Source organism: Trematomus bernacchii, unplaced genomic scaffold (assembly GCF_902827165.1).
Source record: "Trematomus bernacchii unplaced genomic scaffold, fTreBer1.1, whole genome shotgun sequence".
Taxonomy (NCBI): domain Eukaryota; kingdom Metazoa; phylum Chordata; class Actinopteri; order Perciformes; family Nototheniidae; genus Trematomus; species Trematomus bernacchii.
The window spans coordinates 1,734,215-1,866,977 of NW_022987910.1; the positions used below are offsets into that span (position 1 = coordinate 1,734,215).

The following is a 132,763-nucleotide window of genomic DNA, read 5'->3' on the forward strand; positions in this document are numbered from 1 at the left end:
GGCTCGAGATACACTTTTTATTATATTCCATGGAATGCTCTTAACGTCTCGATAGCAATGAATTACCTACCCCACCTTTAAAGGTGAATTTAAAGTAAATTTTGGAGAAACCAGCTCGAGTGCGCTAGAATTTGAAAATACACAGCCGGAAAAAATCTGCCACTTCCTTACAGAGCCCCTCCTCCAACACACACGAACGTGCACATGACCAATGAGGGCACGAGATAAGTTTGTGCACAGATGGAAGGCTGACAGGCAGGTAGGCCATCCAGTTATTTTAGCCGGGCCGGCTAAAATGATTGGTCGTGCTTTTTACAGTATTACGGCTTCCACAGATGACATTTTTTTATGGATTCTTTGTCAAAGCACTTACGATATTCATTGCTATCGGGATGTTAAGAGCATTCCATGGAATATAACAAAAAGTGTATCTCGAGCCGGTTTCTCAAACTTACCTACCCCACCTTTAAGCTTTCTGGAATAAGTTACAGTGCTCCACTGATGTTGTAGGAACTAGCTTCGACTCGTGACTGTGGTCAAGCCTCTCCTTCAGCTCTCATTTAAAATAGTTTTCTAACTTTGTTTGAAATGTTTGGTTTACAACCTCTCACAGAACTTCACACAATAAAAGCTCAATCAGTCTTTCTATCAAATACAAAATGTATGACTTCCGTAGCCAGTTACCCCTTTGATCAGGATTATGTTCCCTTTTTGACAGTCCCTTTGGTCCACTACAGTGTTGAATTATTTGTTATGAGCCTGTTTTTGTTTTTTATGTATTATATAATTATTTTATGTTTCATCCTTCGATTTGGCGCAGCTGCACAGCTGCTGTTTTAAACGACGTGGTGGAGCAACTGGCCTTCTCTCTTCAGACTGTTGCCATGGTGACAATAATATGGACAGGTGCAAAAGTCTTTCTGCATATTATTATTGGCTGTACAAAAAAATAAAGTTTGTATTTATTGTGTACAAATGTTAATTAATAAAAAAATATTGAAAGTTGTTTTTTGTGATCACTTCTTTTTGTTCTGTTGTGCGGTTGTTTGTAATGGTTTGCCTTCCTGTAACTAATCGTGTGTGTGTGTGTGTGTGTGTGTGTGTGTGTGTGTGTGTGTGTGTGTGTGTGTGTGTGTGTGTGTGTGTGTGTGTGTGTGTGTGTGTGTGTGTGTGTGTGTGTGTGTGTGTGTGTGTGTGTGTGTGTGTGTGTGTGGTGTGTGTGTGTGTGTGTGTGTGTGTGTGTGTGTGTGTGTGTGTGTGTGTGTGTGTGTGTGTGTGTGTGTGTGTGTGTGTGTGTGTGTGTGTGTGTGTGTGTGTGTGTTCAGTCTCTGGAGGTGGGTGTGATCATGATAACACACTTTATAAACACCCGAGGCCAGAGTTTCTTGAGTGGAGCAGGAAGTAGAAGGGAAACAACAACGCAGAGCAGCAAAGCAGCAATTGTTCACTTTTATGTGGGCCATTGAACATGTTCATGCCAGAAGTTTTAGCTTTATTTGCTTTATTTTAGCAACTTCCCAACTCTTTCTCTGAAAAGAAATGGACTGGTCACCTTCAAATTCCACCTGTGTGAAACTCTATCTGTGCTCCAACCCTGAAGGTATGAAAAGAAACCAATGCATGAATGTGTTGTTATGTTTCTGAAGGTTTTTGTGATCAGATGTTGTTTGTGTTTATGCTCTGTACAGATAGCGTGGTGGAGCGCAGAGCTCTGAGAGAGAGTGTGTTTCCAAAACTTAGAGAGCACTGCAGACACACACTGGGACTGGATGTCAGGGTCAGTACACACTTATCTTTCTAAATGTGTATGTGTGATGCGTGTTGTGTATTTCAGATGCAAAGGTGTTAGTGTTATCAATTACTGTATTGTCACACACAGTCGTGATGGCTTTTACAGAAGGAGGAACATTCAGCTGTGGTCTAAATGGAAACAATGTAACTAACTTGTTTTTAAATCTGTAAAGAAAAGTTGCATTTATCAACTGTTTTCAGTGATGTGTCCATAGTTTTATTTTTCTAATTCCTTCATAGAATATTGTTTACAATCATTTGTGTAATTGTTTTGTTCTCAAAATATTGAAAATAATGAAGTTGATATGGATTCAGAGGTGAAGGTCCTGAGTAAAACATGTTTGGTCTGATCAACACTCATTATACATACTATGACATATGAGTTTTCTAAAAGTGTGCACCCAAAATGATATTTTATCTCAGTTGGCTTATTGTTATCGCACTATTACAGACTCCTCCTTATAAAACACACTGAAGGACATCGTTTCATGTCAACATTGGAATACAAAAGCAACATTATTTGGTAGCTTCCAAGGAAGAGAGATGAGCAGCTGTAAAGCGACTCTGTGCGTAATGTGTCGGTGTCGATGAAATCGCCTCAGGCTCTTCAACCAGCACATTGTGCCGTCTCTTCAGCAGCATGTGTAATTAGAGAGGGAAGAATATCATGTGTTTCTGAGCCACCACCTGTCCAATTGTGCTCCTCTCTGTGTGCTTTTCACAAACGGACTATCAGTCATCTCTCCTCTCGAGTGTTTTAATTGTGTGTGTGTGTGTGTGTGTGTGTGTGTGTGTGTGTGTGTGTGTGTGTGTGTGTGTGTGTGTGTGTGTGTGTGTGTGTGTGTGTGTGTGTGTGTGTGTGTGTGTGTGTGTGTGTGTGTGTGTGTGTGTGTGTGTGTGTGTGTGTGTGTGTGTGTGTGTGTGTGTGTGTGTGTGTGTGTGTGTGTGTAGGTGTTGGACCCATTTGAGTCCAGTGACTCCAGTAGTTGGCCAGAGGAAAGCAGCAGACAGCAGCTGATTGAAGAATGCAGAAAGAGCTCCTCAGGACCTTTTTTACTGGTAAATAAATCCCCAGATTTAATGTAGTCATCGTGGGTCCCCCTCGAGCATCCTAGTGTTTTAAAAAATAAAACATAATTGAATCATAGTTTGAGTAATACCACAGCCATGAGGCACTATTATACACTGTCATTAAATCAGTCCCTGTTGAGCTTTTATAAATCCATAAACACCCATTTGAGTGTGAATGAATCTGTGCTGAACGAGGAATCCCATAATGCTGTTCGCTCTGTGTCCATGTGGTGGCGCTGCAGGCTCTGGTAGGGCATCAGTATGGCTCAGCCAGTCTGCCTACCCAGGTGGAGGTGTCAGACTTCCAGCTGCTGCTGCAGGAGGGTCAGCGGGCGGGGGTCCGCACCCAGGAGCTGGAGCAGGTGTACCGGAGGGACGAGAACACCCTCCCCCCCTCCTACTGCCTGAGACCTCCACACAGACCCACCTGCTGCCCTCAGGTGGTCACACTCAACCTCAGAAACACATGATTCATTTTGTGTCTTCATTAGGATTAAATTAAATTCAGATTTCTGGTTCATTAAAAAAAAAGGGGGGATTACTAGCAGGATTACAATGGAGCAATGAATACAGAACAATCATTTGAAGCACATTACACAGTCTACACAGTCTACACAGTCTACACAGTATCATCCTAACCTATAAGTATTGCATGTGATCATATTTTAGATATCATTTACCTTGATTAATAACCTTTCTATATTTTCTAAACATTTGTTACTACAACTGTTAGACTGTGGGGCTGTTCCTATCTGTGTGTTGTTCAGGAGGTGGAGGCAAAGGAGGAAGAGGAGACTCCAATGAAGGCAGAGGAAGAGTTAAGGAAGGTGTTTCAGACTATTGTCAGTCTGTGTGTTCACAACGGTGTTATGAGCCCAAAGACAGCCAATAGCTACTGCAGATCAGGTGAGATATAATGTACGTCAGTGTCGGAGTTTTTCTGGATGTTGAGATATCATTTAATATGTGCTTTGCTGCTTCTCTACAGCCCTCGATGCAGATCTGAGGTTTGCTCTGGACACCCGTCCTGATAATGAGATCATCAGACGCTGCCTGGTTTATGTCCACAAGGTCATCAATGCAAAAGGAGAGACAAAGAAGAGCTGTATGAAGTCACCTCCTCAGCAGCAGTCAGAGGTGAGTGTCATTATTGTCTCTGCATTTGTGCAAGAGTATCATAAAACACAGCTTTCATCCACACACATTGCTATACTGTGGGGCAACAGTACATTTCATATGCTTTTTTCCTTATTTTACAAGTTTTGGAAGGAGACATCTTCTCTAACTGCTGATCATGTGGCAGATTTGCCTTTCAGAAACCAAATGTTATCACCATTGTTTTCCAGAAGGAGCAGGTGGGGTCTCTCAGAGATGTTCATAGCCTTGCTGAACTAAATAACAAACAGTTTAAAGGAAAAGTTAACTTATAGATCCCCACTACCATGGACATCAAAGACATCAAGCATTTTGATTCAAGTAAAAGGGTTAGAGATGTGAGTCATGCCCATGTTGACGTGGGGAACTTGCAAAAAAAAAGTGCTCTCTGCCTCTTTCAAGTAAGTAGTACATAGAGAAAGATAAACATGACTTGTGTTATTGAATGCATCAAGATGTGCTTAGAATATCTCTCACGTATGAAGGTACATACATTAGAGTCTGTATTAAAGCTAGAAAATAAATACAGAAATGAATAATAATAACTTTTTCCTTGTGCTTTTTTGTTAGGCTGCTACCTTTGACCTAGGGACAACACCCACTGATGGACAACTATTCTCAGAGCTTTGTGACCACTTCCTGCCTGGTCTCATCGGTTCCTCCCAGCTTCTGGTCTACACCACGGCCACAGAGTGTGACCGTCGACATGGTTACACGACAGCCAGGAGGCGGGGCTATGCTGAGTCTCTGTGCCAACAGGTGTACTGCGACCTTGTGGGTTTGATTGACAGCTGGAACATCTCACACAGCAGCGATGGCTCTCAGCTCAGCGATGCTTTGGCCAGAGAGCAGGCCGAGCAGCAGGAGCTGTGTGACTCACTGTCGAGGTTATATGATGTCATTCGGCCTGAGGAGGAAGAGGTCAGGAGGAGGTCTTTATCTGTTTTCTAAACACAAAATGCAGCATTAACATATTGTATTTGTATGTACTTATTGTGTAGATATAGACACTTCTGTTTTATCTTACCTTTGGCATTGTAAAGGATTAAGAGCTGAGGAGATCTCTTCTCAGTAAAATAACTACTTTACAAATGAGTAAATGACGTGTTATAACCAGTTTAAATGTATTTTGGGGATATTGTTTGGTCTATTTTTCCTGTGAAATTGTGATGTAGACAACATTTTAAGGTGCCATGCATTACAGGAGAGTATTTGTATTTGCTGCAGGTCAGAGCCTATGTGGAGCAGAGTGGACAGCAGCGCCCCCTAGTGGTGACAGGAGGCCCGTGCACAGGAAAGACAGTTCTGATGGCTCAATGTGCTCAACAGGTCAGTGGACTGAAGTGAAATTGGAAACTCACATTAGATTTGAATTCCTGCCAAACCCAATTCATATCCAAAAACAGATCAATTAATTATGAACAGACAATAGAGAACACATATTTATAATTAAGGAGGATGAACACATAGTCATTTAGAGTAGAGTTTTTCATCCTTTTCCAATAATTAAATGTACTTATTGTTTGCTTTAAGTACCCCAAAAATGAAAATAAATAGTCAATTAATCAATAAGTTAGTGACAGAAATGATTTGCAACAATTTTTATAATCAAAAAAGTCATTTTCCGTGAGACAACAAAGCCTATCATTATGAAGTCTTTTATATGAAGTATCAGAAATATAGATGTTATACAGAATACTGTAGTTGGGTTTTGGACTGTTTTATGGACAAAGAGAGACATTTGAATACATTACATTGGGTACAACTTTGAATTGTGATTTTCCGTTATTGACATCAAAACATATATTGATTCATCATGTCGAATAATTGCTTTATTAAATACAATTTAGAGTTAAAGAGAAATGTTTCTTGTAGCTTGAAGCTTTATCAGAATAAATAACCTATGTGGCTAAATCTTAAATTTCAAATAAAATAAATACAACCTAACAAAAACAAAATCTGTACTACATGGTTTGGATAAAAGGTATATACGTGTTTTGTCTCTCTCCACAGATTAAGTCGTGGCTACCAGACTGTGATCCTGTGGTGGTCACTTATTTTTGCCACCTATCAATAAACCAGTCCCCCAAGCACTTGTTATCGAGCCTGTGTTATGAAATTGCCGTGAGATATCACAGCGAATCTTCCTCTGAGCAGAATCCCAACAACTTTGGTGATCCTAGCTGTATCACTCAGCCCTGGGAATACAACACTAACTGTAGCTCATCACCCAACATGTGTGTATCTGAGCTTAAAGAGCGTCTCACATCCCTTCTCTCCTCCATGCCCTCTACCAAACAACCTCTAGTTCTGATCCTTGTTGGCCTGGATCTCATTAAAGGCAACTTTGGACCTGAATTCCTGGACAGCCTCCCCTCCCCTCTTCCTCACAGCGTCAAACTCATCCTCACTGTCTCCTCCAACCAGACACAAGTCCTGCAAGCCTTTAAACCACAAAGAAGTCAGCCTCAGAGAGTGTCAAAGGGTAGTGAGAAGGAGTTGGGATATGTGTGTGTTCCGATGGGACTGGTGGACAGGAAACAGTGTGTGAAGATGCTGGCGACACTTCTGAGCAGTTCAGGGAGGAGGGTGACTTCAGGACAACAGGCGCTGGTGAACCAGGCGCTGACTTCCTGTCGTCTGACTCTCTACGCTCGACTCCTGCACCTACACACCTCGCTCTGGCACTCTGGTACGACTAATGCATTAAACAAACACTCTTTAAGGATAAGAATTGTATATTTGTACTTATAGTCATCAAAGCCCAAGACAATACCAAAACAAGCAATGCATTAATCCGTCTCTGAATATTTTCCTATCTCCCTACCCTGTATGTGGTATTAAGCTTCAAACTCTGTCTTGTTTTATATCTTTGGAAATAGGTAACACATGTAGTTTCATTCTTCTGGATTGTACTGTATTTTATTCAGCACATTTCATGTTTGAAATGCATTATAAGGATTACAGGAATTAAAATGCATTTATTTTCATTTTTATTCAAAAATGTTAACAACATTAATCACAGTGACACACAAAACAAAGTAAGGGACAAACGGGATACAAAAAAAGAGAATAGAAAATAAAATGCTTGAATGCTTTAGGATATTGTATTTTTGTTGCCTTTCAAAAATAATATGATAAAAACAAATGTTATGCTATTAAGTGCAACACAAGTTTTCCAGCCATCACAAATAACATTTTTTAGATTTTTGAATAATAAAAACCGTCTGATTATATTTCTCTCTTTCTGTCCCTTTTAATTCCCTCCTCATCAGATTCAGATGTGACTGAGTCTTCTCTCCCTGATGGCGTCCATTCATCCATTTCTGCATTTCTGGATCACCTGGAGCAGAAGCATGGCCCCTTTATCGTAGCTCGGGCCCTCTCTCTCCTCTCCCTCTCCAGGACGGGGCTCACTGAGGCCGAGCTCGCAGATCTGCTGTTCTGTGATCACAAAGTGCTGACTGCGTACGTTCCACAGGATGGAAGCCGTTCCTGCGATATGAGGGTGCCACAAATTGTTGTGGAGAGACTTCTACTGGATTTGAAGAGCTTCCTCATTAGGAGGACAGTTGCAGGGTCACATGTTTTGTCCTGGGTAAGCAGGCATTTCAAGCTGGTGGTGGCTAAGAGATATTTAGGCTCTCAAGAGGTGAGGAAGGAGATTCATTTGGCATTGGCGGACTATTTTAGTGGCAGATTGTCTTGTGGGGGTGCAAAACCACTTCTTGTAAAGCAGAAATCTGCACCAAACAGGATCTCAGGGAAAATGGGAATACACATTGACAGGCAGCCATGCAGCCAGCCGTTTGTCTTTCCCCTTTCTAACAAAAACAATGGCCGGGTGAACTTGAGGAAGGTCTTAGAATTGCCCTACCACTTGCAAAAAAGCAGCAAATGGGGGGAGTTGGAGCACGGGCTGTTAATGTCTTTGAGGTTTCACCAGGCTATGGTTCAAGCAGGACTCCTGGGAGATTTGGTAGCCATGTTAGAGGATGAGGAGGGGTCACACCACTTCAGTTTATTAAGGGAAAGAGCACTTCTAGCAAGCATATTGAAGTCTGGTGCTTGCTTGTTGCAGAGCTCCCCCCTTCAGCTGCCGTCAGTGATGGAGACGAGCCTCCTCCCTTACCTGGAGGTGTTTCCTGCCCTCGAAGGTTATGTCGGTAAGATGAGACAGGAGAGGAGGGACAGAGGAACAGGATTAGGAGTAGCGCTTTTCCCTTCTCCTTCATCTGTTCCCTCCATTCAGTGTTTGAAGCGTGATGCCAAAACTGAGGGTGTCTCTGTTAGAGAAGCAGCTGGGACAGAGAGTGGGATAGTCACAGAGATCATGGATGATGGAGAGGCTTGGGTTCGGAAAGGCTCTGGGTGTGAGATAGTCAAACTATCACTGAGCTGCGAGCAGAAGGAGATGAAGTTTGCAGGCGTGAAGAGCAGTGGTCATTTCCTGCTGCTTTCAACACAATGCAACAAGCTTTTCCTGTGGGATGTGTCTGGCCCAGAAATGTTTCTGCAGGTTGAAGACCCTTTGAAAACAACAGTGAACGAGGTTGAAGGATTTGTTGCTGGTCAGAAAAAAATATTTCTCTGGTGGAAAGATGAGTGTTTTGTGAGTGTGTTTGACGTCTCCAGTGAGATTTTGACTCATTTCCAGTGTCAGAGCTGTGTGACCTGCTCGGTTTGCTCCTCTAATGGCTTTTACATGTACTGTGGGCAGGAGGAAGGCACAGTCTCCATTTTTGACACCAACACTGGCAGCCTCCTAGGCAGTTGTTCAAACTCAAACCACAATGCGGTTGCATTGATAATCCTGTGTGAAGAAATGTGGGAAATGGCTTGTGTTGACAGGACAGGGGGTGTATCACTATGGGATGTAGCAGCCAAAAGAAACCCACCAAGACTTGTCACAGAAAGCTTTACTGGGGGTAAATCTAATGCCATCCTTAATATGGATTACTCACATGAAATCCACACATTACTGGTGTGTCAATCCCACCAAGTTGCACTGTGGGATACCTGTGACTGGGAGCTGTGGGACCAGTTCCTTGCTCCGCAGGGGAAGGCATTCACTCAAGCTGTACTATCCCAGGATGGCCACCTTGTCCTGGCTTTGTTAGACGCCTGTCCCCTGGTGTTGGTGTGGAGGGTCAGCACAGGGGAGTGTGTTCTCTCCTTAAAAGTAAACAACCAGCCTTGTAAACTCATCAAAACGGCCTCAGATGTTGTTTGTGTCACTCTTGATGGTGTCTTGACAGTGTGGGACTCCGGGATGATAGATGTTGCAGGTACAGCTCCGAAAATGGGGTGTGGAGTAAAAGAAGTGGTGGTTGAACAGACAGGAGAGTGGTTCTACACCTCTGATGGGTCGGAGACCGTGTGGAGATGGAGATTAGAAACAGGACTTCCACACGATAACTTCCTTCATGATGGTCCTGTAGAAAAACTGCGCCTTTCCCCAAATAACTTCCATCTTGTCACACTCTCAGCAGGGGAAATATACGTTTGGCTCACAGAAACAGGGCAGAACATCCTGCGTATGAGTGGCAGCAGAGCCACAGACATCCTGATCACCCCCAACAGTAACTTTGGGGTCAGTATTTCTAAACGGGGGTTGTCTCGGGTTTGGAAGCTGGCACACGGGAGCATTGTGTGCAGCATAAACTCGTACCTATCTGACGCCCAGGTGTCTCCTGAGAGCACCTTCCTTATTGGCCTTCGACGGAGAGACCTGTTAGCTGCCAGTCTGTGGTCGGGCTCCATCAGCAAGCGCTTCTCCTGCATAGAGAGCTCTGAGCATGTTGTTGCTTTCCACACACTTTCAGACCATCCAGACTTTGTGGTGGTGATGGCAGCTTCAGGGGCAGTGTACACCTGGAAGGTAACAGAGGAGACCCTGTGCAGGCACTTCCAGCTGCCTTATAGCTTTCACTGTCAGCCACAAGACTTCCAAATGTCCCGTGATGGGAGCTACGCCCTGCTATCTACTGACGATGAAGCCATCAACCTCTTAGACTTATCTCAGATCAGACTGTGCTCATTCAAGGCTGAGGGTCCTGTCGTTAAAGCTTGTTTGGATAAAACTGGATGCTATGCTGCCTACATATCTCAACCCAGCACCACTGTGGAGAAAAACTGCGGCTGCTACATGCACGCCAGGCCAGTCCTCGCGGTTGTACGACTCGCAGACGGGGAAAGAATAGGAAGTGTGTGTCTGGCTAAGAATCCGTTGACTCTGGTTGTGTGTGAGCGGCAGTTTGTGTTTGTGGGATTTGAGGACGGGTCTGTAGGCGTGTATTCAATTGTAGATGTTGAGGTCACTGGGGAGGAGTTTGTTGGGTGTAGGGAGAATTTGAATGGTTGTTTTAAACAATGCCCCTTTGACACAGCATTAAGCAGGTTACCACTACCAACCCCCAATATTACATGGCCTTAAGATTAATAGCTTTGTAAAGATGTTATGTTTTGGTTCCGTTTGTTTGTTTTTCAGCAGGACTGCTGCACAAACCCAACTTGTATGAAACGTGGGTGAAACATGGGCCAAAGAAGAAGCCATTACATTTTTTTTGTAAAGATTGAAATATAGAACATCTGGCCTTTTATGGATTTCTTCACTCCACACCGTTGATGTTGTTGGACTGTGTTTTTATATACATTTATTTATATTACTAATGTGATGGCAAACAAACTGATTGTGTGTATACAGTATGTGTATACTTAAAACAAGTACAGGTGCCACACTTCTTGGGAACCTTGGCAGCATTGTTTCAGTTTCAGCTGGTCTGAGCCAATAATGATGACTTCTCCCAGCATTTAAGTTTCATTTCTGTGAAAACTAAACCAAACAGGGGTCAGTTTAATTCATATCTACTATAATGTTGACAAATGTCTATGTTTTAATAAAATCATTTGTAATGAATGCCTTGTTTATATCTCTGTTTGTGTATTTAAAAGGTCCACATTTTTGTCAGATAAAAAAGTACACAAGAACCTATTCAATTCGGTAGGAACACCCTAAAAATAAATTAAAAAAAACACCTGTACCTTATGCAGATATACCTAGTTATATTTTGCCACATTATGTTGCAGCATTTCGGTCAACACGACTTTTAAAAGATAAGAGATCTCTTCTTGTAACAGGTGTCTCTCATGCTGCCTTCCCTGCTTATTGGCAGGCTCGTAAATTAGAAAACTTATATCGTGGTTTCTATTAGATTGTCTTTTGCTTGCTTTGTTGGAGAATAAATGACACACTGAAGCTAGTTATAGCCTTAGTTATCGTGCTAGACTTTTTAAGCAGACATATTACTCAATTATGCAACACCCGCAGAAAGAGAAGCACAAGTGCATATTTACTATAGTGATACTGATAATTCCGACAGCACTTGAAGGCAGCATCAGTGGGGATAAATTGCAGGCGCAGATGCTGCAGACTAGTGATGGGAATTATGGCTCTTTGAAGGGAGCCGGATCTTATGGCTCCGTTCCTTTCAAAGAGCCGTTCAAAAGAGCCGTTTTTTAAAAGGGGGCGGGGTTACTAGGTTTATCTGCGAAATAATCACAAGGATAATGATTGACTGTATTGCCAGACCTAATGTCAATAATCGGCATTGTAAACATGACACAAGGTGGCGCCATATCCATGTCATTCATGTCAGTGAATGTACTTTGAATTTACCCTCTGTATGTGTTAAGTAAATAAAGTTGCCTTGCCTTGAATGAAATTCACGCAACTCTTAATATTAGATAGTGTGTTTTTAAGTGGCGATGGAGATTATTTGTTGACCCTGCTTTAAAGGATATTTTGCCTTTACAAATGGTGCGCTTTATCACTGCCTGGGTTTTGGTTGAAGTGAATCCAAATGCTGCTGCGTTTTCGCGTTTGGCTCATTTTCCATCCGAAAAACACGTCGTCTACCTGTCCTGTACCACTTGTTATGACTTCTCTCTCCGTTAAGACCAACCCCATCTCACTCCTCGTGCTGAAACCTACCAATCAGAGTAGGGGCGGGTCTTCACAGAATACGTTTGGGGAACAAAATCAAGCTTTTTAAAAGGTGAGTGGATTTTGGCAGGCAGTGAGTGCGGACCAACGATTGAACGATAACAAGAACGGCTCTCACCAAGTACGACTCGGTTCCCCTCGTTCGTACCAAAGAGCCGTTCAAAAGAATCGGCTCGTTCGCGACCGACACATCACTGCTGCAGACAGAGTCCAGGTGGAGATATGATGGTGCAGCTGTACTGTTGGGGAGACAGCTCCAGTGGACAGCTCGGTCCACAGACGGCCCTCAGCCCGGTGTCCTGGTCGGTCCCCGGGGTTATCACCGACATCTCCTGCGGGGACCAGCACACTTTACTGCTCAACGGGGAGGGCGGCGTGTTGTCATGTGGAAACAACTCTCAGGGACAACTTGGACGAAAGAACCGTAAAGATGGGAGAACAACAGGTAGGCTGCAGAATCTCGACATAACAAGAAATATCCATGTAGTAGCCCATAAAATAATAAAAACTTGTTTTGTGTTTTTTATCATGACATTTTTTATCTAAATTGAATATATTTTGAGGATATATGATGAGGAATACAGTATCTGATATATTTGGTTCTTCGTCTTTCAAGACAATTACATTTACTTTATCTTGTGTTTAATCATTATCTTATGAGGCTGCATCGAAATCCATAAATGAACTTGTTGTGCAGCTCATTCAGCTGTGCTACGTTTCAGTTTCGTTTACCCCATGTCAGTGAAGACAACGAAAGTTATGCGTGATGTTCAAGTGCAGGTGGGAAAGTGGAACATTCATTACAGTGATGTATTCGGGTTTGTGGGAATTAGTGGCAGTACAATAATTAAGATAATTTAAATAAAAAAAATACAGTGTAATATAGTCCTGCATTCAAGATGACCTACATTGTAAAAGAATAACATTGCATTAAATGAAATCAGTAAGTAAATGAACTCAACATTTTACATTTAAGGCAATGTAGTTAGTTAGTAGTAGCCTACTTTCCACCATTTTTTTACGAGCATTGTCACTTTTTCTTATGTATAGTTGATAGCACGTTTGGAACCGTTTTGCTTGATTTGTTTAGTATTAGATGGGCAATATTGTTATTCCAAATATGATATGTTATCCTCTTTTCTGTCCCCCTGTATAAGGTCGTGTGGAGGGGCTGGGCGATGTGGTGGCCATAGCTTGTGGTCAGGACCATTGTCTGGCTGTGTGTGCATCTGGAAAGGTGTTCTCCTGGGGGGCAGGAGAGGACGGACAGAGAGGCCTTTTACCAAATCTACTCCACAACAGACCAAGGTAAGATCTCACACTAAGCAGCAATATATGAATATGTATACTTTGCACTGAAAGTAGGCATAGGTTTCATCATTTTTACTTTCTATTGTCTCGTCAACATGCAGTCATGTGCAGATGCCACTGCCAATACCTGTGATTCAAGTTGCTTGTGGAAACTCCCACTCTCTGGCTCTGACTAAAGGTATGACAATGCACATACTGATGCTATCTTTCTGATATGATATGCAACAGTCACAGTGTTTGTTCCACAGTTTGTTATATTTAGTTATGTGTAATGTCGTAATGATTTGATTTAGATCTTAATGTCAATTTATCACTGTGCCAGTTTCCCTATTCCCCAGTGCCAATTTAGTGCAAAGTAAATGTTCTTGTTGAAGCTTAAGGAAGATAAAGGTGCAACACAATTCAGAAAACAGGAAATGTTGAATGTAAAAAAATGTTTTCATTATTAAATCAAAAGGTTAATCCAAATAGGAAAACATATTAATTTGACTTTAGCTTCTGAACAATTTTAGTGTGTTGTAAACTAAATAACTCTTCACTTTTCAGGAGGCAATGTCTTCTCGTGGGGTTCGAACAGTCATGGTCAGCTAGGCCTGGGGAAGGAGGTGTCGCTGCAGTTTGTACCTGACCTGGTGCGCGCTCTGACCGGCGTAGCGGTTACCCAGGTTACGGCCGGAGCGACCCACTCCCTGTTCCTCACACTCCCAGGCCTGGTGTACTGCTGCGGGGCCAATAAATCTGGCCAGCTGGGTCTCAACAGGGTGGATGAGAAGGGTAACAATTGTGTACTTAAATTGTGTCAGCAAGCAGCAAATTGTCCATGCAAGTGAGGGCTTTTGTCATTTTTAGGCCAATTCTACACAATCTGGACCACCTACAGAAAAGGAGAGGGAAACATAACATTTTACACTCACACCCAAGACATACTGCCCGTGTAAGCAGTGTGTTACAGCCACCTCGCTGAACACCTGTCGCATGCTTGTAGTGTCCACACAGAGGCATTAATGGGCTGCTCCTACTGTATCAGCCCCTCTACATTGTGTTTGACTTTCATAATGGCCATAAATAATAGAGTTAGAAATGTGTATTCCTTTGTAAATAATAGTTCTCGCCCATTAAAAGCCGGTATTCTTTTCATTTTTGAGTCACTGCACTTTCCACAACCTTAGCCTGGTAACATTTCAGAATAAAAGCCTTGTGTTAACACATGTAGGAATTCTGTCCAGAGAAAAAAAAAGACTCGACGGCTTTAATAAAAATGTTTTTAAATTGTACAGACCATCATAGCTTGTATGTATAATCATTATTCTATTTTTAATCATATTTATCAGGCAGGTTCAACATCTGCATGGTACCCCGCCCTCAGACCTCTGGGTGTCTCCTTCATAAGCTGTGGAGAAGCACACTCTGCTGTGTTAACTAAGGTACTAAATCTTCTGATTTCAACCAGTCATTAATTACATTGTAAACATAATACAAATATTAGGATGTTGCTTATTTTTGATATGATGTGACGCTGTGATTTCTAGGACGGCAAGGTTTTCACTTTTGGAGAGGGAAGCTACGGTCAGCTGGGTCACAACTCCTCTAATAATGAAGTGAAACCCAGACTGGTGGACGCTTTGGATGGACCTGCATCACACATTTCCTGTGGCAGGTGAAAACAGTGTTTTCATTTAAGAAAGGCTTAATGTATTGTGGCGTTTTAGAGTGACTAGCTCATTACATTTACAATAAAAAGGACACCTATTGCACATCTATCCATCCTGGGAGAGGGATCCCTCCTCTGTTACTCCTCCCTCTCCCTGAGACAAACTTTACATTTGATGTGTACAGCTATATAAATATAATTGGATTTATTGATTTACAGATTTACAATCACAATTGTTTTTGTCCCCCAGACGTCATACACTGGTTTTGTCCTCCTCTGGCCAGCTGTGGGCTTTTGGTGATGGGGCCAAAGGTCAAATTGGGACAGGACGAACAGAAAATAGTCTGACTCCCACTCTGGTATCTCTTCCATGGACCACTGAAAGTGTGGCAGCCGTCCCCAAGGGTGTGTATGTACAGTATGGCCAGGGTGGTGTTTAGTAGATTTGTAAGTGCATTAATATAGCAACATACAACTATTTGCTTTGTGAAGGCATATTGGAGAAATAGTATCCTTAGCAGAGAATATAAGTCTAGTTAGCAGCAGTTATAATCAATGTCCTTTTTATGGTAGAAGTAGTGTAAAACTAAAAGAGATAAATTAAATATACAAATGTATTTTTTCCTGGTTTAAGCAGACTTGAAAATATCAGCTGGGTGGAATACAAGCTGTACCTACACTTCACCTCCACAGGTAATATTTTCAGAGACTCACTGTGCATATTGCATGCATAATTTCTATAGGTAGAGATTTGATCTTAACTGTTAAGTCTGATGCCCTTATATGGTTTTAGTGGGGCTTTCCCCCTTATGCTGAATGAAAATTGCTAGGCAAACGCATCAAAAAATGTAAGATCAAACGCAATTCATCAACCTACTCAAGATGGAACAGATTTGGCTGTCAGAGCATGTTGTGTGAATCCCATGTAGGATTTTCTTATTTTCATCTTATTGCTGTGTTCAGGAACAAACACAAGATACAAATAAGAAAACATTCATGCACAAGGCCCATTGTTATTGCAGATTTGATCATATATATATATGTTTTTTCTTTACCTTGATATAATGTTAGTTTTTTACCAGAGCTTAAATCTGTTAAATCTCATGTCTGTCGTTAAGCGTTTTGACAAAGGACAGATAACTGGGCGACTTGATGAGACCAAACTTCAACAATGGCTGTCAATGACACATGGCAACGTAGAGGCAAAGAGGTCATTATTTTCATACTTTAATTACGGTTGGAGTTATGTAGCTGCACATATCAAATATCATACATCCAGCAGTAGATACAGTGTTTTAATGGTTTCCCTCCTTTTCTTTTCATTCAACAGAGAAATATCTTCCATGTTTCAGACAAACACAAGTCTTGTTGCAAGTTTCACGAAGGCTGAGTGAGTTCTATTGTTTAACTCGTGATTTAACAAAAGAAGAATTATAAAATCTTCTGAATCCCATCAACTCATTCTGGTTCTGCTACTTTGTTTTAATACTTTGCTTTTGATATCAGTGGGCCTCCATCAGAAGCAGGTGCTCTAACTGTGGACCTTGATGCAGCTAGCGAAGCTTTCGACCAGATGCTGGCAGTGCCATGGATCAAACAATCAGTTAAGACGTTTGAATTACCGCCATGCATTACTCTCTTTTGCTTGAGACGTGAACTGAGATATACAGTTGTGACCCACAAGGCTCTAAATCCCTTCTATGCATGGAAATGGTTCAAACTAGCCACTAAATTGTTTTTTTCACAAACTTATTCATGCTGTTGAAACATTACAATGTAATCTCAATTTCTGTTTTGCAGGTAGATCTTACACTCCTGATTGGCTTGCTCTGCAATTCAAGCCGTCTCCTAAAATCACCAGAAATCTTCCTGATTCTGCTGACGTGTCCCCTCCTCCAAGAGGAGTGTAATGTCATGCAGCCGGTGTTGGCGCTGGCGATCAATATTGTTGATCTGCAGGAGAAGACTCGAGATACACTAAGTAAACTACAGCAACATTTTTCTAAAGTATTTTGTTTGGTTTTGTAATGATCCAAGGTACTTTCAAAAACAACAATAGACTGCAAATAGTTTATTGGTTTAAAACCAGTCGATTTTTAGCATGCATAAATAATATTTAATTTACTTAATTGTTAACTGATAAACACATTCTGAAAATAGTCTTTTTTATCATTAATGTCAGATTAACTGGTTTTTATGTTTTCTGAAAGTAACAATCAACATAGCATTAGCCAGCTAACATAGCATTAGCCTTACAATTAATGATATGTATATTATATATTATATTGTTGAGTCAGATTAATAACTTTGTCAGATCAAGAAATGTACACGTTGTTGTTGCCAAAAAACATGGCAACAACAGGCATGTCCGAGCGATGTGCATCAGTGTTTTTTTCTTCTAAATGTTTTGCTAATTTGGTCAAGTTGGTGAAGATCTGCTTTTTACTTGCAGTGTGTTGAGCTGTCTAATACAAGACGGACAATGCCTTTTGTTCTCAGGACGCTGGTGGTCCACTCTGAAACCCTCCATACTGATGAAGCACATCTTGGTGTTCAAAAAGGCCCTGGCCTTCCTGCTCAGAAATGGCCTCCTGGTAACTCATAACCCCGGAGTCAAATACCTGGTGGAGGTCCTCAAGATGCTGCACAAAGTGAGTGCCGTTTTACTTTTTTTAATTTTTTTATTTCAGGACCAAACATGAAAGGAAAACATTTATCCTTTATAAAAGGATAAAAAAAACAGATTTTCCCCGCTATCTGAACCAGCCCCAAAAAGTTTTTTAGTTTTTTTGCTGGTGTCAGAAAGCTTATTTTACAGTCTGCCCTGTAACTCATCTGAAATGTTGCTACCTTTCGAGGCAGATGTTTCGGCCCTTTCTAGCAAAGCTTTGTCGTTTCCCAGAAGAGGTCGGAAAAATGATTGTTCAATCTTTATGGGTGATCAGAATGAACTCTGAGGCTAAACGTGTGTTTTACTTATAGACAAACAAAGCTGGAAAGTCCTACAAAGTCCCACCGAGCACCTTCTACGTAGAGGAGATCAGTGACAATGTGCTGCTAGATCAGGACATTGCTCTTTGGTTTCGATTTTCCAAAGAGGAGGTAAAAACATATTTTACCATTTTCGAGATATTGCACTTATTCCGAACTATTTGTGATTTTATCCTGAGCATTTTCTGTTGAAATGCTTCTTGCTGAAATTGTTTATTTATTTATTATTATCAATTTATTTCCTTTAAGGATGATGTCGACACACCCGTCATTTTCTGCCGCTACCCATTCCTGTTCACTCTGGTTCAAAAGGTGGCAGTCTTTAACCGCTATGCGTTCATCTCAAAGGTACAGTATTCGTAACATTAGATAATTTCTAATCAATTTATTGAAGTTCTTATTTAGTTATTTGTCATAATACAGCTGAGGTTGTTTCTTGTTTTGAGCATTCATTTGAACCAATCTGTCAATGTGTAGATGTCTTTATTAAGATAAAGATATATTAAGGTTTTGTAATTACAGAAAGTGCAGGGTGTCCTTCATGAACTGGCCTTGGCGTGTCCTGAAGAGCTCTGGTTGGACGGCCCAGACTCCGCCCCCGCGCCGGTCTTCCAGCTCACCCTGAGACGCTCTCACTTGGTGGAGGACACCTTCAGGCAGCTGGGGGCGGCCGACCACTGCGCCTTCAAAAGGGAGCTTTTGGTAAACATACTACAACATACCTACACAATGTTGCCATGTTTAGTTGCCTGAGGCAACATTTTGTAGCCCTTGTCTTTTTATACTTAGTTTCTGAGTTATTTTATGGATACTTCAGCCATTTAGTTTTGCACTTCCATATGTTGTGGGATTCACAAGAAAGTAAAAATTGTCAAAATCACAGCAACGTAGGCTGAGATATCGGAAGATCTACTCTCTGTAATGGGTCAAAACTCAACATCTGTATCCTACGCTCCCCACAATGCTACTTAAAAGCATATTTTTCATTGCCTCAGTACTTTTTACTTTTTGTGTAAAATCAGTTGACTTCTTTTGGAGCAAAATGTCAATACAGTAAACATTTAAGTTTAAAATGTGCCCATCAATAGCATGAATTAGTGGATTGTGTAAGGGGAGTTGTTGGTGTAGTAATTATGCATTTGGAGTGTCTTAGTTCTAAGCCCACAATGGATGACAGGAAGTTTTATTTACCAGAGCTGATACTGATTTAGTTTAAGGACTGTTAATAATGAAAACATGATTTGATCCTTTGAAGGTGCAATTTGATGAAGACAGGACGAAGGTGATGGATGTCTACAAAAGAGATTTCTTCCTGCAAGTGTTTGAAGAGCTGATGTCTCCCAAGTCTGAAATGTTCATGTTCAATGAGAGCAACCCTCTGGCCTGGTTCCCTGTCAGGGTAAGACACGATATTTAAACACAAAACCATTAATTAAATTAAAGGGCCCATGTCATGGCCATTTCTACTGATCATAATTCCATTGTTGAGGTATACTAAAATAGATTTATACTGTGCAATTTTCCAAACTCACATTGGTTTCTCATACAGCATCTCTGTAAAGTATGTGTATTCACCGGTATTCACTCTCTGTCCTAAACGGCTTGTTGGAGCTCCGGCCCCCCCCCTCCCTCTGAGCCCAGTGTGCTCTGATTGGTCGGGACGTTTGCGAGGCTCGTTGCTGCGATCTGCTGCGAGGAGCGGACAGGCTTCCGGGTCGGCGATACAGCGAGAACAAGCTAAACTCATCCTGAGCACACACAAACACTCACAGCCGAAGTAAAAACAATAAGTGTGGCTTGATATTGAGTAAGAAAAAGGTTTATAACGCTGTGAGAATGGGTCTGCAGAGAGCATTTCTCCGCGATCCCAACTTAGTAGCCCGAAAAACGTTTACCCATTTAAACAGTCGTGGTAGATACCTTGTTTGTTTTAAACATCATAAATACACAAACAACAATGAATACTTACAGGTTGTGTACCCGAATCTCCCGCTGGTCCAAACAAAGTAGGAACAGCATCGTTCTTCAGTGCCCTACGCTGTACATATCCGGCATGAATCACTGAAAGGTTTGTGAAGCTTTGTTTCGTGAAATGCTGGCAGAGGGTGTGGCCTCTGGGTATTCACACGTCACAGTACCCAGGAAGTAAACAATGGAAAATGAGAAATCTCCAACGAGGCGTTTTGGGGCAGCATAGACTGTGTTAGAGTTTTACTCGCTACAGGGTGTACTTTGAGGGGTTTTGACTCTGCAGACCGTTTACATGCATAAAAACCTTCATAACACACAAGGGGACGGGTAATAACCGGAAAAGCATGACATGGGACCTTTAAAACAATTTTTAAGACTGAATACATCATATACATCATATATATATATATATATATATATATATATATATCGGTACTTTTTATAAAGTGGGCTAAATGTTTAGTTGCAAGTCTTACGGCCCCTACACACGGCGGCGTTGGTTGAAGCTTCAACGCTTCTGCCCATTCACTTTGAATGGGGTGTCGTCACGCTTCGCCGAACTGCATTGTGGGAGCAAAGCGTCGCTTCAAAAGTAGAGCAATGTTCTGCTTTTGAAGCTTCGACGGAAGCGTCAGCCAATCGAATCATATGCCAGTACAAGCTCTAGCCAATCAAACCGCTGCTTGTGTGTCCGGGGCGGGAGATTCATGTGATTGGTTGTTGGTCGAGCGTCAGACATGCCCGCCGGCAAGCTTCAATGCACGCCGCCGTGTGTAGGGGCCGTTAGCCACATGTAAGATGTTCTTTCGAACACTTTTAGGAAAAAGATTGTGAGCAAAATGAAAGACCTCTTTTCCTCTCTTGCTTAACATATCCCACAGCTTTGTGGATGGGGCGGCCCTGCTGCTCATTCTTGGAGGGGCTGCTTGGTACATTTGAAAATATATTGGTATATTGTCGATATACTGCCCAGTCCTCTATACTTTTACTTATTAAATTCCTCATTTGATTGAATTTAACATACAAGTGAGGTGATTACTATAAAAGTCTTATAAACAAAGACGTGAATGTATAACATTACATTTGACCTTTTCATCATTATTGAATCCTACCAAATCTTAATCATGTGTTTTGTCATAAACCAAACAGCCAAAAGTAGAGGAGAAGACTTACTTCCTGTTTGGCGTTCTGTGCGGCCTGGCTCTCTACCACCACAACCTTGTTCACTTGCGCTTCCCACTGGTTCTCTTCAAGAAGCTGCTCAAGGTCAAACCCTCACTGGACGACATGAAGGAGTTCGACCCTGTCATGGGAGAGTAAGACTCACATATATTCTTTCTCTGAAATGTTTGTAGTTTGCAGGTTATAGTTGTTTTAGATTGATCTTTTTGTATTATTGACATTCTTGTTTGCAGGTCTTGGCAGTTCCTGTTGGACTGCCCTCCTGATGAGGTCAAACAAATGGACATTACTTTCACTGTAAGTTTACTCAATCGCAGTTCGAAAGACATTCTTCTGCTCTGTTCCCCACATGTGTTTCTGCATATTCCACTCTGGCTGTAATCGTGTGTTTGACCAGGTGCCCTGGGGCGGAGAGACAGTTGAACTTGATCCGAAAGAAACTGGGAAAGTTGTGACCGCGTCCAACAGGTACTAACTGCTGTATTTAACAATCTGATCTGCACAGCTTTAGTCTGCCTCACAAGCTTTAAACATGTATTTAGTTTCTGTCAGTCTGTGTCTTTGACAACCTCACAGATTTCTTGCCATTCAGCAGTGCATGCTGTCAACAAACACACAATGATCCATTCTTACGTCAACTGCAAATCTTTGCTGCCATCTAGCAGTTAAAACAGTTAAACCTGTCATAAAATAATACATTACTTTCATTAAAGATTTAGCGTTGAGTTGCTCTGTGTAAAGTGTATTACAGAAGAAACATTTAGAATTGTTTTAGGCGTGGGATACTCAATAGCGCTCAGTTTAATCTTTTGTATATTCTTTTATGAAATGTTTTAATAGGAAAGAGTTTGTAGACGCCTACGTCAACTATGCCTTCAACAAATCAGTGGAGGGAGTGTTTGAAGCGTTCAAGAAAGGCTTCTTCAAGGTGTGTGACATCGATGTGGTGGAGTTCTTCCAGCCCGAGGAGCTGCAGGCAGTGATGGTGGGCCAGGAGAACTACGACTGGGAGGTGTTCAAGAAGGTCTGCTGAAGTTCAGATATTCAGAATAATGTTTTATCTTATGTCTGAGGATATATCATTTGAAATAAGAATATATTAGAAAAATATGGAGAGCAAGATGACCCGTTTTTTAGGTATTTGTTTAAGTGACTGTTTCAGTTAAAGGGCACATTATGCAATATGCACTTTTTCACATCTTTTACACAGACATATACATATATACTAAAGATACTCAGAAAGTTTCAGCAATAAATAATTCAAATGTTCTGCTGATCCACATATTTAAAATCCTGTCTAAGAAAGAGCAAATCAGATTTGAGATACCATTTTACAATCGACAGCTAGTGGGAAACACTGACCAATGAGAATAGACTGAGCTATTTTGGGAGGGAGGGTCTGAGGAGTTCATCAGATTCAATAAGAGGCTGAATACAGCTCTTTTCAGGCAGGCAGTATGAGAAGAATAATGGGTTTTTTGAACATTACAGCATTTAAACATATTCTAGTAGTCTTCAAAAATATTTAAATAAACCTAAAAAGGTATTTAACTTAATTTTATGAGACCTTTAAGATATGCTCAGTTATTTTTGCTTGTTCCTACAGTTTTGTGTGTTTAAGTGCTTGTAGGGGAGATGTAAATTAACTTTCCACATGTCATTTCCAAACAGAATACAGTGTATGAAGGAGACTACCATGACAGGCATCCAAACATTGTGACCTTCTGGGAGGTGTTTGAGAATCTGACCGCGGAGGAAAAGAAAAAGTTATTTCGTAAGTATCATAAATGATTGACATCATTTATTACGTTTCAAGTGGAGTCCCTATCAGTATTAGCTTCCTTGGTGTTCTATGAAGTTGTATTTCATTAATTTAAGATTCTTTATTTGTTATCAGTGTTCGTCACCGGCTCCTACCGTGTTCCCTTCCTGGGTATGGAGAGCGTTCAGATGAAAGTCGCAGTGTTGCCCGATTCCACCGAGATCGATAAGCCAGAATCCCTCACCTGCTACCGTCTGCTGTTACTGCCCGTCTACCAGAGGTACCCGGCCGAGAGGACCATGCACACCAGGCTCCTCCAGGCTATTAATCACAACAGAGGCTTCTGTAAGAAAGCAGACATTACAGAATGAAGTAATGAAGTCTGCATTATTACCATTTAAAGAGTTGTTATTTTTGTCAGAATAATCTGCCAAATGTAAGCTTCATCAGCAGTCCATATTCTATTATTCAGTAGTTTGAGAAACAGTTATGGATGTATTTTATTTGTATTTGTTTTGATTGCACTTAAACATGTTGACATATTAAGAAATCATTTGATAATGTTTTTTGGGTACTCTGTTATAGGTATGACCGGTGTTTTAGCATAAACACACATTTGAATAGGGAAGAAAGATTTAAAAATGAATAAAAACTGCCTGACGTAACACAACACTTTAAAGTGTATAGTGGGCCAACATTTTAAAATCATTCTCCACAAATTGTGTGTCCAGAAATCAGGCTACTGCCATTTCTGTCACTGTTACAGTAGGTCCACTCTGGATTGAGCACCATGCTTTTGAAACATTATGATGACATTCTTAGCATTAAGGACTTCTTCCGTTCATGTTGTACAAGTTTAAAATGTAAGTTAATATTTTATGTTTGTGTGACCAAAGTAAAACAAAATCTTTGTTAATCAGGAAATGTATTATTTTCGTAACTTTGTAACCTAACAAACTAAATAAATGTGTTTTCTATTCAATACCGGTTTGCAGTTTATTCAATATATTTTTTACTTGTTCTGTTTTATCTTAGCTTTGGCATCGTAAAGGATTAAGAGCAGAGGAAGATCTCTTCTAAGTCAAATAATTACTCTACAATTGAGTAAATTACGTTGTATAACCACTTTAAATGTATTTTTGGGGATATTGTATGATCTATTTTCCCTGTGACATTCTGATATAGACAACATTTGCAGTCACATTGCATTACAGGAGGGTATTTGTATTTGCTGGAAGTCAGAGCCTATGTGGAGCAGAGTGAACAGCAGCGCCCCCTAGTGGTGACAGGAGGCCCGTGCACAGGAAAGACCGTTCTGATGGCACACTGTGCTCAACAGGTCAGTGGACTGAAGTGAAATGGGGAAACTCACAGTAGATTTGAATTCCAAATCCAATTCATATCCAACAACAGAGAAATTAATTATATGAACAGACATTAGAGATGGAACAAATATGTATAATTAAGTACACATAAAGAGTCATTTAGACTAGAGTTTTTCATCCTTTTTCAATAATTAAATGGCCCATGTCATGCTTTTCCGGTTATTCCCGTCCCCTTGTGTGTTATGAAGGTTTTTATGCATGTAAACGGTCTGCAGAGTCAAAAACCCTCAAAGTACACCCTGTAGTGAGTAAAACACAGTCTATGCTGCCCCAAAACGCCTCGTTGGAGATTTCTCATTTTCCATTGTTTACTTCCTGGGTACTGTGACGTGTGAATACCCAGAGGCCACACCCTCTGCCAGCATTTCACGAAACAAAGCTTTACAAACCTTTCAGCGATTCATGCCGGATATGTACAGCGTAGGGCACTGAAGAACGATGCTGTTCCTACTTTGTTTGGACCAGCGGGAGATTCGGGTACACAACCTGTAAGTATTCATTGTTGTTTGTGTATTTATGATGTTTAAAACAAACAAGGTATCTACCACGACTGTTTAACCTGTTAAGCCCGAGAGACCCCGGTACCGGGGCACTGCCGCAACATCTTGCAGGAAACAGTGTCTGAGGGCATGTTCATTTAATAAACTATGAATGTTTTATATCCATGTAACGGGAAGAAACTCATCTAACTGATCATTTTATTTTTTTTTCAAAATAAAACCCACAATGCTAACACTGAGCCTCTGAATTAGCAACGAGCGAAAAATGCACCTTACTGCACCGAAAATCACTCACAAAACCTTATTATTTATCTCTTCTCCACATCCATGACATCGATTCACATCGTGAGGTGACACAGAATCAATTCAATTATCACTGAATTATACGAAATGGCGACGTTATAAGCAAAAATGGACATCAAAACAGGTGACCCTACGCAGCTAAAAATGCTAACATTTTTACCTTGGCTCTGTAGTCTCTCCAAAGTGGTCTTCAATGGCATTAAAACGATAAAAACGCTGCTGAAGTTAATCCATAGGTTAATCTAATGTGTCTGTGTCCCTTTGAAATGATTTCTGATAATCCATAAGCATTAAAACTGCTTTTCCGTTTCCAGATGTCAAAGCTAGAGATAGGTTCACTCTGATGGAAAATTGCATGCGCGAAGCCCCCACCTTTTCTCTTCACAATGAGTGTGTGTGGGGGACCCCCCCTTCGATTCTATTGGCTCTAACGGTCAGAAAGAGGTGTCAACCATCAAAATCGAGCAAGGGGGGCCAGAGATATGGAAAATCCACCCAAATGACCCCAGAAGTGGTTTCTTTTTGCTAAATCTCTCTAAAAAGGTCAAATGTCACTTGTTTTGCATCAATCTTGATACAGGGTACTTATTATATGTTGTACTTTGGATTCCTAAAGCTTTTATTCTACCTTACCATCATCCAAGGGTAGTTTTCACTATAAGTACAAAATAATATTTGGACGGACACTATAATTTACAGTTTTTTACTATGTAAAATCTGAATTTTCTTTAAAATAAAAAACATCTATATTGATTCTGACTTTTCTACATCCAACTCACAGGTTTATCATTACTTTGAGAAAAAAGATTATTAATTTAACCCTTTTAGAAGGGAAGATATGGTCATTTGTTCTGGGAATGTCATTTTCGAGCCTGATACCTGAAAAACAGGCTCTCAGGGCTTAACAGGTTAAATGGGTAAACGTTTTTCGGGCTGCTAAATTGGGATCGCGGAGAAATGCTCTCCACAGACCCATTCTCACAGCGTTATAAATCTTTTTCTTACTCAATATCAAGCCACACTTATTGTTTTTACTTCGGCTGTGACAGAACAATTGTGGCGATGTTCAGCTTAATAAGCCTTGTTCAACACCGCTGTGAAGTTAGTTTTAGGTTGGATATTCGACAGACATTCGCGGACTCGCCTGCTGCTGGTTGTATTACGACGGGGAGATCTTCTCCGTGAAACGAGGCTTTCACTTAGGGACCATCATCAACAAATGACTTTTCAATTACACAAGAACAATGTTCTTTTTAATAAATCGACAGCTTCCCGATCGTGTGAATGTGAAGCAAATCCACTCTAGAGCATACATTTATTGAACACACCTCTTTTTATTACATTTTAATACTTTAAATACGTTTTATTAATATTTTTGATGGAAAAATTAGCATATTTCTTCAATAACTGCTAGGTCATGTGACCTAATGACTCAAAATCAGTGCAGTCAAGCCACGCCAGCTTCCACTTCGGAATACACAGTCAAGCCAGCCCGCACGTTGTATTGCGGTGCACGAATATCCTATGCATTACGGTAGAGGCCTGGAGAAACTGTTAAAAACAAAATAAAATCGCTTACGCGGTCAATAACAAATATACCTACAAAACATACCAAACATAGTCATATACTGGAGCTTAAATTAAGAAATATGTAGCCTACTATATAATGTGATCAATAATTATTTAAAACAAACTATGTATAACTACCACATTATAACTGAGTGAATGTAAAACTTAAGGAGTTTCAAAATAAAATACTTTTGAAATCTCATATATGGGCTATCGTCCATCTGTTTTTAGATAAGAATAAAATAGAAACTGTCTATCAAAGACTTATTTCACTCCAGGGTGATAGCAGCACACCCCAACTAGTCACTTATGGCGCATTTCCACTGCAGGGCCTCACTCGGCTTAGTACGGTATGGCTAGGCCTCGTTAGGCCTTGTTAGGCCAGGCTCACTTTATGCTGCGTTTCCATTACAGTTTAGGAACTGGGGTAGTATCTATAGCAGGGGTACTTTTTAACTTTTTAACTTTTTTGTTAAAGGTCCACTTGTGAATTTTATACAAGGTCAATGGTCCGGATCAATGCCAGTAAAGTGGAGGTTTTAAAGTGCTATATAAATAAAGTTGGATTGGATTGGATTGGATTAATCTACCTTCTTTGGGGGCCCCCTTCTGGTCCAAGCACTTGCCTGTCGGCAAACGGCGCCCCTGTATACACACACACATTCAATACATACATACAGTATGATGGCTTGAACTAGTGGGAGAAATGGCACTGTTTGTCTGTAGCCAATGCCTTGAACCTCGGCAAAAATGGCAATAGAAGCATTAGAAAGTCAAGTAAACTTGCGGTTAACTTGCGGTCTGCAATGCGTGTCACGCTCGCGCACACAAGTAAATATATATATGCACGTTCATTCTCACAACGCGTCAGACACAAGACAATATACATTAAAGGGGACCTATCATGCAAAATGCACTTTGTGATGTCTTTTATACATAAATATGTATCCCCGGTGCGTCGGGGAACTCACGCAGCGTCAGAAAATAAAACCCTCTCTCTTTTCCTCCGTACCCAAATCTTTTAAAAACAGGGGTACAACAAGCGGATACAGATTTGCTGCCGATCTGACGTCAAATCGGCAGCGGACCCACAGAAAATTGCTATCAGAAACAATGCCTGACGTGTTTTGGACGTAATCTCGTCTTTGTTTACATTAGCAAGCCTCGCTAACACTCAGAGCTAACCTGTACTGAAGAGCACATGTGTTTAAAAAGCAGGAAATAAAAAAAGGAACTCACCTTGTGATAAACCCGCAAGAGAAAAAAAATGTGAGCTCCATACTGTTTCAGAAATAATCTTTGACGTGGTTTAGAACAGGATGGCGTTTTATCACAGCAGAATTTAACTTTATCTCCGGTAGAATTCTGATCAGGCATTAGCTCCGCCTCCTCCTTTTTTTTTTTTTCAAGCTAAGGACCCAAAATCCGCGTTTCTCTAACAGGGCTGCAAAAGAGGGGTATGAGCAGTATGAGGCATGGCTACAATGGATGAACTGTTTGGTATTTTAAGCAAAAAACTTCACAGACATGTTTTGTATAGGTATGGCCCTACAATATATATGAACCTACAGGGTTCGGTCCGGATTGATTTGCAGTTCGGTCCAGATCCGGATCCTGGTCCGGAGTTTGAGAAGCCCTGATCTATAGTAACGCAGTGTAGGCGGAGCCGTGACGTTATCTTCAATGCGAAAATACAAAGCCAACATCAGCCATTAGCTGTTAGCCCTCAGAGCTCACAGCTCCTCATATCTGTTCAGAAACTAGACAAAAGTTAAACAAGTACAAACCACAGACTGTCTGTGTCATGGCGAATACAGTCGCTGGTTTATTTAGGCCGTTGTTGTGAGTGTGGACAGTCGGAGCATATACAACGTTAGCTTAGCCAATCTCCATTCAGAAAACACACATTTTAAAAGGTTTTTCGCCTGCCGTCTTGTCTGCAGACTTGTCAAAGCATTAATTCATGGTTTTTACTAACCGGTATCAGTATGTTGTTACTTCGGCATCATTTTGAAACGTGTATTACAATTAAAGGTGGGGTAGGTAAGTTTGAGAAACCGGCTCGAGATACACTTTTTGTTATATTCCATGGAATGCTCTTAACATCCCGATAGCAATGAATATCTTAAATGCTTTGACCAAAAATCCATAAAAAAATTAATCTGTGGAAGCCGTAGTACTGTAAAAAGCACGACCAATCATTTTAGCCGGCCCGGCTAAAATAACTGGATGGCCTACCTGCCTGTCAGCCTTCCATCTGTGCACAAGCTTATCTCGTGCCCTCATTGGTCATGTGCGCGTTCGTGTGTGTTGGAGGAGGGGCTCTATAAGGAAGTGGCAGATTTTTTCCGGCTGTGTATTTTCAAATTTTAGCGCACTCGAGTTGGTTTCTCCAAAATTACCTACCCCACCTTTAAATCACGGTAATATGTTCATTTTGTTGTAGTTGCCAGCGATTCTCTCACTAGTTTAGCATACTCAGCCCGGTTGTTGGCCCGGAAAGAACCTTGATTTTGGAGAGCCAGAAAAACTGTGAAAAAGTACCAGCTAGCCGGAACTACGCCTAGTGGAAACGCAACCAAAAACGGGCCGGGCACGGCACGCTTAAACCGCGCTCCGCGCTATAGTGGAAATGCGCCATTAGAGAATATCAGGATAATCTGATGTAGAGTTTCAAAATAAAAGACCTTTGAAGTCTCATATATGAGCTATCGTCCCGCTGTTTTTAGAAAAGAATAAAACAAAAACTCTCCAGTATCAAATACTTATTTCACTTCAGGGTGATAGCAGGACACCCCATCTAGTCACTCAGAGAAAATCAGGACAATCTGATGTAGAGTTTCAAAATAAAAGACCATTGAAGTCTCAGAGCTATCATCCCGCTGTTTTTAGAAAAGAATAAAACAAAAACTGTCCAGTATCAAAGACTTATTTGGCCTTAAGATGAATAGCTTTGTAAAGATGTTTTGTTTTGGTTCTGTTTGTTTGTTTTTCAGCAGTACTGAACAAACTCAATTTTCATGAAACTTGGGTGAAGCATGGGCCAAAGAAGAAGCAATTAAAAAAAAAAATGTTTAAGATTGAAATATAAAACATTTGGCCTAGGTGGAATGTGGATTTTTGTAATCAATGTATTTATAATACTAATGTAATGGCAAACAAACTGATTGTGTGTATATGTGTATACTTGTATGTATAAATAAAAAAAGTACAGGTGCTACCCTTCTGGGGAAGCTTGGCAGCATTGTTTCAGTTTCAGCTGGTCTGAGCCAATAATGATGACCTCACCCAGCATTTAAGTTTCATTTCATTTCTGTGAAACTAAACCAAACAGGAGTCAGTTTAATTCACATCTACTATAATTTTGACAAATATCTATGTAATAATAAAATGTTTAATGAATGCCTTGTTTATATCTCTGTTTCTGTATTTAAAAGGTCCACATTTTAGTTTTTGTAAGAATTTCTGCCATTTATGTCAGACAAAAAACAACACGAGAACCTATTAAATTTGGTCGGAACACCCTAAACATAAAAAATCCACTTGTTCCTTTTGCAGATATACCTAGTTATATTTTGCTACATTAGGTTTCAGCATTTCGGTCAACATGACTTTTAAAAGATAAGAGATCTCTTCTGGTAACTGGTGTCTCTCATGCTGCCTTCCCGTCTTATTGGCAGGCTCGTAAATTAGATAACTTACATCATTGTTTCTATTAGATTGTCTTTTGCTTGCTTTGTTGGAAAATAAATGGCAAATTGAAGCTTGTTACAAACTTAGTTAACGTGATATACTTTTTAAGCAAGCCTACTCAATATGCAACACACGCAGAAAGAGAAGCAAAAATGCATATTTACTATTGTGATACTGATACCTCCGACAGCAATAGAAGGCAGCATCAGAGGGGATAAATTGCAGGCGCAGATGCTGCAGGCAGAGTCCAGGTGGAGACTACATGATGGTGCAGCTGTACTGTTGGGGAGACAGCTCCAGTGGACAGTTCTGTCCACAGACAGCCCTCAGCCCGGTGTCCTGGTCTGTCCCCGGGGTTATCACCGACATCTGCTGCGGGGACCAGCACACTTTACTGCTCAACGGGGAGGGCGGCGTGTTGTCATGTGGAAACAACTCTCAGGGACAACTTGGACGAAAGAAGAACCGTAAAGATGGGAGAACAACAGGTAGGCTGCAGAATCTCGACATAACAAGAAATAGCCATGTAGTAGCCCATAAAATAATAACAACTTAGACAGTTAGTACTTTAGTAAAAACGTGAAGTGTTTTTTATCATGACATTTTTTATCTAAATTGAATATATTTTGAGAATATATTTTGAGGATATATGATGACGAATATCTGATGGTTCTTCGTCTTTCAAGACAATTACATTTGCTTTATCTTGTGTTTAATCATTATCTTATGAGCCTGCATTGAAATCCATAAATGAACTTGTTGTGCAGCTCAATCAGCTGTGCTACGTTTCAGTTTCGTTTACCCCTTGTCAGTGAAGACAACGAAAGTTATGCGTGATGTTCAAGTGCAGATGGGAAATTGGAACATTCATTACAGTGATGTATTCGGGTTTGTGGGAATTAGTGGTAGTACAATAATTAAGATAATTTAAAGTAAAAAAATACAGTGTAATATAGTCCCGCATTCAAGATTACCTAAATTGTAAAAGAATAACATTGCATTCAATGAAACCAGTAAGTAAATGAACTCAACATTTTACATTTAAGGCAATGTAGTTAGTTAGTAGTAGCCTACTTTCCACCATTTCTTTTATGAGCATTGTAACTTTTTCTTATGTATAGTTGATAGCACGTTTGGAACCGTTTTGCTTGATTTGTTTAGTATTAGATGGGCGATATTGTTATTCCAAATATACATTACATTACATGTTACTTGTTAGACGCTTTTATCCAAAGCGACTTACATACTCAATACTGTGGGCAATCCCCACAGGAGCAATTTGGGGTGAAGTGTCTTGCCCAGGGACACAACGACATGCTGACTGCAGTGGGGTTTGAACCTGTGCTCCCCTGATCCGAACACCAACGCCCTAGTCCACTGCGCCACATGTCTGATATGTTATCCTCTTTTCTGTCCCCCTGTCTGTAAGGTCTTGTGGAGGGGCTGGGCGATGTGGTGGCCATAGCTTGTGGTCAGGACCATTGCCTGGCTGTGTGTGCATCTGGAAAGGTGTTCTCCTGGGGGGCAGGAGAAGACGGACAGAGAGGCCTTTTACCAAATCTACTCCACAACAGACCAAGGTAAGATCTCCCACTAAGCAGGAATATATGAATATGTATACTTTGCACTGAAAGTAGGCATTTGTTTCATCATTTTTACTTTCTATTGTTTCGTCAACATGCAGTCATGTGCAGATGCCACTGCCAATACTTGTGATTCAAGTTGCTTGTGGAAACTCCCACTCTCTGGCTCTGACTAAAGGTATGACAATGCACATACTGATGCCATCTTTCTGATATGATATGCAACAGTAACATTGTTTGTTCCTCAGTTTTTTATTTTGGTTATGTGTAATAATGATTTCGATTTTAATGTTAATTTATCACTGTGCCAGTTTCCCTATTCCCCACCAACAATTTAGTGCAAAGTAAATGTTCTTTAATTAGTGGGAGCTTAAGGCAGACAAAGGTGCGACACATTTCAGAAAAGAGGATATACATGTTGAATGTTCAATTATTTTCATTTTTAAATCAAAAGGTTAATCTAAAGAGGAAAACATATTAATTTGACATTATCTTCTGAACAAGCCCACAGTCTTACAGTTATTTTTGTGAATAAAAAATAATAATAAAAAATAATTAAAAGTGTATTATTTCACTTTTCAGGAGGCGATGTATTCTCGTGGGGTTCGAACAGTCATGGTCAGCTAGGCCTGGGGAAGGAGGTGTCGCTGCAGTTTGTACCTGACCTGGTGCGCGCTCTGACCGGCGTAGCGGTTACCCAGGTTACGGCTGGAGCGACCCACTCCCTGTTCCTCACACTCCCAGGCCTGGTGTACTGCTGCGGGGCCAATAAATCTGGCCAGCTGGGTCTCAACAGGGTGGATGAGAAGGGTAGCAATTATGTACTTCAATTGTGTCATGTGATGTTCAGCAAGCAGCAAATTGTCCATGCAAGTGGAGGGCTTTTGTCATTTTTAGAGTTAGAAATATGGATTCATTTGTAAATAATAGTCACTGCCCATTGCAAGCCAGTATTCTTTTCATTTTTGGAGTCACTGCATTAGCCTGGTAACATTTCAGAATAAAAGCCTTCTGTCCAGAGAAAAGAGGGCTTTTAAAATGTTAACCTCAGATATTGAAATTGTACAGACCATCATAGCTTGTATGTATAATTATTTTGGAAATGGGAATCTTTTATTCTATTTTTTATCATATTTATCAGGCAGGTTCAACATCTGCATGGTACCCGCCCTCAGACCTCTGGGTGTCTCCTTCATAAGCTGTGGAGAAGCACACTCTGCTGTGTTAACTAAGGTACTGAATCTTCAGATTTCAACCAATCATAAATTCCATTGTAAACATAATACAAATATTAGGATGTTGCTTATTTTGATATGTGACGCCGTGATTTCTAGGACGGCAAGGTTTTCACTTTTGGAGAGGGAAGCTACGGTCAGCTGGGTCACAACTCCTCTGATAATGAACTGAAACCCAGACTGGTGGACGCTTTGGATGGACTTGCATCACACATTTCCTGTGGCAGGTGAAAACAGTGTTTTCATTTAAGAAAGGCTTAATGTATTGTGGCGTTTTAGAGTGACTAGCCATTTTTTTGTATTATTGATTTACAATCACAATTGTTTTTGTCAATTGTTTTTGTCCCCCAGACGTCATACACTGGTTTTGTCCTCCTCTGGCCAGCTGTGGGCTTTTGGCGATGGGGCCAAAGGTCAAATGGGGACAGGACGAACAGAAAATAGTCTGACTCCCACTCTGGTATCTCTTCCATGGACCACTGAAAGTGTGGCAGCCGTCCCCAAGGGTGTGTATGTATGGCCAGGGTGGTGTTTAGTAGATTTGTAAGTGCATTAAGATAGCAACATACAACTATTTACTTTGTGAAGGCATATTGGAGAAATAGTATCCTTAGCAGAGAATATAAGTCTAGTTAGCAGCAGTTATAATCAATGTCCTTTTTATGGTAGAAGTAGTGTAAAACTAAAAGAGATACATTAAATATGCAAATGTATTTTTTCCTTGTTTAAGCAGACTTGAAAATATCAGCTGGGTGGAATACAAGCTGTACCTACACTTCACCTCCACAGGTAATATGTTCACCTATTCAGAGATTCACTGCATATTGCATGAAACATTTCAAGTACAGATGTAATCTTAACTGATAAGTCTGATGCCCTTATATGGTTTTAGTGGGGCTTTTCCCCTTATGCTGAATGAAAATTGCCAGGCAAACGCATCAAATGTAAGATCAAACGCAATTCATCAACATACTCAAGATGGAACAGATTTGGCTGTCAGATCACGTTGCGTGAATCCCATATACAGTAGGATTTTCTTATTTTCATCTTATTGCTGTGTTCAGGAACAAACACAAGATACAAATAAGAAAACATTCATGCACAAGGCCCATTGTTATTGCAGATTTGATCATATATATATATATATGTTTTTTCTTTACCTTGATTTAATGTTAGTTTTTTATCAAAGCTTAAATCTGTTAAATCTCATGTCTGTCGTTAAGCGTTTTGACAAAGGACAGATAACTGGGCGGCTTGATGAGACTAAACTTCAACAATGGCTGTCAATGACACATGGCAACGTAGAGGCAAAGAGGTCATTATTTTCATACTTTAATTACGGTTGGAGTTAAGTAGCTTCACATATAAAATATCATACATCCAGCAGTAGATACAGTGTTTTCATGGTTTCCCTCCTTTTCTTTTTATTCAACAGAGAAATATCTTCCATGTTTCAGACCAGCACAAGTCTTGTTGCAAGTTTCACGAAGGCTGAGTGAGTTACTTTTCTATTGTTTAACTCATGAGTTAAAAAAAAAAAAGAATTATAAGATCTTCTGAATCCCATCAACTCATTCTGGTTCTGCTACTTTGTTTTAATGCTTTGCTTTTGATATCAGTGGGCCTCCATCAGAAGCAGGTGCTCTAACTGTGGACCTTGATGCAGCTAGCGAAGCTTTCGACCAGCTGCTGGCAGTGCCATGGATCAAACAATCAGTTAAGACGTTTGAATTACCGCCATGCATTACTCTCTTTTGCTTGAGACGTGAACTGAGATATACAGTTGTGACCCACAAGGCTCTAAATCCCTTCTATGCATGGAAATGGTTCAAACTAGCCACTAAATTGTTTTTTTCACAAACGTATTCATGCTGTTTAAACATTACAATGTAATCTCAATTTATTTTTTGCAGGTAAATCTTACACTCCTGATTGGTTTGCTCTGCAATTCAAGCCGTCTCCTAAAATCACCAGAAATCTTCCTGATTCTGCTGACGTGTCCCCTCCTCCAAGAGGAGTGTAATGTCATGCAGGGGGTGTTGATGCTGGCGATCATTATTGTTGATCTGCAGGAGAAGACTCAAGATACACTAAGTAAACAACAGCAACATTTTTCTAAAGTATTTTGTTAGGTTATGGGTTTTGTAATGATCCAAGGTACTTTCAAGGACAACAATAGACTGCAAATAGTTTATTGGTTTAAAAAAAGTCGATTTTTAACATGCATAAATAATATTTAATTTACTTAATTGTTAACTGATAAACAAATTCAGAATTCTTTTTTCTTATATCATTAATGTCAGATTAACTGTTTTTTATGTTTTCTGAAAGTAACAACCAACCATAGACTGTATATATAAAGCAACCAACGTAATAGCCAGCTAACATAGCATTAGCCTTACAATTAATTGTATGTATATTATATATTATATTGTTGAGTCAGATTTAATAACTTTGTCAGATCAAGAAATGTACACGTTGTTGTTGCCAAAAAACATGGCAACAACAAGCATGTCCGAGCGGTGTGCATCAGTGTTTTTTTCTTCTAAATGTTTTGCTAATTTGGTCAAGTTGGTGAAGATCTGCTTTTTACTTGCAGTGTGTTGAGCTGTCTAATACAAGACGGACAATGCCTTTTGTTCTCAGGACGCTGGTGGTCCATCCTGAAACCCTCCATACTGATGAAGCACATCTTGGTGTTCAAAAAGGCCCTGGCCTTCATGCTCAGAAATGGCCTCCTGGTAACTCATAACCCCGGAGTCAAATACCTGGTGGAGGTCCTCAAGATGCTGTACAAAGTGAGTGCCGTTTTACTTTTTTTTACTTTTTTTATTATTCAGGACCAAACATGAAAGGAAAACATTTATCCTTATAAAAGGATAAAAAATACAGATTTTCCCCGCTATCTGAACCAGCCGCAAAGAGTTTTTTAGTTATTTTGCTGGTGTCAGAAAGCTTATTTTACAGTCTGCCCTGTAACTCATCTGAAATGTTGCTACCTTTCGAGGCAGATATTTCGGCCCTTTCGAGCAAAGCTTTGTCGTTTCCCAGAAGAGGTCGGAGAAATGATTGTTCAATCTTTATGGGTGATCAGAATGAACTCTGAGGCTAAACGTGTGTTTTACTTATAGACAAACAAAGCTGGAAAGTCCTACAAAGTCCCACCGAGCACCTTCTACGTAGAGGAGATCAGTGACAATGTGCTGCTACATCAGGACTTTGCTCTTTGGTTTCAATTTTCCAAAGAGGAGGTAAAAACATATCTTACCATTTTCGAGATATTGCATTTATTCCGAACTATTTGTGATTTTATCCTGAGCATTTTCTGTTGAAATGCTTCTTGCTGAAATTATTTTTTTATTATTATCAATTTATTTCCTTTAAGGATGATGTCGACACACCCGTCATTTTCTGCCGCTACCCATTCCTGTTCACTCTGGTTCAAAAGGTGGCAGTCTTTAACTACTATGCGTTTATCTCAAAGGTACAGTATTCGTAACATTATATAAGTTCTAATCAATTTACTGAAGTTCTTATTTAGTTATTTGTCATAATACAGCTGAGGTTGTTTCTTGTTTTGAGCATTCATTTGAACCAATCTGTCAATGTGTAGATGTCTTTATTAAGATAAAGATATATTAAGGTTTTGTAAATACAGAAAGTGCAGGGTTTCGTTTATGGACTGGCCTTGGCGTGTCCTGAAGAGCTCTGGTTGGACGGTCCAGACTCCGCCCCCGCGCCGGTCTTCCAGCTCACCCTGAGACGCTCTCACCTGGTGGAGGACACCTTCAGGCAGCTGGGGGCGGCCGACCACTGCGCCTTCACAAGGGAGCTTTTGGTAAACATACTACAACATACCTACACAATGTTGCCATGTTTAGTTGCCTGAGGCAACATTTTGTAGCCCTTGTCTTTTTATACTTAGTTTCTGAGTTATTTTATGGATACTTCAGCCATTTAGTTTTGCACTTCCATATGTTGTGGGATTCACAAGAAAGTAAAAAACGGTCAAAATCACAGGAATGAAGGCTGAGATATTGGAATATCTACTCTCTGTAATGGGTCAAAAATCAACAACATCTGTATCCTACGCTCTCCACAATGCTACTTAAAAGCATATTTTTCATTGCTTCAATACTTTTTACTTTATGTGTAAAATCAGTTGACTTCATTTGGAGCAAAATGTCAATTACAGTACATATTTAAGAAGTAATTGGAGATAATTAAACATAACAAATATGTAGAGGGCCTGCAAACATCAGTACCAATTGATTTTTTAAATGTTTTTTAAATAATGTGAATAAAATAAATGTACAGTTCAATTGATAAAACTTTCCCATCAATAGCAGCAATTAGTGGATTGTGTAAGGGGAGTTGTTGGTATAGTAATTGTGCATTTTTGAATGTCTTGCTTGATTAAATCCCTTCAATTAGTTCTAAGCCCAAAATGGTTGACAGGAAGTTTTATTTACCATCAGAGCTAATACTGATTTAGTTTAAGGACTGTTAATAATGAAAACATTATTTTATCCTTTGAAGGTGCAATTTGATGACGACAGGACGAAGGTGATGGATGTCTACAAAAGAGATTTCTTCCTGCAAGTGTTTGAAGAGCTGATGTCTCCCAAGTCTGAAATGTTCATGTTCAACGAGAGCAACACTCTGGCCTGGTTCCCTGTCAGGGTAAGACACGATAATTAAACACAAAAGCATTAATTAAATCATTTTATTTACTTAGGGCTGGGTAAAATGGACCAAAAATAATATCTATGTATTTTAAGGTTGAATACATCATATATATGTCTTAGCCACATGTAAGATGTTATTTCGAACACTTTTAAATATATTGGTATATTGTTGATATACTGTCCAGTCCTCTATACATTTACTATGTTTTTTTTTTTAATCAAATTCCTCATGAATTTAACAAAGTGATCTGATTACTATAAAAGTCTTATAAACAAAGACGTGAATGTATAACTCAGATTTTTCTGATATACTGTTCTGTACATTTGACCTTTTCATTGTTATTTAATCCTTCCAAATCTTAATCATGTGTTTTGTCATAAACCAAACAGCCAAAAGTAGAGAAGAAGACTTACTTCCTGTTTGGCGTTCTGTGCGGCCTGGCTCTCTACCACCACAACCTTGTCCACTTGCGCTTCCCACTGGTTCTCTTCAAGAAGCTGCTCAAGGTCAAACCCTCACTGGACGACATGAAGGAGTTCGACCCTGTCATGGGAGAGTAAGACTCGCATATATTCTTTCTCTGAAATGTTTGTAGTTTGCAGGTTATAGTTGTTTTAGATTGATCTTTTTGTACTATTGACATTCTTGTTTGCAGGTCTTGGCAGTTCCTGTTGGACTGCCCTCCTGATGAGGTCAAACAAATGGACATTACTTTCACTGTAAGTTTACTCAATCGCAGTCCGAAAGACATTCTTCTGCTCTGTTCCCCACATGTGTTTCTGCATATTCCACTCTGGCTGTAACTGTTTGTTTGACCAGGTGCCCTGGGGCGGAGAGACAGCTGAACTTGATCCGAAAGAAACTGGGAAACTTGTGACAGCGTCCAACAGGTACTAACTGCTGTATTTAACAATCTGATCTGCACAGCTTTAGTCTGCCTCACAAGCTTTAAACATGTATTTAGTTTCTGTCAGTCTGTGTCTTTGACAACCTCACAGATTTCTTGCCATTCAGCAGTGCATGCTGTCAACAAACACACAATGATCCATTCTTACGTCAACTGCAAATCTTTGCTGCCATCTAGCAGTTAAAACAGTTAAACCTGTCATAAAATAATACATTACTTTCATTAAAGATTTAGCGTTGATCTACTGTACTGTGTAAAGTGTATTACAGAAGAAACATTTAGAATTGTGTTAGGTGTGGGATAACTTAATGTCAGCGCTCAGTTTAATCTTTTGTATATTCTTTTATTAAATGTTTTAATAGGAAAGAGTTTGTAGACGCCTACGTCAACTATGCCTTCAACAAATCAGTGGAGGGAGTGTTTGAAGCGTTCAAGAAAGGCTTCTTCAAGGTGTGTGACATCGACGTGGTGGAGTTCTTCCAGCCCGAGGAGCTGCAGGCAGTGATGGTGGGCCAGGAGAACTACGACTGGGAGGTGTTCAAGAAGGTCTGCTGAAGTTCAGATATTCAGAATAATGTTTTATCTTATCTTTTTATCTGAGGATATATAATTTGAAATAAGAATATATCACAAAAATATGGAGAACAAGATGACCAGTTTGTTATGTAGTTGTTTAACATACATTTTCAAATTGTAAGAGACTGTTTCAGTTAAAGGTCACATATTATGCAATATGCACTTTTTCATGTCTTTTACACAGACATATACATATATATGTATGTCTCCCCTGTGTGTAAAGATACTCAGAAAGTTTCAGCAATAAAGAATTCAAATGTTCTGCTGATCCACATATTAAAAATCCTGTCTAAGAAAGAGCAAATCAGATTTGAGATACCATTCGACAATCGACAGCTAGTGGGAAACACTGACCAATGAAAATAGACTGAGCTTTTGGGAGGGAGGGTCTGAGGAGTTCATCAGATTCAGGAAGTGGCTGAATACAGCTCTTTTCATGCAGGCAGTATGAGAAGAAGAATTTTTTTTTTAACTTTACAGCATTTAAACATATTCTAGTAGACTCCAAATGTTTTTAAATAAACCTAAAAAGGTATTTAACATGAGACCTTTAAGATCTGTTAAAGGTAGGGTAGGTAAGTTTGAGAAACCGGCTCTAGATCGCTAGAATTTGAAAATACACAACCAGAGAAAATCTGCCACTTCCTTATAGAGCCCCTCCTCCAACACACACGAACGCGCACATGACCAATGAGGGCACGAGATAAGTTTGTGCACAGATGGAAGGCTGACAGGCAGGTAGGCCATCCAGTTATTTTAGCCGGGCCGGCTAAAATGATTGGTAGTGCTTTTTACAGTATTACGGCTTCCACAGATGACATTTTTTTAATGGATTTTTTGTCAAAGCACTTAAGATATTCATTGCTATCGGGATATTAAGAGCATTCCATGGAATATAACAAAAAGTGTACCTTACCTACCCTACCTTTAAGTTACTTTGCTTGTTCCTACAGTTTTGTGTGTTTTAAGTGCTTGTAGGGGAGATGTAAATGAACTTTCCACATGTCATTTCCAAACAGAATACAGTTTATGAAGGAGACTACCATGACAGGCATCCAAACATCGTGACCTTCTGGGAGGTGTTTGAGAATCTGACCGCGGAGGAGAAGAAAAAGTTATTTCGTAAGTATCATAAATGATTGACATCATTTATTACGTTTCAAGTGGAGTCCCTATCAGTATTAGCTTCCTTGGTGTTCTATGAAGTTGTATTTCATTAATTTAAGATTCTTTATTTGTTATCAGTGTTCGTCACCGGCTCCTACCGTGTTCCCTTCCTGGGTATGGAGAGCGTTCAGATGAAAGTCGCTGTGTTGCCCGATTCCACCGATATCCATAAGCCAGAATCCTTCACCTGCTACCATCTGCTGTTACTGCCCGTCTACCAGAGGTACCCGGCCGAGAGGACCATGCACAAGCGGCTCCTCCAGGCTATTAATCACAACAGAGGCTTCTGAAAGAAAGCAGACATTACAGAATGAAGTAATGAAGTCCGCATTATTACCATTTAAAGAGTTGTTATTTTTGTCGGAATAATCTGCCAAATGTAAGCTTCATCAGCAGTCCATATTCTATTATTCAGTAGTTTGAGAAACAGTTATGGATGTATTTTATTTGTATTTGTTTTGATTGCACTTAAACATGTTGACATATTAAGAAATCATTTGATAATGTTTTTTGGGAACTATGTTATAGGTATGACCGGTGTTTTAGCATAAACACACATTTGAATAGGGAAGAAAGATTTAAAAATTAATAAAAACTGCCTGACGTAACACAACACTTTAAAGTGTATAGTGGGCCAACATTTTAAAATCATTCTCCACAAATTGTGTGTCCAGAAATCAGGCTACTGCCATTTCTGTCACTGTTACAGTAGGTCCACTCTGGATTGAGCACCATGCTTTTGAAACATTATGATGACATTCTTGGCATTAAGGACTTCTTCCGTTCATGTTGTACAAGTTTAAAATGTAAGTTAATATTTTATGTTTGTGTGACCAAAGTAAAACAAAATCTTTGTTAATCAGGAAATGTATTATTTTCGTAACTTTGTAACCTAACAAACTAAATAAATGTGTTTTCTATTAAATACTGGTTTGCAGTTTATTCAATATATTTTTAACTTGTTCTGTTTTATCTTACCTTTGGCATCGTAAAGGATTAAGAGCAGAGGAAGATCTCTTCTAAGTCAAATAATTACTTTACAATTTAGTAAATTACGTTTTATAACCACTTTAAATGTATTTTTGGGGATATTGTATGATCTATTTTCCCTGTGACGTTCTGATATAGACAACATTTGCAGTCACATTGCATTACAGGAGGGTATTTGTATTTGCTGGAAGTCAGAGTGGACAGAGAGAGCAGAGTGAACAACAGCGCCCCCTAGTGGTGACAGGAGGCCCGTGCACAGGAAAGACCGTTCTGATGGCACACTGTGCTCAACAGGTCAGTGGACTGAAGTGAAATGGGAAACTCACATTAGATTTGAATTCCAAATCCAATTCATATCCAACAACAGAGAAATTAATTATATGAACAGACATTAGAGATGGAACAAATATGTATAATTAAGTACACATAAAGAGTCATTTAGACTAGAGTTTTTCATCCTTTTTCAATAATTAAAGGGCCCATGTCATGCTTTTCCGGTTATTACCCGTCCCCTTGTGTGTTATGAAGGTTTTTATGCATGTAAACGGTCTGCAGAGTCAAAAACCCTCAAAGTACACCCTGTTGCGAGTAAAACTCTAACACAGTCTATGCTGCCCCAAAACGCCTCGTTGGAGATTTCTCATTTTCCATTGTTTACTTCCTGGGTACTGTGACGTGTGAATACCCAGAGGCCACACCCTCTGCCAGCATTTCACGAAACAAAGCTTCACAAACCTTTCAGCGATTCATGCCGGATATGTACAGCGTCGGGCACTGAAGAACGATGCTGTTCCTACTTTGTTTGGACCAGCGGGAGATTTGGGTACACAACCTGTAAGTATTCATTGTTGTTTGTGTATTTATGATGTTTAAAACAAACAACGTATCTACCACGACTAAATGGGTAAACGTTTTTCGGGCTGCTAAATTGGGATTGCGGAGAAATGCTCTCCACAGACCCATTCTCACAGCGTTATGAATCTTTTTCTTACTCAATATCAAGCCACACTTATTGTTTTTACTTCGGCTGTGACAGAACAATTGTGGCGATGTTCAGCTTAATAAGCCTTGTTCAACACCGCGGTGAAGTTAGTTTTAGGTTGGATATTCGACAGACATTCGCGGACTCGCCAGCAGCGTCAGTTTCCCCTGCTGCTGGCTGTATTACGACGGGGAGATCTTCTCCGTGAAACGAGACTTTCACTTAGGGACCATCAACAAATGACTTTTCAATTACACAAGAACGATGTTCTTTTTAATAAATCGACAGCTTCCCGATCGTGTGAATGTGAAGCAAATCCACTCTAGAGCATACATTTATTGAACACACCTCTTTTTATTACATTTTAATACTTTAAATACGTTTTATTAATATTTTGATGGAAGAATTAGCATATTTCTTCAATAACTGCTAGGTCATGTGACCTAATGACTCAAAATCAGTGCTGGATCAAATAACTACTTGCTGCATAGGACACACCTTTTTATTGCATTTAAATACTTTCAATATTTTATATTAATATTTTGATGGAAACATTTGCTTATTTCTTCAATAACTTCCAGGTCAATTGACCTAATCACTCAAAATCAGTGCAATCAAGAAGCCAGCCTCCACTTCGGAATACACAGTCAAGCCAGCCCGCATGTTGTATTGCGGTGCACGAATATCCTATGCATTACGGTAGAGGCCTGGAAAAACTGCCTTCAAAATAAAAGCGCTTACTCGGTCAATAACAAATATACCTAAAAAACATACCAAACATAGTCATATACTGGAGCTTAAATTAAGAAATATGTAGCCTACTATATAATGTGATGAATAATTATTTAAAACAAACTACGTATATCTACCACATTATAACTGAGTGAATGTAAAACTTAAGGAGTTTCAAAATAAAATACTTTTGAAATCTCATATATGGCCTGGGTTAGTTTTGTTTCATAAAGATAAAGCAACACTTTCTCAGAATCAAGCAAAACTAAGAGTTTAAGAGAAAAAAAAACTGAGTCAAGCAAAATAAATTTAATTTCAAAAATAAAACTATAAGTTGCAAGCAAATCATTTGTGTAATCATGTAAACTATAAGTATTTTTTCTTTGTTTTAACACATATTTTTGTTTGCAGTTCTCTTTGCTTCTTTCTCAATGATCAGACTTTTGCTCTCGCTGCAGCTTTCTCATTTGCGCTCCCTCATTTTTTGTTTTCAATTCTGACACAAACGTCCCAGGTAGGCGGGACTTTCAGGGATTACTTAACAAAAAACCCTGGACCATTATTCATATAGTAATCACATTACCTGAGCCCTTGAGTTGCCTCGAGCAAAAATAGTTACAGCATTTAGTGATTTTAATGTTAACAGATCATTGATGCAATAACTTTTGGACCCAATTTGCCTGACTTGACACATGGAATAAAACATGGGCGTAGGAAGCATCCTCAATGTGGGTGAGACAAGGGGGTGTGGGCAGGTGGTGGACCTCACCTCCTCTAGGGGGGTCCGGTGGCATGCTCCCCCGGGAAGATTTTTTTTTAAATGTTGAAGTTAAATGCATCAATCTGTTGCACTTTGAGAGCAAAATTAGGGACTAAATCTATGGATACATCTCTCAACACCAGAGTTGGGTGTAATAATATTACTTTTGTCGGTAACGGAGTAGTGTAACGCGTTACTTTTATAATTCAGTAATCACACTACAGTTACTAACATTGCCCCGACACGCGTTACTTCGTTACTTTTATAAAATCAGTCATAATCACACTGACAGACAAGAGGGGTTTCCGCCGCAGGTTTATATGTACGTAATCTGCGCGACTTGCGCGTCCACATCTCCACGTGCAATGCTGCATAAACATGGCAGAGTCAGCGATAACTTTCGAGGGGTGGAGGTATGCCCATTATTTTGAGTTCGTCCGAAGAATAGACAGGAATGTGACGGTGAGGTGCAAACTGTGTCCAGGGGCCTCATTTATAACGCCTTGCGTAGGATTGACGTAGGAAGGTTGCTTACGTAGTACAAAGCACAAAAATAGGTACATACATTTTCCGCCATTTTCCGATTCACAAAACATTGCGTACCGGCGAGGGAAGTGCGTACGGCACTCCCTACGCCTGTTTCCCTTGATAAATCACAATCGACTCGTAACGCCCATATTTGCCTATACATAGTCAAAGAAACGCCCATTCATTCATTCATTTTTGACTGACTGCATGAAGAAGATCGCAGGAAATTACGATAGAACAGCTAAAAAAGACATCTCACACCGTGTCAGATTTTGGTTATTGTGGGGAGGTCGAGATAAATCATATTGTTTGGTGGATGCAGTTTGAACCAGAGTAGCAGCATGGAGGTCGGATCGTCACCAAAATAAATAAATAAGTGGTCCGAAAAAAGTTAATGACAAAACAAATACACATAACCTTCCTCAGGCAGTGTGTTTGTCCCGGGGACAGGAGACACCCCCTTGATGAGAAACTCTAAGAAATGATCGGGGAATCCCTCCGGAGTGGAGTCAAGTATTTGGTGGTTTGTGTTCCAGCTGTCGATCAGCAACTATATATCCATAATCCACCAGTTAAAGGAAATACAACTAATGTGTTGTGTTATATTAGCTGTACAATTTACCACATATGGTGTTCTTAGTTTCCATACCTCCTGTGTTTTACGAGCGACTTATCAAGTCTTGGCAAACGGCATAAAACACGATTAAACGTGATAGTATATAAAACCATGCTCGTATCTACAACCTATAGAAATGCAAAACGGCATCAGTTTAGACGTAATTCTGTCCTCCTGCTTACCGCATCATTTATGAGAAAACATTTCATAACATTAACACAACATATTCGAGGTGGTTTTAAATAGCATATCCGTATTTATTTATTTCTCCAAGTTATGTTTTTGTGTGCACTGAGGAGTCTCAAACGGGCGTTTGTTTAATCATTTTAAGATTGGCTTTAATCAATGTTTGAAAATGAATTCTTCATATTTGATAAATGAGAGGTAACATTTTATTTATGGTATTATTTCCACATATTTCTCTCCATTCTTCCTTCTGCCAACGGTGTCGCAGTTTCTCGTCTCTCCCGTTTGTGTGCTTAGTGCGTACGCATGGGTTAGAGTTTGCGTGGAGGACAGCACATTTTCCCGTCAAGTTAGTATTTTATAAATCGCAAACATTGCGTAGAAACTGGCGTACGCCATTTTTTGAGCGTATATCCCTTTATAAATGAGGCCCCAGGCCAGAAGCTGTTATCCACTGCTGCAAACACCACGTCAAACCTCAACAAACACCTGCAAAGAACACATGCTAAGGTGAAGCTAATAGCTAAGGACCCCCGAACCCAGAGTGAGGATGTTGTGAGTGCGCCGCCGCCGACTCCGAAGCAGCACAAATTAGAATTTGGAGGACCGGTAACCAAAGCATTGATTGATTGATTGAAAAGTTTATTAACAGCTTGTATATTGGGTACAGTACAGTACAGCTCAAAACATACAATTGTTAAGGGGATGCAGACCAGAGAAAGACTTTCGTCTTGTTTACATCAGGGTCCCCCATTTCCAATTCATCATATCATTTAAGACATATAAGACATATATGACATACAGATGGCTTATTTACAATTTACATACAGGTGGTTTTTTACATACAGATGGATTATTTACAATTTTCATTTTAGATTTCGTTCTAATACATCCTAACCGGACATTTAAGACATGCCAAGTCTACAGATATACAGTTAGTAACAGAGTCTAAAATGCGAGTATATACATAGATGGGGGGGGGGAAGCTGTCCATTGTACGACAGGTTGAGATTTGTACCATTACCGGGGCCAGTTTTGCAATGCTTTCCCCCGAAGGTGCTCTTTAAGAGAGGTTTTGAAGGTAAGTATAGTTTTACTTTCCTTTACAGTTGTGGGAAGAGCGTTCCACCTTGATGTGGCATAATTGCGAAACGTGTATTCCCCTTTTTTTGTGCCAAATCTGGGTTTTACATGATTTGTGGAGCTCCCTCTGGTGTTATGATCATGGTATTCCTTGACCTTTGGGAAGAATTTTGACATGTACATGGGTACCATAGAGGTGTAGTGGATCTTGTAGACCAGGCCCATTGCAAGTAGCTGTACTCTGTCGTCTACTCTAAGCCATCCTAGGTTGTCAAAGTGGGCAGAGGTGAGGTGGGTTCTAGATGAAAGGTCAAGCAGTAGTCTGACCAGTTTATTTTGCGATGTTTGAAGTTTTGTTTTTAGCGCCTTGGAGGTGCTATGGTACCATGACGTGCAAGCATAGTCATAGTACCCTTGAATGAGTGCTCCTGCCAGAGTTTTCAGGGTGTTTTTGTTTACCAGAGAGGAGATCCGGTATAGGAATCTAGTTCTTTGATTGACTTTTTTTATTACATTGGATGCCATTTTGTCACAGGAGAGGTTTGCCTCAAGAATAGATCCTAGGTATGTAATTTCCTTCTTACTTGTGACAATAATGTCACCCACTGCAACTGAGAAGTCGTCGGATTTGCTGAGATTATGTTTCGAACCGAAGAGAATGGACTCTGTTTTACCCAGGTGTAATGATAATTTATTATCGGCGAGCCAGGTGCAGATTCTGCCGAGCTCGGAGCTGAGGGTTTTTTCAACCTGCAATCTGCTCCTGTCAGAGACCAGCAGGGCTGAGTCGTCCGCGAACAGGAACAAGTTGCAGTCACATGCTGATGACATGTCATTTGCATAAATTAGGAACAGTAACGGACCTAATATGCTTCCTTGTGGAACACCACAGCTCACTGGGAGGGGGGGGGACAGAGTACCGTTTACCTCCACCATCTGTTCTCTCCCCTCCAGGTAGGATTGCATCCAGCTCACCGATAGTTTATCAAAACCAATTGCTTTTAGCTTGTCAATCAGAATCGGGTGATTGACAGTGTCGAAAGCCTTTTGTAGGTCCAGCATCACCATGCCGCAGTATTTACCCTCGTCCACCTCTTGTTTGATGTGGTCGGTCAAATAAAGAAGGCATGTGTCAGTGGAGTGGGATGTTCTAAAGCCAGATTGAAATTCATAGATTAGTTTCTTTTCTGCGAGGTACTTTTCGACCTGTTCATATACTATTTTTTCCATGACTTTCGAGATGGAGGTAAGTATAGAAACAGGGCGGTAGTTGCCTGGGTCCAATTTGCTGCCCTTTTTGTGCAGGGGGGTTACTCTTGCAATTTTGAAGTCTTTGGGTACTTTTCCCTGTTTTATGGAGAGGTTAATTATGTGAGCTATGACTGGTGAGATGGCGGTTGCTGTGTCTCTGAGGAATTTGGAGGGGATATTGTCGTGGCCAGTGGCCTTGTTAGGTTTGAGGGCGCTCAGTTTAATGAGTACCTCTGCTGTTGTTACCCTTGCTAGACTGAAATCATCTTTGCGTACCCCTAGGTTTTTGTAGTAGGTCATGATGTGATCTACTCCAAAAAGCCCTGAGTGGGAGGGTAATTTATTTACAAGAGTTGTGGCTATGTTTGTGAAAAAAATGTTCAAGTACTTGGCCACATCCAGTTTGTCTGTGATGAGCCTGTTATCTGTCTTTATGTTTACGTTTGAAAATCTCGTTTTGAGTTTTTTGAGCAAAGATGGACAGGCTTGTAGCATCCTTCATAGTAGAGGTAATGTTGCCCATTTGCACAGTGGAATCACCATCGCATCGTTCAGAGATATACTGCGCAAAATACAGATAGCAGGAGACAGAGGACAGTCATAGTCAGAGCTATCTGGATCAGTCTTATGCGACAATGGAAACTGAACTAAAGAGAACATTTGAAACTTTAGCAGTCTGCGTGATCTGCCTGTAGGGAGGGGCGGGCCGGCCCTGCGAGTAAAGTAACGAGTAAAGTAACGAGTTACTTTATGTAGAGAGTAACGAAGTAGTGTAATATATTACTTTTTTTTAAAGTAATATGTAATATGTAATATATTACTTTTTTTTAGTAACGACCCCATCTCTGCTCAACACCCATATGAAACAGAACTGTAAACAGATTGACTTTTTTGAAAAAGACCATTGAAGTCTCATGAGCTATCATCCCTCTGTTTTTAGATAAGAATAAAACAAAAACTCTCCAGTATCAAAGACTTATTTGGCCTTAAGATGAATAGCTTTGTAAAGATGTTTTGGTTCTGTTTGTTTGTTTTTGACAAACCCAATTTTCACTTGGGTGAAGCATGGGCCAAAGAAGAAGCAATTTAAAAAAAAATGTTTAAGATTGAAATATAAAACATTTGGCCTTTGTGGAATGTGGATTTCTTCACTCTCTGTGTCAATGTATTTATAATACTAATGTAATGGCAAAAAAACTGATTGTGTGTATATGTGTATACTTGTATGTATAAATAAAAAAAGTACAGGTGCTACACTTCTGTGGAAGCTTGGCAGCATTGTTTCAGTTTCAGCTGGTCTGAGCCAATAATGATGACCTCATCCAGCATTTTTACATTACATTTTACTTGTTAGATGCTTTTATCGAAGGCGACTTACATACTCTATACTGTGGGCAATCCCCACAGGAGCAATATGGGGTGAAGTGTCTCGCCCAGGGGCACAACGACATGCTGACTGCAGTGGGGTTTGAACCTGTGGTCCCCTGATCCGAAAACCAACACACAACCCACTATACCACACGCCTCCCCACACATTTAACTAATTTCTGTGAAACTAAACCAAACAGGAGTCAGTTTAATTCACATCTACTATAATTTTGACAAATATCTATGTAATAATAAAATGTTTAATGAATGCCTTGTTTATATCTCTGTTTCTGTATTTAAAAGGTCCACATTTTAGTTTTTGTAAGAATTTCTGCCATTTATGTCAGACAAAAAACAACACAAGAACCTATTAAATTTGGTCGGAACACCCTAAACATAAAAAATCCACGTGTTCCTTTTGCAAATATACCTAGTTATATTTTGCTACATTAGGTTTCAGCATTTCGGTCAACATGACTTTTAAAAGATAAGAGATTTCTTCTGGTAACTGGTGTCTCTCATGCTGCCTTCCCGTCTTATTGGCAGGCTCGTAAATTAGAAAACGTACATCATTGTTTCTATTAGATTGTATTTTGCTTGCTTTGTTGGAAAATAAATGACAAATTGAAGCTAGTTACAAACTTAGTTAACGTGATATACTTTTTAAGCAAGCCTACTCAATATGCAAGACCCGCAGAAAGAGAAGCAAAAATGCATATTTACTATCGTGATACTGATACCTCCGACAGCACTTGAAGGCAGCATCAGAGGGGATAAATTGCAGGCGCAGATGATGCAGACACTGAGTCCATGTGGAGACATGATGGTGCAGCTGTTCTGTTGGGGAGACAGCTCCAGTGGACAGTTCGGTCCACAGTCAGCCCTCAGCCCGGTGTCCTGGTCTGTCCCCGGGGTTATCACCGACATCTGCTGCGGGGACCAGCACACTTTACTGCTCAACGGGGAGGGCGGCGTGTTGTCACGTGGAAACAACTCTCAGGGACAACTTGGACGAAAGAAGAACCGTAAAGATGGGAGAACAACAGGTAGGCTGCAGAATCTCGACATAACAAGAAATAGCCATGTAGTAGCCCATAAAATAATAAAAACTTAGACAGTTAGTACTTTAGTAAAAACGTGAAGTGTTTTTTATCATGACATTTTTTATCTAAATTTAATATATTTTGAGGATATATGATGAGGAATCTCTGATGGTTCTTCGTCTTTCAAGACAATTACATTTACTTTATCTTGTGTTTATCATTATCTTATGAGTCTGCATCGAAATCCATAAATGAACTTGTTGTGCAGCTCAATCAGCTGTGCTACGTTTCAGTTTCGTTTACCCCTTATTAGGAGCGTTCACACCAAAAAGAGTACTTAGTGCCGGGAACTTTTACCCCCATTTTTAGTGCCTGCTGAGAGGTGGTACTCTCCTGGGGGAAAAAGAGTGCCCCAGTTCTGATTGGCTGGGCGAATTGCAAACCACTCCCCGTAAAACTCTGAAATGTTTTGTAGAGGCGCCATTTTATTATCCTCGCATTAGCATTATTAGCATTAGCATTCGCCCAGCGCACAAACGCAGAGCAAGAGAGACTAACTTATGGCAACACAAAAGAAAACATGGGAGCGGTGGAGATAAGGAGGTGTCGGCAGGGCCGGCTCTAGACAATTTGCAGCCCTCTGCGAGATTTTAGCTGGCAAATGCAACTTATTTTATTTTTGTTGTTCATTCATATCTTATTTTACCCAGTTAACATTTATTTATTCATGCATTTTTTTTTATCTCTCCAGTTTTAAAGGATATTTTTGGTTTACTGTCCTATAGTATACATTGAAATTATTTCAAACCTGTTTTTGTTTATCCCAATAATTATAAAGGAGTGCCTTGGAAATATTTGTTTACATAAATTGTGACCAAACCGTTTGAGACCCACTGAGATAACTTAGACTAAAGTTAACTATCTAAACACTCAGAGTCCTTTACCTCACTGAGCCTCTCAGTCTGACTGGAGAAGACTCTCCCTCCACATTATTGTAGAAACATCTTCTTCTTATATCTGTTAGAGCAGCTAGCACCAGATTCTAATAACAACAGCGCCGGTACCGGTGCACCCTCCCTCTCTCCCTCTCTCCCTCGCTCACTCGCATTTTGGCTGTGAGCTGCGGGCGCCAGATAAGCCAACATTCCAGCGCCCATCGTACAGGACAAATGAAACGTGTAACCGGGGTGAAAAGGGTGTTACATTTACTTAATTATGAATATTGTTACATCAAGGCCGAAAATTAGGATGAGCACCAACGGTCAAAAATGTTTTTTTCCCTCCCAGAACTGCCAGCGCAGCGCCTCCCCAGATCTGGCACCCTAGGCGAACATCTATAACGCCAGTGCCACGGGCCGGCCCTGGGTGTCGGCGTTCTGGCGATTTACTCGGAAGGTTTCAGTAGAAGCTGCTGGGAGTCCCAGCAGCTTCTACTGAAGCCAGTCCCCAACTCCGGGGACTTCCGGCCGGGGACTTCGGGTGGCAGTATACGCCGTGAAGTTGTTTGCGGCCTGCCAGTAAACCCAAAGCAGAAGAAGACGAAGTGACGTCAGCGGCTCATTTGCGTAATCTTCCCTCAGGGAACTTATTCCGGTGTGAACGCGATCGGCTCTGCATAGAGAGGCGAAGTCCCTCCCCTTCCGGTGGGCCTCATGGGACCTTATTTCGGAAAAAGTTTGTATTGAAGTCAATGGAGAGAGAAAGATTATCTTTCGATCACGTTTGAATTGTGCCACGAATTACACATATGATGTTTGTTAATCTTAAATAATAATTTCCATGTCAAAAAAAGTCACAGTTTGTTGTAAAACTGTTGAAATATAAGACTATGAAAAATACGCAACTAGAAAGACTACAAATCCCAGAATCCCGGTCCCGCATGCTGGCTCTTACGGAACCGACTAATTCCCCTTTTGTGTATGTACAGCTCTCAACATGCCCAGACTTGTAGTGATTTTCACCTCTTTTAATACTTTTCGCCTCATTCTGAAAGAAAGAAGTGAAATGTGCCAACGTGACGGCCGTCTTGGTGTGTGGTGCGAGACGGGAGATGTAGTTAATTGAGCGGTTTCACACAAAAAAAGTGTTACTTCACAGTTTTACGACACATTTTTATTTTTTTGACTTGTAAAATTATCTTTTAAATTGACAAACATCATATGTGTAATTCGTGGCACAATTCAAACGGGATCGAAAGATAATCTTTCTCTCTCCATTGACTTGAATGCATAACCTTTCCGAAATAAGGTCCCATGGAGCTCAACCGGAAGGGGAGGGACTTCGCTTCTCTATTCACACCTAATAGTCCGCTTCTCTGGTGCACACCAGACCACAGTTTGTTACATTGTGTCATTTTTCAGAAGGTTCGGTTTGCGTTCACACGGGCAAAACTCAAACGGACTATAAACGTTAAACACAAGTCATGTGCACGGAAATGCTGTTCAACCATTGGTCAGACATTAAGGGGGTAAAAACGCAAATCCCGGCAATTTCTACCGGAGCCTCCGCCATGGAGCATCGGCACTTTCAGCAGGTTATTCTCATGCTGCTGTTAATCTGGAGATCAACAGACACTAGCGGCCCGCGCATATGAGACATAATCAGACAACGTCCGTTAAAAAACAGCGGGACTAAGTGCTGGGAACTAAGTACGGCAAAGTACTTGGTGTGAACGCGGCTCTTGTCAGTGAAGAGGACAACGAAAGTTATGCGTGATGTTCAAGTGCAGATGGGAAATTGGAATATTCATTACAGTGATGTATTCGTGTTTGTGGGAATTAGTGGCAGTACAATAATTAAGATAATTTAAAGTAAAAAAATACAGTGTAATATAGTCCTGCATTCAAGATGACCTAAATTGTGAAAGAATACGTTGCATTCAATGAAACCAGTAAGTAAATGAACTCAACATTTTACATTTAAGGCAATGTAGTTAGTTAGTAGTAGCCTACTTTCCACCATTTTTATGAGCATTGTCACTTTTTCTTATGTATAGTTGATGGCATGTTTGGAACCGTTTTGCTTGATTTGTTTAGTATTAGATGGGCGATATTGTTATTCCAAATATACATTACATGACATGTTACTTGTTAGACGCTTTTATCCAAAGCGACTTACATACTCAATACTGTGGGCCATCCCCACAGGAGCAATTTGGGGTGAAGTGTCTTGCCCAGGGACACAACGACATGCTGACTGCAGTGGGGTTTGAACCTGTGTTCCCCTGATCCGAACACCAATGCCCTAGTCCACTGCGCTACATGCCTGATATGTTATCCTCTTTTCTGTCCCCCTGTATAAGGTCGTGTGGAGGGGCTGGGCGATGTGGTGGCCATAGCTTGTGGTCAGGACCATTGTTTGGCTGTGTGTGCATCTGGAAAGGTGTTCTCCTGGGGGGCAGGAGAGGACGGACAGAGAGGCCTTTTACCAAATCTACTCCACAACAGACCAAGGTAAGATCTCACACTAAGCAGGAATATATGAATATGTATACTTAGGTCTGAAAGTAGGTATTTGTTTGATCATTTTTACTTTCTATTGTTTCGTCAACATGCAGTCATGTGCAGATGCCACTGCCAATACCTGTGATTCAAGTTGCTTGTGGAAACTCCCACTCTCTGGCTCTGACTAAAGGTATGACAATGCACATACTGATGCCATCTTTCTGATATGATATGCAACAGTAACATTGTTTGTTCCTCAGTTTTTTATTTTGGTTATGTGTAATAATGATTTGGATTTTAATATTAATTTATCACTGTGCCAGTTTCCCTATTCCCCACCAACAATTTAGTGCAAAGTAAATGTTCTTTAATTAGTGGGAGCTTAAAGGTGGGGTAGATAAGTTTGAGAAACCGGCTCGAGATACACTTTTTGTTATATTCCATGGAATGCTCTTAACATCCCGATAGCAATGAATATCTAAAGTGCTTTGACAAAAAATCCATTAAAAAATGTCATCTGTGGAAGCCGTAGTACTGTAAAAAGTACGACCAATCATTTTAGCCGGCCCGGCTAAAATAACTGGCTGGCCTACCTGCCTGTCAGCCTTCCATCTCGTGCACAAACTTATCTCGTGCCCTCATTGGTCATGTGTGTGTTGGAGGAGGGGCTCTGTAAGGAAGTGGCAGATTTTTCCCGGCTGTGTATTTTCAAATTCTAGCGATCTAGAGCTGGTTTCTCCAAAATTACCTACCCCACCTTTAAGGCAGACAAAGGTGCGACACATTTCAGAAAAGAGGATATACATGTTGAATGTTCAATTCTTTTCATTTTTAAATCAAAAGGTTAATCTAAAGAGGAAAACATATTCATTTGACATTATCTTCTGAACAAGCCCACAGTCTTACAGTTATTTTTGTGAATAAAAAAGAATAATACAAAAGAATAAAAAGTCTATTATTTCACTTTTCAGGAGGCGATGTATTCTCGTGGGGTTCGAACAGTCATGGTCAGCTAGGCCTGGGGAAGAAGGTGTCGCGGCAGTTTGTACCTGACCTGGTGCGCGCTCTGACCGGAGTAGCAGTTACCCAGGTTACGGCCGGAGCGACCCACTCCCTGTTCCTCACACTCCCAGGCCTGGTGTACTGCTGCGGGGCCAATAAATCTGGCCAGCTGGGTCTCAACAGGGTGGATGAGAAGGGTAACAATTATGTGCTTCAATTGTGTCATGTGATGTTCAGCAAGCAGAAAATTGTCCATGCAAGTGGAGGGCTTTTGTCATTTTTAGAGTTAGAAATATGGATTCATTTGTAAATAATAGTCACTGCCCATTGCAAGCCAGTATTCTTTTCATTTTTAGAGTCACTGCATTTTCCACAACCTTAGCCTGGTAACATTTCAGAATAAAAGCCTTCTGTCCAGAGAAAAGAGGGCTTTTAAAATGTTAACCTCAGATATTGAAATTGTACAGACCATCATAGCTTGTATGTATAATTATTTTGGAAATGGGAATCTTTTATTCTATTTTTTATCATATTTATCAGGCAGGTTCAACATCTGCATGGTACCCCGCCCTCAGACCTCTGGGTGTCTCCTTCATAAGCTGTGGAGAAGCACACTCTGCTGTGTTAACTAAGGTACTGAATCTTCAGATTTCAACCAATCATAAATTCCATTGTAAACATAATACAAATATTAGGATGTTGCTTATTTTGATATGTGACGCCGTGATTTCTAGGACGGCAAGGTTTTCACTTTTGGAGAGGGAAGCTACGGTCAGCTGGGTCACAACTCCTCTGATAATGAACTGAAACCCAGACTGGTGGACGGTTTGGATGGACCTGCATCACACATTTCCTGTGGCAGGTGAAAACAGTGTTTTCATTTAAGAAAGGCTTTATGTATTGCGGCGTTTTAGAGTGACTAGCTCATTACATTTACAATAAAAAAGGACACCTATTGCACGTCTATCCATTTTTTATTATTATTGATTTACAATCACAATTGTTTTTGTCCCCCAGACGTCATACACTGGTTTTGTCCTCCTCTGGCCAGCTGTGGGCTTTTGGTGATGGGGCCAAAGGTCAAATTGGGACAGGACGAACAGAAAATAGTCTGACTCCCACTCTGGTATCTCTTCCATGGACCACTGAAGGTGTGGCAGCCGTCCCCAAGGGTGTGTATGTATGGCCAGGGTGGTGTTTAGTAGATTTGTAAGTTCATTAATATAGCAACATACAACTATTTACTTTGTGAAGGCATATTGGAGAAATAGTATCCTTAGCAGAGAATATAAGTCTAGTTAGCAGCAGTTCTAATCAATGTCCTTTTTATGGTAGAAGTAGTGTAAAACTAAAAGAGATACATTAAATATGCAAATGTATTTTTTCCTGGTTTAAGCAGACTTGAAAATATCAGCTGGGTGGAATACAAGCTGTACCTACACTTTACCTCCACAGGTAATATGTTCACCTATTCAGAGACTCAGTGCTTATTGCATGAAACATTTCAAGTACAGATTTGATCTTAACTGTTAAGTCTGATGCCCTTATATGGTTTTAGTGGGGCTTTCCCCCTTATGCTGAATGAAAATTGCTAGGCAAACGCATCAAATGTAAGATCAAACACAATTCATCAACATACTCAAGATGGAACAGATTTGGCTGTCAGAGCATGTTGCGTGAATCCCATGTAGGATTTTCTTATTTTCATCTTATTGCTGTGTTCAGGAACAAACACAAGATACAAATAAGAAAACATTCATGCACAAGGCCCATTGTTATTGCAGATTTGATCATATATATATATATATATATATATATATATATTTATATATATTTTTATATTTTTATTACCTTGATTTAATGTTAGTTTTTTTTATCAAAGCTTAAATCTGTTAAATGTCTGTCGTTTAAGCGTTTGGACAAAGGACAGATAACTGGGCGGCTTGATGAGACTAAACTTCAACAATGGCTGTCAATGACACATGGCAACGTAGAGGCAAAGAGGTCATTATTTTCATACTTTAATTACGGTTGGAGTTATGTAGCTGCACATATAAAATATCATACAGTAGATACAGTGTTTTAATAGTTTCCCTCCTTTTCTTTTCATTCAACAGAGAAATATCTTCCATGTTTCAGACAAACACAAGTCTTGTTGCAAGTTTCACGAAGGCTGAGTGAGTTCTATTGTTTAACTCGTGATTTAACAAAAGAAGAATTATAAAATCTTCTGAATCCCATCAACTCATTCTGGTTCTGCTACTTTGTTTTAATGCTTGATATCAGTGGGCCTCCATCAGAAGCAGGTGCTCTAACTGTGGACCTTGATGCAGCTAGCGAAGCTTTCGACCAGATGCTGGCAGTGCCATGGATCAAACAATCAGTTAAGACGTTTGAATTACCGCCATGCATTACTCTCTTTTGCTTGAGACGTGAACTGAGATACAGTTGTGACCCACAAGGCTCTAAATCCCTTCTATGCATGGAAATGGTTCAAACTAGCCACTAAATTGTTTTTTTCACAAACTTATTCATGCTGTTTAAACATTACAATGTAATCTCAATTTCTGTTTTGCAGGTACATTTCGAACTCCTGATTTGTTTGCTCTTCAATTCAAGCTGTCCCCTAAAATCACCAGAAATCGTACTGATTCTGCTGACGTGTCCCCTCCTCCAAGAGGAGTGTAATGTCATGCAGGGGGTGTTGATGCTGGCGATCATTATTGTTGAACTGCAGGAGAAGACTCAAGATACACTAAGTAAACTACAGCAACATTTTTCTAAAGTATTTTGTTAGGTTATGGGTTTTGTAATGATCCAAGGTACTTTCAAGGACAACAATAGACTGCAAATAGTTTATTGGTTTAAAACAAGTCGATTTTTAACATGCATAAATAATATTTAATTTACTTAATTGTTAACTGATAAACAAATTCAGAATTCTTTTTTCTTATATCATTAATGTCAGATTAACTGTTTTTTATGTTTTCTGAAAGTAACAACCAACCATAGACTGTATATATAAAGCAACCAACGTAATAGCCAGCTAACATAGCATTAGCCTTACAATTAATTGTATGTATATTATATATTATATTGTTGAGTCAGATTAATAACTTTGTCAGATCAAGAAATGTACACGTTGTTGTTGCCAAAAAACATGGCAACATCAGGCATGTCCGAGCGGTGTGCATCAGTGTTTTTTTCTTCTAAATGTTTTGCTAATTTGGTCAAGTTGGTGAAGATCTGCTTTTTACTTGCAGTGTGTTGAGCTGTCTAATACAAGACGGACAATGCCTTTTGTTCTCAGGACGCTGGTGGTCCACCCTGAGACCCTCCATACTGATGAAGCACATCTTGGTGTTCAAAAAGGCCCTGGCCTTCCTGCTCAGAAATGGCCTCCTGGTAACTCATAACGTCGGAGTCAAATACCTGGTGGAGGTCCTCAAGATGCTGTACAAAGTGAGTGCTGTTTTACTTTATTACATTTTTTTATTTCAGGACCAAACATGAAAGGAAGACATTTATCCTTATAAAAGGATAAAAAATACAGATTTTCCCCGCTATCTGAACCAGCCCCAAAGATTATTATTTTTTTGTTGTTGCTGGTGTCAAAAGCTTATTTTACAGTCTGCCCTGTAACTCATCTGAAATGTTGCTACCTTTCGAGGCAGATGTTTCGGCCCTTTCGAGCAAAGCTTTGTCGTTTCCCAGAAGAGGTCGGAGAAATGATTGTTCAATCTTTATGGGTGATCAGAATGAACTCTGAGGCTAAACGTGTGTTTTACTTATAGGCAAACAAAGCTGGAAAGTCCTACAAAGTCCCACCGAGCACCTTCTACGTAGAGGAGATCAGTGACAATGTGCTGCTAGATCAGGACGTTGCTCTTTGGTTTGAATTTTCCAAAGAGGAGGTAAAAACATATCTTACCATTTTCGAGATATTGCATTTATTCCGAACTATTTGTGATTTTATCCTGAGCATTTTCTGTTGAAATGCTTCTTGCTGAAATTATTTAATTATTTATTTATTTATTTATTTATTATCAATTTTTTTCTTTTAAGGATGATGTCAAGACACCCGTCATTTTCTGCCGCTACCCATTCCTGTTCACTCTGGTTCGAAAGGTGGCAGTCTTTAACTTCTATGCGTTTATCTCAAAGGTACAGTATTCGTAACATTAGATAATTTCTAATCAATTTACTGAAGTTCTTATTTAGTTATTTGTCATACAGCTGAGGTTGTTTCTTGTTTTGAGCATTCATTTGAACCAATCTGTCAATGTGTAGATGTCTTTATTAAGATAAAGATATATTAAGGTTTTGTAATTACAGAAAGTGCAGGGTTTCGTTTATGGACTGGCCTTGGCGTGTCCTGAAGAGCTCAGGTTGGACGGTCCAGACTCCGCCCCCGCGCCGGTCTTCCAGCTCACCCTGAGGCGCTCTCACCTGGTGGAGGACACCTTCAGGCAGCTGGGGGCGGCCGACCACTGCGCCTTCAAAAGGGAGCTTTTGGTAAACATACTACAACATACCTACACAATGTTGCCATGTTTAGTTGCCTGAGGCAACATTTTGTAGCCCTTGTCTTTTTATACTTAGTTTCTGAGTTATTTTATGGATACTTCAGCCATTTAGTTTTGCACTTCCATATGTTGTGGGATTCACAAGAAATTAAAAAACGGTCAAAATCACAGCAATGAAGGCTGAGATATTGGAAGATCTACTCTCTGTAATGGGTCAAAAATCAACATCTGTATCCTACGCTCTCCACAATGCTACTTAAAAGCATATTTTTCATTGCTTCAGTACTTTTTACTTTGTGTAAAATCAGTTGACTTCATTTGGAGCAAAATGTCAATTACAGTACATATTTAAGTAATTGGAGATAATTAAACATAACAAATATGTAGAGGGCCTGCAAACATCAGTACCAATTGATTTTTTAAATGTTTTTTAAATAATTTGAATAAAATAAATGTACAGTTCAATTGATAAAACTTTCCCATCAATAGCAGCAATTAGTGGATTGTGTAAGGGGAGTTGTTGGTATAGTAATTGTGCATTTTTGAATGTCTTGCTTGATTAAATCCCTTCAATTAGTTCTAAGCCCAAAATGGATGACAGGAAGTTTTATTTACCATCAGAGCTAATACTGATTTAGTTTAAGGACTGTTAATAATGAAAACATTATTTTTTCCTTTGAAGGTGCAATTTGATGAAGACAGGACGAAGGTGATGGATGTCTACAAAAGAGATTTCTTCCTGCAAGTGTTTGAAGAGCTGATGTCTCCCAAGTCTGAAATGTTCATGTTCAACGAGAGCAACCCTCTGGCCTGGTTCCCTGTCAGGGTAAGACACGATAATTAAACACAAAAGCATTAATTAAATCATTTTATTTACTTAGGGCTGGGTAAAATGGACCAAAAGTAATATCTATGTATTTTAAGGTTGATTACATCATATATATATATCGGTATTTCTTTATTAGGTGGGCTAAATATTTAGTTTAAAGTCTTAGCCACATGTAAGATGTTATTTCGAACACTTTTAAATATATTGGTATATTGTTGATATACTGTCCAGCCCTCTATACATTTACTATGTTTTTTTTTTTTAAACAAATTCCTCATGAATTTAACAAAGTGATCTGATTACTAAAAAAGTCTTATAAACAAAGACGTGAATGTATAACTCTGATTTTTCTGATATACTGTTCTGTACATTTTACCTTTTCATTGTTATTTAATCCTTCCAAATCTTAATCATGTGTTTTGTCATAAACCAAACAGCCAAAAGTAGAGAAGAAGACTTACTTCCTGTTTGGCGTTCTGTGCGGCCTGGCTCTCTACCACCACAACCTTGTCCACTTGCGCTTCCCACTGGTTCTCTTCAAGAAGTTGCTCAAGGTCAAACCCTCACTGGACGACATGAAGGAGTTCGACCCTGTCATGGGAGAGTAAGACTCGCATATATTCTTTCTCTGAAATGTTTGTAGTTTGCAGGTTATAGTTGTTTTAGATTGATCTTTTTGTACTATTGACATTCTTGTTTGCAGGTCTTGGCAGTTCCTGTTGGACTGCCCTCCTGATGAGGTCAAACAAATGGACATTACTTTCACTGTAAGTTTACTCAATCGCAGTTCGAAAGACATTCTTCTCCTCTGTTGCCCACATGTGTTTCTGCATATTCCACTCTGGCTGTAACTGTTTGTTTGACCAGGTGCCCTGGGGCGGAGAGACAGCTGAACTTGATCCGAAAGAAACTGGGAAAGTTGTGACACCGTCCAACAGGTACGGTTAACTGCTGTATTTAACAATCTGATCTGCACAGCTTTATTCTGCCTCACAAGCTTTAAACATGTATTTAGTTTCTGTCAGTCTGTGTCTTTGACAACCTCACAGATTTCTTGCCATTCAGCAGTGCATGCTGTCAACAAACACACAATGATCCATTCTTACGTCGACTGCAAATCTTTGCTGCCATCTAGCAGTTAAAACAGTTAAACCTGTCATAAAATAATACATTACTTTCATTAAAGATTTAGCGTTGATCTACTGTACTGTGTAAAGTGTATTACAGAAGAAACATTTAGAATTGTGTTAGGTGTGGGATAACTTAATGTCAGCGCTCAGTTTAATCTTTTGTATATTCTTTTATTAAATGTTTTAATAGGAAAGAGTTTGTAGACGCCTACGTCAACTATGCCTTCAACAAATCAGTGGAGGGAGCATTTGAAGCGTTCAAGAAAGGCTTCTTCAAGGTGTGTGACATCGACGTGGTGGAGTTCTTCCAGCCCGAGGAGCTGCAGGCAGTGATGGTGGGCCAGGAGAACTACGACTGGGAGGTGTTCAAGAAGGTCTGCTGAAGTTCAGATATTCAGAATAATGTTTTATCTTATCTTTTTATCTGAGGATATATAATTTGAAACAAGAATATATCACAAAAATATGGAGAACAAGATGACCAGTTTGTTATGTAGTTGTTTAACATACATTTTCAAATTGTAAGAGACTGTTTCAGTTAAAGGTCACATATTATGCAATATGCACTTTTTCATGTCTTTTACACAGACATATACATATATACTGTATGTCTCCCCTGTGTGTAAAGATACTCAGAAGGTTTCAGCAAAAACAAATTCAAATGTTCTGCTGATCCACATATTAAAAATCCTGTCTAAGAAAGAGCAAATCAGATTTGAGATACCATTCGACAATCGACAGCTAGTGGGAAACACTGACCAATGAGAATAGACTGAGCTTTTGGGAGGGAGGGTCTGAGGAGTTCATCAGATTCAGTAAGAGGCTGAATACAGCTCTTTTCAGGCAGGCAGTATGAGAAGAATAATGTTTTTTTTTTAACATTACAGCATTTAAACATATTCTAGTAGTCTCCAAATGTTTTTAAATAAACCTAAAAAGGTATTTAACATGAGACCTTTAAGATCTGTTAAGTTACTTTGCTTGTTCCTACAGTTTTGTGTGTTTAAGTGCTTGTCGGGGAGATGTAAATGAACTTTCCACATGTCATTTCTAAACAGAATACAGTTTATGTAGGAGACTACCATGACAGGCATCCAAACATCATGACCTTCTGGGAGGTGTTTGAGAATCTGACCGCGGAGGAGAAGAAAAAGTTATTTCGTAAGTATCAGAAATGATTGACATCATTTATTACGTTTCAAGTGGAGTCCCTATCAGTATTAGCTTCCTTGGTGTTCTATGAAGTTGTATTTAATTAATTTAAGATTCTTTATTTGTTATCAGTGTTCGTCACCGGCTCCTACCGTGTTCCCTTCCTGGGTATGGAGAGCGTTCAGATGAAAGTCGCTGTGTTGCTCGATTCCACCGAGATCCATAAGCCAGAATCCCTCACCTGCCACCGTCTGCTGTTACTGCCCGTCTACCAGAGGTACCCGGCCGGGACCATGCACAAGCGGCTCCTCCAGGCTATTAATCACAACAGAGGCTTCTGAAAGAAAGCAGACATTACAGAATGAAGTAATGAAGTCTGCATTATTAGCATTTAAAGAGTTGTTATTTTTGTCGGAATAATCTGCCAAATGTAAGCTTCATCAGCAGTCCATATTCTATTATTCAGTAGTTTGAGAAACAGTTATGCATGTATTTTATTTGTATTTGTTTTGATTGCACTTAAACATGTTGACATATTAAGAAATCATTTGATAATGTTTTTTGGGTACTCTGTTATAGGTATGACCGGTGTTTTAGCATAAACACACATTTGAATAGGGAAGAAAGATTTAAAAATAAATAAAAACTGCCTGACGTAACACAACACTTTAAAGTGTATAGTGGGCCAACATTTTAAAATCATTCTCCACAAATTGTGTGTCCAGAAATCAGGCTACTGCCATTTCTGTCACTGTTACAGTAGGTCCACTCTGGATTGAGCACCATGCTTTGGAAACATTATGATGACATTCTTACCATTAAGGACTTCTTCCGTTCATGTTGTACAAGTTTAAAATGTAAGTTAATATTTTATGTTTGTGTGACCAAAGTAAAACAAAATCTTTGTTAATCAGGAAATGTATTATTTTCGTAACTTTGTAACCTAACAAACTAAATAAATGTGTTTTCTATTCAATACCGGTTTGCAGTTTATTCAATATATTTTGTACTTGTTCTGTTTTATCTTACCTTTGGCATCGTAAAGGATTAAGAGCAGAGGAAGATCTCTTCTAAGTCAAATAATTACTTTACAATTGAGTAAATTACGTTGTATAACCACTTTAAATGTATTTTTGGGGATAGTGTATGATCTATTTTCCCTGTGACATTCTGATATAGACAACATTTGCAGTCACATTGCATTACAGGAGGGTATTTGTATTTGCTGGAAGTCAGAGCCTATGTGGAGCAGAGTGAACAGCAGCGCCCCCTAGTGGTGACAGGAGGCCCGTGCACAGGAAAGACCGTTCTGATGGCACACTGTGCTCAACAGGTCAGTGGACTGAAGTGAAATGGGAAACTCACATTAGATTTGAATTCCAAATCCAATTCATATCCAACAACAGAGAAATTAATTATATGAACAGACATTAGAGATGGAACAAATATGTATAATTAAGTACACATAAAGAGTCATTTAGACTAGAGTTTTTCATCCTTTTTCAATAATTAAAGGGCCAATGTCATGCTTTTCCGGTTATTCCCGTCCCCTTGTGTGTTATGAAGGTTTTTATGCATGTAAACGGTCTGCAGAGTCAAAAACCCTCAAAGTACACCCTGTAGTGAGTAAAACACAGTCTATGCTGCCCCAAAACGCCTCGTTGGAGATTTCTCATTTTCCATTGTTTACTTCCTGGGTACTGTGACGTGTGAATACCCAGACGTCACACCCTCTGCCAGCATTTCACGAAACAAAGCTTCACAAACCTTTCAGCGATTCATGCCGGATATGTACAGCGTAGGGCACTGAGGAACGATGCTGTTCCTACTTTGTTTGGACCAGCGGGAGATTCGGGTACACAACCTGTAAGTATTCATTGTTGTTTGTGTATTTATGATGTTTAAAACAAACAAGGTATCTACCACAACTGTTTAACCTGTTAAACCCGAGAGACCCCAGTACCGGGGCACTGCCGCAACATCTTGCAGGAAACAGTGTCTGAGGGCATGTTCATTTAATAAACTATTAATGTTTTATATCCATGTAACGGGAAGAAACTCATCTAACTGATCATTTTTTATTTTTTTTTTCAAAATAAAACCCACAATGCTAACACTGAGCCTCTGAATTAGCAACGAGCGAAAAATGCACCTTACTGCACCGAAAATCACTCACAAAACCTTATTTATCTCTTCTCTACATCCATGACATCGCTTCACATCGTGAGGTGACACAGAATCGTTGGACATCCACATTATCACTGAATTATACGAAATGGCGACGTTATAAGCAAAAACGGACATCAAAACAGGTGACGCTACGTAGCTTAAAATGCTAACATTTTTACCTTGGCTCTGTAGTCTCTCCAAAGTGGTCTTCAATGGCATTAAAACGATAAAAACGCTGCTGAAGTTAATCCATAGGTTAATCTAATGTGTCTGTGTCCCTTTGAAATGATTTCTGATAATCCATAAGCATTAAAACTGCTTTTCCGTTTCCAGATGTCAAAGCTAGAGATAGGTTCACTCTGATGGAAAATTACATGCGCGAAGCCCCCACCTTTTCTCTTCACAATGAGTGTGTGTGGGGGACCCCCCCTTCGATTATATTGGCTCTAACGGTCAGAAAGAGGTGTCAACCATCAAAATCGAGCAAGGGGGGCCAGAGATATGGAAAATCCACCCAAATGACCCCAGAAGTGGTTTCTTTTTGCTAAATCTCTCTAAAAAGGTCAAATGTCACTTGTTTTGCATCAATCTTGATACAGGGTACTTATTATATGTTGTACTTTGGATTCCTAAAGCTTTTAGCCTACCTTACTATCATCCAAGGGTAGTTTTCACTATAAGTACAAAATAATAATAATTAAATAATAATAATTTGGACGGACACTATAATTTACAGTTTTTTACTATGTAAAATCTGAATTTTCTTTAAAATAAAAAACATCTATATTGATTCTGACTTTTCTACATCCAACTCACAGGTTTATCATTACTTTGAGAAAAAAGATTATTAATTTAACCCTTTTAGAAGGGAAGATATGGTCATTTGTTCTGGGAATGTCATTTTCGAGCCTGAGACCTGAAAAACACGCTCTCAGGGCTTAACAGGTTAAATGGGCTGCTAAATTGGGATCGCGGAGAAATGCTCTCCGCGGACCCATTCTCACAGCGTTATAAATCTTTTTCTTACTCAATATCAAGCCACACCTATTGTTTTTACTTCGGCTGTGACAGAACAATTGTGGCGATGTTCAGCTTAATAAGCCTTGTTCAACACCGCGGTGAAGTTAGTTTTAGGATGGATATTCGACAGACATTCGCGGACTCGCCAGCAGTGTCAGTTTCCCCTGCTGCTGGCTGTATTACGACGGGGAGATCTTCTCCGTGAAACGAGGCTTTCACTTAGGGACCATCATCAACAAATGACTTTTCAATTACACAAGAACAATGTTCTTTTTAATAAATCGACAGCTTCCCGATCGTGTGAATGTGAAGCAAATCCACTCTAGAGCATACATTTATTGAACACACCTCTTTTTATTACATTTTAATACTTTAAATACGTTTTATTAATATTTTTGATGGAAAAATTAGCATATTTCTTCAATAACTGCTAGGTCATGTGACCTAATCACTCAAAATCAGTGCAGTCACTTCGGAATACACAGTCAAGCCAGCCCGCACGTTGTATTGCGGTGCACGAATATCCCATGCATTACGGTAGAGGCCTGGAAAAACTGCCTTCAAAATAAAAGCGCCTACTACAGTATATAATGTGATCAATAATTATTTAAAACAAACTACGTATAACTACCACATTATAACTGAGTGAATGTAAAACTTAAGGAGTTTCAAAATAAAATACTTTTGAAATCTCATATATGGTCTATCGTCCATCTGTTTTTAGATAAGAATAAAATAGAAACTGTCTATCAAAGACTTATTTCACTCCAGGGTGATAGCAGCACACCCCAACTAGTCACTTATGGCGCATTTCCACTGCAGGGCCTCGCTCGGCTTAGTACGGTATGTCTAGGCCTCGTTAGGCCTTGTTAGGCCAATCTCACTTTATGCTGCGTTTCCATTACGGAGCGTCCACACAGCAGCGTTAAAAAAATCTTGGAGGTGGGCGTATCTGAAGCTTGGGGATTTTTTGCTAGCAACGCGACCAACAACCAATCACATGAATCTCCCGCCCCCGACATACAAAGCAAAAAAGCCCGAAGTAAACTGGATATAAACTCCCCAAACAGGCGAAAACCTACCACTGTCTCTGCCACCTCCCTCCATGCCTGGCTCCTCCGGTTTGTATCCCGGTAGGTAAATAGGGACTGGTCATAAAGCACCGGGTGATTCCCTACCGCTAATTTCTCCTCCATTTTTTGGAATATGAGGAAATGAACTGCGGTATGTCACTCCCAGTTTACACATGGTTTGATTGGCTAGCGCTTGAACTGTCAGATTTGCATAAACGGGATTTGATTGGCTAACGCTTCCACCTCAGCTTCAAAAGTTTAACATTGCTCAACTTTGAATCCTGAAAATCCTGAAAATCTCCGCTCTGCTTCCCACAATGCAGTTCGGCGAAAAGTGAGGCAAAGTGACGTCACCCCATTCAAAGTGAATGGGCAGAAGCGTTAGAAGATTTTTTTAACGCTGCTGTGTGGACGCTCCGTTACAGTTTAGGAACTGGGGTAGTCTCTATAGCAGGGGTACTCTTTAACTCTTTAACTTTCTTGTTAAAGGTCCACTTGTGAATTTTATACAAGGTCAATGGTCCGGATCAATGCCAGTAAAGTACATTTTTTGTCAAAGCACTTAAGATATTCATTGCTATCGGGATGTTAAGAGCATTCCATGGAATATAACAAAAAGTGTAACTCGAGCCGGTTTCTCAAACTTACCTACCCTACCTTTAATCTTTTTTTTATGTTTTTTTTTTTTATTATTTTTTTATTTTGAAATTGTTACGTTTATTCTGGTTTGTTTTGTGTTTGTATCTTTTATTTTAAATGTATTTATTTATTTTATGTTTTGTGAGCTGAGCTGTGTGATTTTATATTTTATGTATCTCTCTGTACAGCACTTTGGTCTGGAGGTTTTAAAGTGCTATATAAATAAAGTTGGATTGGATTGGATTGGATTCATCGACCTTCTTTGGGGGCCCCCTTCTGGTCCAAGCTTGAACTAGTGGGAGAAATGACACTGTTTGTCTGTAGCCAATGCCTTGAACCTCGGCAAAAATGGCAATTGAAGCATTAGAAAGTCAAGGTAAACTTGCGGTTAACTTGCGGTCTGCAATGCGTGTCACGCTCGCGCACACAAGTAAATATATATATGCACGTTCATTCTCACAACGCGTCAGACACAAGAAAATATACATTAAAGGGGACCTATCATGCAAAATGCACTTTGTGATGTCTTTTATACATAAATATGTGTCCCCGGTGCGTCGGGGAACTCACGCAGCGTCAGAAAATAAAACCCTCTCTCTTTTCCTCCGTACCCAAATCTTTTAAAAACAGGGGTACAACAAGCGGATACAGATTTGCTGCCGATCTGACGTCAAATCGGCAGCGGACCCACAGAAAATTGCTATCAGAAACAATGCCTGACGTGTTTTGGACGTAATCTCGTCTTTGTTTACATTAGCAAGCCTCGCTAACACTCAGAGCTAACCTGTACTGTAGAGCACATGTGTTTAAAAAGCAGGAAATAAAAAAAGGAACTCACCTTGTGATAAACCCGCAAGAGAAAAACCATTTGAGCTCCATACTGTTTCAGAAATAATCTTTGATGTGGTTTAGAACAGGATGGCGTTTTATCACAGCAGAATTTAACTTTATCTCCGGTAGAATTCTGATCAGGCATTAGCTCCGCCTCCTGTTTTTTTTTTTTTCAAGCTAAGGACCCAAAATCCGCGTTTCTCTAACAGGGCTGCAAAAGAGGGGTATGAGCAGTATGAGGCATGGCTACAATGGGTGAACTGTTTGGTATTTTAAGCAAAAAACTTCACAGACATGTTTTGTGTATGGCCCTACAATATATTTTTCCAATATAGCATAATAGGTCCACTTTAATTTAATTTTTTTTTTTTAATAATGGGACACAGGGTTCGGTCCGGATTGATTTGCAGTTCGGTCCAGATCCGGATCCTGGTCCGGAGTTTGAGAAGCCCTGATCTATAGTAACGCAGTGTAGGCGGAGCCGCTCACAGCTCCTCATATCTGTTCAGAAACTAGACAAAAAATGTTGTTACTTCGGCATCATTTTGAAACGTGTATTACAATTAAAGGTGGGGTAGGTAAGTTTGAGAAACCGGCTTGAGATACACTTTTTGTTATATTCCATGGAATGCTCTTAACATCCCGATAGCAATGAATATCTTAAGTGCTTTGACCAAAAATCCATAAAAAAATTAATCTGTGGAAGCCGTAGTACTGTAAAAAGTACGACCAATCATTTTAGCCGGCCCGGCTAAAATAACTGGAAGGCCTGTCAGCCTTACATCTGTGCACAAGCTTATCTCGTGCCCTCATTGGTCATGTGCGCGTTCATGTGTGTTGGAGGAGGGGCTCTGTAAGGAAGCGGCAGATTTTTTCCGGCTGTGTATTTTCAAATTTTAGCGCACTCGAGTTGGTTTCTCCAAAATTACCTACCCCACCTTTAAATCACGGTAATATGTTCATTTTGTTGTAGTTGCCAGCGATTCTCTCACTAGTTTAGCATACTCAGCCCGGTTGTTGGCCCGGAAAGAACCTCGATTTTGGAGAGCCAGAAAAACTGTGAAAAAGTACCAGCTAGCCGGAACTACACCTAGTGGAAACGCAACCAAAAACGGGCCGGGCACGGCACGCTTAAACCGCGCTCCGCGCTTTAGTGGAAATGCGCCATTAGAGAAAATCAGGATAATCTGATGTGGAGTTTCAAAATAAAAGACCTTTGAAGTCTCATATACGAGCTATTGTCCCGCTGTTTTTAGAAAAGAATAAAACAAAAACTCTCCAGTATCAAGTACTTATTTCACTTCAGGGTGATAGCAGGACACCCCATCTAGTCACTCAGAGAAAATCAGGACAATCTGATGTAGAGTTTCAAAATAAAAGACCATTGAAGTCTCATATATGAGCTATCATCCCTCTGTTTTTTAGATAAGAATAAAACAAAAACTCTCCAGTATCAAAGACTTATTTGGCCTTAAGATGAATAGCTTTGTAAAGATGTTTTGTTTTGGTTCTGTTTGTTTGTTTTTCAGCAGTACTGAACAAACTCAATGTTCATGAAACTTGGGTGAAGAAGCAATTCAAAAAAAAAAAAGTTTAAGATTGAAATATAAAACATTTGGCCTAGGTGGAATGTGGATTTTTTAATCAATGTATTTATAATACTAATGTAATGGCAAACAAACTGATTGTGTGTATATGTGTATACTTGTATGTATAAATAAAAAAAGTACAGGTGCTACCCTTCTGGGGAAGCTTGGCAGCATTGTTTCAGTTTCAGCTGGTCTGAGTCAATAATGATGACCTCACCCAGCATTTAAGTTTCATTTCATTTCTGTGAAACTAAACCAAACAGGAGTCAGTTTAATTCACATCTACTATAATTTTGACAAATATCTATGTAATAATAAAATGTTTAATGAATGCCTTGTTTATATCTCTGTTTCTGTATTTAAAAGGTCCACATTTTAGTTTTTGTAAGAATTTCTGCCATTTATGTCAGACAAAAAACAACACGAGAACCTATTAAATTTGGTCGGAACACCCTAAACATAAAAAATCCACTTGTTCCTTTTGCAGATATACCTAGTTATATTTTGCTACATTAGGTTTCAGCATTTCGGTCAACATGACTTTTAAAAGATAAGAGATCTCTTCTGGTAACTGAGAAACTGGTGTCTCTCATGCTGCCTTCCTGTCTTATTGGCAGGCTCGTAAATTAGATAACTTACATCATTGTTTCTATTAGATTGTCTTTTGCTTGCTTTGTTGGAAAATAAATGGCAAATTTAAGCTAGTTACAAACTTAGTTAACGTGATATACTTTTTAAGCAAGCCTGGTACTCAATATGCAACACCCGCAGAAAGAGAAGCAAAAATGCATATTTACTATTGTGATACTGATACCTCCGACAGCAACTGAAGGCAGCATCAGAGGGGATAAATTGCAGGCGCAGATGATGCAGACACTGACAGAGTCCATGTGGAGACATGATGGTCAGAGAGAGCAGAGTGAACAACAGCGCCCCCTAGTGGTGACAGGAGGCCCGTGCACAGGAAAGACCGTTCTGATGGCACACTGTGCTCAACAGGTCAGTGGACTGAATTGAAATGGGAAACTCACATTAGATTTGAATTCCAAATCCAATTCATATCCAACAACAGAGAAATTAATTATATGAACAGACATTAGAGATGGAACAAATATGTATACTTAAGTACACATAAAGAGTCATTTAGACTAGAGTTTTTCATCCTTTTTCAATAATTAAAGGGCCCATGTCATGCTTTTCCGGTTATTACCCGTCCCCTTGTGTGTTATGAAGGTTTTTATGCATGTAAACGGTCTGCAGAGTCAAAAACCCTCAAAGTACACCCTGTTGCGAGTAAAAACTCTAACACAGTCTATGCTGCCCCAAAACGCCTCGTTGGAGATTTCTCATTTTCCATTGTTTACTTCCTGGGTACTGTGACGTGTGAATACCCAGAGGCCACACCCTCTGCCAGCATTTCACGAAACAAAGCTTCACAAACCTTTCAGCGATTCATGCCGGATATGTACAGCGTCGGGCACTGAAGAACGATGCTGTTCCTACTTTGTTTGGACCAGCGGGAGATTTGGGTACACAACCTGTAAGTATTCATTGTTGTTTGTGTATTTATGATGTTTAAAACAAACAACGTATCTACCACGACTAAATGGGTAAACGTTTTTCGGGCTGCTAAATTGGGATTGCGGAGAAATGCTCTCCACAGACCCATTCTCACAGCGTTATAAATCTTTTTCTTACTCAATATCAAGCCACACTTATTGTTTTTACTTCGGCTGTGACAGAACAATTGTGGCGATGTTCAGCTTAATAAGCCTTGTTCAACACCGCGGTGAAGTTAGTTTTAGGTTGGATATTCGACAGACATTCGCGGACTCGCCAGCAGCGTCAGTTTCCCCTGCTGCTGGCTGTATTACGACGGGGAGATCTTCTCTGTGAAACGAGGCTTTCACTTAGGGACCATCAACAAATGACTTTTCAATTACACAAGAACAATGTTCTTTTTAATAAATCGACAGCTTCCCGATCGTGTGAATGTGAAGCAAATCCACTCTAGAGCATACATTTATTGAACACACCTCTTTGTATTACATTTGAATACTTTAAATACGTTTTATTAATATTTTGATGGAAGAATTAGCATATTTCTTCAATAACTGCTAGGTCATGTGACCTAATGACTCAAAATCAGTGCTGGATCAAATAACTACTTGCTGCATAGGACACACCTTTTTATTGCATTTAAATACTTTCAATATTTTATATTAATATTTTGATGGAAACATTTGCTTATTTCTTCAATAACTTCCAGGTCAATTGACCTAATCACTCAAAATCAGTGCAATCAAGAAGCCAGCCTCCACTTCGGAATACACAGTCAAGCCAGCCCGCATGTTGTATTGCGGTGCACGAATATCCTATGCATTACGGTAGAGGCCTGGAAAAACTGCCTTCAAAATAAAAGCGCTTACTCGGTCAATAACAAATATACCTAAAAAAACATACCAAACATAGTCATATACTGGAGCTTAAATTAAGAAATATGTAGCCTACTATATAATGTGATGAATAATTATTTAAAACAAACTACGTATATCTACCACATTATAACTGAGTGAATGTAAAACTTAAGGAGTTTCAAAATAAAATACTTTTGAAATCTCATATATGGGCTATCTACTATGGGATTAGTTTTGTTTCATAAAGATAAAGCAACACTTTCTCAGAATCAAGCAAAACTAAGAGTTTAAGAGAAAAAAAGTCAAGCAAAATAAATTTAATTTCAAAAATAAAACTATAAGTTGCAAGCAAATCATTTGTGTAATCATGTAAACTATAAGTATTTTTTCTTTGTTTTAACACATATTTTTGTTTGCAGTTCTCTTTGCTTCTTTCTCAATGATCAGACTTTTGCTCTCGCTGCAGCTTTCTCATTTGCGCTCCCTCATTTTTTGTTTTCAATTCTGACACAAACGTCCCAGGTAGGCGGGACTTTCAGGGGTGCGTCCCCATTGGCTACTCAGTTTGTGAGTTACAGCCCAGTCCTCCAGCGATAGCTGAGCGAGCGTGGACAGAAGACCCCCAGAAGAACCAGCATTTCAATTATTATAATACTACAAGTGAAAATATATGTAAGTATTGATCATTTGTGTTGTTTGTGCTGTACTATACGGTCTGTTTCTTTATTGTGTTAGTTAAGTGAGAAGTAAAGAAAAGCTGTGTTATGAAAGTTAGCTTTTGCTAACTTTAGATCCATAACAATGCAAGCTAGTAGCCTAATAGCAGGGACAGTTAGCTACAAAGCGAGCAGTGAGTGAGCGTTCAGACACCGGCGCACACACTCAAACGGACTTGTGTGCCTGACTCTACCAACAGGCTTTCATGATTATGTTTAGATATGCAAGTATAAGCCATGATAGCTTATTTTATTAACGCGCTAATTTGATGTGAAAATCAATGGAGGCTAAGTTAACTACTTATCTTTTTAGGAATACCTACCGTCCATGACTGCCCCTGAGCTGTGTTTTATTTGTTAACTTCATATTTTTCATTTCCTAAAACATTTATTTTCCTCTATATAATGTGTGGATCATTAAGACAGCGTGGTGTCCAGAGGTCTTATCCCGTTTTCCCACTTCCTCTGAGGGGACAGCACGGAGAACAGGGGCGGACTGGGGGGAAAAAGTGGCCCGGGGATTAATTGACAGACAGGCCCACTTAATGCGCGGCATGTATCGGCCGGCCGGCGACAAAAGTATGTTACTAACAAAAAACCCTGGACCATTATTCATATAGTAATCACATTACCTGAGCCCTTGAGTTGCCTCGAGCAAAAATAGTTACAGCATTTAGTGATTTTAATGTTAACAGATCATTGATGCAATAACTTTTGGACCCAATTTGCCTGACTTGACACATGGAATAAAACATGGGCGTAGGAAGCATCCTCAATGTGGGTGAGACAATTTAACAGGGGGTGTGGGCAGGTGGTGGACCTCACCTCCTCTAGGGGGGGTCCGGTGGCATGCTCCCCCGGGGAAGATTTTTTTTGAAATGTTGAAGTTAAATGCATCAATCTGTTGCACTTTGAGAGCAAAATTAGGGACTAAATCTATGGATACATCTCTCAACACCAGAGTTGGGTGTAATAATATTACTTTTGTCGGTAACGGAGTAGTGTAACGCATTACTTTTATAATTCAGTAATCACACTACAGTTACTAACATTGCCCCGACACGCGTTACTTCGTTACTTTTATAAAATCAGTCATAATCACACTGACAGACAAGAGGGGTTTCCGCCGCAGGTTATATGTACGTAATCTGCGCGACTTGCGCGTCCACATCTCCACGTGCAATGCTGCATAAACATGGCAGAGTCAGCGATAACTTTCGAGGGGTGGAGGTATGCCCATTATTTTGAGTTCGTCCGAAGAATAGACAGGAATGTGACGGTGAGGTGCAAACTGTGTCCAGGGGCCTCATTTATAACGCCTTGCGTAGGATTGACGTAGGAAGGTTGCTTACGTAGTACAAAGCACAAAAATAGGTACATACATTTTCCGCCATTTTCCGATTCACAAAACATTGCGTACCGGCGAGGGAAGTGCGTACGGCACTCCCTACGCCTGTTTCCCTTGATAAATCACAATCGACTCGTAACGCCCATATTTGCCTATACATAGTCAAAGAAACGCCCATTCATTCATTCATTTTTGACTGACTGCATGAAGAAGATCGCAGGAAATTACGATAGAACAGCTAAAAAAGACATCTCACACCGTGTCAGATTTTGGTTATTGTGGGGAGGTCGAGATAAATCATATTGTTTGGTGGATGCAGTTTGAACCAGAGTAGCAGCATGGAGGTCGGATCGTCACCAAAATAAATAAATAAGTGGTCCGAAAAAAGTTAATGACAAAACAAATACACATAACCTTCCTCAGGCAGTGTGTTTGTCCCGGGGACAGGAGACACCCCCTTGATGAGAAACTGTAAGAAATGATCGGGGAATCCCTCCGGAGTGGAGTCATGACGACTGGATCTGAATTATTTTTGTTGTATTTGGTGGTTTGTGTTCCAGCTGTCGATCAGCAACTATATATACATAATCCACCAGTTAAAGGAAATACAACTAATGGATTGTGTTATATTAGCTGTACAATTTACCACATATGGTGTTCTTAGTTTCCATACCTCCTGTGTTTTACGAGCGACTTATCAAGTCTTGGCAAACGGCATAAAACACGATTAAACGTGATAGTATATAAAACCATGCTCGTATCTACAACCTATAGAAATGCAAAACGGCATCAGTTTAGACGTAATTCTGTCCTCCTGCTTACCGCATCATTTATGAGAAAACATTTCATAACATTAACACAACATATTCGAGGTGGTTTTAAATAGCATATCCGTATTTATTTATTTCTCCAAGTTATGTTTTTGTGTGCACTGAGGAGTCTCAAACGGGCGTTTGTTTAATCATTTTAAGATTGGCTTTAATCAATGTTTGAAAATGAATTCTTCATATTTGATAAATGAGAGGTAACATTTTATTTATGGTATTATTTCCACATATTTCTCTCCATTCTTCCTTCTGCCAACGGTGTCGCAGTTTCTCGTCTCTCCCGTTTGTGTGCTTAGTGCGTACGCATGGGTTAGAGTTTGCGTGGAGGACAGCACATTTTCCCGTCAAGTTAGTATTTTATAAATCGCAAACATTGCGTAGAAACTGGCGTACGCCATTTTTTGAGCGTATATCCCTTTATAAATGAGGCCCCAGGCCAGAAGCTGTTATCCACTGCTGCAAACACCACGTCAAACCTCAACAAACACCTGCAAAGAACACATGCTAAGGTGAAGCTAATAGCTAAGGACCCCCGAACCCAGAGTGAGGATGTTGTGAGTGCGCCGCCGCCGACTCCGAAGCAGCACAAATTAGAATTTGGAGGACCGGTAACCAAAGCAAAGATGGACAGGCTTGTAGCATCCTTCATAGTAGAGGTAATGTTGCCCATTTGCACAGTGGAATCACCATCGCATCGTTCAGAGATATACTGCGCAAAATACAGATAGCAGGAGACAGAGGACAGTCATAGTCAGAGCTATCTGGATCAGTCTTATGCGACAATGGAAACTGAACTAAAGAGAACATTTGAAACTTTAGCAGTCTGCGTGATCTGCCTGTAGGGAGGGGCGGGCCGGCCCTGCGAGTAAAGTAACGAGTTACTTTATGTAGAGAGTAACGAAGTAGTGTAATATATTACTTTTTTTTAAAGTAATATGTAATATGTAATATATTACTTTTTTTTAGTAACGACCCCATCTCTGCTCAACACCCATATGAAACAGAACTGTAAACAGATTGACTTTTTTGAAAAAGACCATTGAAGTCTCATGAGCTATCATCCCTCTGTTTTTAGATAAGAATAAAACAAAAACTCTCCAGTATCAAAGACTTATTTGGCCTTAAGATGAATAGCTTTGTAAAGATGTTTTGGTTCTGTTTGTTTGTTTTTGACAAACCCAATTTTCACTTGGGTGAAGCATGGGCCAAAGAAGAAGCAATTTAAAAAAAAATGTTTAAGATTGAAATATAAAACATTTGGCCTTTGTGGAATGTGGATTTCTTCACTCTCTGTGTCAATGTATTTATAATACTAATGTAATGGCAAAAAAACTGATTGTGTGTATATGTGTATACTTGTATGTATAAATAAAAAAAGTACAGGTGCTACACTTCTGTGGAAGCTTGGCAGCATTGTTTCAGTTTCAGCTGGTCTGAGCCAATAATGATGACCTCATCCAGCATTTTTACATTACATTTGACTTGTTAGATGCTTTTATCGAAGGCGACTTACATACTCTATACTGTGGGCAATCCCCACAGGAGCAATATGGGGTGAAGTGTCTCGCCCAGGGGCACAACGACATGCTGACTGCAGTGGGGTTTGAACCTGTGGTCCCCTGATCCGAAAACCAACACACAACCCACTATACCACACGCCTCCCCACACATTTAACTAATTTCTGTGAAACTAAACCAAACAGGAGTCAGTTTAATTCACATCTACTATAATTTTGACAAATATCTATGTAATAATAAAATGTTTAATGAATGCCTTGATTATATCTCTGTTTCTGTATTTAAAAGGTCCACATTTTAGTTTTTGTAAGAATTTCTGCCATTTATGTCAGACAAAAAACAACACAAGAACCTATTAAATTTGGTCGGAACACCCTAAACATAAAAAATCCACGTGTTCCTTTGCAAATATACCTAGTTATATTTTGCTACATTAGGTTTCAGCATTTCGGTCAACATGACTTTTAAAAGATAAGAGATTTCTTCTGGTAACTGGTGTCTCTCATGCTGCCTTCCTGTCTTATTGGCAGGCTCGTAAATTAGATAACGTACATCATTGTTTCTATTAGATTGTATTTTGCTTGCTTTGTTGGAAAATAAATGACAAATTGAAGCTAGTTACAAACTTAGTTAACGTGATATACTTTTTAAGCAAGCCTACTCAATATGCAAGACCCGCAGAAAGAGAAGCAAAAATGCATATTTACTATCGTGATACTGATACCTCCGACAGCACTTGAAGGCAGCATCAGAGGGGATAAATTGCAGGCGCAGATGATGCAGACACTGAGTCCATGTGGAGACATGATGGTGCAGCTGTTCTGTTGGGGAGACAGCTCCAGTGGACAGTTCGGTCCACAGTCAGCCCTCAGCCCGGTGTCCTGGTCTGTCCCCGGGGTTATCACCGACATCTGCTGCGGGGACCAGCACACTTTACTGCTCAACGGGGAGGGCGGCGTGTTGTCACGTGGAAACAACTCTCAGGGACAACTTGGACGAAAGAAGAACCGTAAAGATGGGAGAACAACAGGTAGGCTGCAGAATCTCGACATAACAAGAAATAGCCATGTAGTAGCCCATAAAATAATAAAAACTTAGACAGTTAGTACTTTAGTAAAAACGTGAAGTGTTTTTTATCATGACATTTTTTATCTAAATTTAATATATTTTGAGGATATATGATGAGGAATCTCTGATGGTTCTTCGTCTTTCAAGACAATTACATTTACTTTATCTTGTGTTTATCATTATCTTATGAGTCTGCATCGAAATCCATAAATGAACTTGTTGTGCAGCTCAATCAGCTGTGCTACGTTTCAGTTTCGTTTACCCCTTATTAGGAGCGTTCACACCAAAAAGAGTACTTAGTGCCGGGAACTTTTACCCCCATTTTTAGTGCCTGCTGAGAGGTGGTACTCTCCTGGGGGAAAAAGAGTGCCCCAGTTCTGATTGGCTGGGCGAATTGCAAACCACTCCCCGTAAAACTCTGAAATGTTTTGTAGAGGCGCCATTTTATTATCCTCGCATTAGCATTATTAGCATTAGCATTCGCCCAGCGCACAAACGCAGAGCAAGAGAGACTAACTTATGGCAACACAAAAGAAAACATGGGAGCGGTGGAGATAAGGAGGTGTCGGCAGGGCCGGCTCTAGACAATTTGCAGCCCTCTGCGAGATTTTAGCTGGCAAATGCAACTTATTTTATTTTTGTTGTTCATTCATATCTTATTTTACCCAGTTAACATTTATTTATTCATGCATTTTTTTTTATCTCTCCAGTTTTAAAGGATATTTTTGGTTTACTGTCCTATAGTATACATTGAAATTATTTCAAACCTGTTTTTGTTTATCCCAATAATTATAAAGGAGTGCCTTGGAAATATTTGTTTACATAAATTGTGACCAAACCGTTTGAGACCCACTGAGATAACTTAGACTAAAGTTAACTATCTAAACACTCAGAGTCCTTTACCTCACTGAGCCTCTCAGTCTGACTGGAGAAGACTCTCCCTCCACATTATTGTAGAAACATCTTCTTCTTATATCTGTTAGAGCAGCTAGCACCAGATTCTAATAACAACAGCGCCGGGTACCGGTGCGCCCTCCCTCTCTCCCTCTCTCCCTCGCTCACTCGCATTTTGGCTGTGAGCTGCGGGCGCCAGATAAGCCAACATTCCAGCGCCCATCGTACAGGACAAATGAAACGTGTAACCGGGGTGAAAAGGGTGTTACATTTACTTAATTATGAATATTGTTACATCAAGGCCGAAAATTAGGATGAGCACCAACGGTCAAAAATGTTTTTTTCCCTCCCAGAACTGCCAGCGCAGCGCCTCCCCAGATCTGGCACCCTAGGCGAACATCTATAACGCCAGTGCCACGGGCCGGCCCTGGGTGTCGGCGTTCTGGCGATTTACTCGGAAGGTTTCAGTAGAAGCTGCTGGGAGTCCCAGCAGCTTCTACTGAAGCCAGTCCCCAACTCCGGGGACTTCCGGCCGGGGACTTCGGGTGGCAGTATACGCCGTGAAGTTGTTTGCGGCCTGCCAGTAAACCCAAAGCAGAAGAAGACGAAGTGACGTCAGCGGCTCATTTGCGTAATCTTCCCTCAGGGAACTTATTCCGGTGTGAACGCGATCGGCTCTGCATAGAGAGGCGAAGTCCCTCCCCTTCCGGTGGGCCTCATGGGACCTTATTTCGGAAAAAGTTTGTATTGAAGTCAATGGAGAGAGAAAGATTATCTTTCGATCACGTTTGAATTGTGCCACGAATTACACATATGATGTTTGTTAATCTTAAATAATAATTTCCATGTCAAAAAAAGTCACAGTTTGTTGTAAAACTGTTGAAATATAAGACTATGAAAAATACGCAACTAGAAAGACTACAAATCCCAGAATCCCGGTCCCGCATGCTGGCTCTTACGGAACCGACTAATTCCCCTTTTGTGTATGTACAGCTCTCAACATGCCCAGACTTGTAGTGATTTTCACCTCTTTTAATACTTTTCGCCTCATTCTGAAAGAAAGAAGTGAAATGTGCCAACGTGACGGCCGTCTTGGTGTGTGGTGCGAGACGGGAGATGTAGTTAATTGAGCGGTTTCACACAAAAAAAGTGTTACTTCACAGTTTTACGACACATTTTTATTTTTTTGACTTGTAAAATTATCTTTTAAATTGACAAACATCATATGTGTAATTCGTGGCACAATTCAAACGGGATCGAAAGATAATCTTTCTCTCTCCATTGACTTGAATGCATAACCTTTCCGAAATAAGGTCCCATGGAGCTCAACCGGAAGGGGAGGGACTTCGCTTCTCTATTCACACCTAATAGTCCGCTTCTCTGGTGCACACCAGACCACAGTTTGTTACATTGTGTCATTTTTCAGAAGGTTCGGTTTGCGTTCACACGGGCAAAACTCAAACGGACTATAAACGTTAAACACAAGTCATGTGCACGGAAATGCTGTTCAACCATTGGTCAGACATTAAGGGGGTAAAAACGCAAATCCCGGCAATTTCTACCGGAGCCTCCGCCATGGAGCATCGGCACTTTCAGCAGGTTATTCTCATGCTGCTGTTAATCTGGAGATCAACAGACACTAGCGGCCCGCGCATATGAGACATAATCAGACAACGTCCGTTAAAAAACAGCGGGACTAAGTGCTGGGAACTAAGTACGGCAAAGTACTTGGTGTGAACGCGGCTCTTGTCAGTGAAGAGGACAACGAAAGTTATGCGTGATGTTCAAGTGCAGATGGGAAATTGGAATATTCATTACAGTGATGTATTCGTGTTTGTGGGAATTAGTGGCAGTACAATAATTAAGATAATTTAAAGTAAAAAAATACAGTGGAATATAGTCCTGCATTCAAGATGACCTAAATTGTGAAAGAATACGTTGCATTCAATGAAACCAGTAAGTAAATGAACTCAACATTTTACATTTAAGGCAATGTAGTTAGTTAGTAGTAGCCTACTTTCCACCATTTTTATGAGCATTGTCACTTTTTCTTATGTATAGTTGATGGCATGTTTGGAACCGTTTTGCTTGATTTGTTTAGTATTAGATGGGCGATATTGTTATTCCAAATATACATTACATGACATGTTACTTGTTAGACGCTTTTATCCAAAGCGACTTACATACTCAATACTGTGGGCCATCCCCACAGGAGCAATTTGGGGTGAAGTGTCTTGCCCAGGGACACAACGACATGCTGACTGCAGTGGGGTTTGAACCTGTGTTCCCCTGATCCGAACACCAATGCCCTAGTCCACTGCGCTACATGCCTGATATGTTATCCTCTTTTCTGTCCCCCTGTATAAGGTCGTGTGGAGGGGCTGGGCGATGTGGTGGCCATAGCTTGTGGTCAGGACCATTGTTTGGCTGTGTGTGCATCTGGAAAGGTGTTCTCCTGGGGGGCAGGAGAGGACGGACAGAGAGGCCTTTTACCAAATCTACTCCACAACAGACCAAGGTAAGATCTCACACTAAGCAGGAATATATGAATATGTATACTTAGGTCTGAAAGTAGGTATTTGTTTGATCATTTTTACTTTCTATTGTTTCGTCAACATGCAGTCATGTGCAGATGCCACTGCCAATACCTGTGATTCAAGTTGCTTGTGGAAACTCCCACTCTCTGGCTCTGACTAAAGGTATGACAATGCACATACTGATGCCATCTTTCTGATATGATATGCAACAGTAACATTGTTTGTTCCTCAGTTTTTTATTTTGGTTATGTGTAATAATGATTTCGATTTTAATATTAATTTATCACTGTGCCAGTTTCCCTATTCCCCACCAACAATTTAGTGCAAAGTAAATGTTCTTTAATTAGTGGGAGCTTAAAGGTGGGGTAGATAAGTTTGAGAAACCGGCTCGAGATACACTTTTTGTTATATTCCATGGAATGCTCTTAACATCCCGATAGCAATGAATATCTAAAGTGCTTTGACAAAAAATCCATTAAAAAATGTCATCTGTGGAAGCCGTAGTACTGTAAAAAGTACGACCAATCATTTTAGCCGGCCCGGCTAAAATAACTGGCTGGCCTACCTGCCTGTCAGCCTTCCATCTCGTGCACAAACTTATCTCGTGCCCTCATTGGTCATGTGTGTGTTGGAGGAGGGGCTCTGTAAGGAAGTGGCAGATTTTTCCCGGCTGTGTATTTTCAAATTCTAGCTCACTCGAGCTGGTTTCTCCAAAATTACCTACCCCACCTTTAAGGCAGACAAAGGTGCGACACATTTCAGAAAAGAGGATATACATGTTGAATGTTCAATTCTTTTCATTTTTAAATCAAAAGGTTAATCTAAAGAGGAAAACATATTCATTTGACATTATCTTCTGAACAAGCCCACAGTCTTACAGTTATTTTTGTGAATAAAAAAGAATAATACAAAAGAATAAAAAGTCTATTATTTCACTTTTCAGGAGGCGATGTATTCTCGTGGGGTTCGAACCGTCATGGTCAGCTAGGCCTGGGGAAGAAGGTGTCGCGGCAGTTTGTACCTGACCTGGTGCGCGCTCTGACCGGAGTAGCAGTTACCCAGGTTACGGCCGGAGCGACCCACTCCCTGTTCCTCACACTCCCAGGCCTGGTGTACTGCTGCGGGGCCAATAAATCTGGCCAGCTGGGTCTCAACAGGGTGGATGAGAAGGGTAACAATTATGTGCTTCAATTGTGTCATGTGATGTTCAGCAAGCAGAAAATTGTCCATGCAAGTGGAGGGCTTTTGTCATTTTTAGAGTTAGAAATATGGATTCATTTGTAAATAATAGTCACTGCCCATTGCAAGCCAGTATTCTTTTCATTTTTAGAGTCACTGCATTTTCCACAACCTTAGCCTGGTAACATTTCAGAATAAAAGCCTTCTGTCCAGAGAAAAGAGGGCTTTTAAAATGTTAACCTCAGATATTGAAATTGTACAGACCATCATAGCTTGTATGTATAATTATTTTGGAAATGGGAATCTTTTATTCTATTTTTTATCATATTTATCAGGCAGGTTCAACATCTGCATGGTACCCGCCCTCAGACCTCTGGGTGTCTCCTTCATAAGCTGTGGAGAAGCACACTCTGCTGTGTTAACTAAGGTACTGAATCTTCAGATTTCAACCAATCATAAATTCCATTGTAAACATAATACAAATATTAGGATGTTGCTTATTTTGATATGTGACGCCGTGATTTCTAGGACGGCAAGGTTTTCACTTTTGGAGAGGGAAGCTACGGTCAGCTGGGTCACAACTCCTCTGATAATGAACTGAAACCCAGACTGGTGGACGGTTTGGATGGACCTGCATCACACATTTCCTGTGGCAGGTGAAAACAGTGTTTTCATTTAAGAAAGGCTTAATGTATTGTGGCGTTTTAGAGTGACTAGCTCATTACATTTACAATAAAAAAGGACACCTATTGCACGTCTATCCATTTTTTATTATTATTGATTTACAATCACAATTGTTTTTGTCCCCCAGACGTCATACACTGGTTTTGTCCTCCTCTGGCCAGCTGTGGGCTTTTGGCGATGGGGCCAAAGGTCAAATTGGGACAGGACGAACAGAAAATAGTCTGACTCCCACTCTGGTATCTCTTCCATGGACCACTGAAGGTGTGGCAGCCGTCCCCAAGGGTGTGTATGTATGGCCAGGGTGGTGTTTAGTAGATTTGTAAGTTCATTAATATAGCAACATACAACTATTTACTTTGTGAAGGCATATTGGAGAAATAGTATCCTTAGCAGAGAATATAAGTCTAGTTAGCAGCAGTTCTAATCAATGTCCTTTTTATGGTAGAAGTAGTGTAAAACTAAAAGAGATACATTAAATATGCAAATGTATTTTTTCCTGGTTTAAGCAGACTTGAAAATATCAGCTGGGTGGAATACAAGCTGTACCTACACTTCACCTCCACAGGTAATATGTTCACCTATTCAGAGACTCAGTGCTTATTGCATGAAACATTTCAAGTACAGATTTGATCTTAACTGTTAAGTCTGATGCCCTTATATGGTTTTAGTGGGGCTTTCCCCCTTATGCTGAATGAAAATTGCTAGGCAAACGCATCAAATGTAAGATCAAACGCAATTCATCAACATACTCAAGATGGAACAGATTTGGCTGTCAGAGCATGTTGCGTGAATCCCATGTAGGATTTTCTTATTTTCATCTTATTGCTGTGTTCAGGAACAAACACAAGATACAAATAAGAAAACATTCATGCACAAGGCCCATTGTTATTGCAGATTTGATCATATATATATATATATATATATATATATATATATATATATATATATATATATATATATATATATATTTATATATTTTTATTACCTTGATTTAATGTTAGTTTTTTTTATCAAAGCTTAAATCTGTTAAATGTCTGTCGTTTAAGCGTTTGGACAAAGGACAGATAACTGGGCGGCTTGATGAGACTAAACTTCAACAATGGCTGTCAATGACACATGGCAACGTAGAGGCAAAGAGGTCATTATTTTCATACTTTAATTACGGTTGGAGTTATGTAGCTGCACATATAAAATATCATACATCCAGCAGTAGATACAGTGTTTTAATGGTTTCCCTCCTTTTCTTTTCATTCAACAGAGAAATATCTTCCATGTTTCAGACAAACACAAGTCTTGTTGCAAGTTTCACGAAGGCTGAGTGAGTTCTATTGTTTAACTCGTGATTTAACAAAAGAAGAATTATAAAATCTTCTGAATCCCATCAACTCATTCTGGTTCTGCTACTTTGTTTTAAATTGCTTTGATATCAGTGGGCCTCCATCAGAAGCAGGTGCTCTAACTGTGGACCTTGATGCAGCTAGCGAAGCTTTCGACCAGATGCTGGCAGTGCCATGGATCAAACAATCAGTTAAGACGTTTGAATTACCGCCATGCATTACTCTCTTTTGCTTGAGACGTGAACTGAGATACAGTTGTGACCCACAAGGCTCTAAATCCCTTCTATGCATGGAAATGGTTCAAACTAGCCACTAAATTGTTTTTTTCACAAACTTATTCATGCTGTTTAAACATTACAATGTAATCTCAATTTCTGTTTTGCAGGTACATTTCGAACTCCTTATTTGTTTGCTCTTCAATTCAAGCTGTCCCCTAAAATCACCAGAAATCGTACTGATTCTGCTGACGTGTCCCCTCCTCCAAGAGGAGTGTAATGTCATGCAGGGGGTGTTGATGCTGGCGATCATTATTGTTGAACTGCAGGAGAAGACTCAAGATACACTAAGTAAACTACAGCAACATTTTTCTAAAGTATTTTGTTAGGTTATGGGTTTTGTAATGATCCAAGGTACTTTCAAGGACAACAATAGACTGCAAATAGTTTATTGGTTTAAAACAAGTCGATTTTTAACATGCATAAATAATATTTAATTTACTTAATTGTTAACTGATAAACAAATTCAGAATTCTTTTTTCTTATATCATTAATGTCAGATTAACTGTTTTTTATGTTTTCTGAAAGTAACAACCAACCATAGACTGTATATATAAAGCAACCAACGTAATAGCCAGCTAACATAGCATTAGCCTTACAATTAATTGTATGTATATTATATATTATATTGTTGAGTCAGATTAATAACTTTGTCAGATCAAGAAATGTACACGTTGTTGTTGCCAAAAAACATGGCAACAATCAAGGCATGTCCGAGCGGTGTGCATCAGTGTTTTTTTCTTCTAAATGTTTTGCTAATTTGGTCAAGTTGGTGAAGATCTGCTTTTTACTTGCAGTGTGTTGAGCTGTCTAATACAAGACGGACAATGCCTTTTGTTCTCAGGACGCTGGTGGTCCACCCTGAGACCCTCCATACTGATGAAGCACATCTTGGTGTTCAAAAAGGCCCTGGCCTTCCTGCTCAGAAATGGCCTCCTGGTAACTCATAACGTCGGAGTCAAATACCTGGTGGAGGTCCTCAAGATGCTGTACAAAGTGAGTGCTGTTTTACTTTATTACATTTTTTTATTTCAGGACCAAACATGAAAGGAAGACATTTATCCTTATAAAAGGATAAAAAATACAGATTTTCCCCGCTATCTGAACCAGCCCCAAAGATTATTATTTTTTTGTTGTTGCTGGTGTCAAAAGCTTATTTTACAGTCTGCCCTGTAACTCATCTGAAATGTTGCTACCTTTCGAGGCAGATGTTTCGGCCCTTTCGAGCAAAGCTTTGTCGTTTCCCAGAAGAGGTCGGAGAAATGATTGTTCAATCTTTATGGGTGATCAGAATGAACTCTGAGGCTAAACGTGTGTTTTACTTATAGGCAAACAAAGCTGGAAAGTCCTACAAAGTCCCACCGAGCACCTTCTACGTAGAGGAGATCAGTGACAATGTGCTGCTAGATCAGGACGTTGCACTTTGGTTTGAATTTTCCAAAGAGGAGGTAAAAACATATCTTACCATTTTCGAGATATTGCATTTATTCCGAACTATTTGTGATTTTATCCTGAGCATTTTCTGTTGAAATGCTTCTTGCTGAAATTATTTAATTATTTATTTATTTATTTATTTATTATCAATTTTTTTCTTTTAAGGATGATGTCAAGACACCCGTCATTTTCTGCCGCTACCCATTCCTGTTCACTCTGGTTCGAAAGGTGGCAGTCTTTAACTTCTATGCGTTTATCTCAAAGGTACAGTATTCGTAACATTAGATAATTTCTAATCAATTTACTGAAGTTCTTATTTAGTTATTTGTCATACAGCTGAGGTTGTTTCTTGTTTTGAGCATTCATTTGAACCAATCTGTCAATGTGTAGATGTCTTTATTAAGATAAAGATATATTAAGGTTTTGTAATTACAGAAAGTGCAGGGTTTCGTTTATGGACTGGCCTTGGCGTGTCCTGAAGAGCTCAGGTTGGACGGTCCAGACTCCGCCCCCGCGCCGGTCTTCCAGCTCACCCTGAGGCGCTCTCACCTGGTGGAGGACACCTTCAGGCAGCTGGGGGCGGCCGACCACTGCGCCTTCAAAAGGGAGCTTTTGGTAAACATACTACAACATACCTACACAATGTTGCCATGTTTAGTTGCCTGAGGCAACATTTTGTAGCCCTTGTCTTTTTATACTTAGTTTCTGAGTTATTTTATGGATACTTCAGCCATTTAGTTTTGCACTTCCATATGTTGTGGGATTCACAAGAAATTAAAAAACGGTCAAAATCACAGCAATGAAGGCTGAGATATTGGAAGATCTACTCTCTGTAATGGGTCAAAAATCAACAACATCTGTATCCTACGCTCTCCACAATGCTACTTAAAAGCATATGTTTCATTGCTTCAGTACTTTTTACTTTATGTGTAAAATCAGTTGACTTCATTTGGAGCAAAATGTCAATTACAGTACATATTTAAGTAATTGGAGATAATTAAACATAACAAATATGTAGAGGGCCTGCAAACATCAGTACCAATTGATTTTTTAAATGTTTTTTAAATAATTTGAATAAAATAAATGTACAGTTCAATTGATAAAACTTTCCCATCAATAGCAGCAATTAGTGGATTGTGTAAGGGGAGTTGTTGGTATAGTAATTGTGCATTTTTGAATGTCTTGCTTGATTAAATCCCTTCAATTAGTTCTAAGCCCAAAATGGATGACAGGAAGTTTTATTTACCATCAGAGCTAATACTGATTTAGTTTAAGGACTGTTAATAATGAAAACATTATTTTATCCTTTGAAGGTGCAATTTGATGACGACAGGACGAAGGTGATGGATGTCTACAAAAGAGATTTCTTCCTGCAAGTGTTTGAAGAGCTGATGTCTCCCAAGTCTGAAATGTTCATGTTCAACGAGAGCAACCCTCTGGCCTGGTTCCCTGTCAGGGTAAGACACGATAATTAAACACAAAAGCATTAATTAAATCATTTTATTTACTTAGGGCTGGGTAAAATGGACCAAAAGTAATATCTATGTATTTTAAGGTTGAATACATCATATATATATATCGGTATTTCTTTATTAGGTGGGCTAAATATTTAGTTTAAAGTCTTAGCCACATGTAAGATGTTATTTCGAACACTTTTAAATATATTGGTATATTGTTGATATACTGTCCAGCCCTCTATACATTTACTATGTTTTTTTTTTTAAACAAATTCCTCATGAATTTAACAAAGTGATCTGATTACTATAAAAGTCTTATAAACAAAGACGTGAATGTATAACTCAGATTTTTCTGATATACTGTTCTGTACATTTGACCTTTTCATTGTTATTTAATCCTTCCAAATCTTAATCATGTGTTTTGTCATAAACCAAACAGCCAAAAGTAGAGAAGAAGACTTACTTCCTGTTTGGCGTTCTGTGCGGCCTGGCTCTCTACCACCACAACCTTGTCCACTTGCGCTTCCCACTGGTTCTCTTCAAGAAGTTGCTCAAGGTCAAACCCTCACTGGACGACATGAAGGAGTTCGACCCTGTCATGGGAGAGTAAGACTCGCATATATTCTTTCTCTGAAATGTTTGTAGTTTGCAGGTTATAGTTGTTTTAGATTGATCTTTTTGTACTATTGACATTCTTGTTTGCAGGTCTTGGCAGTTCCTGTTGGACTGCCCTCCTGATGAGGTCAAACAAATGGACATTACTTTCACTGTAAGTTTACTCAATCGCAGTTCGAAAGACATTCTTCTCCTCTGTTGCCCACATGTGTTTCTGCATATTCCACTCTGGCTGTAACTGTTTGTTTGACCAGGTGCCCTGGGGCGGAGAGACAGCTGAACTTGATCCGAAAGAAACTGGGAAAGTTGTGACACCGTCCAACAGGTACGGTTAACTGCTGTATTTAACAATCTGATCTGCACAGCTTTATTCTGCCTCACAAGCTTTAAACATGTATTTAGTTTCTGTCAGTCTGTGTCTTTGACAACCTCACAGATTTCTTGCCATTCAGCAGTGCATGCTGTCAACAAACACACAATGATCCATTCTTACGTCGACTGCAAATCTTTGCTGCCATCTAGCAGTTAAAACAGTTAAACCTGTCATAAAATAATACATTACTTTCATTAAAGATTTAGCGTTGATCTACTGTACTGTGTAAAGTGTATTACAGAAGAAACATTTAGAATTGTGTTAGGTGTGGGATAACTTAATGTCAGCGCTCAGTTTAATCTTTTGTATATTCTTTTATTAAATGTTTTAATAGGAAAGAGTTTGTAGACGCCTACGTCAACTATGCCTTCAACAAATCAGTGGAGGGAGCATTTGAAGCGTTCAAGAAAGGCTTCTTCAAGGTGTGTGACATCGACGTGGTGGAGTTCTTCCAGCCCGAGGAGCTGCAGGCAGTGATGGTGGGCCAGGAGAACTACGACTGGGAGGTGTTCAAGAAGGTCTGCTGAAGTTCAGATATTCAGAATAATGTTTTATCTTATCTTTTTATCTGAGGATATATAATTTGAAACAAGAATATATCACAAAAATATGGAGAACAAGATGACCAGTTTGTTATGTAGTTGTTTAACATACATTTTCAAATTGTAAGAGACTGTTTCAGTTAAAGGTCACATATTATGCAATATGCACTTTTTCATGTCTTTTACACAGACATATACATATATACTGTATGTCTCCCCTGTGTGTAAAGATACTCAGAAGGTTTCAGCAAAAACAAATTCAAATGTTCTGCTGATCCACATATTAAAAATCCTGTCTAAGAAAGAGCAAATCAGATTTGAGATACCATTCGACAATCGACAGCTAGTGGGAAACACTGACCAATGAGAATAGACTGAGCTTTTGAGAGGGAGGGTCTGAGGAGTTCATCAGATTCAGTAAGAGGCTGAATACAGCTCTTTTCAGGCAGCCAGTATGATAAGAATAATGTTTTGTTTTTTTACATTACAGCATTTAAACATATTCTAGTAGTCTCCAAATGTTTTTAAATAAACCTAAAAAGGTATTTAACATGAGACCTTTAAGATCTGTTAAGTTACTTTGCTTGTTCATACAGTTTTGTGTGTTTAAGTGCTTGTAGGGGAGATGTAAATGAACTTTCCACATGTCATTTCCAAACAGAATACAGTGTATGAAGGAGACTACCATGACAGGCATCCAAACATCATGACCTTCTGGGAGGTGTTTGAGAATCTGACCGCGGAGGAGAAGAAAAAGTTATTTCGTAAGTATCAGAAATGATTGACATCATTTATTACATTTCAAGTGGAGTCCCTATCAGTATTAGCTTCCTTGGTGTTCTATGAAGTTGTATTTAATTAATTTAAGATTCTTTATTTGTTATCAGTGTTCGTCACCGGCTCCTACCGTGTTCCCTTCCTGGGTATGGAGAGCGTTCAGATGAAAGTCGCTGTGTTGCCCGATTCCACCGAGATCGATAAGCCAGAATCCCTCACCTGCCACCGTCTGCTGTTACTGCCCGTCTACCAGAGGTACCCGGCCGAGAGGACCATGCACAAGCGGCTCCTCCAGGCTATTAATCACAACAGAGGCTTCTGAAAGAAAGCAGACATTACAGAATGAAGTAATGAAGTCTGCATTATTAGCATTTAAAGAATTGTTATTTTTGTCGGAATAATCTGCCAAATGTAAGCTTCATCAGCAGTCCATATTCTATTATTCAGTAGTTTGAGAATATGTTGACATATTAAGAAATCATTTGATAATGTTTTTTGGATACTCTGTTATAGGTATGACCGGTGTTTTAGCATAAACACACATTTGAATAGGGAAGAAAGATTTAAAAATAAATAAAAACTGCCTGACGTAACACAACACTTTAAAGTGTATAGTGGGCCAACATTTTAAAATCATTCTCCACAAATTGTGTGTCCAGAAATCAGGCTACTGCCATTTCTGTCACTGTTACAGTAGGTCCACTCTGGATTGAGCACCATGCTTTTGAAACATTATGATGACATTCTTAGCATTAAGGACTTCTTCTGTTCATGTTGTACAAGTTTAAAATGTAAGTTAATATTTTATGTTTGTGTGACCAAAGTAAAACAAAATCTTTGTTAATCAGGAAATGTATTATTTTCGTAACTTTGTAACCTAACATACTAAATAAATGTGTTTTCTATTCAATACCGGTTTGCAGTTTATTCAATATATTTTTAACGTGTTGCGTGCAGGGTTGCAAAATTCCGGGAATTTTCAAAGATGGAAACTTTCCATGGGAATTAACGGGAATAAACTGGGAATTTTCTAAATTGAAGGTTGGCTCTTCATAGGGAACTCAAATCAAATCAAGTTTTATTTATATAGCACATTTATAAACGATTTTTGGTCGAGCCAAACTGCTGTACAATTAATAAAAATACCCTACAGTAAAGACATTTTACAGCTAATACAACAGCACAGTTTGTTCAGAATATCAGTATGAGAAAAAACGACACCCTCTGTCCTTAGACCCTCACATCGTACAAGGAAAAACTTCCGGAGAAAAACCCACAGTTTAAAGGGAAAAAATGGGAGAAACCTCGGGGAGAGCAACAGAGGAGGGATCCTTCTCCCAGGACGGACAGACGTGCAATAGATGCTGTGTGTAAATCAAAGAGATAATACGTTTTACAGCGTAGGTAGGTAGACCGAATGTTAGGAAATGCAGTTGAATCCACGAGGATGTCAACAACAATCCTGTGGAAGCCTTCAGGGAAGCAGCATGACGAGAGCCAGGCAGGACCGCAGAGACAGGTTCAGCCACGACTCGAAGTCCACGACTTAATCCAGAACTCAGGATAGAGGATCCAGGGCACAGGACCACAGCAAGAGGATCAGCCTCGACTCCGGATCCCGGCGTCGATATAGACACAAAAGAAGAAAAAATGTGGCTGGGTTATTCAGAACATGAGAATACACAGACACAGACAGACAGAAGGAAGAACAAGCACTCCCTTAGGATAGGTTGAGGGGAAAGGGTAGCAAGTAAGAGAGTAAGAAACAGAGGTGGAGAGGCACACGCAGGGAACAAAGGCCCCACTGGAGCCTTAGTTGGAAATTGGTGAGAGATAGGGAGGTACGCTGTGTCTACGAATCATAACACTCCCCGGCCTGCCTAAGCCACTCTGCAAACCTGTTTCCCTCTAATAAAACCTCGAGAGGTTAGAGAGGGAAAAGGTTTTGGATAAAGAGAGGATAGAAAGAATCGATTACAGCAATAGAGAGTATGAGAAGTAGAGAGAGACAAGATTTAGAAGAATGAGTAGTAGTAGTAATAACCTTATTTTTCAATATACGATCCAAGTTTTTAGGATTTAAGTGAAAGAGGCAAGAGCAAGGACCCAAATATAGGTGAAGATGCACAGCGTATCTACGTCAATGCAGTCTTATTTGATATATAGTTGGGGAAAGTATATTTTAGCATAATCTTGACTAAAACAAACAGATGCCATTCAAGTACACTTGAATATGGCTATTGAGACCACACCCCCTACAGGCACTGTGCATTCCTCCATCACATGCACAGATGATTTCGAGAAGACTGGATCACACTTTTGAGCCCAAAGCACAAGACAAATGAAGCCACATCTTTTCATTTAACATTTTGAATGGGACTTTGTGGGGATTTTTGGATGGGGGGTGCATTTTTGTTCATTTTTTAATGAGTGGGGTTGGGGGGGATGAGTAATATTGAACTCAACATTCCTGTTTTCGTCCTTCAATGAAACAAATAATTGTTCAATAAAATAATTAAAACTTGTTCTGTTCTACTTAAAAAAAAAAAAAAATCTGTTGAAATGTCATGTTTTTTGTTTAATTTTGCATCGAATATTTCCAAAATTCCCCAGCTTAACTTCCCATGGAAACTTTCCGGAAATGTTCCGCCCCTTTGCAACCCTAGTTGCGTGTACTATAGGTCAGCTGTGAAGTCTTTAATATCCAACAGGGTCTGGTTATTTCCTAGCTGACTCAAGTCAATTGGAATTGTCTTTTATAAAATACTATTCTTGATGTAGTACTTTTAAAGCAGGCCTGATATACAATTAACAATAAAAAGTGCAAACATTACGCTTAAAAACTAATAGGCCAATAGAGATAGAATAAAAATCAAATATTAGTCCAGGTTGCTCAAAGATTTGTACATACTTCCTCTCCATGTAATGCAAATTTAGCTGTAATAGGGATTAAAAACAAAAACTATTTAATGAGAGAAAAACAAGTAAAGCACATTTCGAGCACATAAACACACAACTCAGCAGCTCCATCAGTTTGACTTTATTAATCTGTCCAATCGTCATATAATTTCAATGGCTTGATTTTATAGGTCGTATGCTTTCAGCCTATTAAACAGTCGAGGATGGGATCCATTTATGATTAATCCTAAAACAAAGAAAGTATATTGCCAGCTATATGTATATAGAATGAGTCATTTATAACGAGATGCTACAATTTCAGGTATCCTGTTTGAATTAACACATTGTCAAAATATTTGGAAAAATGTTTTATTGGCACCTCAGTCTATTGACAAAACCTTTTCATCATCAATTATCAGAAATGTCATCTGAATTGCAAAGATCCTGAATTGTTAATAGTTTCCTGAATTAATTTTAATGCTTATAAATCCTACCTTGGTTTGAGTAAACATTGGCAACATAAAAAAAGCTGACACTTAGTGACATAAGATGATTTACATTAAAGCACATGAAAGTATTTCAAGTATCTCAAAGAGACAACACATTTTCACAGGACAGACCATCTCATCTCTTCCCTTTTCTTTATAACACCAGACTTTCAATATGAAAAGCAGTAAATAATTTACTTAGTTTTTAAAAAGGATATCAAAGTCAACTCGACATTACATTGCAAGGTCTGCACCTTAAAGTCGTGGCTTACGCAGAGTTGATATTTCTATCAGTTGTCAGGCAGCAAAGATCATACATGTATCAAAGCACATACAAAAAGATTAAAACAGAGGTGCTACGGCACCCAGTGACACCAGTTAGATAACCCTCGGTTCCAGATGATGAAAGGTTTTTCTCTCAGCCGCAATATAAACATTAGGCGCAGTGAAAAGGTTATTTTAAATCACCTTTAAACCTGAATCTTCTTGTCATTCCATGGACGGTTTGTGTGAGGTTCGTGTGCTTTCTTTAGAGTCGGCTCAGAAAAATTACATGAGATATCAGAGCAGAGCAGCATCCACCGCGATAATACTTTTGCTATTCACATACATACATACTTAAATAAACCTAAACAAACATATAATTACATAGAAAAACCCAACATAAAGCCACTTTTGCTCCACAATTTTGAAGACATGACATATAAAAGGACAAAAAAAAGGCAACAATTTTCGAATGACACGGGACTGTGCTGTGAGAGGAGAGACGGTAACACCTCACATCTTCTCTTAATCGTCTTTTAGCATGTGTTGTTCAGCTCCATGCATACATGGAGTGGGTCTTATTATCCAAAAACTGTGGGCCGTTGTGGGTTACATCCAAGTCCAGCTCCTCTGATGTGTGTGATTCTACAGGCGGTGATATGGAGTTCAGACAGCAAAGTCCATCTATTACAAATGAGTGTGTGGATTTTATCTGATCAGGTGGTAGGTGAGCCAGAACATGAAGAGGGGCTGAGCTCCTGCTATAGACATGGTGAGGTACATCCTCAGCTGGTTTCTGGATCCTCTCACCTGCCTCCCCTCCGCCGCCGCCTCCGATAACAGCTTCAGACGTAGGGTTCGGATCTGAGGAGGGACACGTTGGAGACAATCTTTATATCATATCTAACTGAGGGTTAGACTAGGTTTCTAACTGAGGGTTAGACTAGGTTTCTAACTGAGGGTTAGACTAGGTTTCTTCTACAGGAACAAGTCCTGTTTCTCGCTCGAGGCCAGAAAAAGGCTAGTCACTGTGACCTTTTTACCTTTGCTGGACTATGGGGATTTGATTTATATGAATGCACCTGCCAATTGCCTGGTCAAGTTAGATGCTGCGTATCACAGTGCACTGAGATTTGTGACAAACTGTAAAGCATTAACCCATCACTGTACCCTGTATGCAAGGGCTGGTCTGCCTTCACTAACTGCACGGAGGCTCAGTCACTGGTACATTTTTATATATAAAGCCATGTTAGGGAAACTTCCATCCTACATCTGCTCCCTGATCTCACGGCGAACTGTAAGTGGCTACTGCCTGAGATTGCATGCTGTGGTTTTATTAAATGTGCCAACTGCTAGGACTGTCTTAGGGAAAATAGCATTTAGATGCGCAGCTCCACTGTCCTGGAATAGTCTGCAATTGAAATGGAAACTGAGCAATCTGGTGCCACTCAATGTTTTTAAAGCTCGGTTGGATGCTACTCAATCGGAAGCTGTTGGTACCTGTGCATGTGGATAGTATGTAAATTGTAATCCCTGTAATGCTAATGTATGATGTCCTTTTTGTTGTTCTGTTTATGTTTTTAATGTTTCATGTGGAACCTACTTGAGCAGGTCTCCCTTGAAAAAGAGGTCAATGATCTCAATGGGATACAACCTGGATAAATAAAGGTTTGAAATGAAATGAAATGAAATCAACCATTCAAAAACAACATGCATATAAGTGAGCTGACCTCTCCAAATAGTAATACTGCAAATAGATAGGACAAAAAGACTCCCAATATCATGCAGTCCGGCATAGCAAGGACCTCAATAACAAACGTAATACATATATAAATATGTCTTTTGATGGCTAGTTCTATGTATGTTAGCCATGTGAAGGTACAGGGAGGATAATTTTTGCATTAAAATGTAGATGTGAGCTTAACAGGGAGCAGAAAGAATGGTAGAAAGCTTTGGAGGGTGAAGGGGAGGGTGTCAAGCGTGCAAGAATGACATTTTTCCCAGAATATTTAGTTTTATGCAGTGACAGGCATCTAATATAACTCTCCTGTGCAGCAGACACCTGTCCTCAATTATTTGTAAACAGGAAATCTGTCTATTAAAACAAATTATTTCAAGCCTCTGATGTTAATAGATATTGCTCCTTACCATGAAGACAAAGATGGCAGCGCAGCACCACAGCAGAGAGAGATAGTACGCTGGCCGACCGAACAACAGGCCTGACACAACGCCTACGATCATCCTGAGGAAACAGAGGGGAGACACACAGTCACAGGTTAGGCATACAATACACAGATCATTAGTGTTAAACTAAGAACATTTAAGAGATGTTGTGTTCGAAGCATTGTTCTAGTGAAAATAAGCCAATAAAAAAAAATGAGCAAAATGAAGAAATACAAGTGAAGAGAGAAGAAGAAAAAACATAGAAAGATGGTGTACACACCCAACATATTTATATCCAGAAAAGGCCAGCAGGTCAATGGTGGTGAGGTCAGTGTTGACGGTCACCAGGTAGAGAGACAGCAGGACTGCCAGGACTTCCATGATCAGCCACACCAACGCCGAGCTGGCCTGAACCCCCAGCAGCTCCGGGGAAAACCTGAAGGTGCACAGAAAGATACAGTCTCTATACATGTACATACTGTGAACTCATTACATCATTATCTATTAGCAAGCTGAAGTGGCTATAAAAGGCTTTGAGCATAAGTATATAAAACCATTTTCATCCACTAGATACATGTTGATATTTTGCAAAAACCCTGAAGTTGAAATCCTGTTTTTAACTCATGATATTGTGAGTTCTTTGAAGGTGTTGCTATCCTTTAGCCGACAGAAGGCAGTTTTTTTTTTTTTAAATGCCTTTTGCACTGTTGATGTGCATAAGAAAGTAAAGCTAGCCATACAATTAGGAAGGCATAGAAACCTAACCGCCAATACTCAATGCTTAGATACATTGTTAGACTAATATCTCTTTTCCAACCAGATAGGAGGACCAGGGTTGTATGTACTTGTTCTGTGTGCCGAGGGCCAGTCCGGCCACCAGGACGTATGTGATGAAGGCCATGGCGGGAATGTAGAGATCAGGAGCGTTCACATCGAAGCGCGGAGCCACAGGAGTGTCCTGCTGGTAGCTCACCTCCCAGTTCTACAACACACAGGATCACACACTTAAAACATGCTAAATTGTTACTGAATTCATTGTAGGATAAAGCATGTAGTATGGTAGAATAGATTCCTGTAACTGTATTACCTTTTCAAGGAATTTAAACTACGGGCAGAACTAGAAAATAAGTGTTTTCTCTCAACATGGAGCATTTAAGGAAAGCCCTTATAAGCTCAAAGGAAACAAATCTGCACATTTTCACATAGAAACGATTATGTCCACCGGCGCAGGCATAACATTTATTTGTAGCAGGACTTACCTCATGCATGTAAGGGAAAACAAGAAGGCCCAGCTTCTTCCCCACGTACACAGTATCCACGGCAAAGTAATATTTCAGCTTAGAAATTGGAATGAACCGGTCCAGCTGAAACATAGAGACATACACACGTGCATTATTCAGACAGCTTTTGCCTTGACTTTATATATCGCCAGGCGTTTGATACCATTTTGAAGATCCCCTTTGTCATAAGCAATGCTATGAAACATTAATGACTCAGTCTTACATTCTTGTCCACCATTTCCCTCCCCTGGGAGGCCAGTGAGCTGCCATAAGCCATCGCCAGGTTAGACATTGGGTCTGACAGGAGGGACTGGCCGGAGAATCCTGCTGCTTGAAGCCCAGCCTGCTGGTTACTGCCAACAGGACACAAGAACATGTATTAAGTATAGGAACATAATGTGTCATAGGGCTAATAAAACACAAACATATAGTCAACTTTATTGGGAGGAGTGACGATACAAAAAACAACTGCAAAGCTGAATTCAAAGATAGTAAATTAGTTGGCGTGACGTTATCACAGTAGCCTGATTTTGTATCGGACACGTTAATTCAAAACACAAATGGACAGTATATCCTAAAACAGTTTAATATCCAGCCTAACTTCAGACTGTGTCCCACCTGTATCCTGCCTGTGGTCCCGCTGCAACTCCACTCGTATCCTCAAACAGCTGGCTGCCATCTGTACCATCCATTGAGCTGTTGTCCATATGCATATTAGGCTCTGTATGGAGAAACAGACCGGTAAGAGATATTTCAAACAAAAGGAGTAGATTTGGACCTCTCAAATCAAAATAGAAGGGGATGCAAATATTTGGTAGAAAAGTAAGCAAAGCAAGCAAAGCCAAGGCAGCCTCGATAACTTCTTAGAAACCAGCATGCATCACTTTTTATGTCCTTCATATAAATCTGATCTTCAAATGCAGTGACATCCAAGACCAGTTATTCCGTCTGCCCTTCCTGTGGACATGCTGATAGATTATTTTTAACATGCAAAACTTTCAAACTTTCTTTTTTCAAACATAATTATTTCCTTTTTTTGTATTCTTATTCAGTCTGACAGCATATAACAGACATTAAGAACTTTGAAATATACATGGACCTCCGTTGGTTAACTACTACACACCAAAACAGTTAAGGTATTGCTTACATAGTGGTAAACATCAGCATATTTAATGCACCACTGCTTCAGCATCATGTTTAATCAAAATACAAATCAAGATCAGAGTTTAAGGATCAATTATTTGTATGATTGTGCACCAAAGGCCAGTGAAGGCCCTGTGCAGAAGAAAGAGCTCTTTATATCCATTCCCTCGGGAGTAATAATAACCTTATCACACATGTATCACTAGGCCAGATTACATCACACTTTAGAAGCCACTTACAGTTTCAGTTTGAACCTCCCTTTCCAGATAATCCTAATAGCAATGTATGTATGACGGATAGATATAAAACCTACAGAATGATAGGCAGTGGCGAAACGTCACTGAGTCAATTTACTCAAATACTGTACCAACAATAACAACAAACAAGAACCATTTTGAGGGACTTGTATACTTTATTTGAGTCTATCAATTTATCAATGCTTTTCCCCCCCACCACAAATCAGTAGTGTACCAAATGTAAAAGTACGTATTGTGAAAATGAGTCCATTTCAGAATAATATATATTATATGTTTTTATAAGTATTGATGCATCAATGTGTTTATCAAAGTTACTAAAGGTGCAGATAGCTTTAAATACTTTGTATTAGCTTTAAATAGCTTGTGAATTTACTCCAGATGAGACTAAAGTCTTGTTTTAGTGTTGATTATATTTCACATTATTAATCCAAATCGGCAAAGCTACTAAAGGTATTAAATACATGTAGTGGAGTACTTTTAGTACACAATATACCTCTAAATTGTAGAGGGGTAGAAGTACAAAGTAGCATCAAATGTAAATACTCAAGTAAAGTACAAGTCTCTCAAAATTGTACTTCAGTATCGTACTTGAGTAAATGTACTTACTTTCCACCTCTGCTAACCAGTAACCATTATAAATGTATACAGTGTTTTAGGGCTGTGCGATTATGGCAAAAATCATAATCACGATTATTTGGGTCAATAATTGATATCACGATTATTAAATACGATTATTCATTGACTTTGAAAAAATCCATTTAATGAACTTTAAAACAAATAATAATTTGAACAGTATCTTTTTAACTGTTGATTACCCTGAACGTATAATTCAACTGAAAAACCAATACAAAAATAAATGATACATTTAAATAAATAATATCAAAATAATAAATACCAATCAACAAGATCAACAAATATTTTGGAGCGCACTTCCCCAAGCTACTAAACATATATAAATATGATAAATACAAATAAATGAGACCAAAATTAATTAGATCAAATATGTTGCACTGTCACAACCTAGCAAAGCTAAATAATTGTTTTTTTCGATTATGTTGTTTTCGTAATTGTGGCAGGCCAAAATCGTAATTGCGATTAAAATACGATTAATTGCACAGCCCTACAGTGTTTATTAATAGTTTGTGGACAAGCTAACAGCTACTAACATTAACTCACCATTTATTAAACAGATAATATATCTCAGATTGGCTAACGTTAGACTGGTGGACTTTAACAGAGGACTGTTTTTGAGTCTCTGTTTTTACAAGTTGTTATATATAGCTAGTTGTTAGCTTCAACCGGCTGGAACCAGCAACACCTCCACTCAGTTCCGTTTACACTGCAGAGAGCTAGCAAGTACAGAATGTGCAATGCAGGCGTTAGCTAATATTAAAAGCTGAGTTGATTGACAAAATCACGTACGTAACTTACGCTGTCTGAACCCACTTTGAGTTGCAGTATAATCCATTTGGACCGTTAGGATTGCAGCAATAGATGCAGGTTCACAGACTCCACTACGATGCAGATGCTACTAGTTAGCAAGCTACGGGGCGAAGAAGAACATCTGACACGGAAACTGTTTCTGCTTCTTCTTCTTTAGTTTAAATTACACACCTCAAACCAACATGAAAGGTTAATACCGCCACCTACTGTTTCCCAGCGTCACAGGATAAATAAATAATTCCTAACTTTTTTTATTTATTTAAAACATCCAGAGGTGGAAACAGTACTCAGATCTTGTTACTTTTGTATACTGCAGTGCATTTTACTGCAGGTGCGACTTTAGTCATTTTTAAGTGTTGTTTTTATTTCACATCATTATTCCAAATCAGCAAAGTAACTAAAGGTACAAAATAAATGTGCACGATTTGCCTCTGAATTGTAGTGGGGTAGAAGTACAAAGTAGGATCAAGTGGAAATACTCAAGTAAAGTATAAGTAGGCCTATCTCAAATTGGACTTAACTACAGTATTTGAGTAAATGTACTTAGTTACTTCCCACCTCTGCCTTATAATTTCTTATATTTCTACTACTAGTTGTGTTTTTATTCATGTATGTTTTATCAAACATCCTTACATTGTTGTGAAACTTTACTTTTCACAGTGTTATTGTAATTCAGCAAATGTTATTAATTGTAGGCTACTTGTACGCAATTGTTATGTACTTGTACTTTATATTCTTTTTTGTGTGCTAGTTTTTGCTTCTACAGCACATTTCAGAGGGAGACATCTTACTGCAATCCATTATAGACCCAGCTCCACTTCTAACTACAACAAAAAAAGTACTGATTACATGTTAATAAATTAAATATTAAAGTTTCATAAAAAAAAACACTGTCAAGGGCCATTCTCCATAATAAGAAAGCTTTGCTTAGTTTTATATTACCAGTATATTGTGTTGCTTCGTCATTTATGGTCCCTGCATGATTTGCAGGTTTTGTTTGATTGACTTTGTTTTCTTATGTGTCACTGAGGGATTTTCCACACACAGGCGTAACATCTATTTTTGAAACACAAGCAGCCACATTCCTGTATCTAGGAGTTACACAACAGCGATAAACATTCAATAGCTCATTGACATTTTTTTTTCTTTCTATAGGACAGAATAAAAATGTAAATACTATAAGTCTGCAATCACACTGGTTCTTGTTGTAAAGAAAACAAAAATGCGGGTATCCATGTGTGACTAATTGATACCCCACAACCAAAAAAGTGACATAATAAAATGGGTCTCATCATCAGACTGAATTATCAACAATTATTTGATGGATTGATTTGAAATGTGTTGCACACATTAATGTTACCCAGAAGAAAGAGAATAGTAGAGAATAACTTCATATGAGGGCTTCTCCAATACTCACTTTTTGCTGTTTCTCTATGTAACCTTTTATTTAAAATCATTTAAAAATATTTCAATTTTTTCTTCTCAATAAGTTCCTAGAAAAAAAATCATGTTAATCACCCTCTTATGGGTAATACACGCCTCCTTGCAATTGTCCTACATTTATTTCCTGGAAACATTTGGATATTATTACTTTCGGTTTATAGAATGTGTGTCATACTCGAGTGTTGACATTTACACAAGGGAGATGGAATGCTGCCAACAAAAAAACAAAGAGGTAAACACACGTACTTTATGTTACTCCGAAGAGGATCAGATGTCATGAGCCTGCCTGAGAAGATAGAAGTGGTTTCCATGTTCGAGTGTGTGGACTCCACATCTGTAAAACCATGGCCCTCAGTGTTCAGAGACAGACAGAAGTCAGAGGCAGACAGACGGCAAGGAATCAAAATACAGGTAAGTGCCCCTTAAGGCCATGTATTATTTTGTTCAATACTTATATTTTAAGTGTTTGTTTGATCTTTTCTTATTTCAGCCATTAAATACCATTGAATTGTTGAAAAGAAAATACAACTCAAAGATCTGTCTGAAAAAAAAAAAAAAGTATGCAGGTTACTGCTTTTTGAAGAATTTCTATAGATCATCAGCTTATCAACAGATATATCATTTGTAGATGTTGATATATTTATAGTTCTAGTGATAAAGATCCTAAAATAGAAAATATATTGAAGAAATCACTGCCATAGCCAACCACTAAAAGGGATTCTCACATTGTTTTGTAGGTCTTGACCCAAATGAAGAAATATGAATGGTGCTTATTGGAAAGACAGGAAATGGGAAGAGTGCATCGGGAAACACCATCCTAAATCGAAAGGCTTTTACATCAGTTCTCTCTCCGTGTTCTGTGACGTTGGAGTGTGAAAAGGCCAAAGGTTGCGATCATTGACACACCAGGAATTTATGATACAAAGTACAGAGAAGAAGAGGTGGTCAGAAAGCTGAAATAATGCATCTCTTTCTCTGCTCCTGGTCCCCATGCGCATTGTGGTCAAGTTGGGCAGATTCACAGAGGAAGAACAGAAAACTCTCGAACTCCTGCAGCAGGTGTTCGGTGACAAAGCTGCACATTACTCCCACCCTGGTCCTGTTCACTCATGGTGACCTCCTGGGACTCACAAGGTTTGAAGACTTTTTCAGAAAAAGTAAACCGCTTAGCAACTTGATTGCGAAATGCAACGGTCGGTATCATGTCTTAAATAACAGAGTTCCTGAAAACTGTCAGGTCCCTCAGCTGCTTGCAAATGTAATAGGTATGGTCTGTGATAATGGAGGAACATTTTACACAAATGAAATGTTCCAAGAGGCTGAGCGAGCGATCTGAGAACAAGAAGAGAAGATTAGGAAGGCCAGTGCCGAGCAGAAACACAGAGAAGAAGAAAAACGGAGGTTAATCTTTGAAGGCGAACAGCTGCAGAAAGAGTTAAAGTCTCTTGATAAAGACTATCAAACAAAATCAAGAGAGAAGGCTGAGAAGAAAAACAAATTCATTGAAACTGGCATGATTGTAACAACTGCTGAAGTGGGCGTTGCAATCGGTGCTGCAGCAGCCTCTGTTGGAGGTCCAGTTTGCATCGCCATAGGAGCAGTGGTGGGGGGGGGGGGGGTGTTGTTTGGGCTGTGGTGGAGGTCTTGGCACCAGCTGCAGTAAAAGCTTTGGAAAAAAAATGTACTGTACAATAATTTAAATGTATACTGCTTGATCAAGCCAGTGTGCAGAAGAAAAGGAAAGTACGGAAAAAGAACACTTCAAAATGTGTAACTCAAGGTCCTGCAGATACTTAATACATACTTACAAATAGTGTAACTTAAAGTTGCACTAATCAATATTAAATATAAACAATGAAATAAACCTACAGATAATTATCACAGAAATCTGCAGGTCCCCTCAGCTTGACAAAACATTTTAGCTTCATTGTTTTGGTTTATCAACCTGTGGCTCCATCGCTCATGTTTTCATTGAAAATTATCTTATAAATCCCCTGTACTGTACCTGTTCATAATTCTGTCCGCTAAAGATCCAGGTTTATCCCTCAGGTGTTGGTGGAGACCAAACCAGAGCTAAAAGTGTAGTGAATATTGGATTTAATATGTTGTGTTAGAAACATGACTCCGAATGAAGATTATGCCTCTTCTCAATGTGTTAATAGGCAATACATTAATGAACCTTCAATGCAATTTTTAAAACAATATACTACAGTTTCTGAGTAACTTCGCTGGTATTTTGTAGTGGATATAACTTTGTTAAAATGTTTTACTTTGTGAGTTCCCTCAACAGTAAACCAGATTTGCGGACAGTGCAGTGAGAGCAGACAAAGAGCAGCTTTTGGTATTTGAGCATCTGTTCGTATGTGTGCATGTATCTGTGTGTGAAGCCTTTGGGGAGGCAAGTAACAGTCAGTCTTTTTTTAGTATATATGTTTTTCTATCTATGTCAAAAATCTGTTATAGGCAGATGGGAAGTGGATGTGTAAAGAATTGTTCATAATGAGCAGACACACAGAAACGCTGCAGGCAAATGAAACAGTCAATTGTACAAACTGTTTGATAATAGATAAATAAATGTGAAAAAATGAAAGAAATACCTGTCTTTTTATCTATCCACATTTGTCCTCTGTCTCTTTTGTTCAAAACCACTTAGTGTCTCACTCTCTCTGCTGACAGCTGTACTCACCAGCCCTCAGGGAGAATGACCATCTCTCCTAAAATGGACTGTACTGTGCGTAAAGGGGACAAACATTGCTTTAAAGCAGCGCTGACTCACATGCACATGCCTACACACTCATATAGGGCATACAAATGTGCAGTGTTTTTCTCGCTCTTAATGCTAACACACACACAAAGTCCCCAACATGAACTATTTTTTGGGTTTTCTCATGCGGTAGTAACTGCTCCAAAGGCCACAGAGTACAATAGGGGTCTACAGTTAACAGCTTGCTGTGCTGTGACATTAGAGGCACATAAGTGGCTTGGGGTGAAACTGTCTTTAGAAATTAAATTCAATAACTCTGGAAGCTCATTTCAAGCACAGACAAGCAAAAAAAAAACAACAACGCTGCAAGCCTGGCAGTATCTGAGCAATGCTGCATTTGCTGTGCTCTCTAATGGGTTGCTTCTGTGTTGGATCCTTTTTTTCAAATGTTCTCATGTAATTTGCACCTAAAAGAAAATACACTTTATACACCACACAGGGTCCTGGATAGTGAAGTAAGTTTGGTTTTGTAAATTTTGACAACAAAACTACCTTTTCTTGTTGTGCGTCAGGGCATAATTTCAATTTGCCCACAAAACCTTCTGTAAAATGTTATATAAAAGCAAAGTGTGAGAATGAGAACAGGGTGGATTATTGTTGATGTATGATTGTGTCCTGTCGCTCTGTGAAGTGTGTGTCTTCAAATTCTCATTGTTTTCTTCTGTCTGTTAGATGTCACCATCACTTCACTAATCTGGACACACATATATTAACATAAATGTTGATTATTATGCATTGCCCTCATGAATAAATGAAATGATAAGGTCCACTGAAGCATTCATTTCACTAGGAAGACAACAAGTATTGGCTTTTGTTAGCAACAGGTTTAATTTGTATATGCAGTGATAGTAATTAATATAATGAAACATTGATACTTGACAAAGGTTTGACTCTAATACTGCCAGATTAACGACAATTATAAATATTAAATCCTAAATAAAATGTTACCATAATAAATGTGTGCAGATGTTAATAGACTGTTAATTTAATAAACAGAGTTCGGTCCAGAGGCTGGGCAACTCTCTCTGCCCAGATGAATCACAAAGCTAGGTTCAAAATCAGAGTCAGGATTCAGCGGGATGAGGTGGAGCTATTAAACCCTAATGGTGTCGCATTATAACTGATCTCTAAAGGAAATTATTTATTAATCATAATAAATTAATTAGTTGGAACGTATAAACCCTTTTATGAGCCGCGGATGGATGCAAGAGAGACAAATATAGATACACAAACACATGCATGAAGAACATGGTAATGTATATATCTGAATGTATTTTCAGATTGGGATGAATAATTCATGGGTTATGAAGTTCATACAAAAGAAAGTGGTAGCATGAAGAGGCACGGGGGAGCATTGTCAAAAGAGCTTACATATGAAAGTCACACCAGCATTAATTATTCTGCAGGGTCTGTCTGGCATGCTTTAAGCACAAGTTGACCCCCCCCCCACCAACATACAGTACACATCCATACAGAAAGAGAGAGAGGGAGATATGCTGAGTGAATAAACTCTTCAATGAAGCATGAAAAGCATTCTTTGTGTCATTATGTAGCACGTTCACAACTGCACTCACCCAGCGAAGCACAGCACTGCAGTTTCAGAGATCTTTTTACTGCTGTCAACTGTCTTACTTATACACCCTCAAGCTGGCAATCATCGATCCAGGCATAATGGAGTTATCACTGGTGGCAGCACAGGTAAGAAAGCGGAAATACATTTAACCATTTCAGTTCTTACTTCTAGGACTTTCAGGCAATCAAGTTGAAATGCTTCTTCTTTTCTTCTTTTTACAAATAATGTAGTGGCTACAGCAGCCTACTATTTCTGTTTTTGGAGGGCAGCCAGAGTATCATTATTGTTTTGATTTGTTTGTTTGACTGTTTAACCAATATCAGCAAAGGACAGCAGGGCCAATATGTTGCTGCATGTGTGCTGTCATTTATTCTGTATTTTAAGTGCTTTTTTTTTTTTTAAGTGTGACAGTTTATTTGAACATCTCCTTCAGACAAAGTAATTATAACCCGCAATCTCACAATAGTCATGAAATCCTTCGGGTCATGTATGATAACACAGTATGTATTGTTGGATGTAAGTGGATAGCAGAGTCGACACAAAGTAGATGCTACATGGTCTATTTTTATCAGCCAGAGAATGCCACTAAAGTGACTTTGGAGTACTGCACGCATGACTCACGGGAGCATTAGAAGTTTTTGTATATTTGTAAAGTAGATATTTGCATGGGAGATTGATCATTTTAGACAGTACACTCATACAAAGATGATCCAGTAGCAGACTGGAAAGCTTCTCCAGGAGAAGACATGCGAGTAAAGGCTCACTCGTCATTCAACTGAGTCACTACAAGGCTGCTGTGTTCCTGACATCTTAACAACCTTCAGACTGAGAAGGGTGAAGCCTCTGTGAGCCATTAACACATGTACTGCATTTACTGTAGGATGAGAGCCATTTTGGGTAGATTTAGTTGTCTGTTTACTTATCATTTCAAAGTTTAACAGATGTATTGTTAAGACTATTTGCCTGACTAAACTAAATATTGTATCAATACTATATTTCTTACAGTATATTATGCTGCTTGATTAAATATAATTTGTATAATTTGAACAACAGCATGCATATACACTAGGGTGGTCCTTAGTGCCATGTACATTTTCAAATTCATTTATTTTAAGCTCCAACCACCGGAAGTCGTTATGATAGTCAAGAAAACTCTCCTGGTGAATTTGATCCTCAATCTGACAACATTTACCCCTCCCTCATCGACCTGGGCTGCCACACCAACTGAGGCTAAACTTCAAGGTTGATGACGGAGGGGTAAATGTTGGCAGATTGAGAAAAAAATTCACCAGGAGAGTTTTCTTGACTAATAGAATGAATTCTGGGGGTTGGAGCTTAGACTTTCCGACTTTCAATTTTGAGGACCACCCTAATATACACTCAATTTTGTATTCCAACGTTCGTATGACATTCTTTACAAAATGAGGGAATTTCATCTTCGAGACATTATTAGCCAATGCTAACAAAATAGATAAATTATTCTGTTTTGTTTGCCGGTTTGTTTGTTTCTTCCTATCAAAGTCACTGCAGCAGCAATCTCATCATCGCTCTTCATCGTGGTGAAACATTTGTGTCCTATTTCTCTCCGTCTCCTCTGACCTATAATGTGGAGCCTCAGCTAGCCTCAGGGCAGAGCTTTACAACTGAGGCCCTTTGTTGGCTGAAGAGCTTTGCAGCCTATGGATATGTTGTGTTTGCTGTACTGTAGCCTTCAAGTGCAAGTAGTGTGAACGTCTTACTATACTGCACATATTCACTTTTACTTTATAGTTCAAGGGGAAACTGTTAGTGGAGTGGTTTTTCCTTTATATGTCAGAAATAAATATGGATGATAGTTTGGTGAAGAGATTGGTTTGCTACATTTATGTCTTTAAATAAGAAATATCTTTTATTAAATGTCCTTTGATGTCAACAAATATTTCCTGCAAGTAAAAGGGTAAGATAAGTTTGTGATGCAAATTGAAGTGATTATTTTAAAAATGATAGGTTTGAGAATTATAACTTGACAAATGTCAATGAGAGCCATTCAACATATAAAACTGCCAACTGTGATCATACCACCTAATTAAAAATAAATACATGCATGACAAGTGTAAAGTGGTGTAAGTAGAGTTGAGAGTGATAACATTTGAAGCCAAACACAAGATAATGTTATTGAGATTTAGGTTGTACTGAGCCACCATTTATGCATAGCTAAATAAATGTATCATATCACTTAATTACATTTCTGATTAAAATAGCAATTCCAATGTATCTAATCTTAATCCATGCTGTCAATCAGTGAGCTGCATGCTTAAGTGGTAAATCATTCAAATGTAAATGTTTTCCCAATTCCACTTTTTGTAGACTCTGAGATTTAAAAACCTTTGAAAAATAAAAATACTTCATGATGCTAAGGTGCATCAGGAGCCGTGTTTTATACCAAACAGAAACCTAGAAGGTGTTTTGACACAGGCAGCAGTCCTGTTGTGCCGAGTTAGAAACCTATGTACTGCAGTGTACTCTGTCCAGCTGTGCAGATGTGATAGCACGTCCCACATGATAACCATCTGCTCAAAGGTATCAGCTGGCTAGCTGTGCAAATACTGGAAAAAAACTTTACAGTCTTCTCAAAGGTTTTTCACATTCAAATTCAGAATAACAGGCAAAATCGTGTCTCTCTTGATGTCTGCACAGATACAGTATGTAGGACCACTTTTTAGGCTCCTGGAGAAAGCTGAATTTACCTTTTAGTTCCCTAAATGTTGTCACTGAGCCTGTCTACTCCAGACGTGAACCCTGTCCAGCTGAAGGAGTTTGATGGAAAGCCTCATCTGATAGCCATCTGTTCTCAGATAGTTAATCAGGTGGGCTCAATATGTGCTCTTTAATCACCCTGTGCTAACTGTCTCTCTCTGCACACTTTGCAGGCAATGCCTTAACGTTCCTACTAAAGAAACTAACGCACCTTCAAACTTTGTCTACAGCAATACAATGAAAGGGATGCAGTTATTGCATTAAATTGCATCACTACATTTCAGATGAATGTCTTTATATCTCAGATTTCTTTATGAAGGCATTTCATATTTTAGTTTTTTATGTCAACATACATAATGCTATTTCTCCTTCACTAGCTGAAGAAAAGTCCTTGACTGAGACACTGAGCTCAAACACGGAGCAAAGGCTGACCTTGTGTTGCTGACTCTTTTTCGATACAAAGCTTCTTTTTTGTCTGGGAGTATATGTTAGGTTGGCCTTAATTAGGACATGTCAATCAAAGTGTGTTTGATGGAGAGTTAGGTCAGATTACCATCTGCTAAAGAGTTTATCAGGTACTTCAGGGGGACATCTCTTTGACTCAGGCGGCTGATCCGATTAATCTTGAAGAGCTCTTTCTTTTTTGAGTCAGTCTAAAAAGCCTCTTTGTGCCATACTACTTCTTTATACTAGTTTTTCTTCTAAGCAATAGGCACTCAAACACTGTTAGCATAACTTTCCTGTCAGTGTGTGTAAAATACAGTAAAGTTGGAATGCTGTATGTTGTAGGATTACAAGGCAAAACCATGCATGCACTTAAGGTCTTATGGAGTCATTTTTACTTTATTCTTTCGTGTAAAAAAACCTGTCTGCTATCATTATATAGCGATCTAGCATGACAGTATGAGGGTTCATTCTAAGGTAGCATTGATTATTTGGACCACATGGAGACTCAAATAAATAGTTATCTCAGCTTTCTTTTGTAAAGGTGTACAAATTCATTCTTAGCTACATGCTGTGATTAATAGTGGAAATAGCCATGTCATGCATTCCCTGAAATACCAAGGCCTTTCATTAATCGGATCCTGAGGTGTTCATTTGATAAAGGGATACCTTTGTAGCTGCCTTGTTTTGTATCTTGACATGTGTAACACAACGTTTTGGTCTGTAACTAATTGTTTGACATCTTACACAGCTCTTTGCCTTACCTGTGTGCTTCTAACTGCAGAGGTGCTAAGTAGTTTGGATAACACTAATGCCTACAGTATATGGATATTTATCCCATGCTTGATAACACATCTGCTCCACCTTTAAGAGGAACCTTTCTGAGTGATATACCAGGCTGGTATATTCATAAGGTGCCTCAATGTGGGAACTGTGATAGCATCTTTAGAGCGTCTGTTCCTTTATTATATCAGAGTTGAGATAACTTGTATGATAAACAGGGGTTATGACTTTGCTGAACACATTAGGCATACAGTACAGGCAAATGAGTCACCAATGGCACGCATAGTATAAGCTGCAATTTTGCGTTACCATTCAGCATGGATGGCATGACAGATTAGACACATACTCACACGTGTACATGTATTATGTTCGGACTCAACTGCACTTTTATTATGTACATGAGGAAATTGTCAACCCACGCTTCACTGCAGGGATCAGTATGTGCCTTTATGAAGAGATTGTTTGGAGAAATGTCTTATCATAGCGAGTAACACTCATATTTAAGTCATTTTTATTAATGACAGTACACTGTAGCTATATACAAATACATTGCATTTACAGTTTAGTTTCATTTTCTGATTTCATAAAACATTTGTTTCAGAAACTGACTAAAATAGCCTTTTCCTTTCCAGAGTAAATCCAACGATTTGATATAGGAAAAGAAGATTAGATACAGTAGTAGCATTTTTATTATGGTAGATTTTCAGGGCTTCATTTATCTCCCAACTGTCCAGTCCAACCTGCAACACTATTACATAAGTGTATCGTGTGAGTTAAAGCTTATCTTATGGTACATTTAATCATGTTGCTAAAGCTGTACATTTGAAACAGCCAACAGGGCGGCTCATCCTCTGTTACAGTACCTTTGTTACAATCTCTGGAATAAGATTATGGAACAATCGTTGTAATGCTAAAAAACAACAATGTCGATAGACGGTAGGAAACGTGAGTCCACCTACTGTCTCCTGTGTTGCAGTCCATGTTTTGTTCATAGACTGTATATTATAAGTAAAAAGTCACTGTGAAATTATCTAACTAGGAATCCCTAAGTTTGGCATTTTGGAAGTGGCCAACATTTGGTTGGATTGTTGTAATCAGCATTGCGTGGAGCAAAGTACAACCAAAAACACTTTTTTTCTGACAAACAAAATATTACAATTAACTCTCATGAACTGGAATCACACTGAAAGGGTTAAAGTTCAAGAAGATAACACCCAGACACCAGATAACACTGTGTGGTAACGACCTGTCAATCACAAGGTAGCCACTTTCCAAAGCATACACAGCTTGATCGTCTATTTTACTCCAAATAGGAGCATTATTTCAAAAAAGAAACACCATTTGGTATTGAAAAATACATGAAAGTTAAGAGCAAAAATGTATCAGGACCTCCTCACTATGCAGACTTGTCCCTCTATAGGAATTTCACCTGACTTATTTCTCCTGTCATACTTCCTATTGCCACTCGAGGGCTTCGTCACTTAAATGTAAAAGTAGGGCTGTCAACATTAACATATTAACACTCGCAATAAATATGGAACCATTTGCACCTCTAATGAATGAGTGTGTGTGTGTGTGTGTGTGTGTGTGTGTGTGTGTGTGTGTGTGTGTATGTGTGTGTGTGTGTGTGTGGGGTGTGTGTGTTTGAAGCGTGAAGGGTCTTATGAAAGCCGGATAAGGTCACTTAATGATGTCAGTGAATGCTGTTCTCTGCTCGTCTGTCAGGCTCTTAAGCCTCCAGCGGAATTGTGCAAAGACTCAACCAGCCATGAGAACAAGCCTCCCTCTCTCTCACTCTCTCTCTCTCTCTCTCTTTCTCTATAGCACTCTTTTTTTTGCTTACAATAACCTACAGAACGGACACCTTCGCCTTCTCACGCTCGTCTTCTCTCTTGTTCTCCTTCGTCTTCCTTCCTCTCCCTTAGTTATTCTTGTTCCCTCCATCCTTGACATGAATCCAGCCGGCTAAAGTCCCCTCTGGACATTTTCTAGCAGCAGTATTTTCTTTTCATCTCACGGCTCAATAACTTGAAATAGTGGAAAATATGTTTAGTAACTTCTACTTTTGTATTTAGGTTTGCTTGGTGTCCATTATTTTAGGTTAAAATCATATTTTTAGAGTTGCTTTAAAATGAACTCTTTAAAATAAGCTTTCATTCATAAGATGCACTGCCAGCAGAAGAAAGTATCTGCAGACCTTCAGAGTCATTTAATTGAAAATTAAAACATTTAATTGAATTCAATTTTTTCCAATGTTTTGACAGATTATTTTTAAACTACTGTAGGTTTCATTTGGTGCAAATCTGTACAGTAAGTCAGGGTCACTGAAGGCAATGATCATTTTATTTCAGTCAAGTTATAAAAAGACCCACATTAATTAAAATATAAGTTTTATCAGTACATACATCACTTACATATCTTACTTCATTTTAGTTTTGATTCTTCATGATTTTTAGATGGCATTTTGCAAAATGAAGCAGTTTTATTCATATGTTATTCAAGAAGTATCTAAGTACTCAACACAAACATATTCTCTCTGTCAAGACATTCTTGGACAGGATTAATTTCAACACTGGGCTGGGCTGTTTTATTTCATAGCTTATGAATGAATAATAGTTATTAAATGATGAGTGTGGCTAAGGAATAACAATCCACTAATTGTAATATTGTGTTTCTTTAGGTCAAATTTTACAAAGGTAGATCACAAGAGGATAATAAAACGGTCCACAGGGTTTTTATTTCTCTTCATAACTTCTATTTTCTTAGGCTGTTTTCACTTTTTCTCAGTCTTTTTCTGGGTTCTTCCTTCAATGACAGATGTTTCAGAAAGAAAAAAAACATCTGGCTGCTCGAGGGCTACATATTGACCCTTGACAATCTCTCTTCTTTTCTGCCCCCCCTCCCCCTTTTTTTCTTTTATCTTTTAAATATGACATGCAAGTGTGATCCTCCTCCTATTGCTAACTTGTGTATTGGATAAAACAAGGCTTAAATATTCCCCCTTCCCTAAAAGCAGACTTCAAGTCATGGGCTATACTATTAGCTTCTGAAACAATTAGCTTGTGAAACAAATTTTGTCACCCAAAATTATGTTATTACGCACAACTCCTCTCATTTTAAATAACCCCCAGCCTCCTGTGTGTTTGTGTGTGTGTGTGCTTGTGCTTCGGGTGATTGATGAATGTGTGTCACTGATCCATATGTGTGAGCACTCATTTGTGACTTGTGTGTGTATAAATGTGTGTGTGTGTGTGTGTGTGTGTGTGTGTGTGTGTGTGTGTGTGTGTGTGTGTATGTGTAAGTGTGTCATCACCAAAGGCAGTATCTGAAACTCCACTTCGAAGAACATTACATAACTTTAGAAACCGTCACTTTCTTGGGCACACACACACACACACACACACACACACACACACACACACACACACACACACACACACACACACACACACACACACACACACACACACACACACACACACACACACACACACACACACACACACACACACACACACACACACACACAAAGGCTACAGACATGTGCTTCCTCCATATAAGCCCCCACAGGACACACACTCACAGATGGGCACAGGAAGCAGGCTCATATGCCCACTTATTATACACAAAAGTTATGTTGTGCACTTGATACGCCATGCAGCAAAAAACACTTCTCATTTTCAGAGATTTGGAGGACCGGAGCTGTAGCACTGCAGGATGTCCTTTCTGCCTGGATTGGGATAATACTAGGGATGAAGGGATGGAATATTGAGGAAAAGGAAGGGAGAATCCTTGAAGGAAATATGGTCAAAATTGCACTATAAATGTTAGCAAAGGCATAGAAAGAGTGATAAAAGTATGTTACAGGTTGTCACCAAGAAATTAAATGTGACTAAACTCAGATTTGTTTCTTTAGTGGGAAAGGTTAGAATGGGCATTCAATCCCAGGGGAAATGACTGCAGGATGGGTATTTATTGACTCCAGCTCCGATTGATAGTGATATAAACATGACACCTAGGTGGACATGCTCCTTTTCCCCCGTTTTCTGGCACTGTGCTATGGTGATGTCTGACCTATAATAAATCAAATCAAACAGAGGCAAAAAACCCTGTATCAAAACAGTCTTTGAGGCAATGGATAAAGTGGCTTTCGCCTATTAATTCGCCTATTGGCTATCTATCGCCTATTGGCTTTCGCCTATTGGCTCTTAAAATGTGTTTTAAAACCCTGAATATGCGTGAAAATGTTGGTTGAAGGAGGCTATTACTGTAAGAATTCATTCCTAACATATATTTCCATACACATTCATTGCTTTCAAGACAAAACACTATACTCCATACTGTCTTGTTACAAAACATTAGTTTCGTGATATAATTTCATTTGATAAGTAGTTTTTTGTTTGAACAGAAAACGGTGGTAACGAAACCTGACTTTTGTCACGACAGCTGTTTTATGAATTGATTCACACAGAGAAAATGATGCACACAAGCAGAAAGACACATGTTCTCCAACCTGTGCATAGGCATTCACCCATGCATTCAAATTCATGCTATTAATATATTACAAACACACACACACACACACACACACACACACACACACACACACACACACACACACACACACACACACACAACACACCACACACACACAACACACACACACACACACAACACACCACACACACACACACACACACACAACACACACACACACACACACACACACACACACACACACACACACACACACACACACACACACACACACACACACACACACACACACACACACACACACACACACACACACACACACACACACACACACACACACACACACACACACACACACACACACACACACACACACACAGTACCAATGTACACAGATACGCAGGTGCATGCCATATGTACATGTATGCATTTATGAAACACGCAGGAAGCTTATTTTTTGATTAAATTACTTTCTGTTTCGTGCTTGTCCACATTGTCCCAGATGTGAACACAGAAAAGCTGATCATCCCGGTGCCTCAGCAGGCTGAGTCGACTGCCATGTGCTCACATTGCTGTTCGTTCAAATCTGATTTAGGATTTCTGTCGCGTCATAACCTCAGTCACCCTGTCGTTCTGTTTGCAATTGAGTTGTTTTCCAGTAAAGAAGTTTGAGAAATACATTTTTTTACGTAGACTGTACAAGTGGTCATAAAAAAAGCCGTATGCTTCACTGAAACATCATCGAATTCCTCTTTAAAGTACTAGAAAATACATCAATTTGGAAAAGTCGTGCTTGCTGCACTGTAAACATTGTCAGAGTTCTCGTTATCTGTCCACGAATATCAGTTTCTAGATATGGCTGGTTGTGGCTGTTTGATTCAGTCGGTGCATAATAATTTGTTCAAAAGTCTATAAACAGTTTTGGGCCATGTTGACATCAATGTTAAAATACTGTAGTCTGTGCTGCGTGAGTCTACGAACATCAGCTGTTTTACAGATGAATGCGTATCCTAGAAAACTCTTCGGTGACACACACGCACACAATACACCTATTTACACACCTTCACTGGTGTGATCTGTCTCTCTACGTCTCCCCCCCCCACACACACACAACAGAAAAACCAGAATGCCTAAATCTGTGTCACCCACATGGTCTCCCAGTTTGCACTCAACTCTCTACTTTCACTGGGAGGGATCTCTCTCTGCTCTCTCACTATCTCCCTCCCACATGGAGTTCAGTCTCTGGCTCTCATGAAGCTCTGCTTGCTCCGTTACTCTCAGACGCACTCAGCCTGAGTCAGAGTGTGGGACAGACAGGAACACCACAACTGATCTCTTTCTTCACATACAGCCGGCAGTAGGTACCACTCTCTTTTCTTGCTTCATGTTTGTATGTGGCTTCTTGATATTTAATTAAGATGCTCTCCTCAATCTCTTCTAACCCAACACAAGCTGTAGGCATCTATTTTGGTAATTGTTGTTAATTATTGTCCAGCATGAAGTAGCAGGGAAACTAAAATGATAGCAATTGATAAGTTTAAGTTGATAACTTTTATTACTAAAGTACCCAACTGTGCTGGATGGGTGGAATTTTTTGCAACTTTGAAATCTTGAATTATTTAGATACTGTTTTTGTTTTTGCGCAAAGTACATATTTCAGCTATTGTAAACTTAATACATTTTGTATATACCATTTACCTAGTGGTTGAACTTTCTTTCCATTTACACAAAATGTTATAACATCAGGTTGTGCATAAGGTTTTCTATAAGCTCAAAGATGTGTAGTGAAACCAGCAGTCTAGCCTCTCTGTAATGATGCTGTGATGTGAGTGGTTCATGATGAACAACAGCAAAAAGATCTCCAGTTTCAGCTTCAGATTTGTCATGGGGCAAAAAAGTCCTATTTTCATTTCTGTTCAAATCACAATTTATATTTAGGGCACTGTTTGTGCTGCTTCTGGCTAATTGTATCTTAACAACTTTATAAAATCACTGTTTTACTATGTGGCTGCTGAACGGGACAGGCTTCGACTGATGCAGCTGGTGTCAGTTTTCCGTAACATTGCTGCCTTGTATGTTGTTAAAATAGCGCCAATCCATTATATGAGGAGTCAACTTACTTTATATTTTGGTTTTGTTAATTGTGTCTTGGTTTTACTTTTTTGTCATGCATATATGTCTGCAAATATATTTAAATAGCATATTATTGGTGACGGTTGCACTGTAAAGCAAATGAAATGTTTGTTTAACATTGAAACATTTCCATTTTCTGAAACAAATTACACTTTGTTTTACGGGTTTCGGTGCCTTTGCAGATTGCTTCTAAAAGGATCCTATCAATCTCTTTCAATCAAGTAAAGATACAAAGTATTGGTACCACAATGGTAGAATGTTCTGATCTCTTGCTTGCAAAGAGTGATCTTAATCTTAAGTGTGCAATTACAATGCCCCAAAAATCTCTGTGTCTCTGCTCCATTAAATATTGCACTCCATAGTGCCAGAGCCTTGTTAGGAGCAGCACAACTGCAATTAGAGAGTTGCTTTCTAGAGAGCAGAAATTAACGATTTGAAATGCTTCCACTGTATTACTTGTTTAGTTGTTTACTCTTTTGTGGATGTATTCTCTCATATGAGATGTGAATGTGTTGTGCTGTGCATTAAAGGCGGCTTTTCTTTTGTCTGGGCTGCCTCGTCAGAAAACCTTTATCCAGCAAGCCATTCAATTCATGAGCCCATTCATGAAACAGAGTGTTGCAGACAGTGGGTTAATACAGGTAAATCCTGACAGACAATACGATGAAAATAATGTAACTTTTTGAAAATTAAAACATTTCAACATGTTCAAGTGGAAACTCAAAATAGAAATATGAACCGGAAAATGAGCATGATATGTCCTCTTTAAGCAAACAATTTTCTGTCTTTGTAAAGTAAATTGAGTGGTTACATCTTCCTGATCCCATAAACTCATTTCAATTGCCACTTTAAGTTGACCTTGCAGAGTATAGCATGCAGTAGGTATTTAGTTTTAGCCCTAATGGATATAAAAACAAAGTCATTATACCTTTGGGTAGTTTTCTTCCAGGCCTGTGGAGTAATAACTCTAGCACATACTCATGCTCGCTGCTGTTTTTGTTGATGACCTTTCTGTTCTGTTTTACTCACAGAATGAGACACAGCTTCAAGGCAGATGCTTTTTTATTTGAGAAGGTGAACTAGTTCAGTTATCTTCCTTTGCTAGAAATGGTTTGGTTCCCATGGTGTGATTGTCTCTATATAATTGTATAGCCATCCATCATGGTTGGGTGCTTTAAGTTCTTACAAACTAGCATGAGAAGTTTGTTCGTTGTTTTTTTCTTCACTCATGATAAACCCTGGGAGGCAGTTAATGAAATATACATATTAAGTGGCTGATGTGAGAGCTCTTAAAGTGTTGTCATAAAGTATGCTGCCATATATAAGCAGTTGCAACATTTTAGGGTTTTCTTTCACCTAGCAAAGAAACACATGTACACACACAAACAGTGGTTGTGTATTATATGGGATGGGATGAGACAGTTGTTCATGAATAATGATGGAGAAAGGGAAATCATTTGAAATTGAATATACATTTTGCAAGGCCAAGTATCAATAGTTTGGCAATCTAATTAATTTATTTATACTGTTTGCACATACCCCAAAAAGTTTACGTTTTGCACCAATTATTAATGTGGGAAATCACTCACTGGACTTTGATTTTCATCCATCCTTTTTTATTACAGTCTATGTTCCTTCAAGTTACAATGGTAATTATGTGGTTTGGAAGAGTGTCTTCATGTTCACTGTATATGTTGAATATATGGAGAGCTGATTTTGTTGTGATGAGAGAAGCGGGACATTTGTCTTGGGATCCAAGCCATCCCATCACAAAACATATTTGCTAACAACAATGTCTTAAAAAGCTTCAATGTCTCTCTGATAAAGCGTGGTCACCTAAGCTGAGTTAAATAAAGATTGAAGAGGGTTATTTGATCAAAACTAGAAGGCATTTGAACCAAGATGCAGTGGCCATGTGGTGTCAGATAACCTCATGTCATGTCACCAGAGATTTGACTCCTTTTAAAATAGGTCAGTAGTAAAGTATTTGAGGTTAAATACCTCTACCCCCCTCTAAATGTAAGCGCTTTAAGCACCAGGAAAAGCGCTATATAAATCAAATGTATTATTATTAGTATTCAAGACATTACTTATGACTAAAATAAGCACTTACTGAGCTTTAGCAATGGGTTTGTGATGATGGGTTTCCTTTGTAATATTTAGTGGTAACACAGGTAAAACTGATATGCTTTTACTCCCCTGAGTATGAAGGGTTTCCTTAGTGAGAGTGTTCCCTAAAGTCACATCTGCAGATAGGTTGGAAGAGGACACAAGAGAAGCACTAAAAGCATTTTGGGTCAAACTGAACCTGATGCTTGAAAAATTCCAGAGCAACAAACAAATCTATTTACAATCACAGGTTTTTGACCTCAGCTGCAAACACAAAGGCACATGGTGTCAGTGCATTGGTATAATCCATGTTCATATTGTTTAATACATTTTCCAACCTCTCTTTTCATTCAGGTGGGCTCTGCCTTACTTAGTATAAATACATGAAATAGTTTTATTATGATACATTTTTAATCTGCTGAGATTTTATATATAAACTATTGTAGCATAACGAATATAAAAAAGTTCCACAGCTAAGAATGTGAACCTTCCTACATAATGTAATGAATAATAAAATCAATATAGATTTAGCTTGGCGGTTCTAGTGTTAATAGAACTGTTTTCCACAGTCAGAATAGTGCTTTTAAATGCTAAAATGCCCACAAGTTAAAGGGTCAAACTCACTTGGACCTTACAGCTGTCAGAGTGAATGCTTGAATTATTAAAGGCCACTGAGCTGTCTGTTTGTATCAGACTGTTCAGTCTACGAGTCATATCTAAGAGTAGAGTGCGTCAGTGTGTTGTGAGCATGTCTACAAAATTACTGAATATTAAATTCAGATACTTGAGTTTACCTACTGCACATCTATAACGCAGGTTAAAGAGCAGCAACATCTATATATTTTAACTTGTATGTATGTGTGTGTTTGTGTGTGTGAGTGTGGACATGGATATTTTAGGTTTTAATCCCCATAGTTAGCTCCATGTATTCTGATGGAGTCTCTTTCCTCTCTGGGTGAGTGGATGCTATGGAAGCTCCCAAGGGACAAACACACAGCTGAGATAAAATTGGGATTTATTATCTGCCTCACTCACGTTATGCCTCCTCTTCTACTCTGCAACTGTGTCTCTGTCTCTTTCAGTATATGTGAAGCATGTGTCTTTGTTAATTCGTCTGAGAATTAATCCCGTTGAGACGCTGATTACTCTTCATCACCGTACAGTACAGCGGTCCCTCAACCAGGCACAGCTGCAGCGTTAACAGAACATGTTATTGTTCAACCATGCCGTCCTTGTCTTTGTAAGATTTATTTAAGGCTGAGTGCATCTTATTTTAATGGATTTTCAGACTCATAATTTCTCAAGGATTAAAATGTCACTGTGTTGATCAAGGGGAGGAAATCAGATCTTAATCAGAACTGATGATCCTATCTGATTGGTTCATTTTCAATATTAAACATTGTTCTTGTTTCATGCTTCCCTCTGACCAAAACATTTAAAATCTAGTTTTAAAAGCTGGAATAATTAGTTTATTTTCGATGATATACTTTGTGCTGTGGATTAGAAAGATCTAGTAACATAATGCATGAATGTAATTAAGTGACAATCGCTTTAACTCAGTAACTAATAAGCAAAATAACATTTTCGGAAATATGTTTGATGTTACCTTTGTTCTAAGGTTAACTTCTGCCTGCTTATTGCAGTTCTGTATGTACAACTTCACCTTTATGTATTTCTCTAAAACAACTGATAATTTATATTGTACTGTAGTATGCTTTATTCGTCCCTTTGTTCCTGAAGTCCAATTCTAAATCACTGGGCTGAACTCAAAGCTGCATCCAGTGATTTAGATTCAGCTTTTTCCAACAAAGAGACATCTAATTGCTTTAAACCTTTTTCAGACTTTAACGAAAATGATTAAGTTAAATCTTTAATCTGAATTTCTCCCTCCCTTTGCTTCCACCCTCTACCTTTGTCTCCTGGCAGCATTTCCCGGCTGTGAGCGGGGCCTTCATGGATTCTCCGTACAACGGCAATACGTCCCTGCAGACGTCCACCTCCAACCTCAACGCCAGCTGCTCCAGACCCTCAGAAACAGAGGATGATGGGAAAGTGTCCAGTGACACCATTTGGCTGTGGGTCGCTGTACTGGCAACCATTGGCAACATAGTGGTGGTGGCTGTGGTTTGTGCCTGTGCCTTCTGACGAGATGGAAACTGATGCCGTCTGATAATCCGAAACCTTCCATATCCTGAAAATATATATCTTTCTTCAGAAATGATGTAAAATAGCCTTTACTTGAGACATCTGAAATGGAATTTGCATGGGATAGTTAAATCAAATGATTTTTACATTTTTTTCAAGAAATATAAGAGAGTAAAACTAATAAACTACAGTTAAATAAACATAGTTTTTAAAATGTATTTATTTATTTTATTTAAAGCTGTCATCAGATGAAATAATGATCCGATAGAGACAAAGGTATATCTATTTTTTCCTTCAAGTTTTACAGTGACACAATATAAAAACAAAACCCACAAAAATACAGTTAAACTAATATCACCCTTACATTAAGGGACTTTGAAAATGGCTACTGAAACATATCTTACCTAATATACTGAATACTGACCTCAACCTGACCAAATAAGACCACATGCAGACCCACTCATGCACTGTTTTGCACATTTTATCGTGAAAAACCGGCAAAGAACTACCTAGCATAGACAAACCAGATCCAGTGGACAAATCTATGGAAAGTTAAAGACAATCCTTAGAGCTTTGTTCATTCAACCAACCCACAAGCATCACTTTCCACCACAATTGGCTGAAATGGTATGGGGTAGGGGTTGGGTCAGGGTTAGTGTTTTGGGGAACGCGCGGAGCTCCGTAGGAGCGCAGCGTGGTGCACAGGCTCTCGGGTAAATATTTTTTGTTTAAAAACCTATTTAAAAACTCCTTATTTTATCTTATTTACCAATCAAAGTTTATAAGGGTTAGGGTTAGGGTTAGGGTTAGGGTTAGGCTTCCTAATCCAACTTTAATATCACTATAACAATAATGTATCTCTTGCAATCAAAGCCATAATAAACAATTAAGAAGTGAAACTAAAATCGGATACAATCAGATGTCACCAGGATGTTTATTTTAGCCTCCATATGGACAAAGTATTAACCTATTTAATAAGCATTTTGTCCTGGAGCAAAACACAACACTTATTCACTTTGGATTGCAGGCTGGAATAAGTGGTGCCTTAACATAATAGTAGCCTACTATACTTGCCTACGTGGTCAGCTGGTTATGTAAGCCAAGCTGTTGTTATATAAACCCATTCAGGCTCAGCAGAGGTCAGAAGGATTACACAGGATCATAGCTTGATCTCTTTGAGGGATCTGAAGCCAGAGAGAGATCCACTGTTGAAGCTTGTAACGGAGTGTGTGATAGTAGGATTTAGAAGTACTACGAGGCCAGAGGTCCGAGCCCTGCAGTATAACGTCCTTACGATGCTCGACCAAAGCACTGAACTTCAACCTGTTCTGTCTTTACTATTCTTTTCCATGCTATTGATTTTATTCTTACATTTACAGCACCCAGTATATTTAGTTGACTAATTTTGAGCAATAAGAGCAATATGGAATTTACTCAGCTCCGCCTCCTCACTAATGTTAAGCTTTTTGTTATTGCATGGCAGTCATTGATAACAATGGTAGATGAACCACTTGAACATTATTAGTTGTTTGTTTTATAAGGAGTCCATGATTTAGAAATATGAAATAACAGAGAAAGTAATGGGTCGATTAAGACGATCTCATGCCATGACTAAAGCTCCTTTTTTTTCTTAGAGTCCACAAACATCCACTTGGTTGGTTAATTTAAAAACTTGTCAAGTATATATATTTTTTTTAAAGCCTAGAGAAAACAACATCCTTTTAGAGGGGAGCAGGGCTGAGCTGAGCAGTGACTTGTTGAAATTTAACAAGCAAGGAAGTTCAAGCAATTGAAATCTCTTTCTGTCAGTGTTACTCTTTCCCCATTACAAGGATAACACATAATTAAAAAGGGAAGTGCGCCTTTCGCTTTTATTTCAAATCACTCTGAGATTGTTTCTAAGGAGATGAAATCCAATAAAGCTGGTAGGAAAGAGGGAACGCTGGAAGAAGAGAGACAGCAAAATTAGAGAAGATCAGGTCAGAGGAGGTCAAAAGTAATGTGAAGAATGGAGCACAAGGAACAAATGTCTCCTGCTTATCAGCGCATTGCAAAATGTTTCTGTCTGCAGAGGCTGGTACACTCGATTTGTTGGCAAATAAAAATTATGTTGATGAAAGTGGAGTTACTGAGCCAAAACACTGAAGCGGTGGACCAGAAAACCAACAAGCTGAAAAATGTTACCAAGTGGAACTACTGGGTGATAAGAGTTTGTTATTATGAGGATTAGTTGTGTAATAGATATTGAAAAAATCATTTAGCTTTAATGAAGAATTATTTTACGGATATTTCTATTGTAACTAAGCAGTGAACGCAACAACATCTGTAACCAAGGTGGTGTCATTTAAAAATGTGTTCGATTTGGCAGTACATTTGATTTGTACTGTTTCAGAGGCGATTACAACTCAACTGTATGGTAGTACTATATGTACTGCTGCAACATATCTATATACTTTCATTCATTATGTAATTTTAAATCAGTACAGTCGGAACAAATCACGCAGCTAGTGTCTTCTACATGTGTGTTTGTATACATGTGTTTGTGGGTGGATCTCACCATCTCTCGCTGTCTCAGCCTTAGAGAGCCGCGTCGTCCTCGGCAGAGTAATGAGCTGTAATGCGTCTCTCAAGCTTCCGTTCCTCGCTCGATATCCTAGAGGGAAGTGTGTCCCTGCAGATATTAGAGCGGTCAGAGCAGATCGTATCTCTGCGGCTGACTTTATTAGAAGATGATTTTACAGACAGAATAGAGCTAAGTGCACCCGGCGGGGGAAAATATAGAGTCTTAAGGTGCAGACAGAGAAATAATGATTAACATGTGAGATAATGAGTGGCGATGAGTGACACGTGAAGTGAAAAGGAAAGATGTGGAAGAGAGAGGAAAATAATGAGGCAGAAAATGCTCTTATGCATTTCCGCTATTTGTACATTTATGACAACTGACATGCAGGGAAAGGGACATTGTATAAGAGTGGGAGTGAGGAAACAAGTTAAAAGGAGAGATAATGGTGGGGACAGAGTTGGTGTAGGGAGGAGGATTATGACAGAAATAAATAATGAGTGTATTTGAGTAAATTGGCAAACATGAGTATAGGACAAAAGACAAATGCAAGAAAAGTAAAGTGCACAGGTGAAAAGGGAAAATAAATAAAACCATTTATTTTCTGAATTTATTTTACTTTAAGAAGTGCTTTATGTTGCATACTTAAAGTGTATACAGTAGGGTACAACTTCAAACAGCCAGATTTCTCAACTCTAACAACAAACCGAAAACACATACAAGAATAAACAGTATATATTGACATTATTAAATTATATTGAGTATGTTTGTGGTCCTTGTTTGGTCGGCAGAGGTTCAGATGTCCAACGTTTACCTCCTTATGAAGTTTACCTCAACCAACTCCTTTACTGTCCAATTACCAGCCAGTTTCTGTGGAAGCATGAACCCACAATATCAACTAATTAGATACCATTAATGTGTTTCTACATAAAGACGCCAAGCTTGTGGAAGGGACTCAGCGCACAGAGAAGAAAGCATGCAAACATCTGTTAATATGGACTTCTACAACAGCCTACAACAGGCTAGGTGTTTCTTTCATTCCCTCCATCTTACTGCTGACATCACCTGCCTGCATAGTCACACTGAAGTGAAGGATAGCATCTCAAGACGCCTGGAAACAACCCAGTGATCCCGCTACTCACCACCATGGCACCCAGAGGTGAGAAGTTAAATACTGTTACTGATGTGGTGCAGCAACCTGATGTATCACATTTGTGTAAGGGACTTTAAGCAGGAACATTTACTGGGAAATGGTGACGTTCCCAATGACAAAGTACTTGTCATCCGTGATATTAAACAATCATGCATCCAGTCTGCAGCCAACATTAGTCATCAAGTGCCTTTCTGTGTAAAATCAGTTTAAACTCAGAGATCATCTTCCCCCTGGGAACAATTTTGTCCTGGCATTTCATGCATGTAACACTCTTAGTAACTAAAGGAGACACGATGTCTTCATGTTTGGGATGAACGACAAAAGACACTTGTGTTGTTTTTAGAATCTTTAGTTAAATGAATAGATACATTAACTTTAAGTGGTATATAGTAAGACATAATGCATAGTTTAAAAAGTAAAAGGTCTTTAAGTGCACAGTAATACCATTTGTTGGCAAAGATAAAGTATCCTGCATAGTAATGAGTTTCTTATCATTTATGCTTTACTTTGAAGTAAGTATACATCATTTACATTGCATATGAACCCAAGTTGGCAGTATTACAGACTAAATTATACAGTTATAATTGAGCAACAGAGTTCACCCCTATCTCACTAAGGGTCTGACCCTAAATACACCAGTGCGTCTGAGTTTGTTTGATAGATTATCATAGATCAGTTTGTCGGGTGAGGGTTAGGAGTCAATTAGTTTGTTACTGTAACCCATATTTATGAGTTACAGTATGGGTTACTGAATATCGTTTACACCTTATTCCTGTTACATCATTAGCACATCATCAGAAGTAGGATAACACATATCCAGTTACCAGTTCAACATTGAACAGTTTTATTATTCTCATGGTGCATTCACTGTGGTCTTATATGTGTCACATTGTACCCTCTGTGCTCTCTCTTCCATCTTTTCCTCTGTCATCCCTCCTTTCATGCATGTGAGGCATTCGGCCGTGATGTCCACATTGCGCACCCCTCCTCTCTATACATACACACACACATTCAAACACACACCCATACACACACATAGTCCTCACCAGACCTCTGACTTCTTCTGACCAATCTTTCCTTTTTCTCCATTTCACATTTTAGTATTTAATGGTGTTGCAGATCAGATCATAATAGTAAACCATGATAGTATGTTCTATAAATAATTTTGACAGAAAGGGTTTGAAATTGCCTGTCAACTAGAAGTCTGGACCATTAAGCCATTAAGCAGATAACCCATAACTTCTGTTTTGTGTACTAAATCTTTTTCTCCCACATGCTCTCTGCCTCCATAGAGATTCCCATCATCGTTTGTGAAACAATAAGGACTGGAAACAATGGCTTGGAGAGGAGACCAGCAGACCAGTCTGAGTTTCATATAACAAACTGAGAGACAACATTGTGGCATTGACTTTGTTCTCATCCACGTGGATTTAAAGTACAGTTCACACGGATATACGGCTGTTTCAGGACGAGCATGTTCTACATCACCTCACAGAGTGGATTTGCATGAACAGTGTCTCTGTGCTTTGGAGAATGTGTAAAACTGCAGAAAGTGGACATGAAGATCTTTGCCAAATGAGAACAGAATGAAAAGGAACAACAGCCTCAGATGGTAAATGTCTCATAAAGGTTATATATGGCTACAGGCCTACACTGCACTCACAGCCCTGATGATTAGTAACAGTTTGAAGATCCTTTCCCTCATTCAATGGGGTTAAATATTGCTTGGATATTCTGATCTTTGTAATGAGGACATTTGCGGAATGTAGTTGAAGATTTGTCACTAATCAAATCAAATCAAATCAATTCATTTGACTGTTGAGAAGACAATGAAAAGATAGAATGGCTTCATAGATAATGGACAATTCCTTCTGTGGACACGATGGGACTGAATCAAAGAAGAGGTTCTCTAAAAACAATAAATGAAACTTAACAGAACAACCATTAAACTTGTCAAGGTCTGGATAATGAATTTGTATTTGTGATACAACAAGCTAACTTACTCAAACATGTTCAAATCGGCAAAAACATACAACTCTGTTTGTGTTATATCTGAAAGATGGTTGAACAACAATGTGTTATGAAGCACATACATACTATGCATACTGTACACTCACTTTACATCAGGATTTTAATAAAACAGATAGTGATAGCTGGATGCAGATATGAAGCAGACACAGTATGACAGCACTGTTTGGTTAGCAGCAGCACAAATGGACTACATGCTACCATTGTACCTCACTGAACATGCATGGCAACTAGCAAATGTCTCATTTTCTTACTAATGTAGTAAGTGTTTACCTATTCACACATACTTAAGTCAGTAATTGGACTTCAGTAAAACAATTTAGCCTCTTGGTTTTATGAGATAATGTATGCTTATATGTTGGAGTTTGACTTTACATTTGACTTGTTTCTATATCTTACTTTTAAGTTTTATTTGAGGAATTTCTCTATTTGTAAATCCAAGATCATGGAGCTATCAGGAAGTGTTTTTAAGGTGGACCTTTCTACTGTATGAGTTATGTAATGTAACCTCATTAAAGTAGTAAGAATGTGCGATGTTTGTTGATGATTGCTTGTCTCATGCAGCTTATAAAGAAATAATGTAGTTCTACTGTACTTGTGAATTACATAGCATGTACAGCAGATCATCAATTTTCTTAATCTTTGTATTTTATCTTTGCTGATATCAAGAGAATGTTAGCCATATTAAATGAACCGATCATAAAATAATATCAAATTTCAAAGGCAATGTTTCATTTAAATGCTTATGTTAATCCAATTTCACTCTCCTTTCTTTTAAGAAGTCAATTTCGAGGAAGGCAAGTACAATTGTAGAAAACAGAATGGTTAAAAAATGGTGACACTTTATTAGGGATATATTCTTATAATTGGTTTTCTAATTAGTATGAATGAAATGATGAAATGTGAGTGGTTGGTTTTGATATCTACCAGGAAATGTGTAATGACAGGATTTCTTCCTGATGCTCACTACATGTTAATTTAAAGTAATGTGGTTTCATCTTGAATCAACTTCTTCTGACTTAATAATGACCAAAGGCTTTCCTACAGCTCCATTACACAGACCAAGAAAAGATGAATTCATGTTGTCATTTTTTTTCTAAAGTAGTATCACATAATCTAAATCTGACTTGAGGAATACAATTCAAAACTTTTGTAATGCACACGTTTGTTATAAAACTATATGTTGTGTATTGTAAAGGCAGTGGGAGTATTACTCACATTAAGAAAACACAATTTCTTGATTTGTCTCCACACTCTATATTATGTGTATTTGAAAACTTTAAATGTGTTTCTGATTGCATATTTTTAAATATTTTGGAACATGAAAAAAAAAATGTATTTGATTTAAGATACATTAATCTACTTTAAACTGAATATACAGATGATGTGAGCTCTTCAAGTGGCTCATTACATATTAATTTGATCTTAAGGGAATGTTGGCTTTCTCTAAAATATCTCTAGACATTAGTTTACAGTTTTTCTCGATTGCTAACACACATTTCTTTTTTAATTGCTCAGTTTCTCAGAACACTAAACACAATTCACAAAACCACACGCCCAAAGTGCAAAACACCTCATTTCTCCTGCTAAGTGAAGAACTGCACTCAAAACTACATACACACTTACCAAATGCAAACTTTAGCACCAAATATAACACACTTAATTCATAATACTAGATTGTTTGACCACCCAACTACACACTGCTGAGCATAATCTAAAGCACTTTCATCTGTTATGGGCTATGCTCTGTACATAGAGCTTTCTGCAGAGAAAGATTGCTTGTTTATACAGAAATACAGTAAATGAAGAAATACAAATGAGTTGTTGTTGAAAAAAATCATATTTTATTCAAAAATGACATTGTGCAACATGCATCTCAGCACATAGTTACAGTTGTTTCTGCAAAACAAAAATGATGCTTCTGTCAAATACAGTAGATAGAAATAAAAACTTAGAGTAAAAACATATTAGGCTGAACCCTCTGTCCAGCCTCTCTCATCGTCAAACCATGGTTGATAACATGGTCAATCAAAGTGGCCCGGATTTCATTAGAGAGCATTCTTCTTTGTCCACGTCCTCTCCCTCCAGCTCTACTGTACATCTACCTCTCATTCTTCTCTCCTCTCACTCTCACCCCAGCTCTTCCTCTTCCTCTTCCTCTTCCTCTTCCTCTTCCTCTTGTTGGCTTCCATTGTTGCTGTAAGAAAGTACTCATCTGTGGTCTTTTTATAGTGCTAACATCCTGATTGATGAGCCAACAATTATGCTATCAGGTGTTTGGTCAGGTGGAACGTGTTTCTTGATCATTGGTCCATGTGTGAGGCATTTTGAATATCAGTGTTTTAAACCAGCTAATACGTGACTTTATGTCAGATTCCTGTGTCTTACATGGAGAAACGCATGCAGTGGTTTGCAAAAAGTGCCATGTTGATTTGCAAATTGTGTGAAAAGCTGAAAACGTGTTTAGAGTTTTGGAGATTTGAGCCGATGTTTTGCTCTTTGAGTGTCAAAATAATTGTGCTTTATGTATAATTTTAGTGTGTTGGCAATTGAGAAAAACTGTAATGTAGTCTTTGCATGTTACAACAGTCCCATTAGACACAGTAATGGTATTAATGAATGGAACTAATGGACTCATGACATAGAGTAATAGAGGCAGAATCTGTGGTAAGTCTTTCTCTCTGTGTATCTTTTTCCAATATCTAAAGTGTGTCACGCGCTACCTCTCTTCTTCCCCAATCACTGTCATTCATTATTTCTCTAATTTCCTTCTTTCTCAAATGATTTATGAATCCATTTCGTGGTCCCAATGGCAAAGATTAATGATAGACAGTTCTGGGTAAGCACAATTCTTCTTATTCTTATTATAACAATTCATTCCTTTCAGTGTGTTCTTTTAACTGTGGATTTTGAAAGGCATTGTATAATCATGTGTGTGTGAGGTGTGTGTGTGTGTGTGTGTGTGTGTGTGTGAGGTGTATGTGTGTGTGTGTGTGTGTGTGTGTGTGTGTGTGTTTGTGTGTGTGTGTGTGTGTGTGTGTGTGTGTGTGTGTTTGTGTGTGTGTGTGTGTGTGTGTGTGTTTTAGATGTGCACTTCAGGCTATCCCAGACACTCCATCTGTGTTCCTGCCAGGCACGGCTGTCTTTGGGGAGATGTGAGATCCTCCAACACACAGCCTGCAGATGAATGAACTCATGCGCACACATGGGGACAAAAATGTCCTGTACACGCAAACATGAACAAACAGACAAAAGGAATCTCCTTTACTGTATACAGTATCAAAAGTGATTTCTCTTCGCCAGGGAGATCTTGTGTTTGGTTGTGCGTGTGTGTTTGTGTGTGTGTGTGTATCACTGCATTTTTAAAGACCTCTCTTTGTTGCAGTTCTCTACTAGTTTAAATATTGTATTTACTGTTTGATACCGTCATTGACTCACTGCTCTTAACATGCTTATAACCTTGTGTGGTTAAAGCTAACAGGTACCAGACATACTACTACATCCACAGTAAGTACAGTATGATGTTTTTTGGACAACTTCTGTCACATCGACATGTGCTTTGTGGAGGGAAAGAGAGAGAAAGTGGGGATAAGCAGCCTGTAGAGCCGGCCTTTTTAAACATATGACTCAGAGTAAGGGTTATTTTTAACAAACCAGAGATTGTTCCAACAGTGGAAATACCTTGCCAAGACGGCTTAATTGAGTTTATTTCCAGTTTGAATGAAGTTTGTTTTAAGGTTGTATTTGTGTCACATCAGTAAGGGAGCCAACAATATTAAAATGTATAGGAATAGGTATTTAGATGTTTCCTTTTTTGCTTTACTGAAATAGTAGTTTCGTTATTTGGATGAAATAGATGAATATGGCAGCTGGGAGATATAATGGCAGTAAAAATAAATAAATAAAAGTAATGTGAATGGTTTCAATGACCAGCCTAAGAGCTAGAAAAAGAACACAGATACACTGTATATTTAAACTCCAAACTAAATATCTTCAGGGGAGGATCACATAATCTAACCTATTCTATGGCCAAATAGCGAGTCATCACCAAAAAACCTTGAAGATATCTCTTACCAAAAAAGTTAAATTGTCTCTTGGCCTTCATTCAAGCTTGTACTGTAAAAGCTCCTCCTGGAAGGGAAACATAAAACAAACCATTGGCTGCATTACGACAAAACAGTGACCTCTGATCTCTTTGGCAGTACATTTAATCCAGAACAGGGGCCATGCCAGGAAAAGAGGAACAGATTAAATAATGATAAACAAAGTGATGTTGGACGAAGTAACACCCTAATAGGCGCCAGACTGTTGTGGTAAATTATTTTATATAAATAACTCCTCAGTCCGGGGAGCCGGGCGTCCTGACCTTACTGACTTATCTGTGAGATAAACAAGATTTTACCCAGAAACCATTCCCCAGAACTAAGATGGATACACATTAAACATGTGTGAAGATATTGTGTGAGAAGGGCAGTGGAAAATAATGATGGAAACCTGGCTCACTAGTTTTTCTTGGCAAACTGCTCTTTAGCCGTACCTTAGCAGGCACTGTCACCTTGGCCGTCAGATTGGCTCAGAGGCAAGGGAAGTATGTGCAGCAGCAAACACTGCAGCAGGAGTCCAGGTGGTCACTTTGTAAGTAAAACTGACCTCGTATTTACAAACACATTATGTATTTATACTGCCATATTAAACAGCAAGTTGTGGCAACATTGTTCATATTGTCATTGTCAATTTGTATTAGATGGGTGGATTGTCCTCTACTTTCTGCATTACTCTGACAGTCCACAGGAGGGCAGTAAACATGTGCTACATTGTATACTGTACATTAGGTTTAGATTATTGATGATGTTGATGATAAAGAAGTCTCAGGAACTCGTGTTTAAATTATGATGCAAATGGCATTTTAAACTGAGAATAACTAGTGCAACTAGATAAAGTATGTACTATGAAACTGAGGTGTGTTTTAACTAGTAGCCTAGCCTATGTTGTAAGTTTGTCTAAGAAAAGAAAAAAAAGGTAATGCACATATTCTGAAAATCAGTGTGCTTGGTGCCTTGATAGCTAAGGTGTGTGTGTCTGTGTGACTGTGTGTGTGTGTCTGAGTGTGTTTCCCAGTAAGGGCTGACTCACTAGCCTATGACTATGTTTTTTAGCTGTTTCGTGGGAAATGTCTGATAATTTTCAAGCACAATCTTCTGAGGGATTAATACAGTAGCTTTGTATGTGTTCAGTTTCAGGGATAAACAGCTGTGTAAAGCTCTGAAAACATTTAGATATTCATCTCCATAGGTCATAACAAAGCTTGTGTAATATTGCGATACAGGAAGATGATGTCCTGGAACATCCTGTGATTTACTTCATTGTTACATACCTGTTTGTTCATGCTTCAGCAACTTTTATCTTTTATGTCTGGAACCAAAATTAGTTGATGACATGAGTGCCTGGAGTCTGCTTTAAAAAGGCACCTATTCTTCTGTCCTTTCTCTTTTTTTCTGACTTTTTGGTATATTTGTTTAATATTTGAATCAGATGCCGGAACCTCAAAGAGTGTCGAATAATGAACACGTTGTCTTGGTAATCTATTAGACCTGTGATGAACCATGAAGTTACATAACATGATAAAGTGCCCATCAATCTTTTTAATCTGGGGGACGTCTGGCTCTAGATTATGTTTCTATCTGTGATTAAGTGTCTGACAAACAGCCAGATGGTAGTCACTCTCTGATCTGAAAGGTGACTGGGCAATAATGAGACACAGATGGTAGCCACACACACACACACACACACACACACACACACACACACACACACACACACACACACACACACACACACACACACACACACACACACACACACACACACACACACACACACACACACACACACACACACACACACCACACACACACACACACACACACACACCAGACACACGCTCATCTTTAGTCTACAATATGTTTAATAGAATGTGATATTTCATTAACACTAAAAATAATACCGGTCATTGTTCAGTTCAATTGCTGTTTTTAAGGGATTATGAAATGAATATATTTGATTACATACACAGCTGTTTCATTTCTGAAAAGCTGTCTCCAGAGTGAAATTAAACCCCAAATGACGTCACCAATTACATCCTAGAAACTGGAGAAGTACATAGCCAATACCTAGAGTTTGTTGACCAGAACCGAATGAAATGTAGAGATTAAACTTTACACGACATACAAGCTTAAACACACAATCACAAACAAAATCATAGGCACCACAGAAAGTGTGGATTTACAAAGTCTGTGAGCAAAGATGACTGTGGCAATGGCTACATTTGGATATTTTGACGCCATCGTATGTCACTGTGGAACAAGGAATAGATAACCTCTGCTATAGTCTGCTAAAACTCACAATGTGCCGCAAAAACTGTTTCCCCCTGATAATTTTGAAAGACTTGTTCAAAAAATTCAAAAAGTGTTTAGCATCCCAACAATAGTGCTCTGATAAGAAACATTTATTCTTTCAATCCATACTGGACATAACATATGATTATCGCTACCAGTATGCATGTGAGACATTTAAGAAGCATAAATAAACCATACAAATACAATTAGTTTACATATACTGTAACTCAGTCCAAAATCAAGCAGCACATCAATATAAGCAATATCCTTTGTTGGATGGTTTCTGAGTTGGTTGAAGAAAATGTTTGAGGCAATTTAATTAAATACAAATGTTGGCCGGCTCTGTTCTTTAACATAAGATGTGGATTTGTGCCTGGAGAATCCATTGGTCTCTACTTCCAGCACACGTCCTGATCTGACCACACACACACACACACACACACACACACACACACACACACACACACACACACACACACACACACACACACACACACACACACACACACACACACACACACACACACACACACACACACACACACACACACACACACACACACACACAAATGCACACACACACAAACACCAGTGTGAGGGAGTCTGTCTGGAAACGCTAGAGACGGA

General features: G+C 39.2%; 6 protein-coding genes and 1 pseudogene across 9 annotated transcripts; 6 read left to right on the plus strand and 1 right to left on the minus strand.

Annotated features, from left to right (window-relative positions):
• Positions 1-1,402: 1,402 nt before the first annotated feature.
• On the plus strand, positions 1,403-10,938 carry LOC117470383 (NACHT and WD repeat domain-containing protein 2). 2 transcript variants are annotated; one of them, XM_034115144.1, is made up of 10 exons: positions 1,403-1,600; positions 1,689-1,777; positions 2,743-2,850; positions 3,105-3,302; positions 3,630-3,768; positions 3,851-3,999; positions 4,588-4,938; positions 5,245-5,346; positions 6,031-6,709; positions 7,293-10,938. In XM_034115144.1, exons 1-10 carry the CDS (start codon positions 1,540-1,542, stop codon positions 10,451-10,453), a joined length of 5,037 nt encoding a protein of 1,678 aa, XP_033971035.1. In that variant the 5' UTR covers positions 1,403-1,539; the 3' UTR covers positions 10,454-10,938. The 2 variants fall into 2 exon arrangements, with proteins under 2 accessions (XP_033971035.1, XP_033971036.1); XM_034115145.1 differs by lacking the exons at positions 1,403-1,600; positions 1,689-1,777; positions 2,743-2,850; ... (1 more) ...; positions 3,630-3,768; positions 3,851-3,999 and having other exon boundaries at positions 4,738-4,938; positions 5,250-5,346.
• A 1,260-nt stretch (positions 10,939-12,198) lies between these two features.
• On the plus strand, positions 12,199-23,872 carry LOC117470433 (probable E3 ubiquitin-protein ligase HERC3). Its single transcript, XM_034115211.1, is given in 24 exon segments — positions 12,199-12,467; positions 13,180-13,330; positions 13,435-13,511; positions 13,880-14,107; positions 14,665-14,687; positions 14,689-14,757; positions 14,863-14,990; positions 15,235-15,389; positions 15,622-15,677; positions 16,103-16,194; positions 16,315-16,374; positions 16,491-16,587; positions 16,785-16,965; positions 17,484-17,635; positions 17,967-18,086; positions 18,225-18,323; positions 18,498-18,677; positions 19,231-19,374; positions 21,096-21,262; positions 21,362-21,425; positions 21,526-21,596; positions 21,969-22,152; positions 22,800-22,902; positions 23,026-23,872. Coding segments are annotated over 24 exon segments (3,060 nt in total). The 5' UTR covers positions 12,199-12,244; the 3' UTR covers positions 23,262-23,872.
• Positions 23,873-30,574: 6,702 nt separating this feature from the next.
• LOC117470432 (probable E3 ubiquitin-protein ligase HERC4) lies at positions 30,575-41,419 on the plus strand. Its single transcript, XM_034115210.1, has 23 exons — positions 30,575-30,828; positions 31,770-31,920; positions 32,025-32,101; positions 32,506-32,733; positions 33,065-33,156; positions 33,258-33,385; positions 33,510-33,664; positions 33,892-33,947; positions 34,382-34,473; positions 34,594-34,653; positions 34,778-34,874; positions 35,072-35,252; positions 35,805-35,956; positions 36,290-36,409; positions 36,544-36,642; positions 36,817-36,996; positions 37,698-37,841; positions 38,237-38,403; positions 38,503-38,566; positions 38,667-38,737; positions 39,117-39,300; positions 40,350-40,452; positions 40,576-41,419. The coding sequence occupies exons 1-23, from the start codon at positions 30,603-30,605 to the stop codon at positions 40,785-40,787; spliced, it is 3,039 nt and encodes a 1,012-aa protein (XP_033971101.1). The 5' UTR covers positions 30,575-30,602; the 3' UTR covers positions 40,788-41,419.
• An 8,342-nt stretch (positions 41,420-49,761) lies between these two features.
• Positions 49,762-63,096, plus strand: LOC117470431 (probable E3 ubiquitin-protein ligase HERC4). Its single transcript, XM_034115209.1, is given in 24 exon segments — positions 49,762-50,039; positions 53,338-53,488; positions 53,593-53,669; positions 54,451-54,678; positions 55,022-55,044; positions 55,046-55,114; positions 55,216-55,343; positions 55,499-55,653; positions 55,878-55,936; positions 56,394-56,485; positions 56,599-56,658; positions 56,768-56,864; positions 57,060-57,240; positions 57,792-57,943; positions 58,276-58,395; positions 58,547-58,645; positions 58,817-58,996; positions 59,690-59,833; positions 60,274-60,440; positions 60,540-60,603; positions 60,704-60,774; positions 61,157-61,340; positions 62,025-62,127; positions 62,251-63,096. Coding segments are annotated over 24 exon segments (3,069 nt in total). The 5' UTR covers positions 49,762-49,783; the 3' UTR covers positions 62,460-63,096.
• A 13,921-nt stretch (positions 63,097-77,017) lies between these two features.
• On the plus strand, positions 77,018-90,347 carry LOC117470436 (probable E3 ubiquitin-protein ligase HERC4). The gene is made up of 23 exons (XM_034115214.1): positions 77,018-77,295; positions 80,595-80,745; positions 80,850-80,926; positions 81,708-81,935; positions 82,279-82,370; positions 82,472-82,599; positions 82,755-82,909; positions 83,134-83,192; positions 83,674-83,765; positions 83,886-83,945; positions 84,058-84,154; positions 84,350-84,530; positions 85,084-85,235; positions 85,568-85,687; positions 85,839-85,937; positions 86,109-86,288; positions 86,987-87,130; positions 87,570-87,736; positions 87,836-87,899; positions 88,000-88,070; positions 88,453-88,636; positions 89,322-89,424; positions 89,548-90,347. The coding sequence occupies exons 1-23, from the start codon at positions 77,040-77,042 to the stop codon at positions 89,757-89,759; spliced, it is 3,072 nt and encodes a 1,023-aa protein (XP_033971105.1). The 5' UTR covers positions 77,018-77,039; the 3' UTR covers positions 89,760-90,347.
• Positions 90,348-92,462: 2,115 nt separating this feature from the next.
• On the minus strand, positions 92,463-99,509 carry yif1b (Yip1 interacting factor homolog B (S. cerevisiae)). 3 transcript variants are annotated; one of them, XM_034115289.1, is made up of 8 exons: positions 99,377-99,509; positions 97,149-97,251; positions 96,754-96,883; positions 96,510-96,614; positions 96,096-96,232; positions 95,531-95,686; positions 95,236-95,329; positions 92,463-93,951 (listed from the first exon to the last, which is right to left on the minus strand). In XM_034115289.1, the coding sequence occupies exons 1-8, from the start codon at positions 99,396-99,398 to the stop codon at positions 93,796-93,798; spliced, it is 903 nt and encodes a 300-aa protein (XP_033971180.1). In that variant the 5' UTR covers positions 99,399-99,509; the 3' UTR covers positions 92,463-93,795. The 3 variants fall into 3 exon arrangements, with proteins under 3 accessions (XP_033971180.1, XP_033971179.1, XP_033971178.1); XM_034115288.1 differs by having other exon boundaries at positions 99,362-99,509; XM_034115287.1 differs by having other exon boundaries at positions 99,353-99,509.
• A 1,651-nt stretch (positions 99,510-101,160) lies between these two features.
• LOC117470551 lies at positions 101,161-103,333 on the plus strand (annotated as a pseudogene).
• Positions 103,334-132,763: the final 29,430 nt, after the last annotated feature.

Excerpts from the sequence above, each read along its gene's own strand:
- LOC117470432 (XM_034115210.1), top strand. The coding sequence starts at position 30,603 with ATGATGGTGCAGCTGTACTGTTGGGGAGACAGCTCCAGTGGACAGTTC. Across the intron at positions 33,157-33,257 it reads ACTCTGCTGTGTTAACTAAG|GACGGCAAGGTTTTCACTTT; the intron begins GTACTGAATCTT and ends CGTGATTTCTAG. Across the intron at positions 37,842-38,236 it reads TGGCCTGGTTCCCTGTCAGG|CCAAAAGTAGAGAAGAAGAC; the intron begins GTAAGACACGAT and ends TAAACCAAACAG.
- LOC117470436 (XM_034115214.1), top strand. The coding sequence starts at position 77,040 with ATGATGCAGACACTGAGTCCATGTGGAGACATGATGGTGCAGCTGTTC. Across the intron at positions 84,531-85,083 it reads GAAGACTCAAGATACACTAA|GACGCTGGTGGTCCACCCTG; the intron begins GTAAACTACAGC and ends TTTTGTTCTCAG. Across the intron at positions 88,637-89,321 it reads ACTGGGAGGTGTTCAAGAAG|AATACAGTGTATGAAGGAGA; the intron begins GTCTGCTGAAGT and ends ATTTCCAAACAG.
- LOC117470383 (XM_034115144.1), top strand. The coding sequence starts at position 1,540 with ATGGACTGGTCACCTTCAAATTCCACCTGTGTGAAACTCTATCTGTGC. Across the intron at positions 1,778-2,742 it reads CACTGGGACTGGATGTCAGG|GTGTTGGACCCATTTGAGTC; the intron begins GTCAGTACACAC and ends GTGTGTGTGTAG. Across the intron at positions 2,851-3,104 it reads CCTCAGGACCTTTTTTACTG|GCTCTGGTAGGGCATCAGTA; the intron begins GTAAATAAATCC and ends GTGGCGCTGCAG.
- yif1b (XM_034115287.1), bottom strand. The coding sequence starts at position 99,398 with ATGGATTATACTGCAACTCAAAGTGGGTTCAGACAGCGTAAGTTAC. Across the intron at positions 96,884-97,148 it reads GGACCACAGGCAGGATACAG|TAACCAGCAGGCTGGGCTTC; the intron begins GTGGGACACAGT and ends TCCTGTTGGCAG. Across the intron at positions 95,330-95,530 it reads TCTGGATATAAATATGTTGG|GATGATCGTAGGCGTTGTGT; the intron begins GTGTGTACACCA and ends CTGTTTCCTCAG.